Consider the following 124746-nt stretch of genomic DNA (forward strand, 5'->3'; position numbering starts at 1 on the left):
TTTAGATATGCTCACTTCACTACGTAGGCTGCTTCTTGAGCATTCATTCCAATCAGTTTGTGAGGGGGTTAGACAATGTGGCGTCAAGAAATTCCGCTGTATTTTCCTGTCACTTTCCTTATCTCAAAAAGTTATTTATTGCCTTTCTCTCCCACCTTCTTCTCCAAGGTACCAACTCCCTGGGGCCCTGGGTGCCCGAGCACCCACAAAATTCCCCATGAAGTGGCAGGGCACCCACAAATTTCATTGCCAGGGCCATGCATGATGCATGGCACCCACAGCCCCAGGCACTCAAGCTGGCACTCCTGCCAAAGAATTCAAGGTGGTGTACAAGATTCTCTCCCTCCTTATTTAATCCTTGCAACAACCCTAGTTCCCAAAGTCCCAGTCCAACTATGCCACACTGCTTTTGGGGGAAGTGGGTTTGTTGCACAAATCAGCTGTAATTGCATAAACTGTTTTTGCTGGTGTGGGATTTAATATCACCGAAATTAGTGATACTCTGGAAGCATATAAGGTGGAACTGAGGACCACACTGTCTTCCTGCTACTGCCCCCATGCATTCCCTTGAATGGGAGTCAAGGGAGCAGAGGCAAGATATGACTGCCACCTTGAAGTGTTTGAAGACTAAAGGGGGAACTCAACTGCAGACACCATCACAAGGTGTTTGCACAGGTACGAGGGGCCATGAGCTCTGCACATGCACTTCCTGAATGGATGGTTGGGCCAGCAACCAGAACATGCCATGACCCCAGTGTCCTGTGCTGAGCACTGCTAGTAAGCTTGCAGCTACATGCCTGCAGAATGAATTATCCAGCATCTTCCATGGCTGTACACACGTGATGGGAGCCTCCTGTGTGATTGTTGGAATTCCTCATACCTCAACCACTAATCAACAGCAGATGCCCATATTGGAAGAAACAAGATTTACCAACTATTGAAGAATGGCAGATGAAGATGATGGACTATATGGAACTTGCCAAACTGACTGGGAGACTCCGAGACCAGAGAGAAGAGACGGTGGAAGAAGATTGGAAGACGTTTAAGGAATATTTGAAAAATTATGTTAATATTTAAATCTTAGAATAGCTTTGGAAGCGGATATAGGTTGTAGGGTTAGAAGTAGAAGATAGTGTATTTTAAAATAGTATTATTTGTAAGTACAGTGGTACCTCGGGTTAAGTACCTAATTCGTTCTGGAGGTCTGTTCTTAACCTAAAACTGTTCTTAACCTGAGGTACCACTTTAGCTAATGGGGCCTCCTGCTGCTGCCGCACTGCTGGAGCACAATTTCTGTTCTCATCCTGAAACAAACTTCTTAACCCAAGGTACTATTTCTGGGTGAGTGGGGTCTGTAACCTGAAGCGTATGTAACCTGAGAGGTACCACTGTAATAAAATGCAAAGATTTTTATGGTTAAAGTAAGCGTGATAACAAAAAAAAATGGTTAGAAATTATGATATATGTAAACTGCTAAAGATGAGGTAAAATGAAAATCAGATAGGGGGGACTTGGGGAAGCCCACATAATAATGTTTAGAAAAAACAAGGATAAGACAAGCATTTGTTTGTATTGTTTGTTTTTTCTGTTTGTGTTGTTTATTTCTGTTATAAAATGAATTTTAAAAAATCATTAAGAAAAACAAACAAGCAGCAGATGCCTATGAGCTGAACTACACCTTTCTGACAATGCCAAGGCCGGATCAGATGTCCAGTATTTTCCTGGCATGTTGACGGCTGCGGTTGTCATGTGGTGGAGATCAAGGCTGCCCCAAGAATGCAGTGTTGGACACTGTGGCATTCACACAGGGTCCCCGGACGTTTGACGGTCTATTGATCCCTGTGCCACCACTGTGATTGCCTCTTCGCTGCCACCAACCTGTTGCTCTCGGGTACACACAGAGTCCAGACAGTTGTTAACATTAACAAATAATCCAAGTTTATTTTATAGGCATGAACAAGCTTATGTTTTCAGTTAGTTTTTCTTGTCAGTGTCTTAATCTTAGTTCCTTAACTGTCCTATACGTTCCTAACAACTTCAAACTGATTATCCCAACTATCTATCTGACTCCACCTAACAGTTCCTCTCACTCTCTCACCACACAACTTGACCAACCCACAGACTTATCCTCCCTCGTCCTTCTCCAACTCCCAACTCTCAACTGACTTCCACACACTCCGACTCTCTCCTCCTCCTCTCTGGCCAATCACATTACACTCATTTAACTCTTTGCTCATGACCCATCTAGGAGGCAAATGCCACAGGCACCTATAGCCAGAAACACTGATTATTGCTCATGTTAATTAGTTAGCCAGTGCTTGGCTAGCAGACGACAGCTCTAATACTGAGGGCACATCATGGCTTCAGCCACAGCTGAGGTCCACCTTTGCAAAAGACCAATGAAAACTGAGGAGAAATGCTTGGCTGTCCAAATCTTCGTCTCTTCCTTCACTGTGGACCTTTGCAGACTGTTGCAGTTTTGTGGGAGGAATTCAAACGCATTCAAAAGCTTTAGCTTTGCAATGTTGAAGCAGTGATAGAAACTGGGATGGAAAAGCTAGGAGCTAAATGGCTCCTAGGACCTGGGTTGTGGGCGCCAAAACAGAGCGTCTAGTTGCCTTTTTATTTGGGGGAGGGGTTGTATCGGCAACACTTTTTATTTATTATTTTGATAAGCATGAACTAATATGCAATTCACATAAGAGACACATTGTTAATATCACATTGTTATCAGAAATTGCTAATACATGCTTAATTTGGTGTTTACAATAAAAATATTGGTATAGTGCTTCAGTTTTCAAAACACTCTACTCTTTATTGTTAAACTACTTAACATATTGTATATCCTTAACATATACTCCAAGGCTTCAAAGCACACTGTTGTTGTTGTTGTTTAGTCATTTAGTCATGTCCGGCTCTTCGTGACCCCATGGACCAGAGCACGCCAGGCACTCCTGTCTTCCGCTGCCTCCCACAGCTTGGTCAAACTCATGTTGGTAGCTTCGAGAACACGGTCCAACCATCTTGTCCTCTGTCATCCCCTTCTCCTTGTGCTCTCCATCTTTCCCAACATCAGGGTCTTTTCTTCTCTTCTCATGAGGTGGCCAAAGTATTGGAGCCTCAGCTTCACGATCTGTCCTTCCAGTGAGCACTCAGGGCCGATTTCCTTAAGAATGGATAGGTTTGATCTTCTTGCAGTCCATAGCACATACATTTCAGTAATCCTTCAGTGTCAGCCAGGCACAAAAAATGTCACCTGGACTTTTTGATGTGCTCGCAAATGGAGAATCCTTAGGTGCAAAATGCACCTGGCACCATGCTAATTTCAAACCCTGAAGTGGATTAAAGTGCTCTGCTGCCCTAGTGCAACAAATCCACTTAAATACACACACAAAGGCAGTTTTTTGGTTTGAGGTGAACCAATAGCTAATGGGAAGATGTGTCAATGCCCCGCAAGCAAATGAGGATGAATGAAGGATGTGTGAGCATTTTCATATAACCACCCTGAGAACAGTAAGAGCAGCACCTGCAGCTGGAACTTTATTGCCTGTTAGCTTTCTTTTTGCTCAGTGCTTATGTTTTAAAGTCTAGATTATTGCTTTTTGTAATATTTAATTTATTCTGTATTGGCTAATTTGGAAATTTTGCCCTGTCTGAATTTACTAATACATTTTGTATCTCTTAATAAGCAGATCCCGATTATGCATGGTTCACTGTGGAAAAGCGTTATGTAAATAAACTAAGGGCTCATCCAGACTTCCTGCCCTTTTCTCCTGGGAAAACCTGGTCTTTGCTGCTGAATCGGAGCAAGCGTTGATTGGGTTTTCCATGGATTGACATTTGTTCCGATTCAGCAGTAAAGATCAGATTTTTGAGAGCAAAGCAGTGAGGCAAATGGAAATCTTCTTGGACCCCTGCCTAGAAAGCATGAGACAAAGGGAAGCGTGGATGAACCCCAAATCAAATCAAATCAAATCAAATCAGAACAAATGATTGAAATGATCGATAAATGATCAACTAGGCAAGAGAACAAAAGAATAATACTCTCTCTACCCCCAACCACATGATGTCTAAGTGTTCTCTCGCTAAATGCAAACGAACTGTGAGAAAGACTATGAATTGGAAGTGGAGATGGTAGATGTACCTTTCCCTGTTTATCTGTTTCAAAAAACACCCCTTAATAAAAACTATTTAAAAAAAAGAAGATAAAGAATGCATGTGGTCTGTATAAGTTTCGTGTGATCAAATCGGGCCACATGCTGATTGAACAGGTCAAATGGAGGGATGCTGTGGGCACCTTTCAAGTAGGGAAAGGCACTGCCAACTTTAGAAGAATGTGGAAGTCAGCAGAAAGGAGTCTTAAGTGACTTGGCTTCCCCCTCCAGATCTGTGAGCGAGCTGAAAAGATCGCTTACACCCACATCTTTCCGTGCAGCGCTGCGAGAACTCATAACTGCGAGAAGCACTTATCAGATTTAAACCTGCGAAGGGATATTAAAATATAATTATCCCCTTTCTTCCAATTAATCTTGAGCACTGCTGAGCCTCCTGCTCTGAAAATGTGACACTTGTAATGGAAGTTAAGCTCCAACAGGTGCCTGCTCTGTTTCAAGCTTTATTTAAAAGCACATGAATGTTCACTCCTGAGGCAGTCCAGACACACAGCCCTTGCTCAAGGCAAAACAATATTCCTGGTCGAGATCTTTCCATCCAAGATAATTGCGACCAGGGAGCTGTGCATTTAGTGCATAGTAGCGATCACACGGCAGTCGGTTTGGTTCCCAGCACAATCTATGCTACATCCATTCCTGGCATTTATTCCTTTTTGGTGTTTCAACTCAAATGGGTTGAGAATAAGCAGTTTTGGAAAGGGAAGGCAGTCTCTTCTAAAGACACGGGACTTTACAGATGTAGTAGGCTGCAAGTACATCCCACATTTAAAGTACTCCTTGCAATGAATCTTGGAAATGGTATAGACTACAATTCCTGGCACCCATAAAAACTACACTTCCCACGGTTCTTTGGAGGGGAACATGTGCTTTTAGCATGCTTTAAATGTAGGAATTCCAATACCCACCAACTAGGTGGGAAATAGCAGACACAGGCTAAGGAACAGCGTGCTTCTGAGTTTATGCTCAGCTCATAAATTTGTCAGCATACCAGGACCAAGCACCTTTGGGTCCCAGAACAAGTCCTCACACCCAAAAATCAACTCCTGGTTTCCCTCCCTCCCTCCCTCCTTGCATATTCTTTTCCAGCATCCTGAGGATGGGCTTAGCTGTCCTTGAACTACTAGAAGTGACAGAAACCCCTGGAGAGCCAGTGTGGTGTAGTGGTTAAGAGCGGTAGACTCATAATCTGGTGAACTGGGTTCGATTCCCTGCTTCTCCACATGCAGCTGCTGGGTGACCTTGGGCCAGTCACACTTCTCTGAAGTCTCTCAGCCCCACTCACCTCACAGAGTGTTTGTTGTGGGGGAGGAAGGGAAAGGAGAATGTTAGCCGCTTTGAGACTCCTTCGGGTAGTGATAAAGCGGGATATCAAATCCAAACTCTTCTTCTTCATGATCTGAGACCAACCAGCAGATCCCAATCTACCTTCTGCCTTCCCTGTTGTAAGGAATCTAAACCTGTGCTTTGGAGCAGCATCTCTGGGTGAAGAAAAGCTGGACCTTTTGAACATCTGCCTGTCATGGGACGATTAGAGGTGGCAACCGAATTTGGCCCAGTAGGCAGAAGGTGATGGGAAAGTGTTTTTTTTATGAACTACTCCGTCAGCTCAGTTCCCAGAAAGAGGAAGGCAGAAATGAAAAAACACCCACCCTAATTTTGTTCACTGTAGCACAGGTGAAGTAAAAATCTATGTGTGGTGCAGGGTGGGGAGACAAACAGAGAGCCAGGAAAGATGGGCAGGTAAGAATGTTAAACTGTTACACAGCAAATGTGCCAGAGCAATCTGTTGGTTTCTCTCGGATAATCCAAATGTTCCATATTAATTAAGGGTTGCAACTGTCTTGGAGGTACTGTGTCCTCCCACAAGATGCCATCAGGAGTTGCAACATAGGCATTGTTTAATCCCCTTTTGGCAACAGGTCACTAAAGCTGTGTGTGTGTTTCATGAATCTATGCTCTGGTGACTTCAAGGTTAGATTACCACAATGCGTTATACACAGGGCTGCTTCTGAAGACAGTTCGGAAACTTCACTTAGCCCAGAATTCAGTGGCCAGGTTGCTCACCGGAGCAAGACCGTTTGAGCATATTACACCGATCCTAGTCCGACTGCACAGGCTACCAGTTAGTTTCCGGGCCCAATTCAAAGTGTTGGTTTTGACCTATAAAGCCTTAAACAGCACAAGACCATAATACCTCAAGGTATGTGGTTCACACAATCTGTTTTCTGTGGAGGCTGCAGATCCTGGACTTACAGAGTACAAGCAGTCCCCTTTTCAAGCAAAGACTGTAACTTAGCTGACCACTTGGGCATGTATATTACAAATCTTCATCATAAATTAAATTACACTGACAGCAACTGGCACCTCAATTACAGAGGGACAAAGCCAAGTCGCGTATAAAAGGAACCATGTTGAGCCTATAATCTAGCGAAGAAGATGACAATAACAGAGAGGAAAACACCTGTCTTGCTGCAGTGGGGAATGCAGTTGTGGGAGTCTGCATCATGCTTAGCAAGCAAAGGGCATCTCAATATGACAGGTGGCATTTTTTTTCTTCTGTAAAATTGCCCTGACTCATCTGCTAGAGTTCAAACAAATACACACTGCCATTTGAAAGGTGGTGAATTTTCCATTTACACTGGCCGATTAGTTTGTTTTTTTCCTCCAGTGGCGGAGGTGGGTCAATTCACAAGTGTCACCTGCAACAGAATGTTGCAGCATGAAGTGCTTCTGTGCTTCATTTGAGTCAGGCCATTGATCCACCTAGTTCAGTAATGCCCACACTGACTGGCAGCGGCTCTCCGGGGCTTTGGAGAGAGTTCTCCCTTGACTCTAACTTGAAATTAAAAACAGCAGGAGAGAAATGAACTGGAAAAAATGGTTTGTGAACGTCACCCTCACTCTCTAGGAAGAGTCTAGAGGCTTCCCCCTTTCTGATGAGATAATGTATTTGTGTTTGAAAGCATTCTTGGTCTTTTGGATTGCCATTGACTGCAACTCTCATTGCTTGGTTTATTTGGCAGACTCCTTGCACTTGACAGGGCTTGCTTGGCTGCTGCCTACCAACCTCCAGCTACCGCCTTGCATGTCCAAAGAAGTTCATAGACAGCATCTTAAAAAGCAGAGACATCACCTTGCCAACAAAGGTCCGTATAGTTAAAGCTATGGTTTTCCCAGTAGTGATGTATGGAAGTGAGAGCTGGACCATAAAGAAGGCTGATCGCCGAAGAATTGATGCTTTTGAATTATGGTGCTGGAGGAGACTCTTGAGAGTCCCATGGACTGCAAGAAGATCAGACCTCTCCATTCTGAAGGAAATCGGCCCTGAGTGCTCACTGGAAGGACACATCCTGAAGCTGAGGCTCCAATACTTTGGCCACCTCAAGAGAAGAGAAAACTCCCTGGAAAAAACCCTGATGTTGGGAAAGATGGAGGGCACAAGGAGAAGGGGACAACAGAGGACGAGATGGTTGGATAGTGTTCTTGAAGCTACCAGCATGTGTTTGACTAAACTGCAGGAGGCAGTGGAAGACATGAGTGCCTGGCGTGCTCTGGTCCATGGGGTCACGAAGAGTCGGACACGACTAAATGACTAAACAACAACAACAAGTTGGCCCATTCTCTGGGCAAACTCTATTGCCCAGTCTTGAGCACAGAAATAGAAGAGAGAGAAGGAACATGTTCACAATTCTCTGGTCAGTCTCTATCTATATAGAAAGCTGGTGCCACCATGCTTATGAAGTGGAATTTGCTCTCCTTTTAGATTGTGAGCCAAATATATAATAATTAAGCTTCAAATAAGCATTTTTAGCAGTTATTTCCCCAAGGCAAGCATGCTCCCTTGGAGAAAATTAAAAGTGATGTCAAAACACAATGACACTACGCTTAGACTTACGTAGTGTGTGTGCCTCAAACAAGGAGAAGCTTATTGCCTCTGTGCTTAACAAACGAAAGGAGGAAAGAGGAAGAAACGCGGAAGAAAATGTCAGGCACAAATTTATAAATAGAAAACATGGCAAAATGCTTCTTCAGTGCACAGCCAAACTTCACAATGTTTTGATCTGGGGTAGGGGGCGGGAACGAAAGGTGGCAAAAAGCTTCCTACTGGTTAACAAGTTGGGGGAAGAGAAGTATTATGCAAATTACATGACAGAACCTTGTGTGGAAAACATGGCTAATTATGCTTGCAAAATGGCAAACGATTGCAGCCATTACAGTCAGCACTCGCCTATCAGAAATCCTAGCAGAGTGTAAATAGAGTCATCTGAATTTCTAATCAACCTTCCCCGATTGCATTTTGGGACACGTTTCAAAATGAGTTAACCGGACTAATTTACCTCTCATTCGCTGTGTACAGGAAGAGGTGGTGATGTGACATTGCATGGAAAACCGTTTAAGGATCTCCACTCAAAACAAGTCTAGGTCCTAACGAAGCCTCTAAAAACACGGTGTTGATGTTTCATTTAAATTAGGGATCTGCGACCAGTAGGTCTGTAGGTCCAGTGGGTTGTCAACGTTTTTCATTAATTGCTCAACATGTGCTAATTGGGGGTTTACACACACACATAAGACAAAAGGTTCCTAATAAGAACCTAAGATGATCCTTGCGGGATCACGCCAGTGGCCTATCCAGTCCATTCTCCTGTTCTCGCAGTGGCCAACCAGATACCCGTGAGAAACCTGTAAGTAGGACCTGAGCACAGAAGCATTCTCTCTTCCAGAGGTTTCCAGCAACTGGTATTCAGAAGCATTACTGTATCCTACCATGGAGGCCTCCTTCATGGATCACTGCCTTGCCGTGGCGAAGGGGCTTGAATAACTCAGAGAAGCTATGAGCTATGCCATGCAGGGCCACCCAAGATGGACAGGTCATAGTGGAGTTTTGACTAAACGTAATCCACCTGGAGCAGGAACCAGCAAGCCACTCTAGAATCCCTGCCAAGAAAACTCCATGGACAAAACCTCCAATACTCTGGATACCTCATGAGAAGAGAAGACTCCCTGGAAAAGACCCTGATGTTGGGAAAGATGGAGGGCACAAGGAGAAGGGGATGACGGAGGACGAGATGGTTGGACAGTGTTCTCGAAGCTACTAACATGAGTTTGATCAAACTGCGGGAAGCAGTGGAAGACAGGAGTGCCTGGCATGCGCTGGTTCATGGGGTCACGAAGAGTCGGACACGACTAAACAACAACAACAACCAGCACCGTGGAGGCAGAGCACAGCCAGCATGGCTAGTGGTCACTGACAGCCTTCTCCTCCATGAATTTGTCTAATCCCCTCTTAAAGACACCCAACTTGGTGGCCATCACTGGCTCCTGTGGGAGTGAGTTCCACAGTTTAATTACATGTTGTGTGAAGAAATGATTTCTTTTATCTATCCCGAATTGTCCAACATTCAGCGCCATTGGGTAGCCATGAATTCAAGTGTTAGGAGAGAGACCTCCCCCCCCATCTACTTTCCCCATGCCATTATTTTATTTATGTCAATCACCTCCTACTTGCCTTTTCTCTAAATTACAAAGTCTCAAACACTACAACCTTCCTTCACAGTTTCAGAGTGGGACGACCAGACTTGGGGTTATTGTACATGAAGTCCTGCGCGTGTTTTACGGCAACACCATCTCTGATGAACCGTACTCTCTTACACGTCTCAGAAGAGTACTCATAGAATCATAGAGTTGGAAGAGACCACAAGGGCCATCGAGTCCAACCCCCGAGTCCAAAATACTAACGCATTTTCTCCTCCCATTCGTGTTTCTTCTAATGCAAGATTTCCAAAACCTTTTACGATGAAAGTGGGATGGGCTGGACAGCTTTCAACCATGCAATCGAGGGACAATATTAGAATATTGTGCTTTTATTTGTAAGTACAAGGTGCGCAAGAAAAGTCACAAAGGGCTCTGCTTTATTTCTCTGACAAGTGACAGGAATGGAAACCAAAATTAAACATTCAACAATATCACTTCTATAAAGCTGGCAAGAGCTACACGGGTAAAGATGGAAACTCTGGGCTGCCCCCCCCAAAAAAAATTGTTTTCTGTGGCTCATCACTCCACAGCCCTCTTGAACATAGGATGCTGGCTTCTGCTGTAGCTTCCTCACACTTGGGAAAGATGATGGTGGAACACCTTCCGTTTGCTGAAGCCTGACCCACTTAGACAAAGCTTTAGCAAACCAAGGAGAAGAACAGGACAGGAAGTGGTCGTGCTAATCTCCTATCTAATTACTCTAGCCCCACAATCTACATTTCCATGCAAAAGAAGGTCTGAAAGTTAGGATGCCTGAAAGACAGCAGAAGGTACCCATGAAAGGTAGATGATGTGGGCAGGCCACCTGTTTCTGTTCTACAAGCACCCAAATTATTCAAAGCAACCAGGACCTGTTGGGGGGGGCAGAAGGTGGAATCAAGAGCACATCATTTGTGAGCCTAACAATTAGTACTTGTTCAAATCACACACCCCTTTTAAAAAAAAGCTGATTTCTGCTAACTGCTTTTATATTCTACTTTACATAGTTATATATGGATGGTCCTTCTAAATCGACAGCAAATTGCACTCGGTGCCAAATAACTAAGTCCTCCCTTGTAAGAGGAACTGCAGCAGGGTGGGAAAGGGCAGAGCCTGCTACAAAGTGGAAACTTTTCTGTTTTAGAAATAGTATGCTGTATGCGTGATCCAATTGGAAGACTCTTCCTTGGAGCGTTTGGCAGAGCTGTGTGATGTAAAAATAGACTTGTATGCTTCCGATTTCTCTCCTCTGCTTGCGAAGGATCGCTTGGGGCCCTCGGATGAACTTTTGCTGCTTTTTCCAGATGAAGACGATGGACTTTCGCTGACTGCTACAGAATGAAGCAAACAGAACACGCGTCAACTTCACCCACAAAACTTGCATGTAGACACACACAAACACCATACTAAAGAAACCTTTGCCAACCTGGTGCCCTTCAGTTGTTTGAGATTGCAACTCCCATATGCTGCAGTGCACATGGCCAATGGTCAGGGATGATCAACACCCATATTTCTTTTTAAGGCTTGTTCAAGCTAAAGTCAAGATTAAGTTGCTTAAACTTCTATTTTGCACAGCTGGCACTTGGCACCCTTTGGCAGTTGCCAGGATCCAAGCACTCCAGCAGGTCCACTGCCAGTATCTACTCTGGTTCTCCCTTAAAACAATTTCAAATCAGCACCTGGTGGCTAGGTCTGGAAGCCACCAATTTTCTTCTCAAAAGAGTCCAGGGTGATGCTGCACCGTAAGAAATGACAGTGATAGTTCTCGAACCCAGTTGCCTGTTGCAGATCAGAGTCCTGCTGCTCCTGCCACCAAATAAGCTTACCAAGGCCCACCAACACAGGAGGGCCAAAGAAGAGGGCACTTTGTTTAGGCCCCCCCCCCTCAAACTGGAGCCAACCTTGTTGAAATCATGCAACAACTGGAACAGTTGGTTTTGTTAAAAACACGGACACCAAAGGACGGCTCACAAACAGTTGGAAGTCCTGAAATCGGGAGGGGGGGTGTTGTCTTTTTAAGTAGTCAGCACAACTAGACAGGACATGGCTCATGGAAGCTCTTAAAAAGGTAAACGTACCCCTGCCCGTACGGGCCAGTTGTGTCCAACTCTGGGGTTGCGCGCCCATCTCGCTTAAGAGGCCGGGGGCCAGCGCTGTCCGAGGACACTTCCGGGTCACGTGGCCAGCGTGGCGAAGCTGCAGCTGACGAGCCAGCACCAGCACAGCACATGGAAACGCCGTTTACCTTCCCACTATAAAGCGGTACCTATTTATCTACTTGCACTTAAGGGTGCTTTCGAACTGCTAGGTGGGCAGGAGCTGGGACCGAACGACGGGAGCTCACCCCGCCGCGGGGATTCGAACCACCGACCATACGATCGGCAAGTCCTAGGCGCTGAGGTTTTACCCACAGTGCCACCCGCGTCCCAAAGCTCTTAGGCCTTGCAAATAAGAGAGCTATGTTGCACCCACAGCTAGTCCACAAAGACCAAGCTCAGGGAAGCATATCAAGCCAGCTCACCAATTTAGTGGGGTAGGAGAGCTGGGGGGGGGGAATCACATCTGGCAACCAATGCACCCCTTTGGTTTCAGGACAGTTCCCGGGGAAGATGAGTCTAAAAAGCATGGAACACAAATTTTCACAGCCCTCTAGTGGCTATGGTGGCTCATTTACCAGAAGTAATGTATTTAGCATTAACTCTGGAAGTTTATACTCGATTCTGACTAAACTAAGCCTCCTAGAACAAAAGATGTGAACTGTATTGGCATTATTTTCAGCTCCCTTACCCCGCTAATTTCAACAACTAAGCTCAGTGGTTGAGCATCTTGCTTTGTATGCAAAAGGTCCCAGGTGTAAGACTCTGTATCTCCAGGAAGGATTGAGACTGGAACCCTGGAGAGTCACTGACAGCCAGCGTGGACAATATTGAGCTAGATGCACCAACAGGCTGACTCAGTACAAGGCAGAGTCTAATGTTCCTAGTGTTAACGTTGGTTATGGCTGGCATAGAAACAATTGACCATGGTTAAAGGCAGCAGTGGAAATGCGAGGGAGGAGTAAATTCATTCAACAGGCAAATGACGGAGAGCCTGCCATTCCACGGCTCATACGCAGCCCTCATCTTTCCACGAACAGATGGTCCCAGTTATAGCTGCACCAGCTCAAAGTAGAGTTTTAGGTGAACATCTGGCTGAAAATGGCTAATAAAGGATTATCCACAATATTACTGAATGCAATGTCATGAAACTGCATGGAAAATTTTATACTAACCTGTACTCTTGCAGAAGGCAATGCTTCTATTTTCTCCGGATTTCATGTTTGCTGTATCCTTTTCAGTATTTACTTGAGATGATGTAGGCAAATCTTAAAAAAACAAAAACCCACATAAACAGGAAGACAGATAAATTAAAAAGAAAAATGGAATCTGCATCCTATTAAAATCAATAGCAAAAGAGAGCAGTGCAATCAAAAGTAATTAAACTATAAAACTTCACCAAAAAAACCCAATAAAACTTCACTCAAGAGTTGGACCAATTAATGATCAACACAGAGAGAGTTGCCACTGAAAAGGACAGTTGTGTATTTAGTTCCCTTCAGTCCCTTTCTGCATTGCCTTATATGTGTTGTAACACTATGATATCCAATGTTCTCCACCATAAGCCGACATGGAGAAGAACCATAACGATATCAAGGCATGTTGTTTAGTCGTTTAGTCATGTCTGACTCTTTGTGACCCCATGGACCAGAGCACGCCAGGCACTCCTGTCTTCCACTGCCTCCCGCAGTTTGGTTAGGCTCATGTTTGTAGCTTCAAGAACACTGTCCAACCATCAAGGCATAAGTTATACTAAATGTTGCACAGATGGGGGGGGGCGTAAATAAATGGCTCACTGCATCAGCACCTGTGTACTTAATTAACTGCCAGGTTAGCAGAAGCTTTGTGGCAGGGAATGGCTAAGTTTTAAGTGCAAATTCTGCCTAGCAGCTTAACAAGCTTGTTTACTGCCAAGAGCTGATGCTTTGAAGGCATGGGTTGTTGTTGGCTCGTGAACCCTAGTTTGTTTTAACTATGACTTGGCGTTACATGTGAACTCAGCACACTTCCTTAACCATGGTTAGGTCTGGACTCTGTACCTCAGGCACTTCACAAATTCCAAAGGCATGAGGCAACAGTAGCTGGAAAACAAATCAAACGTTGGAGAAACAAGCCACTGTTTGTTTGATCCTTTGTGGGACAACGTGGTTAACTCATGATTTGTTTCAAAAAACAAAATTGCCCGAACAAACCATGGCTTCATGTTATGTGTAAATCTGGCCAATATCTTCTAAGCACAAGGTCCTATGAAGTCCATTCCAACTATATTTGCCCCTTTGTGCGATCTACCTACAGGCTCCTTGTCCCCCCCCCCCTTTAAAAATAGGGGGGTGGGGGCAGAGGGAGAGAATCCATTAAGTGAGAAAAACATTATTGCACGTTAGTTATGTTTATCACTTTAGTTTTTCCTTAAGGGGATATTTAGTTCATAATGTGCGCCCACCTTTCTATTTACTGTTACTCTTTTTTTTATATAACTACAACTATCTTTATTACGGTCCAGAGACCCAACAAAACATTACAAATCAATACAGAGTTCATACAACCTACCTCCAGATTAATCAAGCACTTTGTTTGGAATATAGGGCTCATTTGTTCTTGCAACCACCGATAAAAACTTTGCCACTGCCAACGTTCTAGCTTTTGTCTGGTCTTCCAGTAGGAACCTGACATAGTAAGCCTCTGACTTTCCCGGGAAAGGCACCAGCAAGGGTAGTATCAGTTCAGCCCTGGCCTGCTCATACTTCGCACAATGTAACAAAATATGATCTATGGAATCGATGTCTTGAGCACACGAGCAAAGTCTGTCCTGGTAGGGAACTCCTCTCAACCTACCATCCAGCACTGCAGAGGGGAAGACATTCAGTCTGGCTTTGGTGAAAAGCCTTCGATAGTTACCGTATTTTTCGCTCTATAAGACGCACCAGACCACAAGACGCACCTAGTTTTTGGATGAGGAAATCAGGAAAAAAAATATTCTGAATCTCAGAAGCCAGAACAACAAAAGGGATCACTGCGCAGTCAAAGCAGCAATCCCTCTTGCTGTTCTGGCTTCTGGGATAGCTGCGCAGCCTGCATTCGCTCCATAAGACGCACACACATCCCCCCTTACTTTTTAGAAGGGAAAAAGTGAGTCTTATAGAGCAAAAAATACGGTAGGTACTGTCAGGTTTTTGATGTAAGATGCTAACTCAAAGACATACCCATAATGAACTCCTGCTGCCAGCAGACTACAGACTGCGAGTGACCGAGATCGCAAGTCACTGTGTGCATTGTCCCATAATCTTTGCTTTAAAACCTTTTGGGCGCCTTCATAGCCCAGGTAATATAGTTGGGGGGGGGAGACAGACCAATAGAGGTGGCTTTTTTAGCCATGGTTTTCTGCCATTTGCTGACAAATTCCTCATTGGTCAAATGTTGGTACAGACCCTTCCCTAGATTAAACACTGAAATCCTGAGCCAATGTTTTAGGGCAGCCCACCACGCTCTAGCTGAAATTGGGCATTCACCAGCTTCCAACAGAAGTACGGAGTTGGGGACGCAGTTAGGTACCTGCAGCAGAGATCGTATAAATTTTGCCTGAAAGCCATCTAGCTTTGGCAGGTCCCCATTATGCCAGACATTTGCTGCATACAGGAGTTGGGAAACGGGCTTTGCATTGAAAACCCTTAAGGCTGCTGGAACATATTTGCCGCCCTTTGTGAAGAAGAATCTATGTATGGCTAGCTTTGTAATCTCCGCCTTTTGAAGGGAGGTTTGCCAATGGTGCTTCCAAGATCCTATATGATGGAATGTGAGCCCTAGGTAACTGAAGTATTTTACCTGTTCAAGGTTATGGCCATCCAGCACCCATTTAGACTGGGAGAATCTTCTTTCGAAGACTAAAATTTTAGATTTTTCATAATTAATGGAGAAACCATTTCCAGAACAGTAATCAGAAAATTTCCTCTACAGATAATTCAAGCCCGGTCTGGAACGCGAGATAAAGGCCGCGTCATCAGCATACAACAACAAAGGGGTCCTTCTCATTCCTATTTTTGGAATGTGCCCATCTAGGTCCATTAAGTTCTCTTCTAGGTCATGTAAGAATAGACAAAACAATGTGGGGGCCAAAATGCAACCCTGTCTCACCCCCCTAGCCATCTCGATGCTGTTTGATAGCTGTCCCTGTCGACCGCATCGGACCTGCAGTTTGGTTCCATTGTACAGGGCTTTTATAAGAAAGAGAAGTCATTTATCCTGCAAAATCAGACTCAATTTGGACCATAGCTGGGATCTGGGGATGGAGTCAAATGCTGATTTCAGATCCATAAAGTTATAGTTTCTAACTTATTTATGTCAAAACAACATACAAAATGGCCTTTTAAAAGAACACAGTGGCATGGGATAGGGAAAGGTCATCCATCACCGGAACTAGCCAATAGGTGCATATCATATTTGCATGGCTACTGCAGATTTCATGAATCAAACCAGAGGTGCTATCTGCAGGGGTGGGGTGATCCTAGCAACTTAATACCGTTGTCTGTGTGCTGGGAAAAGTTGGTTTCTCTGCAAAAGCAGCACTACCTTGAAGGAAAATGTGTGGGTTCTGGCCAACAAAGGTAATAGCTGCACAGTTACTGCCCTGAAAATAATAGTAATCTGGAATAGCACTTTGTTCCATCAGCATATGGACACAACCTTACCTTCAGCAGCTTCGGGTTTCACAGTGGTCTCCGCTGCCTTAGATTTCTTGGATTTCTAGAAGCAATGGAGACAAACATGAGTGACAACAGCCCAAACTGTGTTTGGTAACAAATCCACCAGTTCCATCAGCACAACTTTGCCATAAGGTTACTCAGTGCTTTTTTCATATTACATCGCTAAACAATCCAATCCACTCACACAATTCAGTGCCCACTGTGCTCCCTTAAAAGTGGGCATATAAGGCTTATAACGTGCAAAGGGAGCAAACTGTATGAGAGACAGAATAATCCCTGAAGAGAAAGGCCAGGCTTATCTGCATGCAGGATCAAGATGTTTTGAAAAATAGCCTGACTCTGATCCTTGAAATTAACTCTAATCATCCTTGAGAGATGGAGAGATATGTTCTTTCTTCCATTATCCACACAATTAAAATTAACCCAACACTAGGAGCACGGCTTTCTCCATAGGGGCTGCCTGTCTCCTTTGGAAATCTCAGCTGGCTAGCTGTTTGAAGTCCCTTTTTAATATTGTTTAAAATAATCTTATTTGAGATCCAGTTAATGCTCTGGGAGCATCTGAGGCATTGCCAAAGCTAAGCAGGTGTGGACCTAAGCAGCCCCTTGAATGGGAAAAGCACAGTGAGTCCTACATAAGAACATGAGAGAGAGAGAGAGAGAGAGAGAGAGAGAGAGAGAGAGTCAGACAGACCTGCCATTAATTACACCCACCATTAATTATGGTTAGACAATGAGCCCTTTCACCTGATGCACTGGGTTGTTGATAATAAAAGAAAACTTTCCACAATAAAAAGACAGGTTAAATGCTTTCCCACAGAAATGTAGTTATTATGAGGTTATTTTTGATTCAGAGCTGGATGGCCCAGCAATATTACAGTGGATTGAAGTGAAGACACCCCAAACAATGTTAGAATGCATCAGGCCTGCTCAATTTCGGACTTGCCAAGCTGGATGCAGACCACAAGCCATGCTGTGTGGCTTAGGAGGTGGCAGATAACTGCCTTCTTTGTGCAGCCTGAGGCAGGCAGAAAAAGCAGGACACTATGAAGCACTTAGTTGGTTCCATATGCAGCTGATGGTCACCAGTTTGCACATACTGCTGCATACATCTGCGGCATACATTATTAGCTGCAAGAAAGGCACTGATTCCACTGAGCTATTCCCTTTTCTGCAGATTACCCATGTCTTCCTGGAGGTGGCAGCAATGCATCAGACCTTCCTGCGCAGCAGTTTTAGAGGCAACTAAAGTCTTGCAACTAAAGTACATGTGGTAGGAAGATGCAACTAGGGAAGGAGACCGATATATTTTCAAATAATGTTTATCCTCAAAGGCGACTCTCAAGTAGCTTTAAGATTGCTACAAGTCCCTGCCAAATGTTGCTGGTCTCTCAGCTGTACCTTTAAAGGAGCCCTGCTTTGCTTTGCTTCTCTTTCCTAATCCCAACACAGATATGCCTAGCAGTGTTATATGCTTATTTGGCATCAAGCCTTCAGCATGAAAAAAAGCTCTGCCCTAATTTTAGTTTGAAACATGAACGCTGCTTGCAGAATGGCATGTTTGATTTACTACAGTATCATGTTGAATAGGAAGCCAGATTCAAAACGGAAAGGAGGCCCTTGCAAGAGGAAGTTCTCGTTGCAAGCTATTTTAGCACACCAGCAACACCCTCAGAAGGTAAAGATAGAACTGTGGTTGTTATATTGATGAGTACAATGAGGATCATTAAGGCCGTGAGGAGAGGGATCTAAGTAAATGAAGAGATACTCTGTACGTTGCAGAATGTGTGTACATACTGGTGCATCTACATGCTTGTGAAGTTTAGAATTAGGGGGTTAAATGAACTTCACCCCGGATCAATGGATGCAGTGCAAATGTGCGAGTAGTTATCATGTAGCTTGGACCATGTTGATTGGTTTTACACTTTCCTATCCCTAACAGTGAGAAGTGGATGGGGTAAAATGTAAAACATAAACTACGTCAAGGAAGAGTGACAGTTCTGCTTAAGAGCAGCTGGATAATGGAACAACTGGGTACTGATTTGAAAAGGAAAACCAATGGGTTTATTTATTTTGATGACGGCCTTTGTGGAAGGAAGGAAGAACTATTTTCATGTGAAAGAAGAGCTGGATTAAATTAGTAGCAAGGCCAAAGAAATTACTTATCTCTGATCTAATTAAAAATTACTAACGAGGGCTGAAATTGAAAAACAACAAGCTGTACTTGATAAAAATATTTGCTGGGATTCAATGAGCTGCACCTAGGGTTTTATGCTGGGGGCTTTGGGCACTTTAACAGGAGACTGACCCCCCTGCCACCATGGAGAAGGTTTTGAAAAAGCTGTAATAAACTCTGTTCCTGAAGTATTCAATAAATGCACGTGCAAATACATCAGAAAATGCACAAAGCTCTTACCTTCCCCAATTTACTCTTAAGCCTTCTCTCCTCCATTCTTTTCTTCAGCACTTCTACATCCTCTTTTGTACCATTAAGTACAATCACGTCATCGTCTTGAAAAGAGGCTCCACACTTTCATGAGGAAAGGAAAAAAAAGGTTAACAAGGCTTTATATTTTTATGACCACATACGGGCAATATAATGTGTTGAATGTACATAAAAAAGGGAGAGCACAAGCTACATCATCCACATTAGGAGTGTTTTGCTTCGCTACAAAATTAAATTACAATTCAAACATGCATATTCTGCTTCCTTCCCCCTAGTCAGATTTTTATCCTCTCTGCCATTTTTGCAATAAGCCTGTGTCTTGACTGAGAGGATTGCTTAATTATTTATTCCATAGAATCACAGAATTGTAGAGTTTGAGGGTACCCTGTGGGCCATCTAGCCCAACCCCCTGAAATGCAGGAATCTCAACTAAAGCATCCATGACAGACGGCCATCCAATCTCTATTTAAAAACCTCCAATGAAGGAGAGCCCATCACCTCCTGAGGGAGTCCATTCCACTGTCTAAGTGATCAGTTTGTAAGCAATCAAGGTACTTGCCAAAGTACATATAGGATTGGATCCAGACAGGATTAACCACATTCTGGGCCACAACAAAATCAATCTGAAAAATTAGTCACAATAAACCGAAGCACCATTGATTTCTAGGGCAATCTGGACTCAATCCATAGGCCCCACTCCAAAAGCAAGTTAGTAGTTTAGCCAACTGCTGTCACTTTGAAATTAATGAGAAATAAGTAAGTTGCAACCAAATTGTGCTACTGATTGCAAAAGGATGCAAATGTGACTGATTTGCTCCCTCTGGATTGGGGCCGTGCGTTCCATTAACTCAGCATGGATTTTATCCTCTCCCCCCCCCCTGTGATTTTATACGGCATAAAGCAGGGTGGTCTAACCCCCTGCTCAGGGGCCTGATCTGATCCACTGAGCAATTTTTCTGAGCTCCAAAATCACAGCGCTTTGATGGCAGTAGCAAAAAGGAAATAGAGGAGACACGGGCTAGGGTGGAAAGAGGCTTATATCCCCTCCGTTCAGCTGAGGGTGGTGATGCCTCTGTGTCTGCGAGATACTGCATGGTGACCACACTCCCTGCTGGCATGCAGCCCCTGGAAGGTTGGCTAAGGGCGATTGTTGCCCTTGGGCAAAAAAGATTAGCTACTCTTGGCTCAAAACTATTTAGTTCATTACATTCTGTCCTACCCTTCCTTTACTGAATTCAGAGTAGTCAAAAGAGGACTCTGCGTTCTATCCTGAGAAAACATGACTGGGGAGGGGAGGAAATAGCCATTTTACTGGTGTATTTAATGATGTCATTATATTTGTTATATCTCTTTATCTTTACTAGAACCTAAAGAAAAGAAAACATGACTTGGCTGAGACCATCTAGCTGGCCAACCCAGGATTTGAACCCAGGTCTTCCCAGGCCTGATTCTGTCCATGATGCGGCACAGCTTCTCAACTGGAATTCTACACCATAAGGTCTAGTAATTTTTACAAGGTGAATATTTAAAAGCGGGAAATGGTACTTTGTTCAAGGAGAGGCAAAACACAATTGCGAAAACACAACAACACCATAATTTAATAGTTCACCTTTCTCCGTAAATTCAGAGCAAAGAAAGAGAAGTATCTAGGTGTAGCAACATTGTGCCGCAAAGGTGGGGGGAATATCAGAATTTTATTGCTTGCATTTTGTTCTAAACATCCACGATGAAAAAATGTGTAATTAATATATTTCTAAGGGGGAAACCCCCCAACAGTCTTGCCTTGTCAGAATCAGAATAAAATCTGTCCAGCCATGAGACATACAAATTTGAATACAAGAACTATGCGTATCTAAAAAGAACCAATAAAACAACATACAAGTCAACGGACTGTTAAGCTAGTGAAATTGGAATAAAATCGCAGAGAAGCCAGGTGTCCATCCCATAATTAACAGCATCCTCACCCATGAATTTTTCATGGCATTTCATAGCAGCCAGAGCTTAAGGAGCCACAATACCGGATAGAATTATTGTTTGCCAACAGCTAATCTGACTTGTCTGGCAGCTATTTATAGCAAAGTCTACAAGATTACAGATCTATACCAATATATTTTGATCTTGTACACAACAATTCCCCGAGCAGCAGGGAAAGAAAGCAGAGTCTTACTTACAGCAGCAGCAGCAGCATTAAAAAAGGAAAAGCCTTAGCCCTATGAAAAGTTGCCCTAAACAGCACTGACTCAGGGCTTTAAAACCAAGGAAACATACACTGCTAATAAACAGATATGCATAGGAACCACATCCTGCCCCCCTCTGACCAAAGATGCATTTAGTTCAGCCTTCATCACTCTGGTACTCTTCAGGTGTCTTGAATTACAAGTCCAGTAATTCCTGACCAACAGCTATTCTGCCTGGGGCTGAGAGGCTGAAGGCAGCTGGAACACAACAGTAACTTCAAGGTACCAGGGAGGGGAAGGCTGATGTTGCTTTGTGTTATAATAATGCATATTTATTTGAAACACACTAGGTAGTTATACAGAATCGACACATTGCAGGCAGCTCAGGTTTTCAATCTTTTTTAATCCTTATGGCTCTGAAATTGAACTGAGAGTCTCCAAGCAATAATGCCTTGCAAAAATCTCAGAAGCTGGGGATGTGGGGCCACTTCCCAGGACTGCTGGTGACTTGAGGACAAGGCTTCAGTACAGCTACTTGGAATTCTGCCAAAAAAAAAAAAGTAGCTTGAATTTTGCAAATTCACCAGTTTGCAAAAAAAGGGGTTATGTGGTTTTTTTGTTGCAGAATGTATCTTTTGTTATTACATAATTTAAATATTTGGAGGGTGGGAATGGGTGGAGGTAAAGGCTCAAGCCTCCTAGGTTTGGAGCTTCATGGGGAAAAGGTGCAGGAACAATGGAAACTGCCTTACAGTGGTACCTTGGGTTAAGAACTTAATTCGTTCTGGAGGTCCGTTCTTAATCTGAAACTGTTCTTAACCTGAAGCATCACTTTAGCTAATGGGGCCTCCTGCTGCCGCCGTGCCGCTGGAGCACAATTTCTGTACTCATCCTAAAGCAAAGTTCTTAACCCGAGGTACTACTTCTGGGTTAGCGGAGTCTATAACCTGAAGCATATGTAACCTGAAGCGTATGTAACCCGAGGTACAACTGTATTGTCATCCAGACAATTATGACCAGCTAGCGGCTTTAGCCAGTGCTGCCCTATTGGCTGGAAGGGGTTCTACAAAGTCTCTGCCAGAGGTCTTGCCCTTGATCCTTTCCCCTTTACTTCTCTTCTTTCTTAAAAACTGGAGGTGCCAGGGATCAAACCTGGGATCTCCTGCATGCAAGCAGAAGGTCATCTGAGACAAGCACAGGTGCGTGATTCATCAGGATGAACTGAGAGTTACAAATGATGGCAACATATTCAATGAACTGAGATGTAAATTAACAGCACACTCTTATGCATATCACCTGAGAAGAAAGTGCAACTGAGTTCAATTGGGGGGGGGGCTTCCCCCCCTCCTGAAGGTTGCAACTTAAATCACTACTAATTGAAGCTTTTGCATACTCCTGTGTCCCAGCACTAAGGGAAGAGTTACATTTCCAAAGCACATGCACCCAGAGCTCTTTTTCCTCCGACTGCCAGTTCTGCTGAATCATTAATAGGATCTCAATTTGTTGTAGCCTTTAGCTCTCCGTTTTGTTGCCCTTTCTCAGTTTCACTAACCTTGGCATACAATTAGTAAGGAAAACCACACGAATACTGGTTCATACACTACAACTGGGACAGAGGATGTTGTTGTTGTTGTTAAGCATAAAACATACACAATACGGGACAACTGTTGACAGGCGGAATTGGAAAAATGTTCCAGGCACAAAAACCAGTAGGGATAAAGCATGGAAGAGACTGTGGGAAGAGTGGAGAACTGGGTGGATAGGAGATGCACAACTGGTGATGCCTGTGAAAGCAGCCCACCTGAAGTCTGGATTTGGATTATATTATAAAATAAAATAACAAAACGCTGGGCTTTCCCTCCAGGAAAGGGAATTTCAAAAGTTGCTGACCTTCTCAGAACTGAAAGGGGATCAACAGCACAGGTTTGCTGCTGGCTTCTTTGCTATTTGCACCTGTCTCTTGCTATCTACTATCTCATTTAGACACAAAATCCTCATAGCATCTGCAAGCATACCCACAAAGAACAGCAATGCTTTTCTCATGATGACAGGAAGCCAGCACACATCCGTGGATAGGTGATGCCAACGGATGAAAAAATGAGAGAGGGAGAGAGGAGAGAGGGATATCAAGTATCTTTTAATGGTGGGTGCATTCAGCTTTTTAGTTTGGTTTTCCAGTTGTTGTTTTCTAGCTTTCCTAGCAATTACGAAACAGGAAGCCATTGAAATACAGTCCTGAAGCTCGAAGGCACATTTAAGTCATTTGCATGTTTCCAGAGAGGCAGCAGTTTCAAAATTAGATTTTAAGTGAGAAGGTCTTGGTGTGGTTGCAGAACAAGCCTGTCTCTGTGCTTTAACTCTACATTTTGCGGGGTAAGTGTACTTGCTTTACTTGATCGGCTGTTACTCTGCTGCCATAATGCATTTTCTGACCCTTCGGAGGTGATGTTCAATGTACAGGGCAGTTACAGGGTCTTCAGATAAATCCTGTGTTACTTGCTTAGAGCGAATAGAGCCTAGGGACACGTTGAGCATGAGATTGTATCTCTTTCAGTAGTCTGGGTGTATACTGCACCACAATAAATCCACACTCTGCTGTCAGAACAATGTGTTCCAATTTGGTACACTTGTGTATGTATTTTCTTTGTATTATTTGTTCTGCAAATGTTATGAGTGCACAGGTCAAGAAGGGAAATGTGACGGAGGGGGAAAGGGCAAGGAGACTGGGCACATACTGGCAGCAGAGGTGGGGGGCACAGAATCATTGTTGGGAACTGGGGAGGGTCCCCAAGTCTCATGGTCACTGGAAGGTGAGACCAACAGCCACACTTACACTATGAGCCTTCATCAGAGAGTGCTTTGGTCATGATTTCCTTTAAGATTTCCTTTTAAAAAATTGAGAGCCAAGGTTGAAATTCTATGCTTGTGTTGTAAACTCATTGCCAGAATACAAAGATCTGTTAACAGTCACAGAGATCCTATCATACATTTAATTACCTGGAGCAATTTTGTAGCCGCTTCGGCAATATCACTCACCCAGGACCAATGCCTAATAATATGATTTATACAGCACCTTGCACAGACACATTGGCAAAAATAGATAGGTCCCTGCACCTGTCCACCGCATGAGTTTGCTATATAAAAGAAATATAACAACTAGAGCTGTTAAAAAGTGTGATGTAATTGGACTCTGAACAGAGTGTTTTAGCGTGCCATAATGTCTACTTTTCTATCACTTACTATCAAAAGTATGATCTGTGACTGAACACAGATGAAGTTTTGTCTTTGAGAATGCTCCCAGAAATGCAAAACACCATAAAGGTAAAATGAGCAAGATACTCATGGCACCAATGCCAGAAATAATAGTAGTAATAATAGCAGTAGTAGTAGCAGCAGTAGTAGTGATGGTGGTGGTGGTGGTGATGATGATGATGTATTGTATTCAATGTAGCACTAAGACTTACGTTCCATTAGCAAATGGGTCTCTCCTTGTGGAACGGGACTTCTCTGTGCTTCTCCCTGCTTGCAACCCTCCTAAAACTATCCTGGGACTTCCTCTGGAACAGATCTGAGGTGATTCAGGGGATGCATGGGGGGAGGAGAGTGAGGAAGACTAATTGTGTGCCAGTACAGTGGTACCTCAGGTTAAGTACTTAATTTGCTCCGGAGGTCCATTCTTAACCTGAAACTGTTCTTAACCTGAAGCACCACTTTAGCTAATGGGGCCTCCTGCTGCTGCCGCACCGCCGGAGCACAATTTCTGTTCTCATCCTGAAGCAAAGTTCTTAACCCGAGGTACTATTTCTGGGTTAGCGGAGTCTGTAACCTGAAGCATATGTAACCTGAAGCATATGTAAGCCGAGGTACCACTGTAACTATTTCACTGAATACCACAAAGTGATGCCATGCTTAAAAAGACCCCAAAGGGGCTTCCAGATGTTGTTGGGCTCCAATGCAACAATCAACCCCATCCATCACGGTCAACAGTCAAAGGATGACAGAATCTTGAGGTTGCCTCCTTAGGGACCTATACACCTCAGGATCTTGTATGTATGTACAGATATGTATGGCTATTAATATACAACGGTGCATCACAGAATGAAACCTGCGATGTGTAAGATTCTGCTTTCCTTCTAAGATACGCTTTTAGGACAACTGGCAACAGGAAATGCAATCTGAAAGCACATGGGCAGTTTCAAGAAAAGGCTAGATCATTGGGTGGGAATTTCCCACACCATTTCCCCAACTCTGCCCCACTGCCCCAATCTATGAGTTTTAGTTCCTGAATTTCAGCCTCTCCCCCAGATTAAGTTAAGAGCTTTGAAACTTTTACTGATTACCATATTTTCATCCTCGTTTCCAAGCAGTTCTCATCTCAAAAATCACCACACATAAATTAAAAAAGGAAAAGAGATAAGGCACTGTCACCAAGCTTACAAATACAAACAAGGGAAGGGGAGAGGAAAGCTGGAGGAGAAAAATCAGTTATTTCAGTCTAGGGCAGTGGTTCCCAATTAGCTAATTACTGAGGACCCCCTATTTTTCAAAATCCAAGTCACGGAATCCCTACTTTTGAAAATTTTGATTACTCTATGGTAGTTACGTCAAAATTGTTATCACTGTGTGATTTCAAAACCAATTTTGGCCAATATATTGAAAAACCACACAGCGCTAAAACAGACCATAAAATTTGTGGTATTACCATGCAAAAATGACAAAAAATTGGGAGGGGGAGGCAAGGGATGGGGCCGCAGACCTCCTGAGTGTGTTTTGCGGACCCCCAGGGGTCCCCAGACCCCTAACTGGGAACCACTGCTCTAGGGGAAGAGCTATAAGTGGGAACTGAAATCTAGTTGCCCCCAAGCTAATGTTCTTTTTTTCTTAATAGTAGCTGTGGACACTTGTTCCCTTGGCTGATGGATGGGACTAGAGGGTCCTTCCCCTTGCTTCTGCAGCCTCACAGCAGCAGGGTGTTAGATCGGAGCATTCTTTTAGACTGAAAGTGGGGAAGTGAGCCCCCTGCCGTGGCTCCTATTCTAGGTGATAGACAAGCCCAGGTTGGACTCCTCTTGCCTTGATGCTGTTATTCCTAGGAGACGCCTCCCAGGTGCCCTGGTCCCCTTGGCCACTGAAAGGGAATCCTGCAGTTCTTGGGGTCTTCTGGCTACTGTTTTTGGCATTCTACCCTATGCAGAAACAGGACCCACTTATAGGTACTGTCAGGAGTTTTCTGAGTCTGACGCTAACTAAACTGCAGAGTGCCGCAGGAGAGAGGCAATAAAAGCGCTCCAAGGCTGCTGCACTATACATTGCAACAGGTTTTAAGTCACTCTCAGGGCTGACTCACACATCTGCTTATTACATGATTTCTCAACAGACAACTGCTGCCAATGAAAGAGGTAGTTTGAGGTCACATGTTAACTCCTTTGACGTTTTACACATACAAGAACGCCGTTAATGTTGCAGTCGTCAAGTCAAATTGCACGTGTGATTTCATCCTGTTTTGGCTTCTCTGAGAGAACCTGGGAAGCAGTTCAGTTCTCTTGGAATTACACAGAAGCCTGAGAACCCTGTTTTAAATGATTTAGGTTTCAAATATTGGTGTAACAAAAGACAGGGACAAAGGAAAGCTGTAAGGAAAAGCCTGTGAGAAGGAAGGGGTTGCAGGACAATAATCTGCCTGATCTTGGGGGAACGTTCATTCCTAAACACTATTGTGGAGGTCAGCTACACATGTGATAACCAATTTGATTTTAGAGACAGCCCAGATGCTCTTATGAAAATCCTGAGCAGTGCAATTTTTTTTTTAAAGTGTATCATTAGTGTTTGTAAAGAGAAAGGTCAATATATAATTGTGGATTATTTTCTATGTGGCCTGGTACCAGTACACTGTTCAGACTTGAATTAGACCACAGGCATTTAAGCATTTAAAGTTAAAACTTTCTGTATTTGTCGTACTACCCTACAGGAAACCCCACTACATTTCTCATTCTGTTATTTAGGATCCAGCAGGCGGTTCGGGGCAACAGCACCCACGAAACAGGAACAATATTTATTTAACCTTTATTTAGTGAAATAAATAGAGTGAGAAGCATCCGAACAACCAACATCCATTCTTGTTCTGCACCATGCCCAATCATATATATGTTGCAGAGCATCTGGGGTGGGGTCAAGCAAACAATGGTTAAGGAAGGGTATTGGGTTTACACATGACACCAAGCCACAGTTAAAACAAACCAAGGTTCATAAACCAACAACAAACTATGGATTCAGATCATGGTTTGCTGGCAAGAAACAAACCAAACAGTTATGCTGCTGGGCTACGTACACATGCAACACTGAGCAATGATTTAATAAATCACAGTGTCATAAACCACGGTTTAGCATTAGTTTGCATACAGGAATAGAGGTTCATGCTTGGATTGGAAGCACTGGATTATTTCCCCTCCTCACTATGCATGCCCTAACAGATTTTTCCTATACATTAAGCCTTTTTCAAGCATTAATGTAGTTAACTGGGACAGGTTGGAGAAATGTAACCATAACTATAAAGAAGGCTTTAAAGAATTATTTTTAAGAGCAATAAAGTCTATAGGCTATTTACTCCACTATTGAAGACTAATTCTTGGAATAGGCAGCGAAAACCATTGTTGTGCCAACATAAACAAGGATGTTGCAAAAGAATGTTCAGGAAACAAGAGGCTTTTCAACAATTCATGGTTTTTATGTAGTTGTGCTGTTTCTCCTTCCTGGAGTTGAAGGGAGTTCAGGGCAACTTTCACAGGGAAAGTTTTCTTTGGAAGAAAGAGAACTGGAGAGTTACTGTGTTTTTCTAATTTTTGTTTTCATTTATAAATAAAGAGGCTGACACACTGTGAGTAGCAGACTCACAGAACATGAGCCTAAATTATTTACTTCTTCAAAACATCTATACCCCAGTCTTTAGCCAGAAAAGCTCTCAGAGTGGCTTACAAACCAATAAAAAGAACATAGCCCCTGCCCCCACTCAAAATCTAAAACCTAAGAAGACATGAAACAAAAGGAAGAAAGGGGCAGGAAGAGGAAAACAAACTCACTCAGACAACATTTTAGTACCTCTCCTACTTATCCTGTAAGAAATAATATAATCCCTGTATTCTGGAATAAGAAGGTTAATCAACCATATAAATGAGGCTGTTGTTCTATTATGCAATGTAGAAAGGCTGTCCTCCTTCTATTCTTTGGAATGGGCTTGTCTTTGATGAATAGTTGGGCTGCACTGTGTGCATAGCCATTCTAACATATCTGCCTGTAAAGTGGGAAGGGATGAAACTGGTCTGCCCAGTCTGAAGGAGTTGAAAGAAGTGGGGTTGTCATTGGTTGTTGTTGTTGTTGTTGTTGTTGTTGTTGTTGTTGTTGTTTGTGTGTGTGTGTGTGTGTGTGTGTGTGTGTGTGTGTGTGTGTGATATTTCGTGTGCTAAAAGGTGAGGTTCTTTTGCAGGGGATGGGGGTAGGTTCCATCTAACCTTGGGGAAGATGCAGCAGATGCCGTCACTTCCTAGTGCTCTCACCCATCTTCCCTACTCACAATCAGTTTCCACTCTCCTGTGACGAGGAGCAGCAGTACAGAGCAGCTCTGGAGTGTAATGGTATCAACTGGGCCCCCATGAGCCTTCCTGCTCCAACAGGAATAGCTGTATAAGACAACAGTTTCTTGCTAGTCTCTAGAAGGTCAGCGGTTCACCCTGTAAAGTCAACAACCTCTGGCTGCATTACAGCCAATTTCAGGAAGGTTAGGTCATCACCTGCTTCTGGAATCCTCAGTATCAGGCTGTGATAGAATGATCTTCCATGAATTTGTCAAGATCCCTTTTAAAGCCATCTAAATTGGTGGCTATCACCACATCCTGAGGATGTCAGGATAGATAGACCATGTTGTGCTAGATGGGCAAATTGACTGGCCTTAAATAATGCAACTTCCTATGTGGCAGAAAACGTGCTATACTGTATGTACTTACAGTCCGCCATTCACCAAATGGCTCCAGGATGAGTGATAAAAATATAACCACTAAAACAACTATAAAATAAAAACCAGAAAGCTAACTGAAAACAAAAAGCAGAAGCACAGAACAATGCAGAAAGGAAAGTGCCTGCTCAACCCAAGACCTAGGTAAGAAGTGTTTCTTTGACCAATTGTTCAAAAAACATGCAAAGATGGTGCAAGGTGCATCTCAGAGGGAAGCTCATTCCACCAGTTGAAAAAAGGCTGCCCCACATGCCCCCTTACCACAGATGGGAGCCCACTAGCAGACTCAGATATTTGCTATTGCAGCTTTGTTGCAGCTAGGGGATTTTCCTGCTTTTTGAGAGGCAAAAGGCACAATGTTATCTAATTCGGTTCTGCAGATGATGTTGCTATATTCTTTTATTATTTATTAATATTTAGTAAACCTGCCAGCCAACCAACCAACCAACCAACTGTTGCAGTTATGGCTCAAATCTCTTCTCTTTAATTGTGCTGCCCTAAAAGTTAATGTCTTGCGTAGCAGGGCCATAAATACAGAATACAATCTATGCAGGCCAGCAACTCTTCAAAGACAGAACAACACATTTAGAACGTAGAACTGTCCAGTTCCGGTCATGATGAAGAAATATCTTTAAAATTAATGGGGAAGGAAAATGGATAACGTCTCATCACACATTCCAGTACTCATCAAAAGAAATGCATCTTAAGACTCAGGAGATGGTATCCAATTCATTCATTCCATTAGGACAAGGATTTACACTCACAAAACAAAACATCCTCCTCCCTCCCCCTGCAATTTTCCTGTGCCCTCCCCAAATCTACTCCAGAGGGTTGGGGAAAACTCTAGAACAGATTTAAGGCGTGCACAGAGGGAGGAGCAAAGCGCTGTGCTAGCAAGAAAGCCTTCCACTGATGGAACATTCACATAGCACTACTTTGGATACAACCCAAATATTTTTCTGAAGTGTTTACAGGTGGGCATAACAGGGATGTACAGCAAGGAAACAAAAGAAAGCAAATACTTATATGTGAATAAGATCACATATTGAGAGCAGGATTTTTTTAAAACACACACACACACACACACACAGAGCACTTAAAAGGTTGATAGGGCTTAGGAAAAGCTGGGCAGAAAGTGGCAGTTTCCTGTTTTATTGCCTCAAGCATTTTGACATAAAGCATGTCTGCTTGGGCTAAGCCCACAACAGAGAACTTTTTTGTGCACCATCAGGAACGTACACCTTTTATTGTACTTATATGGCCATTTAAGCTTCATTTTAAAAAAAACAAAAACAAAACTCTACTGCAAACAGTCGCCGGTCGTCACCACCCAAAACATCGCCACCTTCTTTGACGGCACTTCCTGGAACTCCTATGGCTCTACAAGCAGCCATATTTGTTTTTAAAGGGGAGGGAGGCATAGCTCTGTTCCGTAGATAGTCTGTCACTATGGGTGGAATTGTCGTGAAAATCTTTGCTGGATGCTGCTCTGCCAGCTATGTAATTGTCACACCGGCATTTTGCCAGCCTGCTGACCTCCAGTCATTTTGGCCTACAAGTCCCATCAGTCTCGTGTGCTGCATGGGGATGGTGGAAGTTGTAGTCTAAAACATCTGGAAGGCAACAGGTTGGTGAAGGCTAGATTATGCACTAAAATGGCTGGTGATGGTTGATGGTGATTTAACTGGTTTATTGTAGCAAAAGCTTCTGCAGGCAAGAGCCTAAACCATACTTTATATCTTTGGAATTCATGAAAGCATTGATAAATAACTACTTTAGAATGTTAGTTGTCTTTAGCTTTTGTGGAAATAATTCTGCAGTCTCCTTTTTTAAAAAAAATATTAATCAAAATTTCAGTGTTACACGTGCACAACAGCACTGCTCTAAAATAACCGAGTATTCCTGAAAGGCTCAATCTCACTGTGTGAATGAAGCACTCTTCAAAAAAAGCACAATGATGAAGTGTTTAATGAAGCAGGAATGGTAGGGTATTAAATCAAAACCTTGCTGCCCCCCAGAGATTATAGGAACAATTTCTGATTTTAGAACAGGGCTCAGTGCATGGCCCTAACAGCTGAACTGGGGAGAATGGGCACCCCTCTCCCACCTAATTGCATATGTGCTTTTCTAGGCAGCTAGGAATATGCACATAGAAACCCATTTCCGTATGTGAATGGCTCCTCCTGATTGCATCCAAATGTCTACCCATATTATTATTTTTATTACTATTATTATTATTAGAACAGCTTTAGTTAAAACTGAGAATTAGAACAAAGCTACAGAATTCTGCACAGAGACTATTTAAAATTTCTTTCCCCCCACTCCATGTGTCCCGCAGCTCTCAATTCATTATTTAAACTTCCAAACCAACCACTTAAATGAAACACAAAAGCCTTCACACATTAAGATGACGAAAGAAGCGAAATTATTTAGATTGGGAGGAAGGCACAAAGCCAGATTCCGCAACCTGATTCATTATTTCTTCACTCCTCCCTGGTAGGCAAAAAATCCTTACACTCCTCTCACATGGCTGTCATCAAGTGGAAAGTTTCAGCAACCGGAGAGTTAAAAAAAGAAAAAGAAAAGCACAAGATTTTTTCACATTGTTCACTGTACTCTGCTAGCAGCCTAGAGGTTAAAGCCATACCAAGACTATTTATAATCAACAGCAATGCTTTATCTACAGATCACGCTTAAAAAGACTGGTTTCACTGCCTTAAAAGGCTGTCTGAACAACAACAACAACAAAATCCAGAAAAACACAAGCTATTTTTAATTATGTCATCCAGAACATTATTGCTGCTGAATCCAAAAACACGGGACTTAAGTGGTTAAGGAAAACTAATCCTAAAATACAAACATTTCACGTTAATTATTAACTACTTTCATGTGATGGAAGGTCTCCACATGAGAAAGGGAAGGACCGCATGAGAAAGGGAAGTCTGAATCTGCCTGAAGGGCAATGGATCCTGAGAATTTTCTCTCTCATTTCTCAAATTTGGCTCCAAACAGTCTGCCTTTTCCAGCAGAGGGTGAGTTTATTATTTCTAAACTTTATGGTGTTTTTTTAAAAAAAATAAATTACAACCTGCTTCAAAATCAGGGTCACTTACAGTGCAATCCAATATCTGCTTACTCTTGAACTTAACAGGACTTACTTCTGAGTAGACATATATATAATTGTACTGGGGGGGAGGGGGAGATTCACACCTGTCTATTACTCATTTATTCTCTGCCAAAGCATTTTCTTGAATAAATGTGCCAATCTCTTTCTTAGTAGGTATTGAGCTAAAACCAAACAACTAAAACTGGAGAACGGGCTCTTTTGGTTCACTTAAAAATCAAAATCCTTGCGAGTCAGCCAATTTCCACCCCTACCATAAACAATCCCATGTCAGTCACCTCCTCTAACTCCTGAGATTAGCATTTTTGGAACACAATTTAAACAGTTAATCCGTGTTTGTGAATAAACATGTTGAACAAGGCAAAACAGAATAACTATCTAGTGTTACATATATAGCATTACAGCTGTTGGTTTCTAGTTGGCAGTAATATTTCACTGCAGTTCCTGATTTTAAAAAGAGAAAAGATTTCATCTGAAAAACAAAAGGAAGGGACAATAAAGTGGCCATCACTTGTACTGGTTAAGTGTGTTCAGGTTCTGTTGAATTCCAAGAGCTCACACACTGCTCCTGTTCTTATACATCTTTTAGGCAAGGAGAAGTCAGTTGCTTAGAGCATGGTGCTGATAACACCAAGGTTGCAGGTTCGATCCCCATAGGGGACAGCTGCATATTCCTGCGTTGCAGGGGGTTGGACTAGATGATCCTCAGGGTCCCTTTCAACTCTATGATTCTATGATTCTAAGTTGGTGGTCTGTTTTGCTTACACTGCAGGAAGGAGCAATCAAACTATATGCCCCAGGGTTAGGCCATTCAGACCACCACATTACTGTTTCTTTTAACTCCCCCCACCCAACAAACTCCAGCCTGAATCTGGCAGCAAGTCTTCCTCTGTGGTCTTCCCCCCACCCAACAAACTCCAGCCTGAATCTGGCAGCAAGTCTTCCTCTGTGGTGTGCGGCTCTCTCAAGCATGTGGTTTAATTTGTGGAGGAAACTGATGTGTGGAAGATATTGTCTTGGGACAGACAGCTAGACCCGATGCCCTTCTGGTCTATCCAAGCTTTATGATTTATGTTTTGTGGACAAGGCAGTTTATCTTATTCATGAGGCTATGCTATGTGTTCTACAGAATATGCAAAGCTAGGATTTTTGAGCACTGGACATTAAAAAGTTGCTCACCCTGAGCTATTCCAGAATCATGGCGCAGTGTTAGTGCCACTTCACATCTTCAACACATGCCTTTTATTGTGTACACGGATGCTGGGAACTTGCCATAAACCATGGTTTCTCAATGCACCTAACATGGGCTCAGATGAAATGATGAACTATGGTTTGGCAACTTAGGACCACATCTGTGGGCCTGTGATATGGGGTGGGAAATTTCCTGGGGGGAAATTCGTGCTTCATTTTTCTGTGGAAAAATAATCAGTTTTGTATGTTCACTTGTCACAATGAATAGGTACCTAACTGCAAATAAAATAGGAGGGAAGTGCAGCAGTTTCCAAGTTGTAATTAATGCTTTTCAAGTGATTATTTCTAGCAAGTATGTGAGTCTGCACATCAACCACAATTTTCTTTGGGTTCCTAATTTTGTGTCAACAGTTTTCAATACCTTTACTTTTTTCTTGTTAAATGCAAACAGCACAAGTAAGTACATGCTGCTATCTTTAAAAGTTTACAAGTATTCCAGTAAAAATTTCTACATACTAGAACATTTGAACCACATTAAGTGCTCCCAAACTATGATTTGCAAACGCAAATTTAAAATTCTATTTTATTTTATTGCAAACTCTGATTTGGAGGTGAGGTACTATCAACGATTTGACATAACACTGGCCAAAGATGTTTTATAGATAGATAGATAGATAGATAGATAGATAGATAGATGATAGATAGATAGATAGATAGATATAGAGATATATATATATATAGAAAGGGGAGCCTGTATGAGAGACTGTGCACCAAACCATGGTTTGGCATTATGTCTGAACTGAGCCACTGTGTACATGCTGTGAACTATATGCAACAAAAGGCAAGTGACAATCTACACATGAAATTTCACACAATGTATTTAGGAAAAATGCAATGTGAGAACTAATCGCGAGACTCATTATGCATACTTTAAGAAGCGGGAAAGGAAATCTGGATATGGTGACGATCTATCATTGACAGAGCTACAGATTGTATGAGTCTCACAACACCTTCCATCTAGCACAGTAGTGTTTACTTTGAATGACAGTAGCTCTTCAAAAACAGTTGAAGTAGTTATCTGAAACCCTGAAGTGAAGGCGCTGATGAATGAACCAGTGACCGATGGCATACAATGCACAGGCTTGACCACTGAGCTTTGGCCCCCTCCTCATTAAACATTAATACACACATCACCATTACAAAATAACTTTTCTCAAGCTTGCAGCAGTTGGTAAGAAAGGAATGGCTGTACTTTACTCAGGGTCTGTAAAGGTTTACTTCCAAGTACCTCTATCTGCTCCAATTCCATCAGCAGCTCTGTTGTGCCTTTGCGGCACAAACTGAACACAGGCGTCGTTCTATTATCCTATGAGATTTGGCCCACAAATCCCTCTAAATAGCTAATAAGGAAAAGGAAGTCTCAAAATATGCTTTAATTGTATACTCAAATGTTATATATATAAAAAGGAAAATGCTCTTTGATAGTAGTGAAGTTTCTACAACATGATAATCAGAGATTGAAAAACAGAGTAAAGATGGTGGATATTGCAAAACTCTAGGTCAGGGGCGTCCAACAGGTCGATCACGATCTACCAGTCAATCACGGCGTGTCTCTGGTCGATCCTGGATGTTCTTGGGACCCCGATGCCCCCCCAAAAGAAAAGCTCAACAACTTTGGCTCATCCTCCACCCAAATAGCTCAACAACTTTGATGGGTAGATCACTGCCAGTTTTTTTATAGTGGGAGTAGATCGCAGTCTCTTGGAAGTTGGACGTGCCTGCTCTAGGTGAAATCTGATAGATAATCCCTCCACCATATCTATTGTTGGTGAAATGTTGTCTCTATTTTTCAAGGGGTAGGTATGATTTCAGGGATACCTTTAATTTTGTATGCATTGTTTCATTAAGTTTCTAGAAGTTAAATAACTAGCCAGAACCATCCTGCTTCTGTTGTCACTCCTCTTTGGATCCAGCACAGGAATCTTCCTCTTTATCAATTAGACGGTTTAAAATTCTGTGTTAACTGTGTTAAGAGCATTACAGCAAAAACAAGAGCTTCCTTTGTATACATAAAGATTTATGCAACTAAGTTATACTCAGAGTATTTGTGCAATGATTTCAGAGGGTCTAGTCTGAATAGCACTTTTATAAGCCTAACACATTTATTATGACATTAGTTTGCATGGACTTCTGTCTGTGGTGGTCCATGAAAGCTACATTGTAATAAATTTGGTGCACTTTAAGGTGCACTGAAATCACTTGTAAAGAAAAACTAAATGGCATTATTAATTGCCTTTATATCCTCCCTAAAGAGTCCAGGGTGGCAAACACACAAGTAACAAAACAACTAAAATATCTGAAAACAATTCCAATTCTAGAAAAGGTCTCTACTAAAAAGACTTGTTGAAAGAGGAGGGTCTTCTGTAGGTACTGAAATGATAACAGTGAGGGTACCTAATATTTAACCGGAGGGAATTCCAAAGGGTTGGTACCACCATACTAAAGGCCTGATTCCTATATTGTGTGGAGACCACCTGATAAGATGGTACTTGCAGGAAGCCTTCACCTGCAATGATCAACGACTGGATATATAATGGGTGTGAGACAATTAGGAAAAGCCACTCAAAGGGGAACATAAAAAGAAGGAGGAGCTTATGAGGAGGGCCAGGAAAACTACATTTAAAGTCACACCATGGCAGGATACACAACATGCAGCCTCAGAAAAAATTCTAGTGCAAATGCACATCAACCCAAATGTACTGACACTCAAGCATCATCAGTGCTGCTAGGGCCGTTTCCTCTTTTGCTTCTTTCTGAATTGCAGACGACATATTATTAGGACAATGTTGTTTTCCTAGCATCTCTACACAAAAGAACAAAACCTTTACTTTGAAATATCTGCAGAACAGAGACACCGGCAGGTGGAGAAGAATCTTTAGCAATCTGTTTTTGATGCTGTTGCTCGGGCAGTAATACTTTGTGTTCGAAACAGTGGCATGGCAAGCAGGGAAGAACAATACAATACGATATCTTTATTGTCATTGTCCCATACAGAACAATGAAATTGAAAAATCTACATAAGACATTCAAAAACCCCTAAAAACTCTGAAACCCCGTTTTAAAATGCAATATACTCCTAGAGAGACTCCTTATACTGCGTTTAACATCCCTATTTCCATCTGTGAAATGCTGTAGCGTGATGTCCTGGTGACACTTCCTGTCAAACGTGTCTGGAGTCACATTTTGTGTGTCCTGCCACAGCCTGACCTTGAATACAGCCGGTGCTGGCTCTCCTCCTACCTAGCCTCTTATAGCAGGGAAATGTCAGTTCCAAATGCAAGTGGCTTCAGTCTGTCTCGGTAGGCAGGGTGGATCTTAAGGATGCAAATTTCTTCCCAGTGATGTTTACATGTGCAGAGGCTTTTAAAGCCTTTCGTGAACTGTAGGGACTTGCTGACCCCCAATGCTCTGCTCACGCACTTCCCGGTGGCAGTGTTGTTACAACATCAGCCGTAGGTCTGCCTAATCCAGAGCGATTTTCAACTCCCTTTTTAAAAAAATCGCTCATCCACCGTAGCACAGCCTTTCTGGCTTTGTGACACAGCCAGAGCTTCCCTACTGTAACACCCCTTAAACACACTCGTAACCCTCACAACAGGGTACATAATGTCCATTATGCTAATCTATTCTTGGCTCTGTTAGTCACTTGGCAGCAGACTGCAACCTCAGAGCAAGCGTGATTCTGTTTTGCTGAGAAAACTTTGCGCCCACCTTTCAAAGACTCCCTCCTCCCCCCCTTCTTCCCCCTCCTTCCTCACATCATCCAAAACCTGATGCGAGAACTGAACCTTTGCGGATTCAGTGGACGCATGAGGCTTGCATTAAGAATACGCCGGACTGCTTCCATGTGTATGTTTACACAGTAAGCCAATCCCCTCTGAGCCTCCAAGCAAACGCTATTCTGCTGGGACTACTATTCCTGATGTTTTTCTTAGGCCCGCACAGGCAGCACCGCAGAAGAGCAGTGTGACTAAGGCAGAGACAGGAGTAAGCAGCAAAATGGATGCATCTTCCATCTAGCACTACACAGAAAGGATTTCATCAGCACAATGAATCGGGGGAAAGGACACTCTTCTGACTTGAAGACCAGGATAGACGGGTAAGGGAAATGAGCTGCATTTCTTCTGTGAGTGCCTTCAGAATGTGTTTCGTTTTTGTTTTGCATGTTGTCCCTTGAAAGCTTGCAGTCAGAATATGTATGCAGGTTGAATAAGTGTAACTGATTAAAACTAAAGCTTAGATATTACAAAAAAAAAAAAAACACACAACACCAGCTAAATAAAAAAATATAATCTAAAGATTTTGCTGTGCTGGCTGTTGATCAGATAGGAGGAATTCAAATTATCATCAGTGCTGGACAAAATAGCAACCACATGATATTTTTGATTCCACATATTGGCATTATTTCTACTGAATAAAGTTTTCAAACCTGGAAAAACATGGTGAAATCCATACTGCCTGACCACCTATTTAGGGTCACAAAGCATTTCAACGGACTGCTCCTTCTGCTAAATATTTTTTCCCCTCTAGTACTGCATATATCCAGCATCTAAGAGTTCAAGGACAGAGACTTGACTTCTGAGCTGCAAGAAAACATACCACTGTGCTGAGAGGCATAGGATGTGACAACGAAGTCAAGTTTGTGTAAGACCACATTCAGAAAGGTAAACATGTGAAATAGTAAACAATTTTGCTAAAATAGGTCTGGAAGCATCAAACTTACATAGTACAGCAAGGCAAAACAATGTTGCTACGGTTAGAATGTTTTACCTAGGAGAACATTGAAGTGTGTTAAAAACACTGATTTTCATTTTATAAACTGCATTCAAAAGCACGCTTAGTGCTAATAAAATGTAAATAATAAAAGTGTTTTAATTTAAACTTTGTTACAACAGTGGCAACAGTGTGGCCTTTTCTGCAGTGACAAATTGCTGTAAAAGTGTCAATGTATTGGTTATATTACTAGAACAGAAGATCCCTACTCTTCTTGGAGAAAAACCCATTTAAGTAAAGGGATAGTGAATCATACATATCAGGCACGTCCAACTTTCAAGAGACTGCGATCTACTCCCAGTATAAAAAAACCCTGGCAGTGATATACCCATTGTTATTGCCAAGGGTTTTCGAGCTTTTTTGGGGTATTAACCAAAGTTGTTGAGCTATTTGGGGGGGGGGGTTAATTAGTCCCGTGATCGAAGGGTTGGACATGCCTGATATATATGATAGCATGCATGCTAAAAAAAATTATAAATCACTGCCAGGATCCAGACAATTGCTCATCTAGACCCACATAAGCAACAGGACTTTGCATTGTGTCTCTCAAGCCAGCAACTATGCTCCCACCCCTCAAAATACTGAACGGTAAACCCAGGGAAGTTGCAAAAGCAATTGCACAAAGGGCAGGCGGGGAGGGGGTGTGGATACAAAAAAATAATAATTAACAAATTAAAAGAGCTAGATGCAACTAAATAGCTCTTTGGATCCTGGTTTTAAAAGATTAGACATTGCATTCTTTCTCAGACTTAAACCCTGTCTCCACCCTTCCAGGAACAAGGTATATTCAGCCTAAAGAAACTGCAGAATTGCTGAGCTGATATCAATAGAATGGACTTGGTAAAAACCACACCTGCCACCATCATGTCTGGTTTTACCAGGAACAAAAACTGAAAATTGCTTCAACGAAAACCTACAGCCAACTGCAGAAGCTTAAGCCACAATTAAGCCTGTCTTTCAGGAAACAAAATTTTCACCACAAGTTCAATCCTGGTTGCCTCTAACAGAATGAACACGCCATCAGGGTGAAGGTAACGAAACACTAATTTTCCTTTCTCCCCCTCACAGGTACAACTGAACGCTGTTTCACTGAACAATGGTAAGAACAAAACAACTGGAGTGCAAAAGATGAACCTACTTGAGACAGCAAAATCAGGCTTTTTTATATGCATCGTGGGTTGCATTATCATCTGTGCTTTCGTCTACGTAAGGAATACAATCCCCAAGGAAGGCGATGAGCAAAAATTCCTCCCAGAATTAGCAGAGTGTGGCGATTACCCCGATGAGCTTTGCTCGGCCCTCTTTGATGGGAAAGATGCTGCTCCTCAAATTGGCCACTTGTGCCAGCAGGTTATCCGCAGGCAAGAAATGTCTACCTGCATACAGACGCCTTGCAACTGCTCGACACTTCAGAAGAGACTTCACTTCATTACAAGTCCTCTGTCAGAAGAAGAAGGCAACTTCTCCTTCGCGTACATCATCACCATTCACAAGGAGCTGGACATGTTTATAAAATTACTCAGAGCCATTTATGTGCCTCAGAATGTTTACTGTATACACATTGACAAAAAATCATCAAAGGATTACAAGTCGGCTGTGCAAACCCTGGTTAACTGCTTTGAAAATATTTTTATCGCTTCGAGGACAGAGAATGTTGTCTATGCAGGATTTTCCAGATTACAAGCCGATATCAACTGTATGAAGGACTTGATTCATTCAAAAAATCAATGGAATTATGTTATTAATCTTTGTGGCCAGGATTATCCCATCAAAACTAATAAGGAACTTATGCAGTACATCAAAAGCAAATGGAATGGTAAAAATATGACCCCAGGAATTGTTCAACCGCCTCATATGAAATACCGGACACATGTGAGTTACAAAGAATATGTGCATTCAGAAAAATCTTATGTGTATCCAACGAAGAATGTGAAAAGTGAACCTCCCCATAATTTGACTATTTATTTTGGGGGTGCCTACTATGTACTCACAAGAGAATTTGTAGAGTTTATACTGACTGATACACGTGCAAGAGATTTGCTTGAATGGTCAAGGGATACCTATAGTCCGGATGAGCACTACTGGGTCACCCTCAACCGCCTACCAGGTAAGCAGCTATTTATACTGAACACTGTTTCCAAGTCTTGAATATTCAAGTCCAGGAGCCAGTGAGTTCAGCTTCCCTAAGCTATTTCCCCATCATTTGACAGTATTGAGCAAATATTAAACCAACAGTTTTCAACACTGAAATGTGATGTCAACATGCCAGGTACGAAATGAAAAAAAAATCCTGATTTTTAAGGGGCTTTTCCTGACTCCACACAACCCATTGGTTGTTGTTCTTGTGTTTTTTGTTTTTATAAAAAACTATAGGCAGGAAAAGCAGATTTTTTTTTCAATCCTTAGGACCTATCTGAATGTATATTTTAAAAATAGAAATTAGGCCTCTTTTACCTTTAAACAGAAAAACAACACCGTAAAACCACTCGGTATTGATATAGGGTCTACCAATTCCACAAACTGTTACGATACTAGGTGTTCTAGGCAATGTTTATAACAGGAATAAGGAGGAACTAGATCCAGATGATAGGCCAAGTTTCAGCACAATGGTGGCAGGCAACCAATTTTTTGCCCATGTGGTTTGAAAATAAATTCTATCTCCAAAGGCTTATCAACTGAGTGTTGAGGCTTGCAAAGCACCACACCCAGCACTATGCAAGTACTGGGTGTCAGCTGACTGGTGGTGCCCATAAACCCTCTTGTCAATCTAGTTGCATTCTTTACCTGCTACACATCTGGTGTCACATAGGCCAACGGGTGTAGAACGTATGGGCATGGCCTTTGCCAAAACTGCTCACAGACTAAATGGGGATGCCCAAACCTTGGTTAAGTGGGACACCCCCTTTCTAGGTTGGTGGAATTGTCCCATATGAGGGTCCGCAGTCGTAGATTTAGAAGTATGAGCATGAGACTGGAGACTGGAATTAAAGGTCTCACTCATGCAAGCTCTCTCAACAGCATCTCCTATCTGCCTGCCAGGAATAGCAGAGTCAGTAGAATTCATTCTAGTAGTATCTACAGCCTTCTAAGCTCTCTTTCCTTCTTTTCCTTAGAGAGCTCCTGGCAGGCTGCTCCTTGCAAGCAATGGGGAATTATAAAGGGTGTTATGCCACAGTCCTATGCTGAAGCAGTTTCCCTACATCAGGCACGATCACATCTTTCTGGAACATGTGGTGCTCTAATGGAGAATAATTGGCACCCCTGAACCATGCAAGTTCATATTGGGCAGAATTTTTCAGAGGCCTCTCCAGATGTTGGGACTTGCATCACTGAATTTTGACATAGCGATGAAGGACTCCTGCACTACCACCACCTTTCAGAACAAAACACAGTGCTTTTCTAAAGAGAGCTATGATTGCTGAATATTTAGTGTATCTCATGGGATGAGGAAATATTGGAACTGCAAATAGAAGAGGAACCCCCAGTCCAGAAAAGCTCGGGATTGCTAGCCACCCCTTGGGAGTAACAATACTGAGAGGTGGCCTATGAATTCAAACAAAATAACAGCTAATGTTGCTTTCAATTTGGTTGTTAGATGCTCCAGGTGCAACACCAGATGCACAGTGGGAAGGAAACATACGTGCTATCAAGTGGAGAGATCAAGAAGGGAAAAGCCACAATGGTTGCAAAGGTAAATATAATAAACTGCACACAGCACACATCCCCTGGGACAGCCATCTGCCAAACACAAAGAAAGCACAACTTCCATGCATTTGGAAACCTGCAAGTTGAGCAGCAGACTCAAGTTGAGTAGCAGACTCCCCACTGAGGAAATGGAGGCTGTACAGCAACAGAGCTGATAAAACTACAGCCGGTGAAGGGATGAGTTGCTTCTACTGGATAACTGTAACTCCTTTCCTGTAATTGGTTTCCAATACGTACCTCAATATTCATTCACAAAGCATTTTTAAAAAAGCAACATGCACTGACATATGTAGGAACAGATATAATGGGCTGAGAATCCAGTAGCAATTTTACAGCAATGTGTTTATTTATATCCCACAGCTTTCAGTGATGGCGCTCAGGGTAGCATACACGATCATCACCCCCTCAGTTTATCATCACAACTCACCTCAAGTGAGCTTCATGGCTGGGTGGGGATTTTAACCTGGGTCCCATTCCTAATCTGACAAACTAACCTTAATACAGTACCAAACTTATTTAGCTTGCACCTAAGAAAAACATGGTTTGTGAATAAGAAAAAGGGTTCATTTATTCCTTAAAGATCTGCATTAATTTTGAAACAGATCTGGATGCATTTATGATGGATACTGCACGTCTAAGAAGTCCCATCCTTTGTTGATCATGTTCAGAGAGATAGTATTTGTGCAGGATCAAAAGCAAATGTGGTTTTTTTTAAAAAGGAATCCTAGGGTTTAGTGCAGGCATAAGGCAAACTCAGCCCTCCAGATGTTTTGGCACTACATCTCCCATCATCCATAGCTAACAGGACCAGTGGTCAGGGATGATGGGGATTGTAGTCCCAAAACATCTGGAGGGCCGAGTTTGCCTATGCCTGGTTTACTGGGACCTTGCTTAAACAACAGAACTGCCTTTCCCCACCTCTAATGTAAAATGTCCACCACATATTTCCCTTTCTGTGTTGCATGCAATCTGGGGTTGTCAATTTGCTATTTCGCTTTTGCAGGCCATTATGTCAGAGACATTTGTGTGTATGGTCTTGGGGACTTAAAGTGGATCCATGAATCTCCCTACTTGTTCGCCAACAAATTTGAGCCGGCAACCTATCCACTTGTGATGGAATGCATGGAGAGGCATTATAGGCATAAGGTACTCCAGCAGGCTGAAGTCCCACTGGAAGCACACTGGTATTTGCAAGAACATACATTTCAACGTGAAGCAGAACAACTGAAATAACCATTGCAAATATTTGGAGGACAAAGAAGAACAAAAGAAAAAAAGAGAGGAAAAAGTATACATTCCAAAGCACATATCAGTTATGGAATCTGTGCAATACAGTAGCATGTTCTATCTCTGAGGGCGTAAAAACGGAAAACATCTTTTAACAGAAAGAAGAGACAATGTGTTCTGAATCCAGTGACTTTACCAATACTGATTTCTCCAGACTACTATCACCATCCTGAAATAGGGCAGCAATGTTAATCAACACTGTGTTCAATTAAATATTCCTTTGATGAAAATCAAGGAACAAAAATTTTAAATGTTCAGCAGTATTTCAATACAAGCACCACCACCAGCGGTAGCTTCTGGAAGGCACACAGCAGGGACCTCCACAGCAGCAGAGGCTCTCCCTGACAAATTTGCACCCCATCCAGCACTGCTGCTCAAGGGATTAGGACTGCCCTGAATTTGCCCCCACTCCTCAAAAAATCAAGTTGCACATTAACTAGAGAAGCAACCAGTGTATATACAGTCTACCACCATCCTGCAACTAAGTGAAGAATCTGTGGTAAAAGCTGAAATTCAGTGCACCATATGCCTTGATTCAGATGGAAGGAAGAATTAAGCCCGTTTACTGAAAAGAAAGCGGCAGTGAAGGAACAGATGGCACTGAACAAAGACATTCAATTATTTCAATTGAATGCCAGACATTATATATGTTTTGAAGTGAAAGTTTACAAGAAGGCTTACAGGGAGAAGGTAATTTTATAAACTATTAAATTAATTATTGCCTAATATTTTGAAACCAAATTTAATTATAACTGTGATGGCTGCAAGTTTTCTAATGTCAGGTAAAAAAAAAAACCCTGTACTAAATGCATGGATCTGTTTTTGTTTGTGTGTGTGCTTGTGGTTTTCAGGACAGAGATTTGTATCTGAATGCTTGTTGTTGTTGTTTTAATTTAAGATGAACATGTTAGAACAGGGATGGTGAACAGAAGGCCCAAAGGTCAGATACAAGGCCCAAAGGTCGCAAAACAATTTTTTTTTACTGTTAATAAAAGTGTGTGAAAAGTGACCTATTGTTTCACTTGTAAGAGAAAGGGAGATTATTTTTGAAGCACTGAAAAACAGTTTATTTCCACACTTTAATGTTTTACCTCTCTAAATTTTATATAATAAAATGCTCTAGCAATGCAGGTGGTGCATGTGCTCCATAACTGACTGCTCACAAGCCACTGAGTAAAGCCTTACCAGCTATGAACGAATCTCATCAAGTCACAATATATTGTTGCAAAGGTTGTGTGCCATCCCCAGAATCTGCCGAGCAGCGGCGAGATTCTAGGGAGTTCTGGCTGCTTACCCAGGGTCATGTTTCCGCTGGGAATCAACACACAGCAGAGACTGTCATGTCTTTAATAAATATGGTTTATCAACGCATATTTACACCTGGCTCTACTTTGGAGAGAGGTCAGAGCAATACATCTCAAGAAGGAACTCCTCCCCACAGCAGTGCCACATCTGATTCCAAGACATCTCTATGCCTCTGTGCCAGCCTGCCAAAGCACCCACATTGAGTTCTCCCTACTTCCTCCTCCTTGTTCCCCGAACACCTCTTGCCAAGCAATTCCTCCCCTTCTGCCTGTTTGCCAAGCCTAGTTTTAAAAGGTGACATTTTCCCTGTAACCCACACCCTTGCTCTGGATTTCTCTGTGATGAGCCATCAACACCTTTTGTCATGCTCATGGCCTCTATTCTGTGAACTGCCCTGACATTTTTTAATGGAGGCGGTGTATAAATTTAACAGATAAAAATAAATAAATATCTGAGGTGAGGCCCTGGCCTGGAAAGGAAGCTCAGCCTATATTTTTTCCCGCTGGCCCGGCATCTTCCCTTCAATACTCCAAATATTATCTACATTCTACCACTTTACTAATTTCTAACATTCACTAATTCTAAATCTGTAGCAATGTATCTCTAACCACCACCACCCGGCTTTTCCCCCTTCGGCCCACTGTTTAAGTATGCTTAACTCTGTGCTGGATATAGGCCTGTGTTCAAAAATTGTTCAACCCTCTGTCACCTGCAATCTCAAGTGTTGCAAGTCTATTCTACCATCTCATTCCGCTGAAGCTAGCTGACTGCTAGTTTTATTGTCCTTATATTTTAAGCAGAAGATGAAAAGTTTGGAAATGAGCCTAAAAAGACAATATTTAACAAAGAAGGTTCAGAAAAAAGATTACTCAAACATTTTAACCCCATTATAGCTATAAGTGTTTCACAAAAACTTGCTTATAAGTGAAAAAAAAATCCTATGATGAGGCCTGCTTTCACAGAGACAGGCTTCATTTTAGGTATGAACCAAGTCTTGTGTCAATGGAAGCAAACACTTGTCCCTTTTAGATCTATCTTCCTATCCACCTCAGCCCTAATTCAGACTTGCAAGCTGAACATGCAAATTATATTTATTGGGAACTGCTGAAAGCTGAACTGCAAAGCTGTTTTATATACATGGTATAGGATGAGAGAAAGGAATCTGGATGTGACTCAGAAGCCAGATAATTTCTACTAACGCTGCACTTGATCACTGCCGTAATGATGGGCAAAAAGGAATATATGCCAGACAAACATTTTGCTTTCAGCCACTTAACAGAGTGTTCATAAACAGGATCTAGAAAAATAAAAAGCAGCCACAGGAAGGATGCGCCTCACCCAACATCTCTACACAATCATAAAACACTGACTTTGGGAATAGAGCTTTTTGTTTGCAGGACTCCACTGCTAGTCCTAGTTTGCAGTGAAAACCCTTGTTCCCTGAAAGATACAGAGCAAAGCCAACAGAGCCCAATTCCTACCTCTGCTCAACAAGCTGATAAGGTTGTTTGGTAAGGTGGCAGCAGCACACAACATTTTTCTCAGACATGCTCCCTTTCCCCTCACCATCCCAGAAACAACTGCTACATTCACCATAGGGATCCAGGTCAACGGCCTAGATAAGCTGTTAGTTTCAACAGAACATATACCGTATTTTTCGCCCTATAGGACGCACCGGCCCATAGGACGCACCTAGTTTTTTGGGGGGGAAATCAAGGGAAAATTTTTTATTTCCCCCCCAGGTTTGCGCAGCCATCCCCAAGCTAGAAGAGGGAGACGGAGCGCTCCGTCTCCCTCTTCTGCCTTCAGGGACAGCCTCCCTAGCCTCTGTGGGGCAGCGCACTCCGCTGCCCTGCAGAGGCTTTGCGCAGCCATCCCCAAGCTAGAAGAGGGAGACGGAGCGCTCCGTCTCCCTCTTCTGCCTTCAGGGACAGCTTGCCCTGCTGTCCCCCGAGTTTGTGGGGCTGGCGGGGGGAGAAGCAAGCTTGCTTCTCCCCCCCCCCCCGTCTCCAGATCAGGTCGGGGAATAGCGGGGTGGCGGCGCTGCGCCTCCCCGCTGTCCCCCGAGCTTTTGGGCTGCAGGCTGCTGCCCGCAAGCCTTGCGAGCCCGCGGGACATCCCGCCGGGCTTGCAAGACTTGCATATAGCTTCCTGAAGCCTGCATTTGCCCCATAGGACGCACACACATTTCCCCTTCATTTTTGGAGGGGGGGAAGTGCGTCCTATAGGGCGAAAAATACGGTATATTCAGCAGCCAAAATAGCATAAAGGGGGAAGTGTCTTCTGTTCTACCTCCACAAGGAAACCAGAGTAATTCCCATTACAGTGAATTCTGAGGTTTCTTAGAAGCATGCCATCATTTTGTGCTTTAACAAATGCTCCTTTCCAGTTGAACACGGAAGGCTTTAGGAGTTATGAATGCCTTCATATATGTATACAATAGTGAGGCTTGTTCCTCTTTTATAGGTAGAGAATCTAAGCCACAGAAAAGCAGACCGTAGCAACATACTGTTCTACTGGGTTTCTTTCATGGCTTCAAAAAGGTCTCACTGTTACCAGCCAGCTAGTGGGGGTTACACCAAGTCTACTGTGAGGCAGCCAAATGAAGGTCCCACCACCACAGTGAAAAAGTAGCCAGGCCTTCTCTGCTTTGACCTGCAGCTTAAGCAGAAAGTCATCAGAACAAGCCATTAAACATTTTCCCACAACCACGAGAATTTTCTTTGGCAGTGGAGTTTATTTTAAATAACCTCTAACCTCAGGACCAGTCATCTGCTCCACTATTTATTTGGGAAACTAACCCCCATGTCCCTTGCTCTCTCAAGTATTTTTTTAAAAAGATAACATTTAAAAAAACCCCACACATCAGCATATGAATCTTATATGCTTCATATCTTGTAGAGAATCACTGACGTACCAGACTTACTTCAAGGTGGGGGGTGGAATTGATATTTTGACTAGATTTAAGCTATAGAAACTGGCAGAAAGCTGTGACTGCAGGTGGGGATTTTTCTCACGCACACCAGTAATTTGAAATTAGCTTTTTAAACAAACCGCTGTAATGCTTCAGTTATGTTTCTCTTTTCAAAAGGGTGTTCAAGCAAGGGACCATAATGCTGGCTTTCTTGTGGGAGCCAGCATTGGATCATAGATCATAGAATTGTAGAGTTGAAAGGGACCCCACAAGTCATCTAGCTCAACCTCCCGCAATGCAGGAATCTCAACATGAAAGATGACCACCCAACCTGCTTAAAAAGCTTCAAGGAAGGAGAGTCCAACACCTCTTGTGGGAGTCTGTTCCACTGTCGAACAGCTCCACAACGCTAAGTTTTAGAATCAAGGTCGAGAGCAGAGAAAAATCAAAGGAAAGCCACTGAAACACTAGTTAAGACACTAGCAAAGTGACCATCAGTGTGATGGGCTGTATTTATTTTCTGGATTTAGTGACTGGATGTGCTGTAAATAACAACAACAACAACAACAACAACAACAACAACAACAACAACAACAACAACAACAACAACAATATTTATACCCCGCCCATCTGGCTGGCACAACAACAACAACAACAACAACAACAATATTTATACCCCGCCCATCTGGCTGGGTTTCCCCAGCCAATCTGAGTGGCTTCCAACCAAGTATTAAAATACAGTGGTCTGTTAAACATTAAAAGCTTCCCTAAACAGGCCTGCCTTCAGATGTTTTCTAAAAGTCTGGTAGTTGTTCTTCTCTTGACATCTGGTGGGAAGGCATTCCACAGGGCGAGTGCCACTACCGAGAAGGCCCTCTGCCTGGTTCCCTGTAACTTGGCTTCTCGCAGTGAGGGAACTGCCAGAAGGCCCTCGGCGCTGGACCTCAGTGTCCGGGCAGAACAATGGGGGTGGAGACGCTCCTTCAGGTATACTGGACTGAGGCCAGTTTAATGGTAATCTGGGGCTGGATCCCAGCTTTTCATGATTCCACCCCCTTATAAAAATGAATGCCTCTTCTGTAGGAAAGAACAAAGGAGCTGCAACTGAGAAGTAGTGAGTGAAATAACCAAGTAGTGAGTGGAGAGAGGTTACAGGCATAGGTGGAAAACTGAGTGGAGCCTGTCCAATGTCAGGAGCAAGGGAGCACATTTTACCTTTATGTTTTCCCCAACAGTAGCCCCCAAAACTTTATCAGTGGGAGCCATTAACTTATGTGGAAGAAGGCAACAGAGTGCTATGAAGGATCCCCCTACCAAGAGCTTTTTATTGGTGGAAACCCATGTATGGATGCATCCCTTCCAAAGGAACCAAGCACCAGAAACCCAGTACAACTAAGATGCACTTCAGTGAACCAGATATTGTACTGTACATACATATTCAACACCATTGGCAAGAATGTGGTGAGCAGTAGGCCAGCAATTCCAATTACCTTTTGCCACTTTTTGCTGGTGCTATAGGGACTGTGAAACCCAGTTATAGAATAAAATAAGAAATGCAGCAAGGAATAAACACCTTCACCTTCCAATTACTGAGCCTTTTGAGCATATTGTCTTCATGAAGGCAACTGAGACAGCTAAAGAAACATAGCATGAAAGCAAAGATTCTCACCACAGCCACAAAAAACAGCAGCACTCACAATAGCTTCCAAGGAGATCATGTGACCCATGGCTATTACGGCCCTCTTGTTAAAATTCAAAAATTCTGTAAATTGTTATCTAAATCAAGAGAAACAAATGTAGATCCCAGTGGCACGCAAGTGTATGAATAAAAGTCTCCCATTCACAAAAGTTTGATTTAAGAACTGATTTAAAAAATCAGAACAGACCACATTTAGCTTGGGCCAATTGCTCTGTTAAGAAGAGAATATACTTGAACTAAACATTGAACTTAATTACTTCCAAGTAGACATGTATTGGATAGCACTGCTAGTGTTGTGAATATTTTTTTAAAGAACAAATCTTTAAAATAGTTGATGTCATAAACGTGTGATCAGCTTTACTGTATGCACCTTATCGATTCCAGATGGACTACTATACAGAATGCAAGCAACTTATCATATCCATTGCTGTTTACTAGGGTTGTACTGTTCACTTAATTATCCTAGCTGCCTGTTACAGCTATATGATTATGTGAAAGGAAACAGCATGATGCACGGCAGCCAACAAATTAATTCCATGTACAGTGGTGCCTCGCAAGACGAAATTAATCCGTTCCACGAGTCTCTTCGTCTAGCAGTTTTTTCGTCTTGCGAAGCAACCCTATTAGCGGCTTAGCGGATTAGCGCTATTAGCGGTTTAGCGGCTATTAAAGGCTTAGCGGATTAGCGGATAAAAGGCTATTAGCGGCTTAGAAAAGGGGGGGGGCGAAAAAAAATCGGAACACTTGCAAGACGTTTTCGTCTTGCAAAGCAAGCCCATAGGGAAAATCATCTTGCGAAGCAGCTCAAAAACGGAAAACCCTTTCGTCTAGCGGGTTTTCCGTCTTGCGAGGCATTCGTCTTGCGGGGCACCACTGTATAACAAAAGACTTTGCACAATTTCTTTTTAAAGTCATAGCACATATGTAATAGCTGTTATTACCAAGTTCAGTATATCTGTATAGAGATTCAAATATTGCACCATCTCAAATGAGGAAAAATGTCTTGTCTGAACGTCTTGTATTTGTTTTTGTTTTTTACCTAGGCATTTGGTTAAATGTGACATTTTAATTTTTGCCGTTGTTTTGCTGCTTGTCCACTTTGTGACAGAATTGTTAACTTGTTTATTGGACTTTTTAATATGATTTTGTAATTTTTTGTGTATTATTTTTATTATTCTGTTCCCTACTCCGGGATTCAAAACATTCAATGAAGAGCAGGATATAAATACTGTAAATAAATAATAAAGACAGAAACCTGTGCAAAAGTGTGCATTATGATAAGATGAAATGAATCTTCTTTTCAAAACAAAATGCTTAAGATTACATTCAAACCTCCTGCATAAGTCTTTGTGATTTCATTTCATTATATGTACCTGCAACTAATTAATTAAGTACATTTATTAATTGTATTTCTATTCCACCTTTTTCACCAAGGAGCTCAAGGTGGCAAACATGGTTGTCCCACTCTTCATTTGATCCCCACACCACCACTCTGAGCGTAGGTTAGGCTGAAAGGCAGTGACTGGCTCAAGGCTACCCAGTGGTCTCTCAGGTTCCACAATCTAACCACTACATCAGCAACGATAAATCTAAAGATGCTCACAGGTGAACTCTGCTCTGCAGAAGCCTTAACTGGGTCTTCATTTGTTTCCAATGTACATATCATTTTGTAATGCATTGATCTTTAGGCTGAAACTAAGGGAGACACTGGAAATAGTACAGAAGCACACTACATATGGTTCCATCAGACGTGTTTTGTTTTGCTCCCTCGAAATAGTTAAGTGTGTTGTGCTTCTTCAATACACTAGCACTTTACTCAGGTTCATAAACAAGTTACTTGGCTGGTGACCACTGGCAAGAAATGGCTTGTTTTGACTTTATATTCACAATGGCCTGGTGCACACATCACATTAAACCATCACATTAAATCATAGTTTATTTTAACTATGTTTCATTGTGACATGCAGACCAGGCCAATATGGGAATTGCTACGAAGTGGTTCCATCCCACATCGCAAAGAAAGTGTTTGCAAGTTGAAAAAACAGTTGGTTCTTCTCTCTTTCAAAATACTAATGGAGGGAGATGTTTCAACCATAGCCTAGTTACAGTGAGATAAAGGCTGTGTTTGTGTGTGTGCGTGTGTGTGTTCAGCAAACTGGGGGGGGGGAGGGGGAAATGGAAAATTGTTAAGAGGGTGAGTCACTACATCCCTTCAGAGAGCCTAGCAACTGGTACAGCTTCTGAGCAAAGTACAATAATTAGATTAGATAGGACAAGCGTTGTCCTCATCCAGAGCTTCCTTCCTTCTACTGATACGCATCAATGCTACTCATGCTTCAGTTGTTTTTCTGAACGTGCATTTACAAAATGAATCCAAAGTCTGCCCCAGCCCCAGCCCTTGCCCTCAGCTTGCAGCCTGGCAACAACATTCATGTTTGGTAAATCACAGTGAGGTAGTAGCGCAAATAAGCAACAGAATATGTAGTTACAGCGAACCAATTTAATAAACTTCTGCTTCTCAAATTATTTTGATATAGCAATAGGAACACATTGATCTGGGTTTTGGACAGGCACTGCCAATGAGTTGTAGTGGCTATACCTCAGCTTGGTGGGAGAGCATCTACTTTACACGGAGAAAGTTCCAGGTTCAATCATCAACAAGGTTCACTATAAGGCTGAGTGTATGGGGTGATAGGGGAGGGGTACTACCTCTGCTGGGGGACATGCTGTGCTCTTTTTGGGGTAGCTTGTCCACCTTTGTTCCCCACCCTGCACTCAGCTCTCACCTGTGGCTCCTAGAAGCTGTCAGCATGTGACAGTGGCCACACCCTGAAAACGGCTTTAACTGGCTGGCTAAACCAGGTGAGGGTAGCTGATGAGCCTCAAACCCTCAGTGGTGAGTTAGAGGCTTGCCCTGTGTGCAGAGACAGGCTCTGGCAAATTGAGCAGATAAGACTAGTAGTGGATTCAACGATCAAGAAGGCGGTTTTTGCACGTGCTGTAGATGGAAGTAGATGATAGATGGGGCTCATCAACCTGGGATGGTAGCCCATCTAGGAGAAGGAGAACTCTGATCCTAAACATCTGCTGCCTTGTGGGACATCTTTGGGAGAAGAAAAGGCTAAGGAGTATGGGTTGTATGTGGGGGGGGGGGGTTCACTCTGTTACTGTGTTCTGTTGCATACCATATCGGGGACCAATCCATCAGAAGGTGGGTGCAAACCTTCAAAATATAAATAATTACAATGTACAAGAACTGGAGCAGTCATTGAGGCTGAGGTGGTACTTGCAAAGGTCTCATACGTGATAAAATGTTGTTCAACCACATCAAGAACGCGACCCAGCTGCCTGAAGGTGATGGAGGAAAAAAGCATTCCGACAGGCAGTTCTAGTAAAGCAGGCTTAATACAGGTGATGGCTGCAGGCAATTTTTAGGGGCTGGAAAATAGGCCTTGCAGCTCCAGTAAGAATGCAAGAACACCCAGCATCCAATGTGACATGGACCCCAGAGCTATGGTCCTAACATTGGGAATGATTGGGTTCAAGAGGCACAGCAACAGCTAGCTGGGGAATCTTAATCTTATGAGGTTGTAGTGATGAACACCAGCATGCCATTAAGGATGATGCATGGAGCCCAGGGACTGCACAATAGCAGAGCAGGGTGTTCCTCATGCAAAAGCCGAGGGGGGGGGGAGGGAGAGAAAATGAATATAAAGAAAGAATGTTGATACTAACATTTAGCTGCTGAAACTATTCATCCTTTGTGGGAAGGGTAATCTTTTCCACAATATTTCTGAGAGCTACTTTATACCAACAGACTAGTCATCCATGTAACCCAGTATTATCTATGCTGACTATTAGTGGCTCTTTGTTTTTTTCAGTCTTGCTGCCAGATATCCTTTTAAGCTAGACATGTTGAGGATAGAGCACAAGACCCTCTGCATACAAAACATCTGCTTCAACCATTAAGCTATCGCTCTTCCCCATCATACCATTCACAACTATCTCATACACAAGCATTTTAAAAATACAATTCTACCATACAAACAGGAGACTAGAAAGGAGAATAAGGCTTCTGAAACCATGGCAGCAAGGAAGAATCTGTTTGAAATGGTTTATCCCACCACTGCCTTATTCATCCCTGCTTAATACCACAATCTCCCCTTTGTTCTTCAACACTGTCCTTGCAATTTCAACCTTCTTTTGTAAAAAAAATTCTCCAAATTAAATTACCTTGGTTCTTTGAAATCTGCATTTACAGTTGTCTAAAACAAATGAGCAACAGATCAGGAAAAAGAGAGAAGGGAGGAAGGAAAAGAAGATCAGGTGTCCTTGATATAGTATCTTTTGGGCACACTACACATCTTCACACAAAATTCCCATAGCTATTCATCTCAGAGGTAGTCAACTAGGTTGTCCTCCAGATCTGTTATACTACAACTCTCGTCATTCCAGACCACTGGTCCAGCTAGCTAGGGCTAATTGAAGTCCACAACATCTGGAGCCCAAAACATTGGCCACCCCTCATCTATACCTACACATATTTCTAAAATAATGCAACTTCCTGGTTGCCACAGCTCCAGGCTTCTGCACACTTCTGTGAGAGTTCTATAGAACCCAGAACTTACCTCCAAATAAGTATGTATATGATCAGATTGCTGCCTGGACAGGAATTTTGTGGCAATGCTCTTTATTATTTATATTTTAACATCATGGAACCCAATGTAGTGTACACATGGTTCTCAGGCAGCTGGCTAGACAGGCGCTGGCTAGACCCAGAGCTGCTTGCTCCAGTGAAGTGGTATTCTCATGTGTCTTCAGACTGTTCCCCATCTTTGTACACCCAGATGGAGAGCTGTATTTTGGAACTCACTACAGCCAGAGACTATGTAGGGATTCTGTTTGTGGTTAAAAAGAAAGCCATGAAATTCAATCCATGAACTATTATCCTGCTCCTGAAATAATGCTTAAAATCTTTCAGTTTATTTCTCAGCAAGAGGACAACGGGTGCAGAACAGCTATCTGAACAAATAAAAGTTAAGTAACATGGACCTTCCTTCTCTCTTATTCAAGACAGGACACATTTTTGCCTTCACAGAAATCTTTATGTCATCCACCACTTCTCACAGCACTGTAGACTTAGTGACATTTTGAAAAATGCTTATTACTCTGCACAACAAGCAGCTATAGGTACAGAATCCCTTCAGGCTATCCTGGGAACATTCACCTCAAGGGACTTTTTCTGCATTATGCACTTTCCATGACTTTATAATTTCCATGGGACTGCACACTCACTGCTCCCATAAGCTGGATCTGCCATTGCACATTATAAAGCTGATACGTCATACACCATGCCTGAAATTTTTCACATGTCAACAGTCCCAGCTGTAATGCTGTTAAGATTGCTTGTTTATTAGCCTGGGCCTTACTACATTTTGTTACAGTGCTTAATAAGAAACTCAGAATAAACAGAATTTCTGAGGAAGAAGCTTGTTTCACTATGGGCAGATAATAATATATACTAACCACTTCTTGGATAGCGAAGTTAAGGTTGCTTGAGAATGTAATAGCCAACCAAGACAAAAGCTCATGATTGAGTGAACTGGCTGCCTAGCAAAAGACTTATCTTCCAAGGCAGTTATTAAGCATGCATAGGATTGTTGGCAAGAATGGCACCCAATTAAAATTAATTGATCATATCAGTCTTAATAAATTAATCTATCCATTAAATCCACAAAACTCTGTAGATATATAAACATTATTTTTAAGCAAAAAAACATATGTTGTGGTAGATTGTTCCCATCCCAAAAAATAAACGCCAATTTCTTTTTGTTCTGTTTTTTTGCTTAAGCTAATCAAGAAAATGTCATGATCTTAACTATAGCAGATTCTCACCAACCCACACACTATCCCAATAATTTGAAATCATCTGCTCCACCTCTGACAGCTGAAGTTTCACCCCCACCCACTTTTGAAGTTAGTCTTCTTAGCCATAAAGATAGAAATTTACTGTAAAAAAGAAAAAGTGGAGATTCTCAGGATGCCAATTTTCACATCATGCCCTGCTCAGATTCTACACTTGGATAGAATCATGGAATGCAGACAGCACTACATTCAGATTTAGGATTTTAAATTATAATTGGAATTGGATGGGATCAAAAAGCCATCCAATAATACACCTACACAAAACCCACTGAGGCAGGACCATTTATCGTTCAGGGCTCTGTCACAGACTACTTTGTTTACACAATCCAGTCTACATGGGGAGCATAGCTCAATCAGTAAAGCATGAGTCTTCATCTCAATGTCATGGGTTCAAGCCCTACGTTGGGCAAAGGATTCTTGCATTGCAGGGGGTTGGACTAGATGACCCTTGTGGACCCTTCCAGCTTTATGATTCTATGATTATTTCTATGAAGAGAACAGGCACTCCAGAGAAAAACAATTGCAAAACAAAAGCTCTGCAGGGTGAAGGTGAATATTAGATCCCTTCTCAGATTTCTTATTTCTAAATTTTCAGAGAACTTAAAAAAAAATTATAATTTGTCTCTTCATAGTATGAATGATTTACATTTCTCTAAATGCTGAAATATGCTATATGTTGCTTATGCAGCGCTCTTTGGGCTGTCCACCACTCCCATATTTACACTGCATCCATAAAAAGAGCCCTGGGTCTGCAGAGCTGACGCCAGCAAACTTTAACCCCTGTCATCAACCAGGAAATTCAGGACCACTGGGAGGTTGTGCGCCTTGCCTCCTACAAATAGCATCTTGGCAAACGGGAGACCAACATGGTCCCATTCACAAATCAAAGGAGGAGCTGTCGTCCCCCACCCCCACCCCCGTTCCTTGTCTGAAATAACATTTGGCATGAACTGCCAGTTGCCTAGGAATGAAGAAACAAAATGGGAAGGACATTCTGGCACCTTTCTATCAACTAATGAAAAAAGAAACATCTATTTGTTTTTCAAGGGGAAGGTCACCCTGGCCCAAACTGGATAAAAATGCTCACCACTTTGTTCTGGCCCCGAAGAACTGTTCTGCCTCCTCTACCTTTTATCTCCACTCACTTTCCCTAGCATGCTTTGCCTTTTTAGTTTATACATCTGGTGGCAGGACCTTGTTTCTCTCTCTCAATACAGTGGTGCCTCGCAAGACGAAATTAATTCATTCCGCGAGTTTTGCCGTCTAGCGAATTTTTCGTCTTGCGAAGCACGGTTTAAACGGCTTAACAAAGTCGCAAGACGTTTTCGTCTTGCGAAGCAAGCCCATAGGGAAATTCGTCTTGCGAGGCAAACCGCGGACGAAAAAACCTTTCGTCTAGCGAGTTTTTTGTCTTGCGAGGCATTCGTCTTGCGAGGTACCACTGTATGAGCTGCTTTGGGAGACAATAGCTGTTTTAAAAAATGGATAAAACTACAACTTGAATAAGAAAGTGAAGGGGTTCTGGGAGATGATATGTAATGAGTTAAAGAAGATGTTGAAATATACTTTTGTAGAGAAACCAGAAACCTTCCTTCTAGGAATAACAAGAAATGAAATAAATAAAAAGGACTGTAAACTTTTTCAGTATGCAGTAAGAGCAGCGAGAATATTAATGGCCCAAAAATGGAAGCAGGAAAAACTACTGACTCTGGAGGAATGGAGAATGAAGTTAACGGACTATGCAGAACTGGACAAGTTAACCGGGAAAATTAGATATCAACGAGATCACAAGTTCATTGAGGACTGGGAAAAATTTTCAGAGTATTTGAAGAGTGTATGTGATGAGCAAACAACGCTAGTGGGTTTTAAAGAAGCTTTGTGAAAAAATAAGGAATATTGCAAGAATGCAAATATGTTTATAAAGGTACCCTAAAAGGCGATACTAAATTTGAGGAATGCGTAGATAAAAATTTAAACACGGATGATTGTCAGAGAAGCTGAGGGAAGTCCAAAAGATGAAAATATGTTATTTGGGAAATTGTTTGATTGGAGATATTTGTGTAAAACTTAATAAAAATTTATTTTTTAAAAAACAACAACTACAACTTGAATGAAGATTGTTCATTAAGATCTACATTGTGGGGCTATGATTGCCTATTACAGTGTTGCTAAGAGTTTCCTGCCAAAGAAGCCTTGTGTGTTGCAGAACATTCTGGGAAGTGTTCAGTGATACACACTCCATTCGCAGGACAGTAGCAAGACTTGTTGGATCGCATCGTCACTTCACATAAACAGGGCATGCCCTAAGGCTGCACATTTTAAGGTATGACTGATAGCAGCAAGCAAGCTGTCATGTGGAAAAACCTCTTTCGACTCTTAATTCTTGTTAAGATTCTGAGAAACCCCAGGATTTCTTGGGAAATGGTGTGAAACTCCCTGGGTTATAGACCTAATATTCTGACTAACCTTTAGAATACAGGTTTAGACAGCTTCAAAAATACTACCAACTTTTTAAGCCAATGCTGTAGATCAGGCGTGGGAAGACTTTCGTCCTCCAGGTATTACTAAACTACAACTCCCATCCATACTTGCTAATGCTGTTGGGAGTTGTAGCAACTTTTGGATAGTCCCTACCATCTAGGTGATGGAGATTCTATAAAGGAAAAGTCACGGGAAATGAAGTACTGAAACGGCACAAGCTGGGTCAAGTGACTTAATCTAAGTGAGGAATGGAGTGCTGAGTGATCACAACAATGAACTTTAATCTAAATCCTGGTGTGTGCAAAGGAGGCAATGAATAAAACAAGAACACTCAATTATCCTCTGTTGTATTAAGTAATGAAGTCTGTGGTGGAGCTTATGATCCACAGTCACAACACCCACACTTAGCTGTCAAAAAAAGCCCATTTGTAGCTAGAATGTTGAGGGCAATGCAAAGGGTTGCTGCACATAAATTACATATGCCATATCAAAGAAATGTAGAATACTATATGTATTATTATTATTTCTCGTCTGTATTGGGTCTAGATCACCTCTCAGCATATACTTAAAGGAGGAGGAACACCAGGGGAACAATGCTAATTGCTGCTTTAAATAAAAAACAAAACATTAACTACCGGAAACTTAGCAACCAACTCCCTTTGGCCTCATTTGTTATACCTCATCTTGCTTCTGTGGGTAATCTGTGGTCTGTTTTCAGTTTTAACAATAGAGCAGAAGAAACCGAGAAGGAATTTCAGATACTTTGGTGTATTGATGTCTGAATATGATACTGCTGTCCACATTCTTTTGGACTAAATGTGCAGGTTGTTCTTTAAGGCCAATCAGGGATGCGGGAACTACAAATATTAAAGCCTTGAAAACAAAGGTACTGTATTTATTTGAAAATAAGAACTGGTTGTCAGTTGCTTCAAACAGGTATCACTGGGATATAGAATTTAAGTACAAATATGTTTAGAGTGGTGCCTCGCAAGACAAAAAGAATCCGTTCTGTGATTCTCTTCGTCTAGCAGTTTTTTCGTCTTGCGAAGCAAGCCCATTGACGGATTAGCGGATTAGCGCTATTAGCGGCTTATCAGCTTATCGGATCAGCTGATAAGCGGCTTAGCGGCTTAGAAAAAGGGGGGGAGGGGGGAAACCACAGGAACTCACAAGACATTTTCGTCTTGCGAAGCAAGCCCATAGGAGATTCATTTTGCGAAGCACCTCCAAAACGGAAAACTATTTCGTCTAGCGAGTTTTCCATCTTGCGAGGCATTCGTCTTGCGGGGCACCACTGTATTTGGACTCTATGTTTTGATTCATGGTGCAGCCCTAAACACAATTGACAGGCAATCATTTTGGATTATTATCTCTGCTGTAGATGTGACTACTGAAGGTTAAGCAGTTTGTGGATTAGCAATTAACTTTCTACAACATTCCTTAATTGTTCTTTTATTTCAGTGTTTTCAGAGAAGATTGGCAGATGAAATTGAGGAGACTCATTCATCCAACTATTACATGACTAGGCTTCTTGGATTGCTTTCAAAATTTCAGCCTCTACATTTAAGCAAAAATTCATTCTAATCAAGTCTATTTACAAGGAGCAAACACGTGCACAACACCTCCTTGATTATACACTTATGAGAAACCAAAACTATCATTGCAATGAAATGTCAAAAACAACGTGAAGGATGCTATTATATACAAAACTTGGCTGCACAGGGCAGGATAGATTATTAGCAAACACTGGATTAAAAATGTACTGGTTTTAAAGGCCATAACTGTTGGACAGTAATACAAACAGACAAACACACCATTGCATTAAACCTTACCATTTCAACCTAAATATGGGACAATTACTCTTAAGCCTGATCGACAACACTCCTGTATCCCTCAGGACCATGTTGATGCCCTCCCATTGCATTTCCCATTTCCCAGTAGGTCTGGACCACGAAATCCAGTTGTGTGCAGGCAACAGCAATACCTGCTACAGTGGTGCCTCGCAAGACGAAATTAATCCGTTCCGCGAGTCTCTTCGTCTAGCGGTTTTTTTGTCTTGCGAAGCAACCCTATTAGCGGATTAGCGCTATTAGCGGTTTAGCGGCTATTAAAGGCTTAGCGGCTTAGCTGCTAAAAGGCTATTAAAGACTTAGCGGCTTAGAAAAAGGGGGGGGGAGCGAAAAAAATCTCAAGACTCGCAAGACATTTTCGTCTTGCGAAGCAAGCCCATAGGGAAATTCGTCCTGCGAACCGCATTGAAAAACGGAAAACCCTTTCGTCTAGCGGGTTTCCGTCTTGCGAGGCATTCGTCTTGCGGGGCACCACTGTAGTCCCAATGCTCAATAGGGATCTGTAAGTCTGTCACAATCTATCCTGTGGCCGGAGCTGTAGGAACTATTCTAATCAGTTTTGGTGGTGGTAGGGAATCCTACAGAGCAACTACTCTATGTAACCTCCTGACCTCCAGTTTGTCTAGAATGTTTGTCTAGAATAACCATCTGCCGACACAAGGGGAGAGAGAGGCGGCTATGCCAGTCCACCTGGGACAGCGGTGGTTCAGATACTTCATTTTGGCCAGTTTTAGCAAGCTTTTTGACAGGTAGGACTAAGCACAGCATCACAAAAAGGCTCCAGTGGACAGGACGGCTGCCTCAACCTGCCTCACTGGCCTGCCTGGAAAAAGTTTAGAGGCACTGAGCAAAGCAGGAAGATATGAAGCATGCCAAACTATTAGATTACACTGGAATTCCCTACTTTACATCATGATTCACTGCTTACTGTAAGCTGCTGTAAGTCGGAAAGAAAAGCTAAGTTTTTAAGAGTTTCTTAAAATAAAAAACAAACCAACCTAAAGCCAATTATATGCTGCTGCTAACTTCTGTGAGGTTATACTGGCTTCAATTCAACCTTCTCAGCTCAGCAAGGTCATAGACGGGCCTGGAAGTATACACTTGGAAACTTTTTGGCACAGAAGTCTATGAGAGCTTGACTGCATGAGGGCTTCTTTCTTCTTTGGCGATTACTCGCTGCCGAGTAAGATTGTTTTCCATAAACACAGTTTTAACAATGAGTACATAAGTGACCGTGGAGGCCAATTTTGGAACCACACGTCCTTCCTCAGTGGGGACATTGGTTTCTGGGCTGGAGTTGATCACAGTGTGGATTTGCCAAGCGTGCCTTCTTCTTAGCACGTTTCCCCCTTGCATCCTGAGTTTGAGTGTCTTCAAAGCCCATGACACCTTTGGTAAAGGCTGTTCTCCACTGATCAGAAAGAAAATGGCCTGAACTAGACCTTCAGAAATCTAGATCCCTGAGGTTGAGTTGATACTACCATGCTATTACTCAGCACAAAAGGGCTTATCATTCCCATAACATTTGAAGGTTATATTGTGACCTCCTTAATGCTATTTGCTCTTTTGCCTTATCTCCTCCTGGCTTTATGGAGGTACAGTAAGTTACAAAAGGAACTAGGAGATAATCATTATCTAGCAGGAGACCTCAGTCTATCAGGCGGCCTTGAGGAAATTCTATTTTCTCAGCCTCCTTGCTATACTCTTTCCATCCCCAGCCCACATTCATCTGCAAAGTGGGAATAATGCCACTCTCCTTTACCAAGCTGTAGGAAAGACTGCTGCAACAACAGTCCCCTCATGAGCGGTAACAAGCCTCAGTTAACACCTCAATTTTAAAAGCCTTCACTTGCCAGTGCTGGGAGAGGAACGTAGTCAATTGCCAATGAATCAGCCCAAGTCTACATAAAATTCAAGTTCCACAGAGCACCCTCAGTGACCAACCAACTGCTCAACCTTGGGTGGTTTGCACCATGGTTGAAAGGTGAACATGCAGCATGTTGGTGTATGAGTGGTGCTAAAATTGTAGCTGCTTTGCTTCTCCTCCAACTGTGCTGCTGGGAACTAAGCAACCATTTGGCCTAGCACAGGAGTGATGCACCAGCACACTGCTTGGTCATAGTTAAGCTTAAACGTAACTGGTTTAAAGTGAGGTGCAAACCAGACAGTTCTAAAAAAAGACTTGTCAGTTTTAAAACTTAGGGAAGTGCTGGGTGAGATCCCATGGACAGTAATACTAAAAGGAAAGGGAGTTCATGATGGCTGGGAGTTTGTTAAGAGGGAGATAGTAAAAGCACAACGTCAGGCAGTACCAATGAGACGGAAACATGGAAGGTGCCTAAAGAAGCCAGGGTGGCTATCTAAAGAACTTTTAACTGAGTTAAGATTAAAAAAGGATGTGTACAAAAAATGGAAAAGGGGGGAAACCACCAAAGAGGAATTCAAACAAATAGCCAGCACGTGTAGACACAAAGTCAGAAAAGCTAAAGCACAGAATGAACTCAGGCTTGCTAGAGAGGTTAAAAGCAACAAAAAAGGCTTTTATGGGTATGTTCGTAGCAAAAGGAAGAACAAAGAAACAGTGGGGTCACTCAGAGGAGAAGATGGTGAAATGCAAACAGGGGACACAGAAAGGGCTGAACTCCTCAATGCCTTCTTTGCCTCAGTCTTCTCCGATAAAGAAAACAATGCCCGACCTGAAGAATTTGGAGCAAATGATTCAGCAAAGGAAACACAGCTCAGAATAACTAAGGAGATAGTACAAGAATACTTGGCTAGTTTAGATGTGTTCAAGTCTCCAGGGCCAGATGAACTGCATCCAAGAGTATTAAAGGAACTGGCAGATGTGATCTCAGAACCACTGGCAGTCATCTTTGAGAATTCCTGGAGAACAGGCGAAGTCCCTGCAGACTGGAGGAGGGCAAATGTTGTCCCTATTTTCAAAAAGGGGAAAAGAGAGGACCCAAATAATTACCGCCCAGTCAGTCTGACATCAATACCAGGGAAGATTCTGGAGCAGATCATTAAGCAAACAGTCTGTGAGCACCTAGAAAGGAATGCTGTGATCACCAATAGTCAGCATGGATTTCTGAAAAATAAGTCATGTCAGACTAACCTGATCTCGTTTTTTGACAGAATTACAAGCCTGGTAGATGAAGGGAATGCAGTGGATGTAGCCTACCTTGATTTCAGCAAGGCATTTGACAAGGTGCCCCATGATATTCTTGTAAAGAAGCTGGTAAAATGCGGTCTTGACTATGCTACCACTCAGTGGATTTGTAACTGGCTGACTGACCGAACCCAAAGGGTGCTCATCAATGGTTCTTCTTCATCCTGGAGAAGAGTGACTAGTGGGGTGCCACAGGGTTCTGTCTTGGGCCCGGTCTTATTCAACATCTTTATCAATGACTTGGATGATGGACTCAAGGGCATCCTGATCAAATTTGCAGATGACACCAAACTGGGAGGGGTGGCTAACACCCCAGAGGACAGGATCACACTTCAAAACGACCTTGACAGATTAGAGAACTGGGCAAAAACAAACAAGATGAATTTTAACAGGGAGAAATGTAAAGTATTGCACTTGGGCAAAAAAAATGAGAGGCACAAATACAAGATGGGTGACACCTGGCTTGAGAGCAGTACATGTGAAAAGGATCTAGGAGTCTTGGTTGACCACAAACTTGACATGAGCCAACAGTGTGACGCGGCAGCTAAAAAAGCCAATGCAATTCTGGGCTGCATCAATAGGAGTATAGCATCTAGATCAAGGGAAGTAATAGTGCCACTGTATTCTGCTCTGGTCAGACCTCACCTGGAGTACTGTGTCCAGTTCTGGGCACCACAATTCAAGAAGGACACTGACAAACTGGAACGTGTCCAGAGGAGGGCAACCAAGATGGTCAAAGGCCTGGAAACAATGCCTTATGAGGAACGGCTAAGGGAGCTGGGCATGTTTAGCCTGGAGAAGAGGAGGTTAAGAGGTGATATGATAGCCATGTTCAAATATATAAAAGGATGTCACATAGAGGAGGGAGAAAGGTTGTTTTCTGCTGCTCCAGAGAAGCGGACACGGAGCAATGGATCCAAACTACAAGAAAGAAGATTCCACCTAAACATTAGGAAGAACTTCCTGACAGTAAGAGCTGTTCGACAGTGGAATTTGCTGCCAAGGAGTGTGGTGGAGTCTCCTTCTTTGGAGGTCTTTAAGCAGAGGCTTGACAACCATATGTCAGGAGTGCTCTGATGGTGTTTCCTGCTTGGCAGGGGGTTGGACTCGATGGCCCTTGTGGTCTCTTCCAACTCTCTGATTCTATGATTCTATGATTCTAAGAATTCTTGAACACCAGTGCGTTAACATAACCTATGTAGGTACATAACCTATGTAGCTCTGAAAATCCCAATTCAGAGAGAACTTACATATATCTAGTCCATTTTATATCCCACATTTCTTACAAGTAGCTCAAGATGTTTAGGTTTTCCCTCCTCCTCATGTTATGCTTGTAACAACTTTGGGGAAGTAGGCAAGAGGTGGACCATTTTGACTGGTGAGATACTAATCTTGCAAATTTAATAAATAAAATTTAAGATTGTGCTCTATTGTAACTGATGGCCACCTGTCATGTTTGATCTAGTTGAGATTCCTGCATTGCAGGCGGTTGGACTAGATGACTCTTGGGGTTCCTTCCAACTCTACAATTCTATGATCCTGAGATATTGTTTTTATGATTTTTGTGAGCCACCATAGGAGGCACTGTAAACAGAGTCAGCAGGAAAATGTTTTCAAACTCACACTGGGACTTTCTGTCATGTGCATTAAGGAATTTTGGGAGGAACCTTCCCACACACAAAAATTTAGCAGAAAATCCAAGAACCATTTTGTTTGTGCTACATTTGATAAGACCTTGAAGAGGAGATGAATCAACACATCTGGCCCTTGGGTGTAGGGCACCAGATCTTGACTTTCCAGGAAAAGGCGTAGTCTTCAGATGAACTGACATGAAGATAAGAATGGCTAGAAGCACACACATGTAAATGCACACTGGTGTCCGATAAGAGAGACTGATTCCATCACAGATTGAGACTGAGAAGCTTTGGCAGACCTTCCCTTACTACTTAGCGCAACTACTCTCTCCCATACGCAAAACCTAAGATAAAAGGATGTACTAATGTTTCCAGAGGGTTTTGTTGTTGCCGCTGGTCAATTAAAGAGTCAATTAAAAAACTCTTTGTATGGGTCACAGCTCATGTGCACGAGTCATTGGGCAAAGCTAACTTTGTTGACCCCACAGTCCTTGCTCATTTGAAAATATGCCTATCAGGGTTTAATGCGCAGGGGAAAGGTGAGAAGAAATCTTTGGCATCTTTAACCCCACATATGTGCACGCCTAGCTTCTATCCTGCAAACAAAACAATAAAATACACAAGTGGGATCTGCATTAAAACGGTGTAGTGTAAGGTTAGTCAACCTTCTTATACCTACTGCCCACTAATGCATCTTTCTTGATGGTAAAATTTCTTCACCGCCCACCAGTGCTCGATGGAAGGAGGATTCAGATTGTGCCAGAGAACCCCCTACCGCCCTCCTAGAATCCTGAAACGCCCACTAGTGGGCGGTAGGGGCCAGGTTGACAACCCCCGGTGTAGTGCACCAGCCAACCATGCCTTCTTTTGAGATACTTCATTCCATTCACACATGGAGCCCCATATTTTCCATTCCCCCAATAATAAGTCAGTATTCCATAACTACTGAGTATGCTCAGTTCTAACAGGGATGTGTTTCCTCAGCTTAGGGGTCTTTCTACACCAACACGATTTTGTACTTCTGCAAACCTTGGGATCCTCCTGAACCTGCTGAACCTCTTGGACATAAATGGTGCCATTTGGGTTACATAAAGATCAGCACTTTAAGAAAGAGTTACCATATTTTTCGCCCTATAGGACGCATTTTTTCCCCTCCAAAAATGAAGGGGAAATGTGTGTGCGTCCTATGGGACGAATGCAGGCTTTCGCTGAAGCCTGGAGAGCGAGAGGGGTCGGTGCGCACCCACCCCTCTCGCTCTCCAGGCTTCAGGAAGCTCTCCGCAAGCCGTGGGAGAGCTGCGCGACTTCGCGCAGCTCTCCCACGGCTTGTGGAGAGCTGCCTCTTCTGGGGGCTGGAGTCGGGGGAAGCTCTGGCTTCCCCCGCCCCAGCCCCGTGCCTGGGGGGGGGGAATAATTCCCCCCCCTTTATTTCCCCCCCAAAAAACTAGGTGCGCCCTATGGGCCGAAAAATACGGTAACTATTAGTATATAGCATGGGTAGGCAAACAAAGGCCCGGAGGCCAGATCCGGCCCAATCGCCTTCTAAATCCAGCCCGTGGACAATCTGGGAATCAGCGTGTTTTTACATGAGTGGAATGTGCCCTTTTATTTAAAATGCATCTTTGGGTTATTTGTGGGGCATAGGAATTTGCTCATTCTCCCTCCCCCCAAAAAATATAGTCCAGCCCTCCAGAAGGTCTGAGGGACAGTGGACTGGCTCCCTGCTGAAAAAGTTTGCTGACCCCTGGTATATAGGATGTGAATAAATCTAGTTAATCTAAATTTCCCCTGAATTCCAAAATGGGTAAGTACCAGATGTGACTTGTAGACACTGGACTTATCTGCAGAGGACGAAGAATGAAAGGCTTGTTTTCAGAATTTATATCTCATCTTATCAGTGGCTATGAACAATAATATGGCACAATAAAACCATTATCCATGAAACAATAAAAATGCAGCAGAAAACAGCAGAAAAAGGAGGCCAACAGTAAAACAAGTGATAAAAAACTATGCTCAAGAGGGAGAACAAAGTAATTAAGTGCCATTAAAAGCTCAAAGGGAAAAGATAGCATTTGCCTGGCACCTACAAGGTACTAACCATGACACCAAGCGAACACGTCTTGGAAGAAAGCCTCACATTTTGGCCACAAAGGCTGTTAGTTGTCCACCTAGCCTGAGGAGGGTGGGCTCCAGAGAAAAGCCACTGAGAGATCTTTATCTAGTGTTGGGTAGCAGTGGGCAGGTAGGTTTGAAAGGCTGGACTTGAAAGATTTGCAGGGTGAAGACATTAAACACACACATTTGCCATTTTTGGAAACTTTTTCAGGCACAATTTACATTCTTTTATCCTCAGTCATGGGGCTCATATATATAGCTGTGTTAAATATGACTCTTGCAAATCCAGTTTTCCTTTAAAACAAACACTGATCAGGATTCGCAGTAGAAAGCTGAACTTCTACGAGTTATAAGATAATCACTGCACAAAGATTTATTGTTATGGGCAATATGCCCATTGTTATATAATACAACTATTGATGTTCCAACTGTCTTTGCAGCTCATATTTCCTTTTTGATATCATTTAATAGTCAAGTGGGCTCCAACAAAAAGTAGCATAGAAACTTGTTTAGGCCCGTTTTAATGTTATTTGGCTGCCATGAACAAGGAAGGGAACCAGCACAACTGGAACAGCCAGCTCTAAAAGGAATCAATACATTAATAGATCCGTTTCTATTGACTTTTCAACGTAGCAAGCCAAGAAAGCATCATTATACCAAAGTCCACAGTATTCTCTGCTGGCTTCATTTCGACATGCATAACAATGACTTTTTCACATTACTTTACAAAATCACAAAGTTGCAAGGAACAAAAGGTCATTAAATTGAACCTATGACTGCCATAAAACAAACACTACAGACCTCACCCTAGACCCACCTTCTCACTGACTGATCAAATAAGCTAGGGAAGTGGTGCTCAGTTAGGGGTCTGGGGACACCTGGGGATTTGCCAGGGACTCACTTAACTTGTTAACTGCACAGTGAAAGCCACAATGATGATCCACAGATCACCCAGCCTCTGCTCATGACCAGGGCCTGCTTGCTAGCAGCGGGGAAAACTTGTGAGAGAGTTGCTGGATTGCAAGTGAATTAGGACTGGGCAAAAACCTCTGACACAGTTTATTAGGGCTCTTGCAATTGGAGTGGCAGGGGGCAGTGAGAGGGGTGGAGAGAGAAAGCAAATGGCTTGCTCCACGGGTAGGGTTCACATGTTTATCATTTAAAAAAGGTAAGGGATCCCTTCCCCTTGCTCTCTACTTTTTAACTGAAAAGAACTTCTAATTGCTTTCAATGACTACCAAGTTTAGAGGACTCTCCCACTGCTTGTAGTAGGGTTTTCAGTGAATCTTGCTTTTGAGTTTGGGATTCATGTCTCATCCTGGAAGTCCAACAGCAGAAATAGCTAAGCAAGTTGCCACTACGATTAGTACAACAACTCACCCTTTGATGATTTAGTTTAGTGCTAGGGCACTGTCTGGAAATAGGCAATTTGTGATAGTATCACAAATTTTATAGTCTGTTTTTAAGTATACCTAAAATCCTTTGCTTATTAGGGGCCACCCCACATTTTCTTCAAAAAATTGCTTTGTACAGGTAACTACCACAGAGTTATCAAAATTTTCAAAAGCAGGGGGTACATGGCTTGGCTTTTGAAAAATAGTGGATACTCAGTAATAAGCTAATTGGGAACCACTGAGCTAGGGACACCCTAGCACAGCAGTACCCAAGTGCAGCCACCAGGGGCTAAATACCGTATTTTTCTGTGTATAAGACTAAGTTTTTTCCCTAGAAAATAATGTCAAAAATTAGGGGGCGTCTTATACACGGATACATCTCCACCCATTTTTCTTAAATCTGAGTCCCCCAAAATAGGAGGCATCTTATAGACAGAAAAATACGGTAGCTTATACAGGCATTTAAGCTATGAAAGCACCTGCACACCGTTTACTGTTGTCATCATAAAAAGAGTCAACTTACAAAATGGTGCCCATCGCACATGTTATGTAGCTGGCCAGCACTTGGTACATTTCCCCACCGGAGAAACTCAAAATGTGTCCACAGAGTACATAGCTCCTCAAGCCTTGGGAAAGTGAGCCGTGCCACAAACCACATGCATGGGCAAACTCTCTAAGTACCACTAGCCAATCTTCTGCCCTGGGGAAAATTCATTCCAACTTGAAACATACTTATCTCATTTCGACTTTAGTCGTGATTAAGTCAGAGACTGCTGCTTTATACAAAGTGAAATCACCGGTGCATCTAGCACCATACTGGTCTCTCTGATTTTTTCTTTACTTAATGGCCTGCAGCTGAATTCCTATTTTAAAATATATAATCAATCATAGATGCATTTATGAAGAATATCTTACCCTGAAACTAGTGATTTGTGCATTTTTGCTACCACAATCTCTGCTGAAAGACTACTCTTAATCTCACTACAGCTTCTTCAACTTTCAGTTTACTTTGAATCTTTAACTCACATTATCACAAGTATTACCACTGCAGTACATCTGTTTATAAAACTAAATTCTGACTTAAACAACGGTAGATGGCATAGTGGAAAATGGACACACATGAAAAGGAGAAAGTGGAGAAAGGAAACACATGGAAAGCCTGCAGAAAATAAAAGACAAAAGTGTTCCACAGCAACCAACTAAATCAGTGTTCCTCAAGCTGTGGGTAGTGAGGGTGCAGTTCCTTAGGAGAGCATGGAAGATTTGTAAAGAACTGCACATGTCTTATTAGTAATCTGTCCACGAACAATAAGAATTTAGGGTTGCCAGTGTTGTTGGCCCTGGAATAACTGAGAGGAAGGAGTGGGGGCCACATGTTATCTTAAGCTAGAGAAAAGATGCACTGCGAGAAGATGCAACGTGTGTATAGGAGATGGACAAGATGGGTTCCAAGGGCCACAGGATTCAACTGGCAACAGCAGTCTATGTTAAGTAGTATGGAAACCACATAGGAAACAGCCAAGGAAACAACTAGCTTTAGGGAAATTCAAGGACCGTTGGAATGAAGGAGGAAGCAAGTTCACAAATAGTCTTTCTTAAAGAATGGCCTATTTAGATTCCTGCATTGGAGGGAGTTGGACTAAATGAAGAAGAAGAAGAAGAAGAGGAGGAGGAGGAGGAGTTTGGATTTGATATCCCGCCTTTCACTCCCCTTCAGGAGTCTCAAAGTGGCTAACATTCTCCTTTCCCTTCCTCCCCCACAACAAACACTCTGTGAGGTGAGTGGGGCTGAGAGACTTCAGAGAAGGGTGACTGGCCCAAGGTCACCCAGCAGTTGCAGGTGGAGGAGCGGAGACGCGAACCCGGTTCCCCAGATTACAAGTCTACCGTTCTTAACCACTACACCACACTGGCTCAGGGTCCATTCTAACTCCACAATTCTTATGATAAACATAATCCTAAGAGACAAAAAGAAAATATCAATTCTTAACTCTGAGGAGACAGAGAAAATGAGATGTCAGTCTGGTGCACAGTAAAAGGATACGCACTTGAATGACTTTCACCAGTCTACTGAAAACAGGACCCCAAAGTCCCCCTGGGTTAAACAAATTGTGTCCTCTCTTTGAATGCACATGTGCATGGAAGAGAAAACCAAGAGCTGCAAAGTAGACTCTAGTTATGTATGTTTATAACACTGCTTAAGTCAGCACTGGGGAGTATCTGGTTGTGGGGCTGATTAAGCCCCCCAGGCCTTCTCAATTCACCCACCAGGTCATTTAGGCAAAATCATACCCATCTAATCAGCTGCCTGATGTCATATGAGATCAGGTAAAGCACAGGTATAGCTATGGTTTCAAACAGTGCTAAATTCAATGTTTCTTTGCAGCTGCAGGTTGTATTCTGCACTGTTTGAATGCAACACATTACCCTGTTGCATTGCTTTCAGCAGGGATCAGATACACTCCCTACCCACCTGCCAAAGTGGCCCCCAGAGAGCAGGGCACTTCTAGATCTGGTCCTCTGGACCATCCAGTTCCACAACCCTCGCTCAATTCAAAGTAATTCTGGGCTGGGATGCAGCACAAACATATACTAGAAAGGTGGGGGGAGAGGAGAGAAAGGGACAAAGCTTACCTTGTGGCAAACTTCAGTTTTAATTTCTTTGAGAGCGCGTTCAGAGAAGACACATCCACAGTTGCGTAGAAAGCAAAATCTTTGGCAAAGCAGAGAGAAAATAATGTTCAGAGGTTAAATACACAGGCAAAATGAAGCTACAGACTGCTCTAACTAAGACGCAATCCTATGCACACTTAACTGGGAGTAATTTCTGAGTAAGCATGTATAGATTTGCTGTAAGCAATGGGGTGTAAGACAATTGTGGCTAACTTGTATTAATTGTTTTAATGGGACCCAGGCTGCAGTCATATGCACACTTAGTCTTATCACACTCAGTGGAACGTAACATTTCGAGCATATATAGGATGAGCTGCACATCCGAACTAAATTTAGCTGGATCAATTTATAAGCAAAAATTTTCAAGTCATACAAGAATGCAAAAGAAAGGTGATAAGAATAATAATAATCCATTTGTTACTACCATTTGTCCCCAGCACACAATTTAGCCTGTGTATCCCAAAACACCCCCATGTGGTTAACACAGGAAGTGCATATTAAGAAAAGGCCTCTGCAAAATCCTCATTCATTAATATAGTAACAACTATCCCATTTCAGTAAGCATGCAATAAAAGCCAAGCATGTGCTATCACAGTACACTGGTACCTCCGGTTAAGGACTTAATTCGTTCTGGAGGTCTGTTCTTAACCTGAAACTGTTCTTAACCTGAAGCACCACTTTAGCTAATGGGGCCTCCTGCTGCTGCTCATCCTGAAGCAAAGCTTTTAACCCGAGGTACTATTTCTGGGTTAGCGGAGTCTGCAACCTGAAGCGTATGTAACCCGAGGTACCACTGTACATATTTAGTTTTACAGATACTAAAATTTCATAGACTTTTCCATATTCTTCAATGACATTAACACTGATAAAACTTACAATATGCAGGCCTTTAGACGCTTCCCAACTTGACCTGAATAGGTTGTCCCTTGATACTCAAATAAGATTTGATTTTTCTCATAGCAAACTATTTAATGTGTCTAGATTTTGGTCATTAATCCTGAAGGCTTATGTATATGCACTAGGAAGTAATTCCTAATGAGCACAGGGAGAGAGATATCTCTGAGTAAGCATGCACAATACTGGGGTGCATGTGACATATCTGCACATCATGCTCCTGTTCAGAGCCCCACAGGACAGCAGCAGCAGACTCTGTGATTCCACCCCCACCTTCCTAAGTAGCATGTCCCATTGAAATCAGTGGCATTTAGTTTCTTTGAAAACTTGCTTAACCATCCAAGAACAGAAATTTTTCTCCACCACACAGGATACTGAATACTTACCGATGCCTTCCGTTCATTTCCAACCCAACTATAGGGCAAATGAAACGTGCACTCTGGATGTCATCATATTTATCCCCTTTTGTATTCCCCTTGTCACCAGTCCAAGCAGGATTGTCTGAGAGATTTAATTCTATGACGTTCTGAAAGGAAATAAAAGTCTCTTACACAAGTTTTTAAATGGAAGCAAGTTTAAATGGAAGTGACCTCCTGAAATAATGCAGTTCTTCCCTTTATCATTCTATATTAATAAAACCATTTGCAAAACATTAAAGGTTAAATTCCCACTCCTGACTAAAGGTTTCTTAAAAAAAAAAAGCAATGGAAATGAATTGCTTTTCTAGCCACAGATCTACTCAACTATTACAAGCCTGGTTAATTTCTAAAATAGCAACTCACCTGATAGAGACAACAAGACATAGCAAGCAATTTTAAACTGTTTGTGGTTAGGCACTGGATACTGAGCTTTAATTGCCATTAATCCGTTATTACTTTTTAACAATTTAATAGAACTATGTTAAGCATCAGAGACGCCACAAAAGTGGGTCTCTCTCTCTCTCTCTCTCTCTCTCTCTCTCTCTCTCTCTCTCTCTCTCCAAATACTGTATCTGTATCTGAAGAAGTGTGCATGCACACGAAAGCTTATACCAAGAACTAACTTAGTTGGTCTTTAAGGTGCTACAGGAAGGAATTTTTTTTTTTTGCCCAAATACATTTTAATGTAAGAGGGGGGAAAAGCAAAGAAGGGACTACAGGAGAAAACAAGGTCAAGTCTTGGAGTAATGCAGAAAGAATGAGGCTGAGAGTTGTTCTTAAACGACAGTAAAAACTAGGAATCCACAATTCCATTTGTCACAGCGAGTTCCCAATCCCCTTATGGTGAATATCATGAGCCTTAGGTCTTCCTTCTCTCCCAGGAGCAGTACTATGCTTCTGAGTTGCTTGGAGGGGCTCTGAAGCACAGTACAACTTGCAATGAACTCCAAGAAAGATGCAGGGGGCACTTCAGAAGCATAATGCAAGGTTGGAGACAAGCGCCATAACATGGGAAGGGGCATGGTTCTGTGACCAGTATTTATCAAGGCCAAGCAAAATTTGTGGATGCTTCACAATAACCAAAAGGTTTTGAATATAATTTTAAGAAAGAAGAGGGAATTGGCTTGATAGACAAGGTCATTTTGAGTGCAAGGAATACTATGACAGAAGCAAGAGCAGACCAATAGCCAGCATGCAAAAAAGGCATCAGAAGATGCAGCATATAAAGACTGCTCCATGGTTTTTTTAAAAATAGAAGCCTGCTAGAGAAAGTAGGAGCTTCAATGTTTCATTAAAATCAATAGGATTTGTATTAAGGAATTATACAAAATAAACTTTCTCTGAATTATGCCTAATAGTTGTAGGCTCTGATATCTAGAAACGTTCAGACGGATCACAAGCATGTTAATTCACCTTAATACTCTTGATGTGAGATGCTGCTTCAACAAGGACTTTATCGGAAGATTTATCCAGCAAAAATTCAATGATTGCATCTTTGTTATATAGTCTGTAATAGAAAATATACTGTAAAACTCTTTAAACTTCATGATTGCAATTTATTCAGAAATTAATATTGTTTCACTGAAAAGGAGTTTAAAAATGTATTCCTACCTGCCAAGTTCACAAGCGACTATAGGCCTGCTCAACTTTTCTTGACTCAGAGTGCAGTAGTACCACTGGGCCACCAATTCTGCATTTTTGTCAACCTGAGGAATACATAAAATTATTAACTTTTTGTGAAAGAAATTCTTAAAGAAAAAAACTTTACAGACATCTTCATTTATGCTTTCCCCTTCTATGTGAAACCTACTTTCCCCCAAACACCAGTTTGAAATGAGTTGAAAGAGAGTTGGCAACGACAAAAATGATCGGAGCTTTCTAGGGGGTTTTGGCCCAACATAAGCAACTAGAGAAATGCTTTGGGACAATTTCATTTAAGAAAGAAAAGAAAAAGAAAACCCACTGGGAATGGAAGAAAATAACCCCAAATTATTTTCTTTGTTTAGTCAAAGGTTGCTACTCAGACAAAACAATTTCTGAATCTTCATTGTCTTTCAAGATTTTGTGTCAAACATTTGCTCACCAGCATTCTGCAGAGCAGTCAAAAAGCTCTCATGACACACAGCGCAGCCTCAAGGAAGGAAACAACCCCGAGAGAACACAACGCCCAGACAAAGGGGTAGAGAAGAAAAAAATGTCATCATCCCCAATTTCTTAAATGCTGACAAGGCCCTTTTCACTCAATTCTGCCCCCATTTTACCTTCTATGATAATGTTCTATGATTCATGTTCATGAGCATGTTAACATCACACAACCCAAGTATGATCCTTCTTGATGACAGCTGCATGAAGATCAGCAACACCATACTTAACATGTGGTTGCAGTGAAGTAATATGTAAAGTCAGGGATGTCCCAACTCCCAAGAGACTATGATCTACTCCCACTATAAACACACTGGCAGTGATCTACCCATTGGATTAACCAAAGTTGTTGAGCGTTTTTTGGGGTGGGGGGGAATAATTTAAATTGTTGAGCTTTTGGGAGGGAGGAAGACCCACAGTTGTTAAGCTTCTTCTGGGGAGGCTTCAGCGCAGTTGTTTAGCTTCGCGATTGACCTGTTGGACATCCCTGTGCTAAGTCATGTTGAATGTGTCAGCTTCTTTTTCTGTGTTTTTTAAAGATAGAACGGAGGGCTGCTGGAAGTGTGGACCCTCCAGAACTGACCACATCTGTTACTGAGATGTCCAATACAAGAGTCGCGGAAAGGTAAAACAAGGAGGGGTCTGGCGGGAAGCACCAATCCTTATCAACCGTTCAGAAAGAGGGAGCACTCCTGCCAAAGGCGTTATGCTTTGTCCACCCACTCTTTTCCTTTGTGGCAAAGGTTTCCCAAAAGCTTAGCTACCTCACGGCAGCTTCTGAGGCTGGGACTACCCCGCCGTCTCCGAAAACCATCTTTCCCTCCCCCCCCCAAGGCCTAAGCGCGCCCTCCGGCCCACCCTTCCTCGCAGCTTCCTCTACCCCAGAGGACCAGAGCTAAGGCCTCACCTTCTCGATCTTGCGGGGCCCTTTCACCAGCTCGTGCCTCTTGGGGATCGTACCCCCGTCGCAACCCATCTCTCTCCTTCAGCTACTCCGCTGCCGCACTTCCGGGTTCCTCCAAAACAAAGGAGCTTCCGGTCGACGGAGGCCGTCTATTTCCGGCGCAGAAAGGGAAATAGGGAGGGCGAGGGGAGATGACGTAGGCGGCCGGCGTTGCTAAGGGCAACCTGGCAGCCAGCAATACACTTCCCGGAATGCTTTCGGTGATTCGGTGCGGCTGTTGTTTTATTTGGTGCAGCCGAAGCCATTGCGAAAAAGATAAAATACGCGAAGCAGAATACAATAAAATGCATGACACGTTTAAAATAGTCGTTGCGAAAACCAGACATTCTGTCAAAGAGTTTTTGCTCCCTTGGAGGATTTAGCTTGCCATTCCCACAAACATTTATCCAGGCCACTGCAAATTGAAAGTAAGTGCCTGGCCCAAAAGCGTGTTTGCATCGCTGTAAAGCTGCAGCCTAGGTACACTTCCTTGAGAAATTGTACCAAACTAACTGGGATTCACTTTGGAGTAAGCAGCGCATAGGGTCTGGATGTAGTGCTGCTGCTGTTGTGTGCAAAGCATCACTAAGATCAACGGGACTCTGTTCTGAGTAAACAAGACTGGACTGAAAGCCTCAAGTTTTTATGCTTGCTTACATCCCCAACCCTTACATCACTCAATTAAAAAAGAAATGAATTACCAGTAAATATTTCCATACTGTTTTGCAATCATGTTTCCAAGGCAATGTGGTAGTGGCGGCAGCAACCAAAGAAAATCCAATCGTTGGTCAGCAGTTCTGCAAGGAAAGTGTGTAAAAGGCTCTCGCCGAATCTCCCCTTATGTCACAGGTGCATGGGAAACCCCCGGTTTCTGAGGTCAAAGAGACTTTTGGGGGGGAATCGCCAAATAAAAATGACGTTTCTGAGCTTCTTTTAAGGAAAATCGGAGAATCAGAGAATCGGCAAAAACGACACTGCCAACATGGGTTGCAATACATCCGGATTTTCCCGGACATCTGGCCGATTTCCGCCCGGACACTGCTTCCGACTACAATATTCCGTGTATGTCGGGAAAATTCCTGACGTATGGCAACCCCGCCTAAACAAAGCCCTGCTGCGCTTCCGGTCACTTTGGGGCTTCCTCTCCTTTCGCTGAAGTCCTCTTCAGGCTACGGGGATAGTATCCTTACGAGCCACAATGACTCTCCAGCTCCCTCCCACCATTTCTTGGTTTGAATCTATTTAGTTGTTTATTAATTTCCTGGCACCCTATGTGTATGCAATCATGCGAAGTGCCTGTCTTTCTTGTTCCTCTCTTCCTTTGACCAGCCATGGAGGCAGGCATGCCTCCGCTTGCTCCAGCTTTAAATACATAGATGTCTGAAGCTGGCTATACAGTGGTACCTCGGGTTGCATACGCTTCAGGTTACATACGCTTCAGGTTTTACATACTGTGCTAACCCAGAAATAGTACCTCGGGTTAAGAACTTTGCTTCAGGATGAGAACAGAAATCGTGCTCCGGCGGCGCGGCGGCAGCAGGAGGCCCCATTAGCTAAAGTGGTGCTTCAGATTAAGAGCAGTTTCAGGTTAAGAACGGACCTCCGGAACGAATTGAGTACTTAACCCGAGGTACCACTGTACTGAAAATCTAAGTATTTTGCCTTCTTAGATTTTACTGCTGCCTTTGCTGGAAACCAATGCAAGGCCATAAGTAAGAAAATTATATTTTAAGCTTACTTTCCAGTGTGTTGCCTGATTCTTTGTTAAGCTGTTCAAGGGCCTTCTCAGCAGCCCGAGGCAACACATTATCTCTCTCACACACACACAAACCCGGTATATATTTGTTGTTGCAACATTCCTGTGAGGTACGGAGCTACAGTACTATTGTGCTCCTTGCACAAGGAGAAAATGGACACACATTCTGTTTGCTTCTCAAAGAGTCTCCATTACTTCTAGAAACAGAACTCAGTTTTTGCAATCACTTACTGATTTAAATTTATTTATTAAAAGACTTCTCACTTAAAATGTATCAAAGCAGTGTACAATGACAAAATTACAGTAGAATTACATCAAACTGCATAAATACACAATAAAACAATGAGCAAAGGACAATTAAGCCAGCGTTAATGGCTGGTAGATATTTGCATCAATAAAAATGTTTTAAACTGTCGGTGGAAACGTAACGCTGAATGTGCCTGCTGTATTTCTGAGGAGAGGCTACTCCATAGCACTGGTACAACTGTAGAGAATGGCCTCTTCCTGGTTGTCACCAGATGGACCAATGCAGGTCATGGCATCACTAGGAGGGGTTCCCCTGAAGATCTTAATGAACAGACAGGATCATATGGAAGGAGGCGCTCTGTCAGATAACTGGGTCCCAAGTTGTTTAGGGTCATATAAGTCCATAAGAAAACCTTGAACTGGGCTCAGTAGTCCATTGCCATCCCTTGCAGCATCTTCAAGAGAGGTGGCTAGAAGCATAGCTGCCACATTCGGCACCAGTTACAACTTCCTAAGAACAGACCCACAAAGAGCACATATCATTAATCCAAACTTGTGGTTACCAGTGCATGGATCACTGCAACCAACTTATTTCAGTCTAGTTGTAGTTACGGTGTACCATTGGAAGCAGAAAAGGTGGCCTCCAGTGACATTGATGTTTCCAGGAGCACCTTCAAACTTCACACACGTTCTTTCAGGGAGAATGCAATGCATTCAGAATAGGCAGCCCATCTAATTCCTGGAACTACTCACCCACAGGGTCTGCCTTGTTGGAATTCAGCTTCTGTTCTATTGTTACCCTGCACTGTGAAGGGACTGCAGGTGGCAGCCCCCCACTTCCTCCACTCCAAACCTTCCTGTGTCAAATGGGAAGTTCTGAAGTGGGGTTGTTAAAAGTGTTTCACTGAGTGCAGCTAGAATCCTCCCCACATTCAAGAATCTTGATAGCACAGGATTTCTGAACAAATGCCTGAATCTGAAGACCTGTCAGTATGGGGTATCCTCAGAACACCAGAAGAATGATGGCTTCATTCCATCATTGCTCGGAATTGCTGTGTATACTTTGACAGCCCATCAGCTTGATTCTGAAGTTCCTTCATTGCCTCGGGGCTTGGATATTGCATTGCAGCATTTTTCGTTGCAACTGCCAAGTTCTTAAGCAAACCACAAAAGTTGCTGCTGCCATGCAATATCTCGTTTCGATCGGCCTTCTGAAGGGCTTCCTGACATAAGGCGTCCACCAACTTTTGGCCCACCATAATTATCATTTTGCTGTTGGCTATGAAAACTTCAGGAGCCAGATCGTTGCTAAGACTTTTGTGGAAAACACCAATGGCCTTCTGGACAGCACCAAAATACAGTCTGCAGAGATCAGAGAGGACCATCTTCTTGGTTGAATCCTCCTTGCCCACAACATTATGCCTCATCATAGGTGGAGAATCCTAGAGAGGGAAAAACAAGAACTATTACTGAGAGCTATCAACATTCATCTTCTTGGTTGAATCCTCCTTGCCCACAACATTATGCCTCATCATAGGTGGAGGAGACTGACAGGAGATATGATAAACCATCTTCCAATATCTTAAGGGCTGTCACATGGAGGAGGGAGCACGCTTGTTTTCTCCTGCTCTGGAGGGTAGGACTCGAACCAATGGCTTCAAGTTGCAAGAAAGGAGATTCCGACTAAACATATGGAAAAGCTATCTGACAGTAAGAGCTGTTCAGCAGTGGAACAGACTCCCATGAGAAGTGGTGGTCTCCTTCCTTGGAGGCTTTTAAACAGAGGTTGGGTGGACATCTGTAATGGATGATTTAGCTGAGATTCCTGCATTGCAGGGGTTGGACTAGATGACCCTTGGGTTCACTTCCAACTCTATATGATTCCCCAGCCTGGTACCTTCCAGATGTTGTTGGTCTCCAACTCCCATCAGTCCCAATGAGCATGGCAAATGGTCAGGGATGGTGGGAGTTGTAGTCAAAGACAAATTGGAGCACATCAACCTGGGGAAGACTGAGTGTAGTTTTTTTGTAAGGCATTCCATCACATCAGAAGTAAAGGTTATTTACTAATACCAGAATACTCAGAAATACTACAGTTAGGGACACAGAAACCTGCCTTATGCTGTATCAGACATTTAGCCCAGCTAGGTCTACTATGACTGGCAAAAGCTCTCCAAGGAATCAGGCGGAAGTCACCTGTTACCAAATTCTTTCCTCTAGCGAAGTCGGGGATTGAACTAGGGCGGTAACTCAATTTATGGAATGTTATTCAATTAATTGCATATGTTACCTATCAATTAATTAATTAGAGAATAAAATCTGCACATGAGAAAACGGTGTTTTAAGATTATGTGTGCATGTGTCAGTCATCATCTTTAAAGAGACATTCTACTTTCTTTCACACAGGAGGGAATGTTTCTTGGTACATCAGGGTTTTTAATAACAATACATTTGGGAGCAGGGAATATGCTGCCTGATTAACTGTGGAAAACTGTTTTAGTTGGTCAAAATGTTTTTTACTAAACTAATCTGTTAACAGATCTATCAACTAAATGTTCCACTCATAATTTCAATGGAACAAAGGTGTGATTTGAAGGATTATATACCACAGTGGGGAACCTCCAGTAAAAGGAGACATTTTTAAAAGCCTAATTGTGGCGTGGGAGTGCTGAAAAAAATCTGAACCAGATTAATAATTTTAGATCTTTGCTCCAAAGAATAACTTTACCTTTATTTTTAACTTGACATTCTTCCCCTCCACCTTGCTAGATGAAAGAGATGGTTGTGTCTGTCCCAGTCTTGGTGATTTCTGCAAAGGGTGGGGGGGAAACACATGTATGTATTATATTTAACATAGATGGCCATAATCCTTAAATGGGAAAAAGACTACATGCTGGATGATCATGCATCATTGGAAATCCTATCCAAATGCCCTCTGAGGTCTAAGCTTTATTAAAAAAAATGTTTTTAAAAAAATTATCAGAAGCTGACTTATAATGAGACAGAACATTGTTCCATCTTGTTCAGTATTGTCTACACTGATTGGCAGCAGCTCTCCAGGGTTTTAGGCAGGAGTCCCTCCTCGCCCTACCGGGAGATGCTAGGGATCAAACATGGTACCTTCTGCATGCAAGTAAGATGATAAACCTCTTAGCTACGGGTAAAGACACATAGACATTTTTCATTCCACCTAGCTTCCATTGTCACTACATTTCTTAGTATTTTACCCTTTCTGTTTATTCTATTTTTGTGATTTTCAATATGGTCTTTTGTCGTATGTTATCTGCTTCAATAATCTTGGACTGAAAGGCATATTAATTTTTTAATTAAAGTCCGTACGTTCAAAATTGGAGTGGTAGGTATTCTAGTTTAATTAATCTAGAATGAAAGGCATGATATTGTGCATGTATATCAAAGCCCTACTGACCTGTTGCTGACTATAATCACAAACTTCAGTGTTGGCAGCTTTTGCTTTCTCCAGACATGGGCTATTTTCTTTTGGCTTATCTAAAATATGTCTTAAAAGAGAATCTACCCGATGTTCAGCTCCGGGCTTAATTATTTCATGCTCTGCACCAACTCTCCATTCCTTGCCTTCTTTCTCTTTGCAGTTCTTTCTGAAAAGTAGCTTCCCGTTAGCTATGATGATAGATGCAAATCTCTTGATGTCATCTGGAATGGTGCGAGCAATCATAACAAACCGATCCAGATCGTCCGGGTTGTTCTGAGGCTTCTCAATGACTAGAACATCGAGCGACCATTTGCAGTTATTCAAGGCCTCTCTCGTTTCCACCAGCATCTGAAATGAGTCCGTGAGGATATTCAGCTGCTTTTTAACTCTTGCATGAAGTTTACTGTCCGAGGACCGAGCAGAGTTTCCTTCAATGGCTCTAGCAAAGTCCAAGAATTCTCCCAACGAGACCCTTATGTGGTCAACCGCCCGGTGGATTTCCTCAAGGTTTCCCTCCAGGTGTTCTTGGTACCTCCATCTGCTGCTCACAAAGATCATGAGACTTGCAATTGAACTGGACACGCTATGCTGGAGTTTAGTCAGTGTTTCTATGGCAAACTCAAGTTCCATTGTTGCTTCTTTAGCGGGTTCTTCTGATGATGAAGAAGGGGCAGATGAGGATGCTGCAGATGAACAGGACTCAGTAGAAGAGCTTGACAATGTTGATATGGTGCTGGTTCTGCTGTCCACACTGGAAACAGACAATCGATCTTGGTCTCGTTTGCTATCTGTGTAATGTGGTAGAGGGAAAACATATGTGTGGTCTCCAGAATTAGGACTCTGTGTGTTTTCTTTCTTTTGAGACGAAACGACAGGCTTTCCTCTTGGTATATCATAGACAGTCTGTTGATGGCTCTCCTTTTCAATCATGGAGGACAGAGCACCCAAAGGAACATCGTAGTTACCATTCTGACGCTGCACTAAGGCTTCATGTGTGGATGGTATGTCATACAGAGGAATTTCTGGAAGAGTTAGTTTCCTTTGTACAGGTGGAACATCATATACTTCTGAAGTTACCAGTTTGACTTCATTATTTGTTGGCAGGATTTTCTGCGTACCAGAATCGAGCCTCGTTGGTGGTATATCATAAAACGCATGTATATTTGCCGAACGATTCTGAAGAGCTGAGTTTAACCCTGCTTTTTCAGGTGACACAGGTATATCATAGATCCATTCTGATTTCCGAAGGTTTGGCAAAGTATTGTAAGGACCCGGATGCTTTCCTTGAGGCCCTCTTTCTATAACGTCACGTTCTCTTGAAAGTGGTGTGGGAATGACATACACCTGGAAAACAGCAAAATGCATGCTATTACAATTGCAATTTTATTCCACTTCTGCAAACTCAAAGCAGTGTACGAAAGAGAAAAAACAGAATCCCATGCTAGCAATTTTAAAACCAAATGAAACAATACGAACATAACAAAAACTCAAAAAATGCACTAGGCTCAGACCCCCCCCCCCCAATGCTGCTTGTAGCGTTGTTCAGCCAAGTGTCAGGGATTGGGCAGGGGAGGAATGATGGAGACCACCTCCCCAGCTTGACCCTTCCGGGGAGGAGCAAGAGGAAGACAGTTTAGATTTACAACAGAGGTCACAGCTCAGAGGCAGATGAGGGGGAAAGTTGGGAAATAGTGGGAGAGGAGGAAGAAGGACCAGTGGGGCGGCAGCTGACAGACACAATGTCTTTAGAAGGTGTTGCAGACATCCCCATCCCAGAACCCGGCGAGCCTTGAAAGTAGGAGAGCAAAGAGCTCAAATACATAGGGCACGTAACAGCACCAGTAGGAGAGATGATGAGATTGACAAATGAGGAAGTGGGGGAGCGGAGGGTGAAGATTCACTCGGGACAACGCCATGATCCAAGAGACTGGGTTCTATAGCCTGTCTCTGTAAATACTGAATAAAAAGCAGATGGTAAGAACCGTTCCTTGTCTTTGTACATTCCTGGGCTAGGAGTCGCTAGCAGCAGCTTGACACCAAGGAAGCCCAAGATGGCCACCAACAGGGGAGAGGCTCCATCCAGTGCCTCCTCAGATTTGCAGCTGCCTGTATCTGCAAGCCAACATTGGAGGTAGTAGCCAACCTCTTGTTCTCCCTTCAACCTTTTTTTAGAAGGATAGCTGGCAACTGACCTGAAGGACCCGGGTTTTGTAGAAGTCACACGCCAGTTCAGCCCATCCACAACCAGGTCCCCATGATAAGAGCAGAATGACTGACAGAGAATGACAAAGCTTCATGATCCACACAACAAAGTACGCTGCACTTACATTTTCTAAGGAAGACTCTTGCAGTGTGTGAGTTCGTGGCTTTTCTGGGCTCAGCGGGATATCGTAAAGCTGCTGTGCTGTTCCCAGGTAGCATTCTTTGGAGGGGAATAGTTTGGAGCCCTTTCTGGAAGAGGGTGGTGTGGCAAGACCCTAGTTAAATGGTTAAAAAGAAATTAATCTGTATGCTTTACCAACAGCGCTGGAGGAATCATTGTATACATTTCTTTCAATGCATGCACAGAAGTTCTTTGGATTTGGTTGTTACGAGTCTCCCTAAGTCTCCCCAAATTGAAAGACGTAGAGAGAGAAAAGAACAGGAGTAGTCCTTATGCCATTTTCTGTAACTCTGTGAATGCAACTGTGTAATATTTAGAAGAGGTTTTAATGTCAGGGATCAGGCCTGGTATTACCATACTGAAGCATCAGTCTTCTGCGGAGGGCCCAGAACTGATGCCTGTCCTGGCATCACTTTAACATTGCCATACACTGCACTGGAATGTTGTGGGATGTTAAAATGGTACCTAGGGATGCGGGTGGCGCTGTGGGTTAAACCACAGAGCCTAGGACTTGCCGATCAGAAGGTCGGCGGTTCGAATCCCCGTGATGGGGTGAGCTCCCGTTGCTCGGTCCCTGCTCCTGACAACCTAGCAGTTCAAAAGCACGTCAAAGTGCAAGTAGATAAATAGGTACTGCTCTAGCGGGAAGGTAAACGGCATTTCCGTGCGCTGCTCTGACTCGCCAGAAGCGGCTTAGTCATGCTGGCCACATGACCCGGAAGCTGTACGCCGGCTCCCTCGGCCAATAAAGCGAGATGAGCGCCACAACCTCAGAGTCGGCCATGACTGGACCTAATGGTCAGGGGTCCCTTTACCTTTTACCTTTTACCTTTTACCTTTAAAATGGTACCTGCCTCATGAGGACTGCTGCTGTTGGGTAAGACAGTGGGACAAGGGCTATGGCGTAGAAAAAGGCATATCAGGGAATACCATGCTAAGCATGTTGTCAGTCCTGGTGCCAACCTATCAGGGACTCCCAGGAAGTAGGGGCTGGGATCTAGCCAAGTGTTTTGTTTATGTCTCACAGTCAGAAAAGAATAGGCCCCCACTATTGGAAAGTAGTAGCGAGACTCTCAATTGGCCAAGCCTGGTATGAACAGCAGGGGTTTGGCCTTCTGTTTGGTATACCTTAGGCGCCATTGACTGTTCCTGCTTCCCAGTCACTGACCTCCACAATCTAGATTGTGCATAGCCCAGACTAACACTAACATCTCAGTGTTTAATTTTTTTTAAATTAGTGTCTGCAAATGTGACATGAAGGCTGTCAACATCAACCCTTCCATGTGGGAATCCCTTGCAGACCACTGCAGTGCCTGGAGACAGGCAGTCAGGTCACGTCTCCATAGCAGTGACAGGAGGAGGAATGACTACTGGGAGTTTCACAGAGAAGAAAGGCCAGGGTGCATCTGCAGCAGCACAGCTGGATGCCTTCATCTGCCCCAGCTGCAACAAAACATGTCTGTCCCATATCGGTTTCTACAGCCACAGCAGGCGCCACAACCTTCCAACAGTTTGACTTCACCCACAAAGGCTTACTCCTCCATTGTCCCCAGAAACAGAAGATTGCCAGCAACAACACTAGCACTTTTGACTGCAAAGACAAATGTGCAAACATATAAAACCCCAGCGAGCGGCTTGGCAGGAATTTCACTGGTGGAGTTAGAGGGATCTGCATGGCTCCTGGTCATTTCTGTACTGTCAAAAAAAATCTGATTGCATTATAATGGCACACTGAAAAAGAACGAGCACTAGATGGCAGAGTGGCTTAATAAACATATTTCCGGAGATCTGAATTAAAATATGGATCTACTCAATGCTGTGGCATAGCAAGGAATGCTCAGCCTCTACAAAGAGAAGACGACTTTAAAAGAAAAGCTTGTCTGAAAATAAGGCAGGGAAAGGAGAGCATGTTATCTGACCCCTGTGTTGTCACAGGCACTAACTAGCTGCTTGGTCTTCAGCTGGTAGATCTCCACACACTACTGGGCCGTGAAACATTTCCCCCCAGTTGTTTTTTTTTAGAAGGATAGCTGGCAATGATGTTTAACTGACTGCCTGTTGTTACCTGATAGCCATATCAATCAAGGCAGAGGGCCTCACCTGTGTGAATACATGATGCTGCGGCGATGGGACGTCATATATATCACTTTTTTTCTCCATTGATGATGCCCAGGTTGCTCTGGGAAGAGTGTAGAGGTGCTGGGAAGAAAACAATGAAGAAATTGAAAAGAGGTTACAGGATCTGTGAACATTTTATAAAGATCAGTAGCTATTGTCAGTCTATTTTTGAGCTGGCCCAGGAGCATGTGAGCAGCCAGTGCATATGTTTTAGCAGACGCGTCGCATGCTGCCAGCCACCTGCTCCACCAGCAGTCTAGCCGCTGCATTCTGCACTTGCTGGAGGTTCCAGACTACGTCCAAGGCCAGCCCTGACTAAAGCTCAATGCAGTACTCTAGTCCTGAGATTACTAATGCATGGACTATGAAGCTGGTAAATAGGCACTCCTGGCCACAGAGGTGTCCGCGGAATGAGATTGTTCTTTGAACAATGATTTCCCATTTTGGTCATTTTTGTCTGGCGGGTTTCTATAATACAAGACAAGACAAGACAAGACAAGACAAGACAAGACAAGACAGATAGTACTACACTACACTACACTGTGCTGCACTGCGCTGTGCTGCACTGCACTGCACTGCACTATAATCACTGATTAGTAAACAATGATCTGTGCCACCAAGCTGCTTATTGGAGGGGGTAGGCATCCAAGATTAAAATCCAGTGAAGAGAAGCCAGGAGAGGTCCTGCTACAGTGGTGCCTCGCAAGACGAAAAGAATCCATTCTGTGATTCTCTTCGTCTAGCGGTTTTTTTGTCTTGCGAAGCAAGCCCATTGAAGGATTAGCGCTATTAGCGCTATTAGCGGCTTTTAGCGGCTTATCTGCTGATCGGATCAGCTGATAAGCGGCTTAGCGGCTTAGAAAAAGGGGGGAGGGAAAAAACCCAGCAGGAACTCGCAAGACATTGTCGTCTTGCCAAGCAAGCCCATAGGAAATTCGTTTTGCGAAGCACCTCCAAAACGGAAAACCCTTTCGTCTAGCGGGTTTTCCGTCTTGCGAGGCATTCGTCTTGCGGGGCACCACTGTATTTTCTCCAAACATGTCAGGGAACTGCCATTGGAACAGGGGCGGGAAACAGAGGGGCAGTTGTGTTACAGGGAGCCTCCGGAAATCTTGCGAAGTGATGAGGAATGCCCCACCTCCAGTGGGGAAGAGGTAAAAGGACCAGAGGATGCTGCAGGGAGCCTCAGCACCGCTTCTGGCCAAGCCGGCTAGGAGAGAAGCACGCCCCTTACGTCGCCCACCCTGTGCAGAAGTCTAAAGCGCAAAGAGGGAAGGAAAAGGCTGGGAGTAACGAGACTGTTATGTTGGGGGAGGTCCAGGGAACAACCACTCCCGGATTCTGCTAGCGATTGAGGCAGACATGAACTTGTGGCTCTGCACTGTAAATAGTTTGCGCCAAAATAAATCCTGTAAAAGACAGGTCTGAGTCCTGCCTGGTTACTCACGAGCAACCACCACTGCCATCTGACAAAACAGATGGCTGTAAAGACAGGAGAAACTGTAAAGACAGGAGTGCTATAAACCCTAGAGGGGAGGACAGGCGAGGTAAGCCCAGTCCCTCTAAGATCCCCACTCAGCCGCCATGTTTACTCCTATAGAAAAATCTGGTCAGTTGGAATAGAACGGTAATAATGTATGTCTTTTGGGAAAGCTATTCTCTCACCCAGAGTTTTACATCAGAAACGTATTGTGATGGCCTGGGAATCCGATTCAGATGCTGAACCTGAGGAATCCCAGCCTGCACAGGAGTCTCCGCGTCCAGGGCCGGCTGAGCTGGGGCAGGGGCTTGAACCTGGATGGATGGCGGCTAATGGATTGAAGTTGAATCCTGACAAGACAGAAGTACTGTTCTTGGGGGACAGGAGGCGGGCTGGTGTGGAGGACTCCCTGGTCCTGAATGGGGTAACTGTGCCCCTGAAGGACCAGGTGCGTAGCCTGGGAGTCATTTTGGACTCACAGCTGTCCATGGAGGCACAGGTTAATTCTGTATCCAGGGCAGCTGTCTACCAACTCCACCTGGTACGCAGGCTGAGACCCTACCTGCCCGTGGACTGTCTCGCCAGAGTGGTGCATGCTCTAGTTATCTCCTGCTTGGACTACTGCAATGCGCTCTACGTGGGGCTACCTTTGAAGGTGACTCGGAAACTACAGCTAATCCAGAATGCGGCAGCTAGACTGGTGACTGGGGGCAGCCGCCGAGACCACATAACACTGGTCTTGAAAGACCTACATTGGCTCCCAGTACGTTTCCGAGCACAATTCAAAGTGCTGGTGTTGACCTTTAAAGCCCTAAACGGCCTCGGCCCAGTATACCTGAAGGAGCGTCTCCACCCCCATCGTTCTGCCCGGACGCTGAGGTCCAGCGCCGAGGGCCTTCTGGCGGTTCCCTCATGGCGAGAAGCAAAGCTACAGGGATCCAGGCAGAGGGCCTTTTTGATAGTGGCGCCCGCCCTGTGGAACGCCCTCCCATCAGATGTCAAAACGATAAACAACTACCTGACATTCAGAAGACATCTTAAGGCAGCCCCGTTCAGGGAAGTTTTTAATGTATGCTATTTTAGTGTTTTTTTGGTTTCTATGGAAGCCGCCCAGAGTGGCTGGGGAAACCCAGCCAGATGGGCGGGGTACAAATAATAAATTATTATTATTATTATTATTATTAACCTAAAGGGCCCTCACCTGTGCCGGATCCTCAGGAGCAGACACCAGCTGAATCTGCTCTGGCTCTGGAGGTGATCAAGGACCCATTGTCTGCAGGTGCTCCTCTCCCAGCCCTGTCAGGGGAAGGTGACGTTGCCTCTGGGTCCAGTAACCCTCCAGTCTCTCCGGAGCTGCAGAGGCTCAGGGCAGAGAGGCGAAGGGAACTAAGTTCTCGCAGGAGGAGTGCTCGCCTTAAGGCCAGGGGAGGCGAGTCAGCTGTGGGCCTGGGCCGCCCTATGCCTCGGGGCAGATAAAGGGCAGTCAGCCCAGTCCCAGGTTGCGGGAGCAACATCGCTGGTAACCTGTTCTTGACAGCACCCTGTCCTGCTCTTCCAGAGTTCCTGACCATGCCCTGCTCCTTGCCTTGGACCCCACTTCGCCCTTGACGGACAGCCTCCATACCCTTGACCTAGGACCAGACTCAGACCATGCCGCACGCCCCGTCCGTCCCCCCGGGACCAGCACACATATCAATGTTAGCGGCCACACTGCCGAGATGTTGCGACCGTGAACCACTATAATTCTATTAAAACACTTCACACTAAAGTGCTATTAAAATGAGAACCAAATAAAAGAGACTGCCCCATTTCCTTTATGCTCTAGTTTAAAAGAGTCTGATCAGAGCACTGCTGCATCTGCTGCCACCAGGTAAGCTCACCAGGTGAGCCCACCAATGCAGGTGAAGGCCCAGAGAGCACTTGGCCCCCTCAAACCTGGAGCCAGCTTTGACAAGAATAGACACAGACAGGAACATAAGCAGCTGCCTTACACTGAGTCAGAACATGAATCCATCTAGCTCAGTATTGATGGAGTCTGGCGGCAGTTTTCCAGGGTTTCAGAAAGCGGATATTTCTAGCCTTACCTGGAGATGCCAGGGACTGAATCTGGAACCTTCTGCATGGAAAGCAGGTGTTGCGCCACTCCCTTGAAGGTGCTTACAAGCAAAACCCTGGCATGTGTTTCTTCAGAGAGATGTTGGAAAGTATGACCATTCCAGAGAAAAACCACTCAAACTTCTGAGTTGCTAGCGGCAAGGAAATCTGCCTTGTAAACGCAGTGCGTCTACCTATTCTGAAGCAGTTCATACCCTCCGCACACCACCCAATTTTGTCAACAGATTGCAACACTGGAACACCAAGTGTGTCACCCCAGGAAGTTTCCAGGCGAGGTTAGAAGTATTACAACACGAAAAAGATCAGAAAGGCTGTGAAACGGAAGGGAGGTCCCTTCCCAGGGCCACTGGCAACACTCCATGGGCAGGTCGCCTCTAAAAGGCATTTTTTCAGCTGCCCAGAAGGCTACCAAAGACTTCCTAGGAAAGTATTGATTCAGGGGCAAAGCAAGCTCCATCCCCTGAGATGGAAATGTTGTGATAGACAGCCAAAGGGTGCAAGAGGTTGACGGAGGAGAACCATAAGTTACAGGGAACCGGCGAAAAACTAAATGTGTGCAATCGACCACATTTCAAACCGCATTTTTAAAAGGAAAGGCCAGCACCCAGCTATCAGGATCCAGTTTACAATATCCTGAGCAACTGGTTGGAATAGCGGGCTGTATCCAATGGTGCTGGGCACCGGATTTTCACTGATTCTTCCCACCATGTGCAGCCCCTGTGCCCCCCCCCAATCCAAGGATTATGGCACAGAGAGCTGCAATTGTCAGGGAGGACTGGTGAGAATGGGGTACCTTGTCCTGTACTGATGGAAGCATTTCCACTAGTTCAGAGCTACCACTGGGTACAACCCACAGTCAGTATATTTTCCTCTATAGCTGCATCCGGGGGTGCGGGGAGAGAATCCAATGGTTAGAGTCATGATTCAAAAACCAACCCAATAACTTTGAATCTTCTGGACCTGAAAAATTATCAGCAACCCTGCCTAATCTAGCATTCTTGGACATGGATATCAAGGGTGTTGTGGCAGTGTGCGTGCTTCTACGTACAAACTTAAGCATGTGGAAGGGGTGGGACTGCACCCCACTGGCTCTGCCCCATTGCACCAGCCCCACCTCTCAATGTCCTTTGAATGGGACATGTGGGAAAGGAGCATCTGTTCAACTGGGGGGGGGGGTCATGATCACACCGAGTGCCTACCTACATGCTCCTTTCAACTCAAGGTGCTATGTAGTGAAGTTCTCACTCTGGGCCAGCAGGGGGATACTGTAGATAGTTTTCACTCAGGTCCACATATGCAAATAAGGGATTGAAAGTGACGTTCGGTGATTGGATAGTTACAGAAAGTGGTTACTGTTGCGTTGTAGTGGAGCTCTATATAAGCAGGCTGGCTGAACCCTTCAGTTCAGTTCTGTTCTGGCCTGTGAATAACCAAGAGCTGTTTGAAGAATCGCTGTGTCGTCTGATATGTTCACCCACAACTTAACACAACCTATGGATGGCAGCATCACTGTGATTATACTGAATGTTGAGGCTCCTTCTTCAGTCATTTAATACACTCATGCAGAAGGCTATACCCTCACTGTCGTGTGTGAATTGACTCCTGTTTTTAGGGAAAGTGTTGCTGGAATAGTGGAGATTTCCACTATAGAAGCTTAAAGATTGGGGCGTACGCAAGTGAGTCTTCCTCAGACAGATTCTGTATTAAGAGTCTCAAGCAGAATGGCAAAGGTTTTGGCCGGCTGCTTGGGGAACAGCTGATCACCCGCCAGCTGTCTCCCTGCAATTTGGACTACCCTGTTTCTATTCCTGCACCCAGCTGGGGCCATTCACCCTCCACGTTCTTTAAGTGTGTGTGTGCTGGTGTGTGTTGTGTTGAATTGCTGCGGCACATTTGTCCTTTGTAGCGACAACTGTGATGCAGGGTACGACGTAATCCCAGAGAACTTCCAGTGCTCAAGATTGTGGGTTTTTTTAGCTACCTGTTTCAAAGAACTCATAAAGGGTTAGGTGAGACAGTTTCAGTTACTTGCTCTTTTTCAGCATTTAAAGACGTTTAGGAAGATGAAGCATGGATGTGGGTGGCGCTGTGGGTTAATCCACAGAGCCTAGGACTTGCCGATCAGAAGGTCATGGTTCGAATCCCCACGACGGGGTGAGCTCCCGTTGCTCGGTCCCTGCTCCTGCCAACCTAGCAGTTCGAAAGCACATCAAAGTGCAAGTAGATAAATAGGTACCGCTCTGGCGGGAAGGTAAACGGTGTTTCCGTGTGCTGCTCTGGTTCGCCAGAAGCGGCTTAGTCATGCTGGCCACATGACCTGGAAGCTGTACGCCGGCTCCCTCGGCCAATAAAGCGAGATGAGCGCCGCAACCCCAGAGTCGGTCACGACTGGACCTAATGGTCAGGGGTCCCTTTACCTTTACCTAGGAAGATGAAGAACTGCTAAACTCAATCAGGCTAAGTTGCATCTACTTTGCCAGTGTGTCTCCAGTTGGGGTCAGCCAAATGCCTCTGGGAAAGTTGAGGTATCAGTGGGCCAAAGAAGGCATATGCTTCTGAAGTGGCGAGCAGCAATCCATCTTGTTTTTACTTAACTACCAATTAGCTTCCAGGTGCAATTCAAAGTGCTGGGTTTTGACCATGAAAGCCTTATACAACTCAAGGCCGCAATGCCTCAAGGACCACCTCTCCCTATATGAACCAGTCTGGACCCTGCAGTCTTCATGAGAGACCCTTTTCTGTGTGCCCTACCTGAGGGGGATGCAGAGAACCTGCCTTTTCTCTGTAACGCTCCTCTGTAATGCTCTTTCCAGGGAGATGTGCCTGGAAAGGTAGGACTTGTCTTTAGCAATATGTTGCTTGATGAGTATTTTATGTTTTTTGCATTGTTCATTGTTTTATTTTATTTTTTGGTTTTAAATTGCTTTTATGTGTTGAATTTCACTTTATAAAGCAACCAATAAATGTTATTATAATAACAATGATGATTCATATTTATATATTGGGGGGGGGGGTTGTAGCTCTCTGGGAGGAATAGGGGGTCTCCTAACAACTCTAGCAGTTTCCAGAATTCTTTGGGGGGAGGAAGCCATGACTTCTTAAGGTGGTACAATACTGCTTTCAATGTACAGTGGTACCTCAGGTTAAGAACTTAATTCATTCCGGAGGTCCGTTCTTAACCTGAAGCACCACTTTAGCTAATGGGGCCTCCTGCTGCCGCTGCGCCGCTGGAGCACAATTTCTGTTCTCACCCTGAAGCAAAGTTCTTAACCTAAAGCACTATTTCTGGGTTAGCGGAGTCTGTAACCCAGTGGCGTAGCGTGGGGGGTGCGGGGGGGCCGGCCGCACCGGGCGCAACATCTGGGGGTTAGGGTTAGGGGGTGCAAATCCACGGGTTAGGGGACGCAAATTACTTGCCTTGCCCCGGGTGCTGACAACCCACGCTACGCCACTGCTGTAACCTGAAGTGTATGTAACCTGAAGCGTATGTAACCTGAAACTTATGTAACCTGAGCTACCATTGCATAGCGTAGAGGGGGCCTGAACCTAAGGGCTTCCAGCTATTCTTCCAGAATTTCTGAGGTACTCAGGAGGCCTTTCAGGATGGGAGAGAAGCCTTGACATGTCATCAAAAGTCATCTTCAGGTTAATGGAGGAGTTGCTTCTGTAGCCTGGTAATCTCACCACCAACCATCCCCTGAGTCCTTCTGCTTTTCCCTTCAGAAGAAAATGACTGAAACCTGGACTTATGATAACAACTACATAGGAAACTGTTTCATGCAGATTCAGAGACTATTGGTCCATCTGTCTTAGTACTGTCTACACCAGGATTGGGGAACTCTTCTAGGAAACCTTCCAGGGGCCACATGTCGGAGGTGGGCAGGGCCACCCATAGCAGTGGGTGGAGCAATGTATGTAAATTTAACCACACATCCCTCTGTGTTCTCCAACCAGGAAGGCAAGAAGCATTACCAGAGTTCAAAGATACATTCTAGTCAGGCAAAAGCCAAAGGAGTGTTGCCTGTGGAGAAGGGGTTTAGCTGAGGAGGAGGTGTGGTCTGGGGAGAGCCCAAGGGCCAGACAGACGACTGAATTCAGCCCTTTGTTCACCATTGCTGTTCTACCTTGGGCTTTAGGTGGGGATTTCTCTTCGTCCTATCTGGAGATGCCAGGGTTTGAACTTGGAAACTTCGGCATACAAAGGAGATGCTGTGCCACTGAGCCACGGCCTGTCCCTTGCCAGAACAGAGTCCCATTAACACCTCCATATATCCCTGCCCTAGTTAAATTGTACCTATGTCCACCTAGGCCAGGAGAAGGGCCGTAGCCCAGCAGTAGAATCTGTTTTGCATGCACATAATCCAAGCTGGTGTTGTGGGTTAAACCACAGAGCCTAGGACTTGTCGATCAGAAGGTTGGTGATTTGAATCCCCACAACAGGGTGAGCTCCCGTTGCTCGGTCCCTGCTCCTGCCCACCTAGCAGTTCAAAAGTACCGTACGTCAAAGTGCAAGTAGATAAATAGGTACCGCTCCGGCAGGAAGGTAAACACCATTTCCATGTGCTGCTCTGGTTCGCCAGAAGCGGCTTAGTCATGCTGGACACATGACCCGGAAGCTGTACGCTGGCTCCCTCAGCCAATAAAGCGAGATGAGCACTGCAACCCCAGAGTCGGCCATGACTGGACCTAATGGTCAGGGGTCCCTTTACCTTTAATCCAAGCTTCAATCCCTGGTGGAGCTGGGAGAGAACCCTCCCTAAAATCCCAAAGAGCCACTGCCGGTCAGTGCAGTTAATAGCAATCTAGATGGACCAATGGTCTGACTCAGTATAAGGCAACTTCCTGGGTTCATTCTTTGCAAGAGCACCTCTACCAGCAGCAGGCAGGAGATGGTCTACTGAAAATCAGGATTAAAGATTACAGTAGTTATGCCAAACTTTAAGAGATAGAAGACAGGATGCAACAGAGGGAGAGAAACACAAACACTATGGAAAAGGGGGTGGGAAGTCAGGGGGGAAAGCTTTTATTATGTATTGAAATGTATGTGTGGAATTTTGGAAAACTTAATAAAAAACTTCAGAATGTGTGTGTTTAAGGGGAGGGGGAGACAGAGAGAAGGTGGGTGAGACAAAACAAAACACCACACTATATTGTGGGCCAACCTCAGTGCCTGTTTGCTCCCCACTTTCCTCTTTTAGGGTTTGCTTGCCTTTTTACCTGGTCCGATGAACTTTGGGTCTTTTCACTGAGCAGTATAGCCGCCATTGCTGGCACTTGGTAAACTTCCGGTGTCAGCGGGTAAGGAGCAGAGGAAGGAGGAGGAGGCATAATCCAGCCGTCCATTTTTTCATAGATGGGTAGTGGCACAGGAGGCCTACGCCCAGAAGGAACCTGGTAGACAGTCCGTGGCATGGTTGGCGGTCCTGGGGAGCCAGGCTGGATGGAGAGAGGAGCCTGTAAAGTGGTCAGGAGCTGGAGGCGATTTGCAGGCGCCATGCCTTGCTTTCCATGAAGCGAACATTTCCACCAACCCTCGCTTCCGAGGAGATTCTGATCAAGAACCGTCAGGATGTCTCCCCGGCGGAAGGCGAGCTCATCTGGACACTCTGCTTTGTTGTCGTACAACGCTTTTGCCAAGGTGTTCTGGAAATAATAAAATAATAAAAATTTATTATTTATACCCCGCCCATCTGGCTGGGCTTCCTCAGCCACTCTGGGCGGCTTCCAACAACATATTATAATAACGTAATACATCATACAGGGACGCGGGTGGTGCTGTGGGTAAAACCTCAGTGCCTAGGACTTGCCGATCGTATGGTCGGCGGTTTGAATCCCCACGGCGGGGTGAGCTCCCGTCTTTCGGTCCCAGCTCCTGCCCACCTAGCAGTTCGAAAGCACCCTTAAGTGCAAGTAGATAAATAGGTACCGCTTTATAGCGGGAAGGTAAACGGCGTTTCCGTGTGCTGCGCTGGTGCTGGCTCGCCAGATCAGCTTTGTCATGCTGGCCACGTGACCCGGAAGTGTCTCCGGACAGCGCTGGCTCCCGGCCTCTTAAGTGAGATGAGCGCACAACCCTAGAGTCGGACACGACTGGCCCGTACGGGCAGGGGTACCTTTAATACATCAAACATTAAAAGCTTCCCCAAACAGGGCTGCCTTCAGATGTCTTCTAAAAGTCTGGTAGTTGTTTTTCTCTTTCACATCTGGTGGGAGGGTGGGCAGGTGCCACCACCGAGAAGGCCCTCTGCCTGGTTCCCTGTAACTTGGCTTCTCACAGTGAGGGTACCACCAGAAGGCCCTCAGCGCTGGACCTCAGCATCTGGGTAGAACGATGGGGGTGGAGACGCTCCTTCAGATATACTGGACCGAGGCTGTTTAGGGCTTTAAAGGTCAGCACCAACACTTTGAATTGTGCTCGGAAACGTACTGGGAGCCAATGTAGGTCTTTCAAGACCGGTGTTATGTGGTCTCGGTGGCCGCTCCCAGTCACTAGTCTAGCTGCCGCATTCTGAATTAGTTGTAGTTTCCGGGTCACCTTCAAAGGTAGCCCCACGTAGAGAACATTGCAGTAGTCCAAGCGGGAGATAACCAGAGCATGCACCACCCTCGCGAGGCAGTCCGCGGGCAGGTAGGGTTTCAGCCAGCCTACCAGATGGAGCTGGTAAACAGCTGCCCTGGACACAGAATTGACCTCCATGGACAGCTGTGAGTCCAAAATGACTCCCAGGCTGTGCACCTGGTCCTTCAGGGGCACGGTTACCCCATTCAGGACCAGGGAATCCCTTACACCGGCCCGCCCCCTGTCCCCCCAAAACAGTACTTCTGTCTTGTCAGGATTCACCCTCAATCTGTTAGCCACCATCCACCCTCCAACTGCCTCCAGACACTCACACAGGATCTTCACCGCCTTCACTGGTTCTGATTTGAAAGAGAGGTAGAGCTGGGTATCATCCGCATATTGATGAACACCCAGCCCCAGAAAGAGGCTAGGCATAAGGCAATGATCAAGACTACGGGCAAGGGCTCAGATGATGAAATAACTATCTATATGAAAGTGTATGTTATTTTATTTATCTTATTTGCAGTCCGCCCTTCACTGTATGGTCCAAATGTGGGAAGACATGGCATGGAAACATTATACAGGCAACAACCGTTTTACACTTGTCCAAAATGTGTGCCACCGTGCATCGATGCCACCCCGAAATTGGAAGGATGGGGGTGTAACAGGACGGGGCAGGGTGGGTTTATGTATGCTCTGCCGATGCGCATGAGGGTCAGGAATACAACCCCACACAAAACGGCCGTTGCCTATACAACAAAAATAACAGTGCTATAAAATATCACAGATAGGTAGCCGTGTTGGTCTGCCATAGTCAAAATAAGTGTGCATGCACACGAAAGCTCATACCAAGAACTAACTTAGTTGGTCTTTAAGGTGCTACTGGAAGGAATTTTTTTATAAAATATCACATTAATAAAATACATTGAATCAGCAACATATAGAAGCAGGCAATAAATAAGCATCTAAGAATGGCTTAAAAATCGCAGCCCCCACCCCCAAGGTCTGGTTAAAGAGGAGCATCTCCAGTTGCTTAGGAGAGGTTAATAATGTTTGTGCTCAACATTCCTTGGTAGGGGCTCCTGACTAGGCATTTAGCTACGCAAAGTTGAATGTTATCTGTTCTGTTCTGTTTCCCCTTTGTTTTTGTTTAAACCAATTCATGAACCAGGAACTTACACATCAACCACTAATAACAGGCCACATGTTGTAGATATTACTGCAAATTTATTGCTCTATTTTTGACATGAGAAGACTTGGTCTATTTATTTGTATCATTTATAATCCCTATTATCCTTATTTATGATAACTCAAGAAAAAGTTACTTTAAAAAACAGCAAGACCATGCCTTAATGGGGACGTCATTCCAGAGGCAGGGAGCCACCACAAAGAAGACCCACCTACATATTCCCTGCACACAGAAAATTAGATTAGAAAATTAGTTTTATCTATCATGCCATTTGTAGTTGTGGATCGAGGGCCCCGACCCCGCTAAGTGAAATAAATACACATGGACACGTGGTATAAGGTTAATGGGCAAGAAAAGGCCACAACTTTATTGATTACAGCAGTGAAAAGGTATTGGCTTAGGCATTGGATGACTATAGGTGGTGGGTTTATTCAACAGTAGGTGGAGCCTGTTGATGCTCATCCAACTATAGACTCGCTGCAGGACAGGACTGAGGGGAAGGTGAAGGTAAGGAGGGGCAGGGGCTAAGGCCCCTGCCAGGGCGGAGTCCGGGCTCCCGCCCACAACCACTCCCCTCTCTTGCAGGGAGGAGAGTCTTTCCCAGCCATGGGAAAATGTGCAGGCCAAAACCGGAAAGACCCTCCAATTCCCTATCCTGGACCTAATGTTTCAGTCTAGCTTTGCAACAAGTGCTCTTAAAGCATATCATGTTTTCACAATTGAACCTACAATGTGCCCAAGAAGAGGGCGAGCAGCTGAGACTTCCTGAATCTTGCCACACCTACTATCGGCAAACAAGACTGTAGTAAGAGCTCTTTTGCCGCAGAACCCTTTGGCCACTTGTGCAAGCGATAAACCATGGGATGCAGTGTAATGCGATGCCTCAGTCGGTTCCTCCACCTCTGTATTTCTTCATTCTCCCTCACCCCTGGGAACCTCTGTGCAGACAGTATCAACTCAAAACCACTGATGGCATGATAGCAGGAGAAGCACTGGATATTGGTAGGATGCCTTTCCTAGCTACTGCCAACTACAGCATTGATATTATAGGGTTTTGTGTGTGGATCAGGCTCCCAGGAAAGAGAAACAATCTGTTGGAAACAAGATAAAGTGAATGCACCACATGCAGGATGCAAGAGCTGAGTAACACCATGCATAGTTGGGCAACTGCTATCCAGGAGCGCTAACTTCCAGATGTAGCCTTCTGTGCAATGCAGAAAGTGCTGAAATAAGCCAAAGTACAAACAGTTACACACTATCTGAACAAAACAGGTATGTCTTAACAGGAAACAGGAATTCTCACTCCATTGGACAGGGGATGGAAGACCTTTTTCAGCCTAAAGGCCCTTGTATGGGGCTTCCATACATTCCCTTTTATGGAACTTTCTGGGAGCTACATGTCAGCTGTTGCTTGGGCCAGATGCTGGAGCAATGGACACGACTCTTACCTTTGGACAGTAGGCTACATCAAACCCTCCAAGTGTCCCTGTTTTCCCTATTTTCAGGGACACCCCTGATTTAGAAAAGCTGTTCCGGTTTCTAATTTGATCCCAGAACGTCCCACTTTTCCTTAGGACATCCCTATTTTCACTGAAGAAAGGTTGGAGGGTATGGAGTCATCTGACCCCCGAGCTGTCTGATGGCAATCCTGTATGTACAGGGAAGGTTTTTTTTTTTTAAAAAAAATGTTTAATGTTTTATTATGTTTTTATATATGTTGGAAGCTGCCAAAAGTGGCTGGGGCAACCCAGTAAGATGTGTGGGGTATAAATAGTGAAATTATCATTATGGAATGGGACGTCCCTGTTTTTGTTGGAGAAATGTTGGAGGGTATGCAAAGCAGAGACATCACCTTGCCAACAAAGATCCACATAAAGTTATGATATTCCCAGTAGTGATGTATGGAAGTGAGAGCTGGACTATAAAGAAGGCTGATTGCCAAAGAATTGATGCTTTTGAATTATGGTGCTGGAGGAGACTCTTGAGAGTCCCATGGAATGCAAGAAGATCCAACCTATCCATTCTGAAGGAAATCAGCCCTGAGTGCTCACTGGAAAGACAGATCCTGAAGCTGAGGCTCCAGTACTTTGGCCACCTCATGAGAAGAGAAGACTCCCTGGAAAAGACCCTGATGTTGGGAAAGATGGAGCGCACAAGGAGAAGGGGACGACAGAGGACGAGATGGTTGGACAGTGTTCTCGAAGCTACCAGCATGAGTTTGACCAAACTGCGGGAGGCAGTGGAAGACAGGAGTGCCTGGCGTGCTCTGATCCATGGGGTCACGAAGAGTCGGACACAACTAAACGACTAAACAACAACAACATGCTACATTCAAGCCATGCAAAAGCCAGAGGTTTAATCACACTCTCTCATCCTTCCTCCGCCCATGCAAGCAACAGGCATGCTCACATTCCAGCCAGGCCAAAGCCCTTATGGCAAGGGTGTGGAGCAGGGATGGTGGTGAATATAGCCTGCAGAGAGGGGGTTGGGGAGAGGGCCGAGGGCCGGACAGAAGACCTGGAGGGGTCATGTGAGGTTCTCTCCCGCTGACATAGTGCTACAGACACTTATTTGGGACGGAAGGCAGTATAAGGCAGTGAGTGCTAACAATTTCCTGCGCTGTCTGTTTCTAAGCAAAATGTTTGCCCCACAATGTCATTTCTCTACTCCTCCTGTGTTTCAAAGAGGAAGGATGCACCTGCCAAGCCCCACCTGCAGGTGAAATCTAGCATTTCACAAGACCACAATGTCCTTCATGTTTGACAGATAAATCTTCTGCAAAATCATTCACCCCTTAGCCATTATCTCACTCCTCTTATTCATCTATCAGCTTTAAAGGTAAAGGGACCCCTGACCATTAGGTCCAGTCGTGACCGACTCTGGGGTTGCGGCGCTCATCTTATTTTATTGGCCGAGCGAGCCAGCGTACAGCTTCCGGGTCATGTGGCCAGCATGACTAATCTGCTTCTGGCGAACCAGAGCAGCGCACGGAAACGCCGTTTACCTTCCCGCTGGAGCGCTACCTATTTATCTACTTGCACTTTGACGTCCTTTCGAACTGCTAGGTTGGTAGGAGCTATCAGCTTTATTTCCCCTCTAAACTGATCTGGTTGTGCATATGGCAGGCCATACAGTGGTACCTCAGGTTAAGTACTTAATTCGTTCCGGAGGTCCGTTCTTAACCTGAAACTGTTCTTAACCTGAAGCACCCCTTTAGCTAATGAGGCGTCCTGCTGCTGCCGCGCCGCTGGAGCACGATTTCTGTTCTCATCCTGAAGCAAAGTTCTTAACCCAAGGTACTATTTCTGGGTTAGTGGAGTCTGTAACCTGAAGCATATGTAACCTGAAGCGTATGTAACCTGAGGTACCACTGTATCACCAAATTTGATTGCCCCACTGTAAATCCTGCTTCACTCTGACCTAGGAATGATGAAGTTGCCCGGGTCAGATTTTCTTACTTTCTCATTTCCCCCTGGTCTTAAGTTCATGAACATTTACCAGCATGTTACTGCAAGTTTATCCTAATTAATGTGTTTGCCATTTCCCTTAATATAATGAATTTCACTAACACATGCAGAATGTACACATTTTTAAAAAATAGGTTTTATTAAAATGCTCCTCTTGGGTAGCAATAGAACATGCAGAGTCTCTGTTTTCAAGTCACAGAATCATTCAAACAAATTGTTGTTTTCGGTTGGAAAACTTCAAAATTTCAAAGAAAAGCTGTGTTTCAGTGTGTGAATTGTTTTGGGAAGTGGGAATTAGGTAGGTTTGCAGGAATGGATGCAGAACCAGATCTCTCCCCTATCCCTACTCTCATCTGGACACCCTAGTCGTGGCTGCTCTAATCCATAAACAGCATGGCCGCAGTGAAACCAGAACAGAACGTAAGAGCAGGAATTAGATCTCCATGTGCAGAAAGTAAGAATCCCACTGTGGGAAGAGGGAAATGAAAAGGTGAAGAGGACAGCCCAAGGTGAAGCAATTACTGGCCTGAACATCTTCCCTGTGTCGCACCACCAAAACAAAGAGTGTTTAGTGGCCCAAAATCTTAGCTGAGCCAGGTGATCTGAGGAACCAATAGCGGCCTGGCTGGCTCTAGGTAGCTGTTGTTCTAGACTTGGCTCTTTGCTCAGAACAATTTGTCTGATTGAGTAGCCACACACACTGGGTTACCCTGCGTTGATCTGGACCCATCAGCCTATCTTGTGTCTTGGCTCCATTCAGTCCCAACCTGCCTCTTCCAGAACCTCGTCCCCACCCCATCCTCAAGCAACATCCGTCAAGAACTTCCAGAGTTGGGAGCCCTGCTCTGCCTGGGCTAGAACTAGATCCCAGCAATGAAACATCTCTGTTTTCGGCCAAGGTCTGACACTTATTTACCAGAATAGGCATTACAGAGTAGTCATCCACACCCACAGTACCTTGACACGCTGTGCTGCTTTAAGCCTGTCTCATGATGCTATGATAGAGTGGGGCTGGGAGGAAGTGGCTTAATGCAACAGGGGACAGCAAAGTCCCAGGGGAGGCAGGTTTCACTTCACTCCCCCATATGATCCTATTCATGTAAACAGCAGAACTGGCCACCCCTATTTTATGTGCTTACAGGACAGGTGCATATATAAAATACATGTGACTGCGCCATCACGTCTCGTTTATTCCTGAGGTCTTTGGAGAGCTTGATGCTTTCCTCTCAGATTACGAAGTTACCTGTGAGTCATACAAAGTGGGGAGAATCGCTGAAGACCTTGTCCCTTTTGTTGACTGCTGTGTTGAGCATCAGTAGTTAATGTGATGCCGTCTGGATGTTCTAAGACTACAACTCCCATGTTATGTACTGAGTTGAATAGGATCCAAAATGCAGCAGTGTGATTGGTCCTAGAATAATAGGATCCAGAATGCAGCAGTCTGATTGGTCCACAGGAGCCACCCAATCCAACCCCAGGTGGAAGTAAATCCACAACCTGATTGGCCTACAGGAGAATCCTGGAATTAGCCAATCATGTGGGGCCCAGTGTGTAAATAATGTATATAAAGCAGACATTCTGGGGGAGCTGCCATTCCTCCTCACCACTATGAGCTGAATAAAGAGCATGAAATCCACTCTCGACTCTGAGTATATTTCACCCCATCATCCATGGCCACTCGTCATGCTGGCTGGGTTGATGGGCCCAACAACATATGGAGGTACAACATTGGCTATCCCTGGTGTAGAAGATACTGGAGGTGCATAGGTGCCAGCTTTCTGGGGCCTTGGGTGCCCGAGCACCCACCAAATTATGCAACAAAGATGCCCCAGGCACCCACAAATTTCCGTGCCAGGGCCATGCACGCTGCATGGCACCCATGGCCCCAGGCACCCACAAATTTCCGTGCCAGGGCCATGCACGCTGCATGGCACCCACGGCCCCAGGCACCCACAATCACAGGGCCAAGCTGGCACTCCTGAGGAGGTGCATGAGTGCTACTGGCATCTCTTGGACATTGCTTGTGATGCGATCGGTGACAAGCAACACAAATCCTCTCCCCTGATGGGATTCACCTAACAAGCCCCATCAGCATGAGCCCTGTGCAAGGACTTCCACTTCTGCAAAGGGGCTCCCCCCCCCCACTTCTTCATGCCCCCTGAAACTGGTTTGGTGGGTGATCAGGAGAACCCCCAAAACAGTATGCAGCAGGAGGAGAGGGGGATTGTTCCACATGGAAAACTGCAATACTTGCACAGACAGAACATTCTTCGCCATCATCATCACCTGTTAAATTTGTTAGTTGCTTTATCTAGCCCAGGCAACCCAAAGCAATTTACAACCAACCATAGTGCGATGCTGAATATCACCTGCCATTTCTCTTTGTACTCAGTAGGATAGCAGGATTAGCCCTGCTGCAACCTGGACAGGAATGCAATATATTGTGCCTGTTAAACTGGGCAACATTTTCTTTTTGGCATAGAACAAATTAATCAGGTTCCCAAGGCTCAGAGAAGTCAACAGGCCAAGCAAGGTGAGATACTGTTGTAGCTCCTCAGCGTTCCTGTGATAGTAAAGCACATCAAGCAATCAATGCTACTGGGGAAGGCAAACACTGGACACATGTAAACACAAGGCAGCAGCAAAGTGCAGGTTTATTGCACAGCAACTGCTGGGCAAGAGCAGTCTATCTGAGCAATCATGACTTACAGTTGTCCACAACTACTCTTAACCCCTCCCCAGCACCGTTTCCTGGAGAGGTGGGAACTGGGAACACACTCTGGATGGCAAAAAGATCAGATGTAGCCCTGTTTTGCGGGCCAGCGTTGATCCTGGAGCCAGGGCATGGTACGGCTGGGGTGGGAGCGTGGCGAATTCCAGAGCTTCCACAGCAAAACAGGAGGTAAACCGCAAGCACTCCTCACTGTGCCAATTTCACCCAGGGCTGCGAAGAATTTCTCACCCAAATTGCAAGTCCCAGGCACAGTGCACGAGGAACACAAGGCTCATATTTTTATCCACAACATTTGCTGAAAAGAAACAGCTGCTCTGGGGCATCAGGGGGAAGGCATGCGCTTGCCAGCTCAGAGGATGAAAGCAACCTGTTGTTGATAACATCGGTTTCTTTCGCAGTGATGGCCTGGGAACAATGGATGTCTTTTAATGCCTGGCTTGGCAGCGCTGTGCTTTGCCGACTGCCCAGACAGCTGTCATAGACAGGCGGGAGCAGTCCTGCTTACCTTGCGTAGCAAAGGGCTTCAAACCAACCCGTTTCCTCTTTCAGTTATTACACCCCAACATTCTGTTCTATTTTGGCAATTAAAAAGGAATTCTTGATCTAGCCAAGTGCCACATCGCGCGTCTCTCCAGACAAAGCCTATGTACGTTCGTATCCCACCCATGGGGATTTAACTTTAACACAGCGTCAAAAAATGTGTGATGCAACAGGGGAAGTTGTGCACTAGGCTGGATGGCTTCATAAAATGATTAGACAAGTTCATGGAGAGCATAAACTCCCCACTCTCATCATATTAGAACCCAGGGCGAGTCAGTGAATCTGCATCATGCTAGACCAGCGGCTGGCAGATGAGGAGAAGCACCAGCGAGAAGGAAGGAAGGAAGGAAGGAAGGAAGGAAGGAAGGAAGGAAGGAAGGAAGGAAGGAAGGAAGGAAGGGACAAGGTTAGGGAGAGGAGGTCACTCCTTCCCCCTTCTCCCTGTTGTCGCTCGCGCTCCTCATCAACTGCACCAACAGCGACTCAGCCTCCATTTTGGGCTGGCCATCCACCTCCCTCTCATGCCCAATGGCGTCAAGGAAGGGAGGAGATACTCCTGCACTTGGGAAGGATAATACAGCAGTGGCAAGGACAGTGACAGTGCCAACCAACCTAATGAACTGGACCCATCCTCTGCCCTGCCCATGCAAACTCACTCTCTCACTTTCCACTGCACCCACCCTCTGCCTGTGCAGTTTTGAGGATGAGCTCTAATATGGGGGGAAAGGAGTCCAAATGGGTCGAGGGACACTTTAGTCCAAAAAACAGGCTAATCCCATTTTTCTAGGGATGGGTGGCAACCCTACCTCTGCCTACAGCCTGCTTCTAGCTCTCTCACAGAAAACTCTCACCTTTGTCCTTCTAACTACCAAGAGCCAGGGAGCTTCCCTCTGGCACAGAGCCACTTCCTTTGCTTCCATAACGACAACATACTTAGGAGGCCATTACCAAGAAGCTGGTCTGGGACTTCCAACAATTGAATCCTTACTGGGTCTAGGAATTAGGAGGCACTCAGGTATTACCCCCCCCCCCCAACACACAACTCACAACTATTGGGATTGGGATAGGGCAAAGCCTGGTGTTTTGCTATTTTCTTTTCACCTGTACAGTGGTACTTCTAACTGCAAACTTAATTCGTTCCGGAGGTCTGTTCTTAACCTGAAACTGTTCTTAACTAGAGGCGTGCTTTCGCTAATGGGGCCTCCTCCTGCTGCTGCGCCACCAGCACATGATTTCCGTTCTCATCCTGGAGCAAAGTTCTCAACTCAAGGTAACTCTTCCAGGTTAGCGGAGTTTGTTACCTGAAGCATTTGTAACCCAAGGCATTTGTAACTAGAGGTGCCACTGTTTACCATACAACAGGGGTAGGCAGCCAGTGACTCTCCATATGGTCCATACATCCCCATCTTTGGCCATGTTGGCTGGGCCTGAGGATAGGCAAAGAGGCAGCAGAACATCAGCTGCAGTGTCATTTCAAGGATTGGAGGGCTGCAGCAGCTTTTCTTGCAGCTCCTGAGCGCATTTAGAAGAAGCAAGCAAAAATAAGGCTAGCAAAAGCAGTTTTCTTCTGCTCAACAATGCATTGAGTCACAGCTTAAAGTGACCCATCCAATTCCAAAGAGGAAGTCTGTGATGAAATTATTTAAAAATAAATAAATTGCCCTAAATCAGCATAGTTCCAAGGCAGCATGCAGAGAGAAAGAGTAAAGAACAGAATTTAGCCCGCTATTCAGACTCAAAGCCTGCAATGCAAGATTTGTAGATTATTTCAAATCAATAAAGCATAGGCTGACCACTTAGCCATCACCCAAAAAAGAGGAAATGCATCACCAAAAGAGAAAAGAGGGGAAATAATTTGCTTTAATTCTGGGTACCAAGTTCAGCATCAATGAATCTTAGTGAGAAACCACATTTTGAATACCTGTAAGAGGCTCATCCTAAGAGAACACAAATGACCCAAGGATCTTAAAAGGATGATTTTGAGAGTGACAAATTCAAATCTGCTATTTTTTTTGTGACTAGATAACATTTAGCTTGGTAAGTCTATGTGTGATGAAGAAGCACACATACTGCTTTTGGAAAACCAAAGAATTTTAAATTTACCTTCTGAAAATGTCAGGTAATAATAATAATAATAATAATAATAATAATAATAATAATAATAGATGTTTTAATGTGCTGCAAATTGCACTGAGATGTTTTTCTTAAAAATATAAAGTGGTATAGAAATGAAATGAACAATTAATCACTAAAGGGTCCAGAAGCCCATCATAAAAGCTAGAAGGAGGATCATGGTACACTTAGCAAATGCCTTAATGTGAGGCAAGCTGAAAGTCAAACATACAATCAATAGGCATTAACCTTCTGCTTCAGGGATACTCCCTCCAAGAAATGCTGCCGTAAGATAAGTGGACAAGATAACATCACCCAAACCCCCTGCATTTCCAAATACAGAAGCCAACCAGAATGGGAGTTGAATCTTACATTGACCCTGATGATGGAAAAACATTCTCCCCATATCTAAGGGCAGCAAGATAGCTTAAGAAGATATAGGGCAGCCTATGTGGAACACAAAGCTCTGTCCTCCAACCTGATGCCTTCCCATCCTGCAGCTGCTGACTCTTGAAGCAACAGCCTCACTCTACCCAATGGCAGGACCAGGCCTGCATAATAAACTACAGATGCAATAACTATATAACGTTCATTCAAAGCTTGCATGGGATTAGTCTTTCTGTGTAGCAATACCTACGCACTGGAACTCGCTGCACATTGATAATCGGCAGGCACCTTTGCTGTATTGTTTTTGGCACATCCTAAAAAAAAATGCTTACAAAAGCCTACCCAGAAATGAAATTTAGACATGTAATATTATCTGCTGATTATACTTTAAAAAACAACTTATTTTTATTGTTTGGATTCATCAGTATTTTTAGTGAATATTTTATAAAGTTCCATGCAAACTACGTAGAGGTTTTTGGTGATTTGGTGGTATCTAAATCCTGTTGACTCTTTGAGACTCCCATGGACTGCAAGAAGATCAAACGTATCCATTCTTAGGGAAATCAGCCCTGAGTGCTCACTGGGAGGACAGATCATGAAGCTGAGGCTCCAATACTTCGGCCAATGAGAAGAGAAGACTCCCTGGAAAAGACCCTGATGTTGGGAAAGATGAAGGGCACAAGGAGAAGGGGACGACAGAGGACGAGATAGTTGGACAGTGTTCTTGAAGCTACCAGCATGAGTTTGACCAAACTGCGGGAGGCAGTGGAGGACAGGAGTGCCTGGTGTGCTCTGGTCCATGGGGTCACGAAGAGTCGGACACGACTAAATGACTAAACACAAATCCTGTTGAATTAAGAAAATGGTTGTGTATAGACACTCTTGAAAAAGACTTACTTCAGTCTATTTGAGTCTATCTGAGCATTCTGCATTTCCCCTTAGAGTCGCACTTCCCATCTGCTTTGAGAAGGTACTATCTTGTGAAAACACAACTTCCTTCTCGTTGCTTGAGGGTTCTGTATATTTTTAGTACCTGCTACTAGCAAGGCAAAATTTTTACCCGTTTTGTCAACTCGTCAACTTTGCTTGCAGGGCAAAGGAGAAGAGGATTTGAAAACCAAATGCAATGCAATGCAGCAATGAAGCCCCACTTCAGGGGGCCCTTTGGGGGCCCAGGAGCACATTTGGAAATCATTAAGAAACTATTGTAGGCAACCCAGAATGACCCTTTCACAGAAGGAAAACTGGCAGCACTCAGGACCTTGAAAAACAGGCAGAGCACCTTAACATGCACTTAAAGCAGTACCATGCCACTTCAAACAGAATCCTGGGAACTGTAGTTTGTTAAGGGTGCTGAAAGCTGTTAGGAGATCCCTTACAGAGCTACGATTCCCAGCTCAGGCCCATATCTCCTTTTTGTCTTAATTCAACTTCGTCTAAGGATATTACTCAGTGAGTCGAATCCTGTTTTTTAAGTTCTCTTTAATGTTTGTCTTTTCCTTCTCTTAGTTTAGAACTCAGTGCCCTTATTATTTAAAAGTATTCTTTCATTTTTCTTTCTTTTTTCAGTACCTGCACATTTAACCTCATATCCAAAAGTTTTAACAGGTAAGAGTCTTCCTCCCCTTTCTTTAGAGCTCTTGCCTGCAAGGGCATCCTTACAGGATCATTTTCCTGTGAGTAAGAAGTTGCTGAAATCCTGTGGCGTTTTTTTGTAATGCTCATTTATTACCAAATATACAGGTCAAGCGGGTGAAAAACAAGCAGGCAAAACACAGGTAAACCTGGTGGCCACTTACACATTGCCAAATAAGAGAAGATGGGAGGACACATACTTGCATATTTGCTCCCTGTCCCCCCTGGGCGGACTTTGATAATCTTTCATAATATAGTGCCCTGTGTGAGGCCAAAATTTGGCACCCCTAAGTGGATCTACTCAACTATGGATCTTCTCGGTTTCACACCTGTGTGGCTTGGTGTCCTGAGTAGGGGAACCGCCCACACTGCCCTAAATCCGGCACTGTCCCCCCTCCTCAGATCAAACCTGAATTTCAGCTCTAGACACAGAGTTCTGACCCCCTGAGCTAGCCTTTCCACCTCAAAGGCTGCTGGAAAGATGGCCCCAGAGCCAAGCCAGGCACAACACCAAGCATTGCTTGGCATATTCAGAGAGCGCTCCTTGGCCGCGGTTATCCACGGGACTTCTTTGAGGTCTTGTTGTGCCGACCATGGCAACCGCACTTGCAGGAAAAGGAAATGAATGCATTTCACACCCAGCCAGAGGAAGGCCTGTCCTTTCAGCTCTGCCTCTGCTTTGGAGCATCTTCCACTTTGTCATGTTATTTCTCCCCGCCTCTCATTTCCCTTTTCGACCTGGTTCAGCGGCAGTGACTCATGTAGCATGATGACAGCTCAGGAGGACTGAAAGAATGAGAAATTGGGCTCTTGTTCTGCAAACCCAGCCACATCAACATTTATAGCATGTTCACAGTCATGGGATCCTGGGAACTGCAGTTTGTTAAAGGTGCCAAAAGCTGTTCAGAGACCCTTCAGATTAAAGCTGCAGCACCCAGATTCTTTTGGGGGAAGCCACGGCTCTTCAAGTGATATAGGTAAAGGTAAAGGGACCCCTGAGCATTAGGTCCAGTCGTGGCCGACTCTGGGGTTGCGGCGCACATCTCGCTTTATTGGCGAGAGAGCCGGCATACAGCTTCTGGGTCATGTGGCCAGCATGACTAAGCCGCTTCTGGCGAACGGCAGTGCACTTCTGGCAGTGCATGGAAACACCATTTACCTTCCCGCCAGAGCGGTACCTATTTATCTACTTGCACTTTAACATGCTTTCGAACTGCTAGGTTGGCAGGAGCAGGGACCGAGCGACGGGAGCTCACCCCGTCGCGGGGATTCGAGCCGCCGACCTTCTGACCGGCAAGTCCTAGGCTCTGTGGTTTAACCCACAGTGCCACCCACGTCCCTCAAGTGTTATAAGAGTACTTTAAATGCTTGATGTGGATGTGACCTATATTACCGTTTTGGCTGCAGTATGGCAAGTGCTGTTAAAATACCTGCTTGGTTTTAAAAACCTTAGACCAGGGGTGGGGAAGCCATACCTCTTTGGATATTCTTGGACTGCAGCTCCCATCAGCCGTAACCAGCATGGTCAGTGGTAAGGGATCATAGAATCATAGAATCATAGAATCATAGAGTTGGAAGAGACCACAAGGGCCATCGAGTCCAACCCCCTGCCAAGCAGGAAACACCATCAGAGCACTCCTGACATATGGTTGTCAAGCCTCTGCTTAAAGACCTCCAAAGTAGGAGACTCCACCACACTCCTTGGCAGCAAATTCCACTGTCAAACAGCTCTTACTGTCAGGAAGTTCTTCCTAATGTTTAGGTGGAATCTTCTTTCTTGTAGTTTGGATCCATTGCTCCGTGTCCGCTTCTCTGGAGCAGCAGAAAACAACCTTTCTCCCTCCTCTATGTGACATCCTTTTATATATTTGAACATGGCTATCATATCACCCCTTAACCTCCTCTTCTCCAGGCTAAACATGCCCAGCTCCCTTAGCCGTTCCTCATAAGGCATCGTTTCCAGGCCTTTGACCATCTTGGTTGCCCTCTTCTGGACACCTTCCAGTTTGTCAGTGTCCTTCTTGAATTGTGGTGCCCAGAACTGGACACAGTACTCCAGGTGAGGTCTGACCAGAGCAGAATACAGTGGCACTATTACTTCCCTTGATCTAGATGCTATACTCTTATTGATGAGGCCCAGAATTGCATTGGCTTTTTTAGCTGCCGCGTCACACTGTTGGCTCATGTCAAGTTTGTGGTCAACCAAGACTCCTAGATCCTTTTCACATGTACTGCTCTCAAGCCAGGTGTCACCCATCTTGTATTTGTGCCTCTCATTTTTTTTGCCCAAGTGCAATACTTTACATTTCTCCCTGTTAAAATTCATCTTGTTTGTTTTGGCCCAGTTTTCTAATCTGTCAAGGTCGTTTTGAAGTGTGTTCCTGTCCTCTGGGGTGTTAGCCACCCCTCCCAGTTTAGTGTCATCTGCAAATTTGATCAGGATGCCCTTGAGTCCATCATCCAAGTTGTTGATAAAGATGTTGAATGAGACCGGGCCCAAGACAGAACCCTGTGGCACCCCACTAGTCACTCTTCTCCAGGATGAAGAGGAACCATTGATGATGGGAGTTGAAGTCCTGCAGCACCTAGAAAGCCATGAGTCCCTCTAACCCTTCCATGGACGATACTATCTGCTGCTCTGGAGTCAGGACTGCAGTACAGTGGTGCCCTGCAAGACGAATGCCTCGCAAGACGGAAAACCCGCTAGACGAAAGGGTTTTCCGTTTTTGAGCTGCTTCGCAAGACGATTTTCCCTAAGGGCTTGCTTTGCAAGACGAAAACGTCTTGCGAGTGTTCCGATTTTTCCCCGCTCCCCCCCCCTTTTCTAAGCCGCTAATCCGCTAATAGCCTTTTAGCCGCTAATCCGCTAAGCCTTTAATAGCCGCTAAGCCTTTAATAGCCACTAAGCCTTTAATAGCGCTAATCCGCTAAGACGCTAATAGGGTTGCTTCGCAAGATGAAAAAACCGCTAGACGAAGAGACTCACGGAACGGATTAATTTCGTCTTGCGAGGCACCACTGTATAGTGGTCCTTTACATATCCACAGAAAGACAGTGCTGGAGAGTAATTGGTGGGTGTTGAACTTCTTTCAGCCTTTTAAAAGCTTTAGCAGTTCCTGTGCCAACCAGCAAAATGAGCCTCAAATATATTCCTACTACAGGGGTGGATATCATAACCACATATTCAAGATCTGGCCCCTCCTGTCCTCTGAACCTCCTAACAGATTTTGTTTTTCATGTAAGCGCCCAACCATCCCTATGACCACTGAGATATATCCCTGGGACAATAGGAGAAGTGACAGTTCCATGTTGAAATCAGCAAGAACTTTATTCCGAACCAGAAACTGACTTTGAAAGGAGGTTATCTGCTAGAATATCAACTCGGCCAGTGGTGTGTTTTTAAAGAGTTATTTAAATTTCTAATGTGCCTTAACATGAACTATGTTGTTGTTGTTGTTGTTGTTGTTGTTGTTGTTGTTGTTGTTGTTGTTGTTGTTGTAATCCATCTGCCTCAAGAGACAATGGAATGCACCTCCTGGGGTGAAGTCAAATTGCTGGAGTATCACAATGCCTGCTGTGGCTGCAGAGGCTGGTAACTCATACTAATATAGGCTCAATATTCAAGCAGGCAGATGTGATTCAATGGTGGAAAAGGATCTCGGGTGCCACTGTTCTCTGTAGTTGCTGATGAACACTGGTGACAGCTTCAGGAGTGGAGCTACACCAAAATTCCACACGTATTTTGCCATTTGGCCAATTTATTACATTAAAAACCAGCGTTTTAAAATGTATTTATCAAATTTTGTTGGGGATGTCTGATACTTGCCCAAAGACTCTTGACATCCTTTAAATCAGGCATAGGCAAACTCCGGCCCTCCAGATGTTTGGGGCTACAATTCCCATCATCCCTAGCTAACAGGACCAGTGGTCAGGGATGATAGGATTTGTAGTCCCAAACATCTGGAGGGCCAGAGTTTGCCTATGCCTGCTTTAAATCAATGATTCTAACTTCCTAGATTCAAGCAATCCCATTCCTTCTAACATAAACAATGAATTTTTTGCCTCTGTGGAACATTTCCAGATTCTGCCTTATATTTGCTATGGACTGATGAGAGCTTTTTCTACCTGCTGATAAAGCCTGAAGAGTTGTTGTTTTCCTGGAATCCAATAACTGGCTCCTCCATCTCAATCAATTGTTGCAAGCTGAGTAGTTTATTTTATTCCTTCCCTGCCTTAATTCCTACTAAACTGTTGCTTTGCTTGCCTGCCTGCCTTCAGGCCATGCAAGTATTTGCCTTGCACCATGTCAGACCATTACCCCATCTAATCTTCAAGGCTTCAGGTCCGTCCCTGTGTCATTTCCTAATCTAAACCTACCTGGAGCTTCCCACATTTCAAACACATACATAGATCACCTGTATGACCAGTTAAATTTATCAGAGCAAGCCTGGAGCCATGGAGAGAGGCTGCCAATCAAAATAGACAATATTGGACTGGATGGATCAATGATTCAGAAAAATTCAGCACCATACAGGTAGAGGAAGGCAAGCTGAGAAAGGCAGATTTACACATGCATGTACATATATGCATGTGCATCAATTGACATCTTATCATTAAATGAGTTATCACTTGATGTTGCACATGAGCTCTCTATGGGAAAGCATTGTACTTGAAGCAGTTGGGAAAGGGCTGTAGCTCAGTGGTAGAGCATCTCCCCAACCCCTAACATCTCCAGGTAGGGCTGGGAGAGAGCCCTGTCTCAAATTCTGGAGTGTCACTGCCAATCAGCGTAGATGGACCAATCAGTGAGCTAGATGGACCAATAGCTTGACTCAGTATATTGTCCCATGTTCCAGTCTCACACCTTCAGAGCATCACTTGAGCTCTATTCAGGCATTCCACTTAAGGGTTAAATCAACACATGATGGGGTAGAGCATGGGTAGGCAAACTAAGGCTGGGGGGGTGGATCTGGCCCAATCGCCTTCTAAATCTGGCCTGCGGACAGTCCAGGAATCAGCGTGTTTTTTACATGAGTAGAATGTGTGCTTTTATTTAAAATGCATCTCTGGGTTATTTGTGGAGCATAGGAATTTGTTCACACACACACACACCCCCAAGGTCTGAGGGACAGTGGACTGGCCCCCTGCTGAAAAAGTTTGCTGACCCCTGGGGTAGAGGGGCTGTTCCCAGCAGGCCCAGCCCCATGTTACACCCCAGAGTCACCCCTCCCTCTGGCCCAAAAGCTTTATATACCAACAACTCCCATAAAAATGGTCTACAAGCAACCAGGTTTGTCATCCACAAGTCCTGCCAATTTGTGCTCAACCATAATCATCTCTGCTCCTATCCTCAGAACAATGGCACTGTGATGATTACCCACACACCTGTACAGCTACGGTGGCAAATATTTCCATCCTTGGTGGGCCAGATCCAGCACCCCCAACAAGGCACTCTGATGGGTAGATGGGTTCGGCCACCTGTCAACACTGGTTGACCCATATTTCCTTTGTAGTGTGACCTGAATTCAAGCAAGATCCCTGCCAATTAATTCTCCAATACAACTCCAATCAGCTACACTCCATAGTGTGACAACATACAACTGACTTGGAGCAGTTAGCCCCTGCTCCCAAATACCTTTCCTATACCAAGGATAACATGAATTGCACTGCCACCCAGAATCCTTGGGAAGAAGCATTTAGGGATTCCACCAGGACTGTGACAAGAAGATTGTCTCGCCTCTTATATATCCCATTGATCACTTGTGCTCTAGAGATGAGGGCCTCCTGCAGACACCATGTTATCAGGAGTTTCATTCTGCACAGTGTAGGAATTGTCCTTTAGTGTTATAGCACCTGCCCTTTGGAATTCCTTCCTGTTAAATATTAGACATTTCTGTTGCCTTTTCTGCACCTACTAAAAACCTTTCCACTTTCAACAAGCCTATTAAACTGAGATCTTTCGCACTCTGCATCTGTATTGGAATTGTATTGGAGTATTGATGTTTTCACTGTTGTTGTTTGCCACCCTGGGCTTCACCCTGGGAGGATGGGCAGGTTATAAATTTTACCAATAATAGTAAGGATAAAGATGACTGAGGTCATCTTCAGAGGCCCTTCCCTGAGTTGTTGTTGTTTAGTTGTTTAGTCGTGTCCGACTCTTCGTGACCCCATGGAGCAGAGAACGCCAGGCACTCCTGTCTTCCACTGCCTCCCACAGCTTGGTCAAACTCATGCTGGTAGCTTCAAGAACACTATCCAACCATCTTGTCCTCTGCAGTCCCCTTCTCCTTGTGCCCTCCATCTTTCCCAACATCAGGGTTTTTTCCAGGGAGTCTTCCCTTCTCACAAGGTCAATTCGGCCTTAATCTAGATTGCGGGCCTCTTTCCCACAACATGTCCTTATTAAATTACCACAGCATAGCTAGAAAGATGGCATTATCTTGAGCGATTATCACATCACCAGCATCATATTGCATTACTGTATTATCGCCATGCCTCCTGTGGTGAATGGGTCGACCCGTTCTTGTCTTTTATACATTTGGGCATTCCATAAAAATGCCACAGATCTAATGCTTCCCTTTGTGATTCATGACTCTAGTATTTACAACCCCCTGACACCATTTTTCTGCATCAAAGTATGGATATTAGTTTAGCAAGGATAACCCTTCAGCATCTGACACACTGGGCTTTGTAGTCCACAAAAGCTTATTCCACAATAAATATGTTAGGTTCACATCCACAGCATAACACATGGTTTTCTCCAAAGAATCTTGGGAACTGTAATTTACTCCTCACAGAACTACAATTTCCAGCACCCTTCAGTTCTCAGGATTCTTTGGGGGAAGATATGCGTGTTAAACTTGTTTTAAATGATGGTATAGTTGTGACCTGAGACTTTTAGGTGCCACAAATTATTCATTGATTTGCTGCAACATAGCTACTCCTCTGGAGTGGACAGAAGTTGCTGTTTAAGCTGCTCAGCTATGAGCAAATAAACACAAAGTCCTTGCTGAGATTCCCAGACAAGTCAAACTGAAACAGCACTCTGAACTGCCATCACTTTATGTTTGACAAGACCCATTTAAAGGCAGACTGGCACGTAACAGTTTTAAAAGTTTGCTGTGTTGGAATACTGTAGACTTGTAAATGTTTGCTATTTTCTTTTTTTCTTTTCACTTTATGGCAGCAAACTTGTGCATTCTTCCTTGCCAGTAAATCCTGTAGAATAAAATTATAAAGGAGACTTGCAGCACCTTAAATTTCTTATGGTGTATGTTTTCATGGACTAAAGTCCACTTCATCAAATATATGAAGCACTGCCCTAAGTTGGCAAGTACAGTGGTACCTCGGGTTACATATGCTTCAGGTTACATATGCTTCAGGTTACAGACTCTGCTAACCCAGAAATAGTACCTCGGGTTAAGAACTTTGCTTCAGGATGAGAACAGAAATCGCACGGTGGTGCAGCGGCAGTGAGAGGCCCCATTAGCTAAAGTTGTGCTTCAGGTTAAGAACAGTTTCAGGTTAAAAATGGGCCTCCAGAACGATTGAAGTTCTTAACTGAGGTACCACTGTACATATACAGATGGGTGTCAGGAGAGAAAATATGTAGACCATGAAGTCAGAGGGAAATGAAATGCAAAAAAGAAAAAAAAAGAAAAAAGACAATAGATTGTCATTCTAGTAAATTCACCATCTAAAGCAGTGATTCCTAAACTTTTTTGGGGTCACAGTCCCCTTTGAGAATCTGATGCAAGCCTGGATCCCCTCTCCAGAACAATGGACTTAAACACATGCACATAACATTTTGCATACAATATATCTTGTTGCATGGAGGTGGGGTCAGAAAGTTTTTGTGCATCAGTGAAGACAATACTAAGCTAGGGGGACCAGTGGTCTGGCTCAATACAAGGCAGCTTCCTGTACTCATTCTTTGCAACAACTAATCAGTAAGCTGCAAGCAGTAGTCGGTCCACCCAACAAATGGTCTATGTGAAAGAAAGATCATATTTGGGACACTTTGGACAGAATCAGGACCACAGTTCACTGGTAGAGCACCTGCCTTGAATTCAGAAGTTCTAGCCTTAGTGTTTCCAGGTAAAGTTGGGAAAAGCTGCTCCCAGAAATCCTGGAGAGCTGCTAGGAGTCAGAGGAGATGGTGGTGAGCTAGGTGGACCAGTGGTCTGATGATGCTGTACAAAGCAGTTTCCTATCTTCCTCCCAAGCAGTTACAAGTAGCCTTTCTCAAAATAAGGGGTGGGTGAGTGAGGCATTTCTGATTGCCACAGATGTTCAGAAATACATTTCAACTCATCTAAAAGATTATCAAAGTAAAATGGAGAAACCGAATACCCACAATCAGTACAGCGCAGTGGCGTAGCGTGGGGGGTGCAGGGGGGGCCGGCCACACCAGGCGCAACATCTGGGGGTTAGGGTTAGGGGGCGCAAATCCACGGGTTAGGGGGCGCAAATCCACGGGTTAGGGGGCGCAAATTACTTGCCTTGCCCCGGGTGCTGACAACCCACGCTACGCCACTGGTACAGCATATCTTTTCTACAAGAGGGCAAGGGCATTCAAAGAGCGGTTGTCTCCCCCAAACAATCACTCACAAACCTCCTCTCCGTTCTCGCATATATCAGCTTCTCTTTTCAGAAATCAAAGCTGCAACCCTCAGAACTTTTACTAGAGAGGAAGCCTCACTGAGGTCTGTGGAATTTACACCTGAGTAAGCATGTTCGTTTATGGACTGAATCGTAGGGGAAGGGTGAGGGCAGAGATGCGTGATTTTAAAGTACCGGCATTCACCAATGACATGAAAAACAATGACAGCATCTACAGAGGAGATGCCCCCAAAGTGTAGATACACCATATGAAATAATGTCATTTTAAAAATAAACCAAATCTTCAAATAAATGCCGCTTAGAAACAACAGTGCCCCCTCCCCATGAAAACAGAACAGAGCTCAAGGAAACGTCCGCTACACTCACGTTGACTTTCATTTTGCTGTTTTCAGCTGGGAGCTTCTACTCGTCCATCATCCAAATCGCACCCTCCAGATAGACTCTCTTATTCCTGTCTCTCTTTTTTTCTGTTGTCAAAAGGGGGCAAACAATCAAGCTGGTCGGCAGCACGGCAAGGCTTCCTTGCAGACCTTTTGTGCAGCCGCCTTGCATGGGGAAGTAGCTTTCGAGTGAAGCGAGCAGCCCTCGGGGATGAAAGGCGAGGAGCTAATCGCGCAGCAAATTCCCTTCCAGCGCAGCAATTGGCTTGTAGTTATCTCCATGCAAATGAGGACATCCCATCTCCGCCACCCCTGAGGATTTTGGTGCCTCTAGTGTCAAGGGGGTAAAGGAAGGGGGTGAAATAAAAGCCCAGAGAGTGTTCTTGTTCTTAGATCTCCAACACTTTAGAAACAGCACATCACTGACTATAATGCAAAAAATAAAAAATAAAATAATGTCTGAGCAGGGCAGATTTTGAGGATGTTTTCCCAGCAGGCTTGCAAGAACCCAGCTGATGTTTCAAGGTTCGCTCTTGGGCTATGGTGGCGGCTTTGAATTATCCCTGCTCACTCCACCGAGGCTGTCCTGCCTCAGTGAACCCCCTTCAAACTACAAAAACAAAGGCTTCGTAATGGCATCGCTTTAGAGGCACACACAGAGAAGGAGAATCGCGAAGAACAAAGCACATTAGCCCCACGAAAATGAAATACTTTCACTGGGGGCCCGGCTATTCAAATTGACCATCTGGTCTCCTTGGCTAGAATCTGCTGCTTAATCACTTTTTAACATGCACCGGTTCTGTGCAATGATCACCCCCCCCCGCCCACCGCCCCCCCCGTTCCTTTTACTCATCATCACCCCTTTCCCTTTGTCTTTTGAATTAGACCTTCCTCTTTTCAGAGAAACAATATTTCTGAGAATAAAATGCACACACACACTAGCAAATATTCGATTTACGGTGTCAATATGGCACTACCTTTAACGCAAGACAGGCTTAGGGGAACCTCCAGGTTTACAGAAGTACAGTGGTACCTCGGGTTACAGGCGCTTCAGGTTACAGACTCCGCTAACCCAGAAATAGTACCTTGGGTTAAGAACTTTGCTTCAGGATGAGAACAGAAATCGGGGGCAGCGGGAGGCCCCATTAGCCAAAGTGGTACCTCAGGTCAAAAATAGTTTCAGGTTAAGAACAGATCTCCAGAGCGAATTAAGTTCTTAACCCGAGGTACCACTGTATGCAAAATCTTTTGGGGAGGGGGCAGAACCCTCAAAGAGGGAAATTCCCTGAAACAGTCCAATGGGGACTCAGCGGCCACAGAAGACTGACCGATTCTTGAGACCCCTGCCCCACAGAAAACCCATGTTAGAAGAGAGCATAGTTCACTGGCTGGAACTGTGACCATGAGCAACCACTACAAAGAGAATTTCTTCAACAGTTTTTCTTAGGCTAGTGTACAAGGACAAATTCAGTTGTGTTTATTTCTGCCCTGTTCGTTTCTGAACATATTGACAATAAAATAATAATTTAGATTTCCTCATTGCATCCTACCAGACTTACAGTGCAATCGTATATATGTCTACTCAGAGGTAAACCACTTTCATATGTGTGGGTATTGGAAGGATACAAATTAATTTTATACATGCTTAGTCAAAAGTTCCACTGAGTCCAATATAGTTTATTCCCAGGAAAGTGTGCATTGGGTTTCAACCTCACACTTACATGGGAGTAAGTTGCAGTGTAGAACTTACTTCTGAGTAGTCATCAATACGCTTGACTCTCTTAAATTCCATCACATTGTTCTCTGCTGACCTACCTTTGCAAATCTGCTACGTCCAATATTTCTATCCATAGTTGTTACCAATAACTGTTGCCCCTTCCTATATCATCATCAGCCATCAAAGCTTTCGTTTTGCAAACTTCTGTGTATGTCACAAAATATATATTTCAAGAAAAAGGATCCAAAATAATATTCTTCAGAAGGCACTGGTGGGGAACAATGAACAAATGTTCCTGGAAAAAGGGAATTTCTAAGGCCACAGACAATCAGTACAAAGCATGAGAGAAGGGACTCAAGTTACAAAGTGAAGTTCGTTCTCATGACAGTCTTTCTGCAAATAACCCACACACAGGAAAAAGACACACAATATTTTCACTTTGCTTCATCTTCCTGTGGTTCCTATTTTAGACAGATGACAGGAGGAACAGCCTGACTTGTTAGCTGCAGGCGTCTTTTAAAAAAACTTCGCCCATCAGGTGCTTGACTTCCAGAATGGGACAACACAACAGTCACATATTTTAAAAGAGCATTTTTCTTGATAGACGACACTGGAAATGCCACCAGGAGCTGGGGGACATACTGGTTCCAGCCCAAACAATTTATATACAGCACAGTTGCAATCTACACAAGTCTCTTGGTGGAGGTTAGGGGATGGGCAGGAGAAAAATTCTACCAACAAAATTACAAGTTTGTCTGCTCTGAGGGAAGTCCCAGAGAGTTCCAATAAAGCAAGGATCACTTAGCGGGTAACTAGAGGGATCAATGGGACGCGGGTGGTGCTGTGGGTTAAACCACAGAGCCTAGGACTTGCCGCATCAGAAGGTTGGCGGTTCGAATCCCCGTGACGGGGTGAGCTGCCGTTGCTCGGTCCCTGCTCCTGCCAACCTAGCAGTTCGAAAGCACATCAAAGTGCAAGTAGATAAATAGGTACCGCTCCGGCGGGAAGGTAAACGGCTTTTCCGTGCGCTGCTCTGGTTCGCCAGAAGCGGCTTAGTCATGCTGGCCTCATTGACCCGGAAGCTGTACGCTGGCTCCCTCGGCCAATAAAGCGAGATGAGCACCGCAACCCCAGAGTCCGCCATGACTGGACCTAATGGTCAGGGGTCCCGTTACCTTTTAGAGGGATCAATGTCTCTCCACAACTATTCCACTGGGCCCAAATGAGGACTTGGTAAGACCTCTCTGAATCCAACAGTGTCAGGAAATTTCTAGGCAACCTCCAATATTCCGTTCTCGGCCAAAATGCTTGAGCATGTGACAGCATCTCCACTCTAGGTCTTTCTGTGTGGTTCCTCTAGAGCCATTTCAACAGGGCCAGCCCACCCTTGAGGCAGTCACCTCAGGCAGCAGATTGGGGAACAGTTGGGAGAGGTGGCAGATATGGGTCCATGCTACTCAACACGCCCTTGGCTTGTCACCCACCTCCTTCTCTGCCTGCTGCAGGTGGTGGTGCCTTCAGTGTGGCAGCTTTGATGGGCTTTGGGAAAGGTAGCTTCAGGGGGCAGTGCCATTTTCTGTTTCGCCTCAAGTAGCAAAACGTCCTGGGCCAGCTGTGCATTTCAATTTGGTTTCAGGCCCACTGATATGACTGAGACAGCTTTGGTCCCCTTAGTAGGTAGTTTATGCTGGGAGCAAGATTGGGGGGGGGTTGCCATGTTGGTCCTCTTACCAGCTTTTAATACCATCAGCCATGGTATACTTCTGGTTCTCATGGCTGGGATGGGACTAAGTGGCACTGGTTTGTGGTGGTTCCAGTCCTTCCTGGAAGAATGGTTTCAGAAGGTCATGCTGGGAGACTCGTGTTTGATGCTTCAGCTATTTGCCCACGGTGTGGGTGGCCATTCACATACTCTCAGTTGCTGATTTTACAGTTACCACATATCAAATGCAGGAATGAACAGGGATGCTTAAAAAATTCCCTGGAAGTACCGTATTTTTCGCTCTATAAGACGCACCAGACCACAAGACACACCTAGTTTTTGGAGAAGGAAAACAAGAAAAAAAATATTCTGAATCTCAGAAGCCAGAACAGCAAGAGAGATCGCTGCACAGTGAAAGCAGCAATCCCTCTTGATGTTCTGGCTTCTGGGATAGCTGCGCAGCCTGCATTCGCTCCATAAGACGCACACACATTTCCCATTACTTTTTAGGAGGGGAAAAGTGAGTCTTATAGAGCAAAAAATACGGTAAATAACAAGGGTAGCAGAAGCACCTCAATGACCTAGCTCCTTTATTCATGAGTTGTAAAATTACTGAAATAACAAATTACAAGGATTTTGAATACTGTACCAAAAAGCCCTATTTAAGTGCTTAACAACCCAATTCAAATACTCACAAGTAATTCCCATTAAATTCCCTGGGTCTCACTCTGATGTATGAGTGCAAAAGACAGTACCCAATTATTATTTTCTCGCAGCAGGCCTCAGACTACTGCAAAGCAACCTCATTCATATCTGTAGACAAGACAAAGAATGGGTGATCAATCAAGAAAGGCACCCAGCCAATTCCCACATGCTCAATAAAATCCCCACCCCTTCTGGCCAATTCACCTCCAATAGGTTGATGTTTCAAGGTCTGAATCCCATTCAAGATTTCTCTCTTAGTGCATAAGCCACAGCACCCAAATTAGTAAATTGGTACCAAGTGTGCTGAATTTTTTTGGCAAGATCTATACCTCAAGCAATTGGAAAACAAGTGGTGACCTTGGAATTCTCACTGTCTTATGTGGGATTTATTTTACATTATTGGTTTCCTGGTCCTAGTTCCTTTTTTGACAAAGAGCTGTGGGAATACCCTAAATAGTTTATAAAATTATAAAATATGACTTATAATACCCCATATCATATATTCTCCACCACTGGAAAGCTCTCCCCTTCAAGATTCTTTGGGACAAAATGTATTCCCCCCCCCCCCCACGAAGCACTTTAATGAGCAATGACCTCAGTCCTTAGGCAGCCCAAAATAAACATTGGGTCACCTCAAATGACACCACCAGGGGAAGCCCCCCCCCCCCGACATGTCATCAGTGTTGAGTCTGGCCCACTGCTTTCTGCTTGTGCAAGTCACTGTCAACTAGAGCAACTTCGAAAGAAACGTCACTATTTCACAGGTCAAATGAAATGTTTTGTTTACCTTGGACATATAAGAGATGCGGGTGGCGCTGTGGGTTAAACCACAGAGCCTAGGATTTGCCGATCAGAAGGTCAGTGGTTTGAATCCCTGTGATGGGGTGAGCTCCTGTTGCTCGGTCCCTGCTCCTGCCAATCTAGCAGTGCAAAAGCACATCAAAGTGCAAGTAGATAAATACTGCGGGAAGGTAAACGGTGTTTCCGTGCACTGCTCTGGTTCTCCAGAAGTGGCTTAGTCATGCTGGCCACATGACATGGAAGCTGTACACCGGCTCCCTCGGCCAATAAAGCGAGATGAGCGCCGCAACCCCAGAGTTGGCCACGACTGGACCTAATGTTCAGGGGTCCCTTTACCTATATGGTCTAGCTTGTTTGTTTTCAAATGAGTCATCATAATGATCATCTTCAAATAGATATTCACCATCCTCTGAACTGAAGTCTTGGCTTACCACAGCTAGGGTGTTTGCACATATCAGTGCACTTGAGGCCTTGTTTCATACACCCACATCATGGTCCTTCACACTTCTTTGTAGGCTAGTAGACTGAGACTGCCCTCAGGTGCTGGCAGATTCTCCTCCCCAAGGGGAACCAACTGCTTATTTCCATCTCTGCCTTCCAACTTCCAGCTCCTGCAAGTGGACTTGCTGTTCTTGGGTCCTGCTCTGAACACCTTCTCCATATCACGGCCGAATACTTTGCACGTTGAGCGGGTTTCACAAAAGTATTTCCTTCTTCTTTGGCAATCACTTGTAGCCGAGTAAGATTGTCTTCCATATACACGGTTTTAACAATGAGTCCGTGACTGTGGAGGCCAATTCTGGACCCACACGTTCCACAGTGGGGACAGGTTTTTGGGCAGGAGTTGATCACGGTGAGGGTTTGCCAAGCATGCCTTCCTCTTAGCTTCCTACTCCCTTTCGTTCTGAGTTCGAGCATCTTCAAAGTCCATGACGCATTTGGTAGAGGCTGCACTCCAAATGGAGCACGTGCAGGCCAGTGTTTCCCGGTTGTTGGTGTTCATACATTTTTAAAGAATTGCCTTGAGAGTGTCTTTGAACTTCTTTTGTTACAGGGAACCATGCAGAGGGCCTTCTTGGTAGTGGCGCCCTCCCTGTGGAATGCCCTCCCACCAGATGTCAAAGAGAACAACAACTACCAGACTTTTAGAAGACATCTGAAGGCAGTCCTGTTTAGGGAAGCTTTTAATGTTTGATGTATCACAGTATTTTAATATTTTTTTGGAAGCCGCCCATCTGGCTGGTGAAGCCCAGCCAGATGGGCGGGGTATAATTTTATTATTATTATTATTTGTTGACCACCAGCATTACGCTTACCATTTTTAAGTTCGAAATAGAGTAGTTGCTTTGGAAGATGATAATCAGGCATCCGAACATGACCAGTCCAACGAAGTTGATGTTGAAGAATCATTGCTTTGACACTGGTGATCTTTGCTTCTTCCAGTACAAAACAGTATCCGTATGGCGGCAGTTGGTACCTCTCCTTACCTGCTCCAGGCACAGAGCAGAGCACCCATGCCTGCTGGCACCTCCCACTAGTGCATGGATGGTATCATTGGACTTACATATGAAACACCACTCATGCCTGAACGTTTTTATTATTTTTACCCTATTCCATTTATATTCCACCTTCTTCTCCAAGCTCAAGGCAGCATACATGGTTCTTGCCTCCTTATTTAATTTGCACAAGCCTGTGCGGGTAGGTTAGGCTGAGAGGCAGTGAGTGGCTCAAGGTCACCCAGTGAGCTTCATGGCTGAGTGGGATTTGAACCCTGGTCTCCCAGGGCCTAGTCCAACCCTAATCACTACACCACACTGGCTCTATGTTGGAAATAAAGGGAATGACAGCATAAGGAAGCCAAGGTGTTCAGTCTTGAACGGGTGGGTTTTATTTTAAAGCTTCCACTCCCCCTTAATCTCATTCTTGGATTTACTTCTCCCCAGGACTCATCCTTGCTTTGTCCTCCCCTTGCTACTGGGCACATCTGGTTAAGCCAGGCTGATAGGAGAGCAAGCAGGAGGAGAGAAAGAGGGACCAGCTGCTGACTTTTCTAATTTATATGCAGGAGATACAGCAAGGATCACACTGGGAGCTGTCACCTAGGGCAGCCTCCTTTCCGCATAAAATACCTAGAATTTAGCAACCATTTCAGACTCCTCTATACTCCTTTTCTCTTCACTCACTTTCTTACCACCATCTATTGTGTATTGTAGGCTATGCCAGTTTGTCCAAGCTTCTCAATACATTGGATCCTGCTGACACTTGAGAAAAGCTTTTAACATAATTAAGATTTCAACAGATGCCATCTGCTTATTTGAATGGCAGGCACCATCATATCCCAGTAAGAAATACATTGTGTATCTGAGGAAACAGCTGTATAGGAGACTTCGTTCATTATTTATTGTGCTTCCCTTTATATGCCTATCCTAGAAAGAAATTATCTTATTTTGTGTCACAATGTAGTGGGCGGACAATTCAGGACATAATGATCTGTCTGCTGTCTGATGAACACAAGTATATATCCTATTAAGTTGCATTATTTGCAATTGCAACAAAGAAAATCCAAGTGAGAATTCTGAACCCAATGTCAGTGGCCTACAAAGGTGACTTGTTATCTGGAGAAAGCTAAAATGAACAGCAACCCTAAGAAGTCTTGAGGTTGATTTTGCCAAGTCGAGGCAATGCAACTGAAAGTTATCTAAAATTTATCTCCGGATGAAAACAGTATTACAATAAAAAACCCTTTTATACACTGCTAGGCGTATAATCAGTAGCTTAATGAAAATGCTGCTCTCCTTTTAAACTGGACATGCTGGTTGACATTTTCCTAGAGAAAATGAATCTTAGTAATCTAAAAGTTGGGATCCAAGACTGCTTTGAAATTGAGAACTATCAAGGAAGACATCTAAAACAGAGCACAAGCTAAATGAGATGTGTAAAAAGCAACATGGGTTTTGGTTTTTTGTATTGTTTCTGCTGTGCAACAAAGGTTTCACTTCTTCTTAGGAGTAAAACTATTTTGGTGCTTTATAGTAGTTAGCCAAAAGAGCCTAAAAAGCAAAACTTGAGAAGGCTAAGAAGCGGAACGCTAGAGCAGCATATGCAGTACTTCACTGTCTATTTAAACGGTTATAATGTAACACACAGCATTATAAATGAGAAAATGAACCAATGTCACTTACCATGTGTTCCTTAGACATGCATTACAAAAATATATATATTTAATTCAATCTGTGGTTAAGCAGGAATGTCTCTGGCCAATCTCTGATAGGCATTAATAACTAAGTAACATCTCATCTCCCATGCTATTCTCATAAAGTTTTCATGTGGAAATTAGCTCTAAACTTCACAAGTGTGTATGGAGAAGAGATTGTCATAACGAAGGGAATAATAATGGGGAAAATATTACCATCAGGGACTTCTTAGGGATCACTCCCAGACTGTTTGATATGTCCTTTAGAGACCCAACAAAAACTGGACTATGACACTACAAAACTTTACCTAACAAATGTATCTGGATCCAAGAACATCATACGAACCTGCTGGACAGACCAATGGTCCCAGGTAAACCAGATCCTTTTCTCACAGTGGCCAACCAGATGCCACACTTCCCTCTCCTGCAGTCTTCCACAACTGGTACTCAGATGAATATTGTGCCCAAAACCATGGAGGCAAAGCACAGCCATCATTGTCACTGATAGCCTCTACCTCCATGAGTTTGTCTAATCCTCTTTTAAAGCCAGTACACTGCTTCCAGTACACACGAATTCCATATTCTGACTATGCACTGTGTGAAAGTTTTGATGTAACTTTAAACAGATTGGCTAAATGAATGTTCCAGTG

At 44.0% G+C, this 124746-nt stretch overlaps 3 protein-coding genes and 3 long non-coding RNA genes across 10 annotated transcripts; 2 read left to right on the top strand and 4 right to left on the bottom strand.

The window, feature by feature from the left end:
• Positions 1-10017: 10017 nt before the first annotated feature.
• Positions 10018-74924, bottom strand: RTF2 (replication termination factor 2). Its single transcript, XM_081196625.1, has 9 exons — positions 74769-74924; positions 73331-73425; positions 73133-73226; positions 71687-71826; positions 70368-70446; positions 18896-19009; positions 16465-16519; positions 12955-13047; positions 10018-11014 (listed from the first exon to the last, which is right to left on the bottom strand). Exons 1-9 carry the CDS (start codon positions 74835-74837, stop codon positions 10824-10826), a joined length of 930 nt encoding a protein of 309 aa, XP_081052751.1. The 5' UTR covers positions 74838-74924; the 3' UTR covers positions 10018-10823.
• LOC308588466 lies at positions 21711-23061 on the bottom strand. The gene is made up of 2 exons (XR_014008795.1): positions 22094-23061; positions 21711-21849 (listed from the first exon to the last, which is right to left on the bottom strand). It is a non-coding gene; the product is annotated as an uncharacterized lncRNA (long non-coding RNA).
• On the top strand, positions 31757-44377 carry LOC308588147 (beta-1,3-galactosyl-O-glycosyl-glycoprotein beta-1,6-N-acetylglucosaminyltransferase 7-like). 3 transcript variants are annotated; one of them, XM_081196473.1, is made up of 6 exons: positions 31757-32139; positions 37418-37581; positions 38013-38146; positions 39324-40362; positions 41851-41946; positions 42964-44377. In XM_081196473.1, exons 4-6 carry the CDS (start codon positions 39384-39386, stop codon positions 43191-43193), a joined length of 1305 nt encoding a protein of 434 aa, XP_081052599.1. In that variant the 5' UTR covers positions 31757-32139; positions 37418-37581; positions 38013-38146; positions 39324-39383; the 3' UTR covers positions 43194-44377. The 3 variants fall into 3 exon arrangements, with proteins under 3 accessions (XP_081052599.1, XP_081052601.1, XP_081052600.1); XM_081196475.1 differs by lacking the exons at positions 31757-32139; positions 41851-41946; positions 42964-44377 and adding an exon at positions 41369-41827 and having other exon boundaries at positions 36310-37581; XM_081196474.1 differs by lacking the exons at positions 31757-32139; positions 38013-38146 and having other exon boundaries at positions 36875-37581.
• LOC308588420 lies at positions 41944-42667 on the top strand. The gene is made up of 2 exons (XR_014008739.1): positions 41944-42042; positions 42095-42667. It is a non-coding gene; the product is annotated as an uncharacterized lncRNA (long non-coding RNA).
• LOC308588429 lies at positions 50192-58540 on the bottom strand. The gene is made up of 2 exons (XR_014008751.1): positions 56530-58540; positions 50192-56297 (listed from the first exon to the last, which is right to left on the bottom strand). It is a non-coding gene; the product is annotated as an uncharacterized lncRNA (long non-coding RNA).
• Positions 74925-76822: 1898 nt separating the features above from the next.
• On the bottom strand, positions 76823-117986 carry CASS4 (Cas scaffold protein family member 4). 3 transcript variants are annotated; one of them, XM_081196133.1, is made up of 7 exons: positions 117794-117986; positions 93571-93996; positions 84741-84839; positions 82585-82734; positions 80234-81601; positions 79535-79615; positions 76823-78248 (listed from the first exon to the last, which is right to left on the bottom strand). In XM_081196133.1, exons 1-7 carry the CDS (start codon positions 117827-117829, stop codon positions 77835-77837), a joined length of 2574 nt encoding a protein of 857 aa, XP_081052259.1. In that variant the 5' UTR covers positions 117830-117986; the 3' UTR covers positions 76823-77834. The 3 variants fall into 3 exon arrangements, with proteins under 3 accessions (XP_081052259.1, XP_081052260.1, XP_081052261.1); XM_081196134.1 differs by lacking the exon at positions 117794-117986 and adding an exon at positions 115965-116271; XM_081196135.1 differs by lacking the exons at positions 93571-93996; positions 117794-117986 and adding an exon at positions 88323-88506.
• Between the last annotated feature and the right edge of the window lie 6760 nt (positions 117987-124746).

This window comes from Podarcis bocagei (genome assembly GCF_964188305.1).
Source record: "Podarcis bocagei genome assembly, chromosome: 5".
Classification (NCBI taxonomy): Eukaryota; Metazoa; Chordata; class Lepidosauria; order Squamata; family Lacertidae; genus Podarcis; species Podarcis bocagei.

What these genes read in the sequence shown, in the direction of transcription:
- LOC308588147 (XM_081196473.1), top strand. Translation starts at nt 39,384, where the DNA reads ATGAACCTACTTGAGACAGCAAAATCAGGCTTTTTTATATGCATCGTG. An exon ending in CACCCTCAACCGCCTACCAG is followed by an intron (nt 40,363 to 41,850) that starts GTAAGCAGCTAT and finishes TTTGGTTGTTAG; the next exon opens with ATGCTCCAGGTGCAACACCA. An exon ending in AAGCCACAATGGTTGCAAAG is followed by an intron (nt 41,947 to 42,963) that starts GTAAATATAATA and finishes TCGCTTTTGCAG; the next exon opens with GCCATTATGTCAGAGACATT.
- RTF2 (XM_081196625.1), bottom strand. Translation starts at nt 74,837, where the DNA reads ATGGGTTGCGACGGGGGTACGATCCCCAAGAGGCACGAGCTGGTGAAA. An exon ending in GAAATGAACGGAAGGCATCG is followed by an intron (nt 70,447 to 71,686) that starts GTAAGTATTCAG and finishes GCTTTGCCAAAG; the next exon opens with ATTTTGCTTTCTACGCAACT. An exon ending in AAACTGAAGTTTGCCACAAG is followed by an intron (nt 19,010 to 70,367) that starts GTAAGCTTTGTC and finishes TCCTCATGAAAG; the next exon opens with TGTGGAGCCTCTTTTCAAGA.
- CASS4 (XM_081196133.1), bottom strand. Translation starts at nt 117,829, where the DNA reads ATGGATAGAAATATTGGACGTAGCAGATTTGCAAAG. An exon ending in AGCATCATGTATTCACACAG is followed by an intron (nt 82,735 to 84,740) that starts GTGAGGCCCTCT and finishes CCATTTAACTAG; the next exon opens with GGTCTTGCCACACCACCCTC. An exon ending in GTGATTATAGTCAGCAACAG is followed by an intron (nt 79,616 to 80,233) that starts GTCAGTAGGGCT and finishes CACCCTTTGCAG; the next exon opens with AAATCACCAAGACTGGGACA.